Genomic DNA, 144,179 nt, shown 5'->3' with positions numbered 1-144,179 from the left:
AGGGGGTGAGTCACAGCTGCATGATTTTAGTGATTCAAATTGTGCTGGATGCTTTTAGTGATTCAAATTGTGCTGGATGTTACGACACACGAGTTTCCACTAGTAGGTTTTGCTTTCACCTTGGTGATTCATGTATATCATGGCTCAAAAAGAAGCAGCCTCCTACAGTGGCCACTTCCAGTTGTGAAGCTAAGTACATGGCAGCTTTTACAGCTACAGTTGAGTGTGTGTGGCTTACACGTCTTATGGCTAATTTGGGTGTTGGACAAGCACTAGGATTTTCACTCACAGCAGCCAGAGCGCATTAGCAGTTGTGCGGAGGAACCCAGTGTTTCATGCTCACACTAAGCACATTGAGGTGCATTACCACTATGTCAGGGAGGACAGACTCTCTGTGTAGAGATCAGCTTGGTCTATGTGCCTACACACAACATGGTAGATTTATTCATGAAGGCTCTTCATCGTCGTGAAAAGTTCGAAGCTTTTTGTAAATCTTTGGGTTTACTGCCATTTGAGGATTGATCGGCCATACCTTGTACATGTTCACATCATCACTCTAGGGGGGATTTGTAGCATTATATGGTAGTGATGTGTGTGAACACACTTAGGAAAGTCAGGGCACTCTAGGAGGTTTTTTCCCCCGTGTGTATGTACACCCTCTTATCTACTCATTTTGGGGTGTGTACTTATCTTTTGTATCGGGCACACATTTGTTCATTCTAATCTATTGAGTTTGTGTGCTCTCAAGCTTCTCTATCTTGTGTGTGTGCATTGTTGCAACCCTAACCCTAACTTCAGCAACTATTTAAAGATGCCAGGAATATAATGCACATCAATAAAAAGTACTGTATGCGAAGTAGAGCAGCTAAAATAGGACTTATAAGTAAAGGATGTGGATGTAGCCTCTACTTAGAAATAAGCCTTTGAGAAAGAAGAAAGTTGCAAGGCCCTCGATAAAGAGATTGAAGATTGAAGTGTGGAGAACTAGAATTTAGAAGAAGTACTAAGTCTCACTAAATAATTGCTAGATAATGCTAAACAAACCATTAAGTTGTCCATTGATTGCAAGTTCTCTAGGCCTAGGGTAGCAAGTACCAATTTAGCTCACAGCAATAAGCTTCAAGCACAAAAATATACCGCTCTCACACAAGAGCTAAGGCTAATGAAGTTGAAAAGACATCAACTACTCAAATTTTTACAAGAAGAACATCAATCAAAGCTAAGGAAAGGAAAGATATCAAAGATAGTGCCGCAGGCTGTGTAGGGGCGATAAAGATTTGGTGTGCAGTAGCATCTAATGTCGTCAACAACATCGACCATTATACTTTCACTATTAGTAACACTCTATTCTCTACTCTCTGTTATTTTTCATACACGTTGTAAGTGATTCAGTTGGCAACCATCCAAGGTTGCATTCATTGAATACTAAGTACTTGCAGTGTGTTGAAAGATTTTGCATTTGGTAGAAAGTCATGTGGTTGGCAGTAGTGATGTATTCAACATGTTGTCTGCTGGACAAACTTGATGTGACTAACTACCCACCATTGTGGTCCTATATAATGAGGCATGTACTGGTTGCTAAATGAAAAGATGCAGGGGGGAAGAGAGCTTGAGCTCTTGCAAGCACACACACACACTCACAAAACCCTAATAGAGAACACACAAGGTGAGAGGCTGAAAATCTTCTTCTTCTCTACTCAACACTCACAAGAATAAGAGTACTCATAATATGAAAGGTACTCAACCAATACATACACGGGTTCTCTATAGTGTGAACCCGACTAAATGAGCTGGCGCTATAACTATGCCAGTCTCTAGAATGGCTGTCACACAGCCTGTCATCCCACTGGCCGCATATCACCCAAGATCTCACCAACCATGCCAGTGGTGTAAGTGTGGGGCCTATCCCCCAGGCGGGCCATCAGTGGCCACCGCCTCACTAGACGAGCTCGATATCTCAACACTCCCCCTCGAGCTCAACTCCATCTCATGTACACCAAGCAAAGCCCTGAATCTGCGGAGTTTCTCTATACCCAATGCTTTGGTGAAGATGTCAGCTACCTGATCCTCTGTGCTGACATAAACAAGGTCAAGGTCTCCTGCTAAGACCTTCTCTCTGACGAAGTGGTAGTGGACCTCTATGTGCTTCGTACGAGCATGAAAGACTGGGTTCCTGGCCAACTGTATACTGCTAATGTTGTCACAAAAAATGACAACTTGTCTATCCACTAATAGACCTAAATCTGCAAGTAGCTTTCTCAACCAAGCTACCTCACATGCTGCCATAGCAGCTCCTCTGTACTCGGCATGTAGACTTCACATACCTCAGTATGCGTCTCACTGCATCCAAATGCGGTTTCCGTGGAACCTGCATAAACTGACTCACCAACCCAACAGCATAGCTCAAATCTGGTCTGGTGATCGTCATGTATATCAAACTTCCTACTATGCGCCTGTACATAGTAGGATCCTCCAAGATCTCTCCTGAATCTGCACTCAACTTGCCATTCTGATCCAATGGCATAGAAATAGCTTTACAGCCTGTCATACCATACTTGGACAACATGTCCAAGCCATACTGTCTCTGCAGTAATCCAATACCATGTGGTGACCTAATCACCTCAATGCCCAAGAAATATCTGAGCTCCCCCAGATCCTTCATCTCAAACTTCTGTCTTAGCAAGATCTTTACATCAAAGATCTCTGCATCATGGTCCCCCGTAATGATCAAGTCATCTACATAGATGACAACAAGCACAACTCCTCTATCACCATGTCTCACATACAGCGAGAAATCTGCACTGGCTACATGAAAGCCAATAGTGACAAGATATTCAGAAATCTTGTCAGACCATGCTCTTGGTGCTTGCTTTAAGCCATACAAGGCTTTCTTCAACCTGTAAACATGCTCGGGGTGACCCACATCCTCATAACCAGGTGGCTGCAACATATACACCTCTTCTTGCAAATCCCCATGCAAGAATGCATTCTTTACATCCATCTGATGTAAAGACCATTGCTTTGACGCAGCCACTGCTATCACAACTCTCATCGTTGCCATCTTGGCAACTGGGCTGAAAGTTTCCTCATAATCAATCCCATATGTCTGCGCATATCCTTTGGCTACCAATCTAGCCTTGTACCTGTTTATGCTTCCATCACTGTTATGTTTAACTTTGTACACCCACTTGCATCCAATGGCTTTCTTGCCTTCACACTAAATCCCAAGTTTCATTTCCATATAGTGCATCCATCTCCTCATCCATGGCTTTCTCCCAACACACATTTCCAACAGCCTCATCAATGCATGTGGGCTCTACAACCTGCACAACCTTTGCCATATATGCATAGTGATGTGCCACATAACCATCATATGTAAATCTCTGCACAGGGTTCTTCACTCTCCCTGATCTTCGTAGCTTTTCATTCATGGCTTCCATAGCCTTCTTTACACCAGGTGTTCTCATAGCTGGGATCCCAAGCTCCTCATCAAGGCTCATATCTGAGCCACTAGACTCTCCATCAACATGAGAATGCCCTGCAGAAATGTCAGGCATACCAAGGGGCTCAACCACCTTCTCTTTTCCTTTACGTGATGTACTAATCACATTTGCAGGGCTGGTATTATGACGCAGCCTGCCACTCCATGGTCTATCAATAGACCCACTAGATGAGGACTCTCCTGGTCCACTCAAAGACTGTGATTGCTGACCTGCATTCTGAGCAACCACACTTCCACTTACATCAGCCCCAACAGCTTCTTTCTCAGCAGCATACCAGCTGCTCATCTCATCAAAGACAACATCCCTGCTTACCCTCAACTCACGTGTAGCAGGGTTATAACACCTGTATCCCTTTTGCTCAAGGGAGTATCCAATAAACACACATTTTTCAGCTTTTGGATCCAGCTTAGTTCTCAGCTCATCTGGCACATGCACATATGCAATGCATCCAAAGACTTTCAGATGAGACAAATCCGGTTTTCTGCCAGTAAACCTCTCCTCTGGAGTTACATCATGTATGGCTGCAGTTGGAGTCCTGTTCATGATGTATACTGCTGTAGAAATAGCCTCAGCCCAATAGCAATGCGGCATATTCTTCTCTTCCATCAATGCTCGCGCAATCTCAGCAATGTGCCTGTTTTTTCGCTCAGCAACTCCATTTTGCTGCGGAGTGTATCTGCATGTATACTATCTCCGAATACCATTCTTCTTCAAATATTCAGAGAACTCATTGGAGAAGTACTCTCTCCCTCCATGTGACCTTAGGCACTTTACATATTTCCCTGTTTGCTTTTCAACCAAAAATCTGAAATTCTGAAAGTGAGTGAACACCTCACTCTTCTCCTTCATGAAATATACCCCCACTTTCCTTGTGTGGTCATCAATGAAAGTCACATAATACCTGCAGCCTCCCATAGATATGGTCTTTGTAGGACCCCATACATCTGAATGCACAACATCTAATGCATTTCTGCTCACATATCTGTTACGTGGAAACACATGCTTTGTTTGCTTCCGAAATTGGCATGCTTCACAGATTTTATGCATACCTTCCACTTTAAATTTTGGCAGCCCTGTCACAATTCCTTTTGTCTGCATAGACTTCAATCTCTGCACATTCACATGTCCAATTCTTTTATGCCATATGTCTGTGTCTGCAACAATTCCTAAACCATTTGCAAACATCGTAGCACTCATCTCAGGCATGTCTACATCCAACGTAAACATTCTGCCCACTCTATTGCCTTTTGCAACCAACCTGCACTTGTCTTTAAAATCTTCAACATAACATCCATCAGGGTTAAACCGAACCTACAAACCCTGCTCAATCATCTGGCCAACTGAAACCAGATTCTTTGTTATGTTCGGTACATGAAGTACATCTGCAAGGTACTTCACTTTGCCATCCTGCATAGACAATGGCACATCTCCAATGTGGGCAATTGGATGAGCAGTGTCATCCCCTGTTTCCACAAAACCTGGTCTTTCCGGGTTTTTCATCTCCTTGAACCACTCCCCATGACTCGTCATGTAGTTCGAAGCGCCTGAATCCACATACCATACATTATCTTTTTGTGCTGCATCAACATTTTCAGACATGGCATTCACAACATGCTGCATAACAAACAACCTTTCATTATCCTCATTATTTCTGCTTGAGGATGCATAGTTGTTTTGCTGCACTTTCCCATTTTGCATGTCAGCCTGCTTCTTATAACATTCTGACTGCACATGTCCAGGCTTACCACAATAATAGCATTCACGTGCATCATTATATTGCCTTTGCCAATTTCCACGGCCTCTTTGACTCCCCCTGCCTCTTCCACCTGCGTGTTGTTGTTGTTGTTGATTCTGGGACTGTTGTTGTTGCTGCTGCTGCTGGCCATAATTCTGATTACCTGTTCGGCCACCTCCTTGACCGCGTCCACGGCCTCCTCTACCTCGTCCTCTTCCTGAACTCGTGTAGAAGGCCTGTTGCTCTGAACTGTTTTTGCTTTGTGAAGACTGTTGGTCTTCACCCAAGTTCTTCTCTTCAATTATCAGCATAGACACCAAATCTGTAAAGTTGGGAATGTTTTTTCGAGTCTGAATAGACGTCTTAAACGCCTTGTATTGTGGCCCGAGACCACGTAGACAGATTTCCACCTTGTCATCATCATCTACTGACACACCAATAGATGCAAGGGACTCCACAATACCCTTTATCTTCAACGCATAGTCATTCACAGACATGCTCTTTTTCTCCACAGTATGAAGTTCATTCTTCAACTGTATCTTACGTGCCTTGGTATTTGTTTCATAAAGCTTTACCAAGGTGTCCCACGCCTCCTTGGGGGACTTGGCATCCTGAATGTGCCCAATCATGGTGTCCTGTATACTAATGGAGAGCCAATACATAACCTTCCTGGCTCCTTGGTTCCAGTCTTTAAACTCTTTCACATCTGCAGAAGCAGTCGGATTTATATCCGGTATCTCTGGTGCCTCTTCATGTTCACCTTCTATATAGTCCCAATAGCCTTTTCCCATTAGGAAATTTGTCAACCTGAACCTCCAAGCATGGAAGTTATTCTTGTCAAGCTTCTCAGCCACAATCTGAGTTATCCCATCATTTGACATCTTGCCAAACACACAATTTTACCAGAACTCTGGTTGTTCCTGCACAACTGTTATATTTTCTGTCACAGCGGTACTGCAGTCCACTCAAATGTCACAACCAGTGACCTCAATGTGCATACATACACCCAATGGCAACTGTAGACCTCTTTGCAGCACCCACAGTGTCTCCACAGTCAATCTGTCTTCCTGCAGTACTTAAAACAGAGTTCTGCAGAGAATCGATGACTTACCCGCAGTGCTCGAAATCGCCTGCTTTCTGAAAAACGGAGGTCCAGACGCGCCCGAAACACGTTTTCGGCCCGAAAATTTCAGTCCGAAGGACCGAAGGACTGTATAGTTGCCCAATAGCTTTACTCCCGCAAAGAAAGCTCCTCAATCAGAGATCGTTGCCGGTGCCTCCCGACAAGGGTGTAGTCACCAACACAAATAGGGAAGAGTAGTTGAAGCTTACCCTCGTACCGCTTCTTGTGGTTCTCTTGCTTGCAGCTCAGCCCTTAGCACGAACCAGGCTCTGATACCATGAAAAGATGCAGGGGGGAAGAGAGCTTGAGCTCTTGCAAGCACACACACACACTCACAAAACCCTAATAGAGAACACACAAGGTGAGAGGCTGAAAATCTTCTTCTTCTCTACTCAACACTCAACACACCATATACAAGAATAAGAGTACTCATAATATGAAAGGTACTCAACCAATACATACACGGGTTCTCTATAGTGTGAACCTGACTAAATGAGCTGGCGCTATAACTATGCCAGTCTCTAGAATGGCTGTCACACAGCCTGTCATCCCACTGGCCGCATATCACCCAAGATCTCACCAACCATGCCAGTGGTGTAAGTGTGGGGCCTATCCCCCAGGCGGGCCATCAGTGGCCACCGCCTCACTAAACGAGCTCGATATCTCAACACTAAAGGCCTTTGGAATGTGGTTAGTGGTAGTGAAACTCGTCCTGTTTTGCAACTACCAGTGCAACCAAGTGCTACAGGTACATATGAAGTAGAATCTAATACAGATGTGGCTCCTCCACAAGCACCACTAGTACCTCCCACTATTGCTCAATCAAGATGGGATGGAAGAGATGCACAAGCACATGCATTGCTTGCACTTTCTGTGAAGTGAAGCATTATTCCTCATATTCGATCATGTAAGACTTCAAAACAGGCATGGGATGCACTTGCTGCATTATACCAGGTGCTTTGCGCAATGAAGCACGTGTTGCATATCTACGCAAACAATTGGAGTCTGAGCACATAAATGAGGGAGACTCAATGGACAACTTCTTGACCAAGGTCAAAGATTTTAAGGAGCATCTTGATAGTGTGGATTAGATATATCCTGATAATACATTGGTGCCCACAGCTCTCAATGCATTGCTGGATTCTTATCAGAGTTTTGCCTCTACCCTTAGACTCATGATGAAGGGAAATCCAAATGCCCTTACATTTGATGAGCTGGTTTTAGGACTCTTACAAGAAGTGTAAGATTCCTCCTCAGCCTCCTGAATTATGCCTTTACTTCAATACCCTATAATCATTCCTTGTTCCTGAATACAAGAAAATATTATTTTTTCTTGTTTCGCTTAGTAAGATAAAAATTTCTAGAGAGAGCTAATTCAATATTGGGATATTTTTGGACATATAAATTCTACAAGTATCAAAAATATGTTTCCCTGAAAAAAATCAAAATAAATTTTCCAAGGTGCAATTGGAATGAATTATAAATGATTTAAAAGACCTTAGCATAAGGGTCAATATTTTCTAAAAATTTTGGATTATGGTCCAATTAAGGTTCGTATATAGACCAATAAGATTAATCCAAGTGTTAGGATAAGATAAATCCAATGAATAAAAGAAAATACCCAAAAATGAGTAAATGTCCACATAAGATGAAGAGTTGACTGAGTACAAGATTTCTTAGTTAAAAATTATAAAATATTACTAAAAAAATTAGATATTTTGGAATAATCATTCATTTTTGACACCTTGGTAAGGAAAAGGGGGGCCTTCAAGAAGACACCTATTTCACATGTGTGGAGGAGTTTTAAACTCAAAAATAATAGGATATTTTTATCTCTTCTCTCTCTTGGATCAAAGCAAATAAAAAAGGGAGCTAAACTGGTCTAAATCTTGTCCAAATTAAGCCAAACTGAAGCTAAAAAATTCTAGTTGGACTTAGTTAGTTGCCTCCCTCACCTGTAAATAGACCCTCATTCTTTTGTATTCTCATCTCTAGAACCTAGTTGGACTTAGTTAGTTGCCTCCCTCACCTGTAAATAGACCCTCATTCTTTTGTATTCTCATCTCTGAACTAAACTATGCCGGTATTACTCTAAGTTAAGCTTATTTTCTATTATCCTCTACAAATTGAAGAGATTGGAACTTCTCTCTCTCTTCAATCTTCCTTGGAGTCTTCGTCAACATACTAAACCAATTGATTGGTTGGGGTCCTCTCCATTGACTAAAGAATCAAGCAAATTAAGAGGTAAAGTGTGGTTTATGGTCTTTTTTCTTAAATCTCAAAATGTTTCTCACTTCTCAACCCCTCTCAAGCTTGAGAAGCATTCAATTGAATGGCTCTTTAATGCAATTGGAACTCTCTAATGAATTTTAGTGATAAATCTTATAAATTTTACATTTATGCTTAAATTAAAATGTTTTTTAAGCATATCTCTCTCCCCCCCAAAGAATGGTCATTCCTATGACCTATTCCATATTCAAGTGATGCTTCTCATCATGAAGTAATTATCAAATCTAAAAGTAATTTCTATGTTTGTCAAATTAGAGGCCAAAGAAGTGGATTTTTAATGCTTTTATGCTACTTAATTTATGAAAAACTTAGGAATCAAGTCCATAATTGGATATTGATCCTAATGAAAGTTATTCTATCATATTGTGTTATTAAAACTTTATGCTTTCAAAATTATTGAAAATTATCAATAACAGCACAGCGGAGCTATGGTAAATTTTTAAAAAAATTAACACATAAATCATTTTCGTACATAATATGAAAAGAGGACTTCCTACCATATTCTAGGATTAATCATCCTAGATTAATTGAATAATTCTCATCAGAACCATGGAAAATTTAATTTTTATGTTTATGCATAATTAGTTAATTAGAAAAAAGAGAAATTTCTAGTAATTTATTTTTATGAATTAAAAGAGAAATTCCCATGACAATGGAAATCCATGTATTCCAATGAGGTAAGAGAAATATTGGAATACTAAAATAATGTATATTTTATTTAAAAATTAAAGAAGAATTTTAGTTAAATTTATCTTTTTGAATAGATAAATTTAAATGATGAAAGAGGAATTCCTAGAATAATTGGAATTCAACCATTTAAATGAGAAAAATGAAATTTATAGTGTAAAGGAATTAATGGAGATTTTTATTTAATTTTTGAGAGAAAATTTAGTTAAATTTATCTTTTTGCATAGATAAATTTAAGCTATGAAAGAGGAGTTTCCACCATAATTGGAATTCAACCATTTAAATGAGAAAAATGGAATTTCTAGTGTAAAGGAATTAATGAAGATTTTTATTTAATTTTTAAGAGAAAATTTAGTTAAATTTATCTTTTTGCATAGATAAATTTAAATAATGAAAGAGGAATTCCCACCATATTTGGAATTCAATTATTTGAATGAGAAAAGTGGAATTTCTAGCTTAATGGAATTAATGGATATTTTATATAATTTTTAAGAGAATTTTAGATAGATTTAATATATGGTAAAAGAGGAGTTCCCATGATAATTGAATTGCACTCATTAAATGAGAAAAAGAGGGATTTTAAGTTTATTCAAAAAAAAAATAGGTAATTGGTAAAGAAGAATTTTTATGATATTTAAGAAAAGATGGATTTGAATTAATTTTTAGGGTCAAAAAGATGAATTTCCACCATAATTCTACCTAATGAATTAAGGTCAAGAAATTATGTGGCAAAAAGAATATCTTGGATATTTTAATTGGTAAAATCACTAAATTGATATTTACCCAAAACTAGATGTTTATCTAAAGGGAATCCTCATTAGAACTAAACCGAATGAATTTGGTTAGACTACGAGAGGGACGGATAGTAAACCTACTTGTCCATCTCTCGATCTAAATCAAGCAAAACTTTGTGACCAATTCTAGTTCCTAAATTCAAAGAATAGACTATCGGAACTAAACTAGTTTTTCCTTTGACCGAATTCACCAAGAATCTAGTTGGATGATAGACAGACAAAATGATGGGTAGATTACCCTCATGAGAGATCGAGGATCCTCATTATTATGAAACCGAGAATTATGGAGAAAAGGGTTTTGTGAACCAATCTCAAATTGGGAATTTTAGTTGCATTGGAACCTCTATTTTTCATTCAAAGGACTGTTTTATGCCAGAATGCTGGAGGAAGCATTTGGCATATGTGTTTTACTAAGAGGAGGTTTGTTGGAACAACAGGCAGCTGGCAGGGAGTCGTCAAGGGACGTTGCTCGCGGTAAAGCCTATCGAGGTCTTGACCAGCCTCGGTATGGTTAAAATGGTGCGCTTCTGGTACGATGGGCGAGAACCGACGAAGCGGTCCTCGCCCATCGTACGGTTAAAATGGTGCGCTTCTGGTACGATGGGCGAGGACCGACGAAGCGGTCCCTGAGTGAAGTGCTAGGACACCTAAGGAGGATCCTAGAGGGTTCTGACCAAGCGATGCATGGGCTCGCGGTTGCTAGGAAACCCATGCGTACGTCGAGGACGATTTCGAATGGACTAAAAGGAAAGATTTTTGGGAACCAAATTTTGATATTGGATCTCGTAGCTAGTCTTCACAACGGAGAGTCCAGAGGACACATTTTTAAATACAAAGGACTCAGAATTTTGAAAAATGATAATCAAAAATATTTTGATTTCTATTGTTTTAAAGCCAGTCAATTCTGTTATAAATGGCAAATTCATATTGGGTGTGTACGTGGTATGCCTACCTTAATTTTTGCATGAATCGCCGACTAGGGGGCCTGGGAACTCTTTTCCTCGGTACCCGGGCAAAAACACAATCAAATCTTTATAAAGGAATCCAACCAATACAGTGGTCGGGTGGTTGGCTAACCCATGGGCCAGATGGGGTTAGGCTGGATTGGAGGATTCCTGTGTGAAACAACTAGATACGATTAGTTACGTTAATTAAATTAAATCCTGAGAAGACCTTGTTCTATGGGAGGGGATCAGCGGCGGCTGTGCCTTGAAAATGGGAAAAAAAGTGGTGATTCCATGGACCAAGTGCAAGTCTCTTCTTGATCTAACTATGTGACTTCAGGTTTGGTCAGATCAGTTTAAATAGTTAAGACTTTGACTCGTTAGAGTAATTCCCCCGTTAGAAGATTTTCCCATGGTGGAATCGCCTGTGCCTTCCGGGCAAGGGGAGTCTTTCTGGGCCGGAACCGCCCGGGCTAGCCTCTCCGGACATCCGCGGGTGAGGCCTCGAGTGTGGATCCCCGCCCCACGTGGGAGGCCGACGCTGCTTCCGCCGAGCCCTGGAGGGGACAGGGGTCTCACAGAGCTGGTATCAGAGCTTTGCTGAAAGCTAATAAGGATAAGCAAATTCTTATCAAAAATTGATAATAAAAACTCAGAAAAAGCATTTTCATATTGTATTTTCATTCCATAAGCGTCATTAATGAAGAATTTTTAATCAAAGAAATTATTTTTATAGATGGAAGTTCCATACTTATCTAGTATTCATGATCTCACCCAGTCACAAGACGTGACTGTGTTCCCTTCGAGCATCTCCTCTCCTCCTCTCTTCCGCTACAACTCGAATGAGCCGAGCAAGACTCGCATGCCATTTCGAGGATCTATATTTCCTGACCCAACACGAAGAGACGGCAGCACAAGTGGTTTGCAGGGCAGTATGTCCATGCCTCTTACGACCAGCGTGCGATGCTGAGGCAGAATCTCTCATTGTTAATGATTCTGATGAAGCTAAAGGTGATACATGGCGTTATTTTATATCATTCAATGCCTCGGAATTTCATACTTTCATGCCAAATCTACAGACTCCTTAGTCGCTTTATTCCTATTAAGGAGAAGATAGTAGCTCCCTTGGCAGTAAGGGAACATTTGTATCAGGGCATGGCTATGGCCCAGTACCGCCGTCTTATGCATCTCCCGAGGAGATTTTGATTTCTGGAGCCGAGCTGCTCTCATATTGCAACTTTTATATAAATAAAGAAATGTTTTCTAGAGAAAAATTCCCTGTTGTAAAAGTGATTGTTTATGGACGAATCGATAAAGAAAAATCTCTTACCGGACATATGTCATATATCTCCAATAAGATCATTTATCTTGTTTAAGAAAATGTTTTCCGAACCTCTTAAGTCTTAGGATCTCGTGGACGATATCAAAATAAAAATTTAATAATATATCACTTTTGGCAAAATCATGAGACGAGGAAACCGTGGCCGTCAGCTGGACCCTCTCTCCAAAGATGAAGGGCTTGACCCCGATGTCCATAAGGCTCTTCACGAAACTCAGCCAGGACCCTTCAAAGGAGAAGGGGAGAACCTGGGCAAGGCTGTGGAGAAATGGGTGGAAGCTAGGGAAGAATATTTTGATGTCACAGGCTACAATGAATGGAGCAAAATGGCTCTGCCAGGCTAAAAATTATGGAAATAGCCAGGGTGGCATGGAGGAACCATTGTGACACCAACCATCTGGAAAGAAATACTCAGTCCTAGAATGACCTTAAAACCTATTTGAGGAAGAGATTTTGTCCCCCCGGGTTTTTAGAAACCAAAATGAACAAATTTTTCGAACTAAAACAGGGGAGCAAAACCATCGAAGAATATCACCATGCATTCGCTCTTCTACTCAAGTATTCACCATCTCTAGATGAAGAGAAACTCATGACCTGGTTCATTCGAGGAATGAACGAACCCTTGGACACACTGGTCAAGAATGCCAAGCCAGTATCCATGGCAGAAGCTGTCAGAATGGCGAAGGACTTTGCCAAAGCCTTCATCGTGAAAGTCTCGCCAAAGCCAGCTCCCTCATCCCCTTCAAAAGATTTCAAACACTGGGAAGTTCTTCCAACCTTCCGCCTCCAAAGAGAAACCAAGGTCCTAACCAGAATGTGGAGACGAGAAGCTTCAGAAATGAAGGAAGACCTTTCCCTCAAAGTACATTATCAAGAACTTCTACTCTCTCAAGAATGGAAAGGGAAGAGCTTCGAAGCGAGAACAAATGCTTCGGATGTCAAGGATTTGGGCACCAGCTCAAGGATTGCCCATCTCCTTCTGTGGGCCAAGGAAGCCAGGGTCCCAAAATTCAGAGACAGACTCCTTCGTATGAGTCCAATCAGGGTCCCCCATGCTAGAATCAAGGCCACCCCAGAAGAGTGCCAGCTCAGCCTGCTGCCTCCATGCAAAGCAGTCTCCAAACTCCCTCCAGAATTGGAATAACCAAAGAGAGAGAGTTCTGCCCCTCAGATTGCAGCAGTCAGAGCTATCACTATAGCTGAGGAAGTGGAGGAAGAGAAAGGATAAATCTATGTAGCAATAGAGCATCAGGAAAATAACCGTCAATTCTCAGTCCTCCAGACTCCAGCAGAGTACCAAGGTAAGCAATTCAAGCTTTTGATTGATTCAGGCAGTACTCATTCTTTTATTTCCCTAGGATGTCTACATAAATTAGTCCTAAATAAAAAATCAGTGAAACCTATACAAGTGGAATTGTGTAAGATTCCTTCCCCGCCTCCCAGGATCTCCAGTATCTTCCCCTGTAGTCAAATCCCTCTTCAGAAATATAAAAGATCTTGTTTCTACCTGCTGTTTTGGCCTAGAGAGAGAAAATATTCTAGAGAGAGGTTATTCAGATTTTGGATGTTTTGGATGGAAAAATATCTCTTTGTATTTAAATAAGTTCCCCCGAAACACAGAAGTTCAAAAAGATTTTCAGAAGGTGCATTAGAAATCAAGTATAATCTGTTCAAGAGGCTTTATCCTAGGGGTCAAGATTTTTTCGAAAATTTAAATTAAGGTTCCTATGGACCAATAAGATTCATCCAAATGTAGGGAGGAGATAAATGGAAGAATAAAAGGAAAATCTCCCAAAAATGAGTAAATACTCACATAAGATGAGAAGAGTTGACTAAGGACAAGGTTATTAGTTAAAAAAGAGAGATATTTAGAAGAAATGATGCATTTTTGACACCTCGGTATGGGGGAATTCCCCTCATGAAGGAGGCACCTATTTCACTTGTGTGGGAGAGTTTTAAACTCCCAAATAATGAGATATTTTTATATCTCCTCTCTCCTGTTTCAACTACATCCAAAAAGTGAGCTAAACTGACCTAAAAATGGTCAGTTTAGCTCACTACATAAAAAGTGAGCTAAACTGGCCTAAAAATGGTCAAAAATTTACCAAACTGATCTGAAAAATTCTAGAATCAGTTTGCTTGGTTAGAGGCTCACTTTTTTCTATAAATAGAAGTCTCCCCCTTTGTTGAATCTTAATAGTGTTTTTTGCACTGTTACCCTACTTCTCCAAAGAGCCAAAAACTGTGAATTTACTCATAATTCATTAGTTTTTGACCTTGCCTCTTCTGAAGATTGGTGGCCACTCTTGTTTCAAACAAGAGTAGATCCCTCAAACCATCAAGCCAAAGGAAAGCTCTCAAATTCTCCTTGTAAGTTGGAGATTCTTCTCTTTTCTATTTCATTTTATGGTTTTTTATGATTTTTGTCTTCTCTAAAATGATTATGATGTTATGCCTCATTGAAAAAAGGTATTCCCCTCTCTTCTTTAGTAAATCCAACCATTCTTTATCCTAGATGAATGATTAATGGATAAAATCAAGTTTTTCATAATGTTTCTCTTTGATAAGTAGAAAATGTTTACATTAGAATGATTTAAATACTCTTGGTGAACTTCTAATTAATTTTAGAGAATTAAAAATTAAAAAATGGTCAGCCATACAAAGGAGGTTATGGCAACATTTTCTAAAATTGTGAAAAATAAGTTTTATTTTTTTATTCAAAAAGAGTAATTCCCATTGTATATGTATTCTTAAAGTGTTAATTTTCATCCTGGTATAAGAAAATGCATACTAAAAATATTTTATTAAAAAAGTGTTAATTTCTTTAGAATTAAATTCTATGCATAGAAGGAAGCATATTGAATTTGTTATTCTGATTATAAAAGTGTTTTTCATCATAAATGATTTGTATGCATAAAAGATTTTTTTTTATATTAAAAAGTGTAATTTTCATCATAAATGATTTTTATGCATAAATGGATGCATAAAAGAAATTCTTTTATGCATAAAAGAAATTCTTTTATGCATAAATTCATTTTAAATGAGAATGACACTTTTGCATTAAAATTCAATCTTTTATGTATCTTCTCATGCATAATATCAAAATTGATGAAAATAACTCTTTTGAACTAAAAATATATTTCTTTATGAATCTTTCTATGCATAAAATCAAAATTGATGAGAATAACACTTTTGGGTTAAAATAAATTCTTTATGCATCTTTCCATGCATAAATCCAATTTAGTAGGAATTACACTTTTAGAATAAAGAATTTCTCTTATGCATCTTATTTATGCATGAAATCATTTATGATGAAAATCACACTTTTAATATAAAAAAATATCTTTTATGCATATGTTTATGCATACAAATCATTTATGATGAAAATCACTCTTTTAATATAAAAGAATTTATTTTATGTATCTAATTTATGCATAAAATCGTTTATGATGAAAATCACACTTTTAATATTAAAAAAATATTTTTTATGCATATGTTTATGCATACAAATCATTTATGATGAAAATCACTCTTTTAATATACAAGAATTTCTTTTATGCATCTAATTTATGCATAAAATCGTTTATGATGAAAATCACACTTTTAATATTAAAAAAATATCTTTTATGCATATAGATCATTTATGATGAAAATCACTCTTTTAATATACAAGAATTTCTTTTATAGCATATGATAATTTGTAGAAGTAGATTGCATGGTTATGTATGAAATAGTTTTAATCATGTAATGATATGAACTTTTTATCTAGAACTTGGATTATTATGATGGCCTATGTTTCTTGCGAGTGATATTGTGGTTAAATAAGTATTTATATAGATTTCTTAAAAGAAGATATGTATGATGGAAATTTATACAAGAGACACGGTGCAATATGATCTAACCAATATATTGGAATATTGGTAGTTATAGATTCTGCTAGAGGTGCATTTGTCCAAGTGTTTTCTACGAGGGTGTTTCATATTGTAGTTGGTAGATTTTTACAAAGTTACATTAAATATTTTAGCATAATAGTTTTTAATTTATGGGTTAAGGTACTTGGATGAAAAAATTCAATATTAAATTCATCGAGAATGAATGTCAAAATAGTGTCGGGAATAGTTTCCATACTAGTATTTACAGTTCAAAAAAATGATCCGGGTTAGTGGTTGGAGGTTTATATAGTGAAATAATATGCATAGGTATTCCCTCGCTTTTGGGATATATAGCCTAGTCCTTGTACAAGTGCAATTCTCAATTGGTGTATATGATTATGTAAGAGTTCCCAAGATACTATGCACTTATTCCTTCTAGGGGGGTTCACTATATGTAAACCCTCTATATCACGTCCGTTCAAGGCCTAATTACAAAACCCCTTATCTATATATTTTTCATGAATTAAACATACCCTTTTTCTGTAAATACCCCCTTTAAATAGTACCCTTTTGTATGTTTTAAAAAAAGTGTAAAAAAGGAATTAAAAAAAGCCCTTCTAGTACTATGCTTACATATTTATGAGTGACCCCCCCTTCCGAGTATTCCTTGAATGATATTTTATTTTAGCCATGAGAATGTGCATGGATGCACGTTTTTCCCTATGGGAGTGCAGAAGATCCAAGATACAACACTCTGCAACACTATCCTAAGCATCCAACCCATCACTGATGGCCATGACAATGAAAAATAGACACCCTGTAGTTTCTCCTTGACTTTTTGGGAATTCACATTACCATCATCAAACACCGCATGGCTATAATGTTGTGGAGGAATCGCTTGTTTAAGACTCCCATGCTTACTATCACATCTTACCACATGGTCTGAAGCATCCAAAGCCAAGCAACCATGAATCTTGGCAAAAGTAGGGAAAACAAAACTTCAATCAGAAACCTCTTAGGCTAATATTCATGGCATCAATTGTTGTTAAGGTGGGATAGTAGGGTGGAAACTTCATGGAAGTGTAATCGAAGGGAGACTTGGAGATTTGGAACGCATCACACGTGGTCTTGAAGATTTAAAACAAATGTAGCACATAGAACAATAAACATACCCTTTTCTTGCATTTTTAGATATGTGTACCATGCATGAGCCATATAACACAAGAGAAAAACTATGACAATACTGTTCAACTGATATCTATACACAAGTTGATGAAATTTATCGTAGTGTACTAGGGAGTCTAGTGTATAAATCATGCTCAAGCGGGCAAGCCGTCATGATGGCATGTAGCATCGGCTTAAGGGGAGGTGTAGCCCTGCACCATCGAGCTTGTAAAAGATAATATTATTAAGAATTAGTATTCATTGTTGCAAAAATAGTATAGGTGAGTAACGGGCTATTATTACCAACACTAGATAGCTCATCTATTATTTGGTAGAGATGTTACCGGCTCTCTCAGTTCTGCTACCTCAATAGGAAGCAGTGAGGGTTTCTCTCTTATGGTGAGTAATGAGCATTGGTATTAATAAATTCTTGCTAGTGCTAGTTCAGTTAGGCTCACTTACTACCAAATACCACTTTATTGAAAAAAGTTGAGAAGAAATTTATTGTTGAGAAGAAACTTGAGACCAATATGGTTATGTCATTTGTGGCTATTCTAGAGCATTACTGACATTGGTGCTATCCAAACATCTCGTGTGAGATCATGTTGTAGTCCACTCTGGAATCAATTAAAGCATTCGTTGTTTGCACATGATGCTACGTGATTAAGGTTCTAAACGATGGGACATGGTCATCATTGTCCTCCTCTGAACAGAGAGAGAATGCCATCATTCAAGCATTCAAGCACTCAACATTTGTTGTTTGGCTCTCTCAACTCTTTCTCTTTGGCTTCTTTGGCTTCTTGTTGTGCTTGCAACTTCAATAATTCTTGAGCTGCTTTCCTAGACTTGGATGCATGCATACGTTATGACATTTCATCGGGTGAGAGGTTCGTGAAAGCATCTCAACCTACTCCAAAAGGTAATGTATTAATCAGGAAAGGTCCAAGACCTTGCATCTTTAAGTTCCATTTATGCTTTTTCAGGGTGTACAGTAGTACTAGGTCTCCTTCCTTGAATTGCTTGGTTCAAATGTTATGGTCGTGCCAACGCTTTTGCATTCCCGACATACAAGAAGCCTGCACAAGCGCCAAGAGGCGTTGCTCATCTAAATGTTCAAGTGATCAATGTGTTGTGACAATTCATGGCCCTATCCAGACAAGTTGGTTGGCAACACGAAGTGTAGGTACTAAGAAATCCATTGGTAATATAGCATCAAGTCCGTAGACAAGTTTAAAAGGTGTTGTACCAATAGACATCTTTGGAAGCTATCCTATATGCCCAGATTGTACTGTGTAACTTTTGCTCCCAGTCACTTTGTGTGCCTTCGACTATCTTTGTAAAGTGTTGCACAGAGCACTTTGTTCATACTTTTATCTTTCCCATGGCTGACAACGTCCCGATTTTCGGTGAATGCCCATTGTTAGCCTATGGCGGACATTGAGACGTATTACTTGTAAGTACCAGTATTCTCGACGTGCTCCCTTGATTTGGTTGCATTTGAGCAGCAATCTTCTGTAGCCTATTAGGGCACTCCGATACACGATGCGGTCCACCACAATCGTAGCATTGAAGAGGTGGCCTCATGGCCATGGTATTAAGGTTTTGCCCTCTTGTGGCGAGAGCAGCCGCTTGATATACAGGCTTGACTTGCCCGAAATGATCCTCCATGTAGTATTGGGGAGTCATTTCAAACGTATCAATCCCATATGGAACAGTGGGGTCTATATCCTCTTCATAATCTCCACACGCACTATGTGACTCACAACCCATCTGGTTTATAGGGGTAATCCTTGGATGTGGAGGTTGCGGTCCTTGCACTGGCGGTGGTAACGGCACAGGCTAGACTAAATTTGGGTTCCTTGGAACTATGTGTTGTGACGGTTGCTCGACAGGTGGTGTAGGCATCAATGCGGGTACTTGAGGTGTGTTTGACCAGGCTAGTGGTGCCTGATTTGCTAACATACGCTTAAGTACTAGACAATCCTTAGATTGATGGCCATACTTACCACATGCATTGTAATTCCCATTGAATTTGTCTATGAATGTGGGACATTCACTCGTGCTATGTGGTCCTAAGCAAACCGAACACCATTGTTGCTCTCTTCTTGGGTACATATGGCTATTTTGAGGAGCTCGATTACCCCTAAAGTATTCTTGGAGAGCCTTAGTAAGGTCAGCTTCTACAGACATTTCGGATATCTTGGTCTCCTTGGCAATAGGTTTTATAGTCATTGGCTCGTGCCCAGATACTTGCGAACTGACAGACTTTGTCTCCGAAGACACCTTTTTACCTGCAAATCATCAAGTTGTCTTCTAACTGGATTACATTGGCAGTGACTGCTTCCCACGTCGTAAGACCTCTAATGACTAGGCCATTGTATATGTCCTCATGGCGCAATCCCCGGATGAATCTATCAAGAAGTTGGTTGTTATTGAAGCGCTCATCGGGAGTACAGCGAGAATTTAGATGCTTTAGTCGGCTAATAAAGTCTCTCATCACTGACTCTCCTTCCTCACGTTCAGCTTTCCTAGACTTGGATGCATGCATACGTTATAACATTTCGTCGGGTGAGAGGTTTGTGAAAGCGTCTCAACCTACTCCAAAAGGTAATGTATTAATCAGGAAAGGTCCAAGACCTTGCATCTTTAAGTTCCATTTATGCTTTTTCAGGATGTACAGTAGTACTAGGTCTCCTTTCCTGAATTGCTTGGTTCAAATGTTATGGTCGTGCCAACGCTTTTGCATTCCCGACAGACAAGAAGCTTGCAAGCGCCAAGAGGCGTTGCTCATCTAAATGTTCAAGTGATCAATGTGTTGTGAGAATTCATGGCCCTATCCAGTCAAGTTGGTTGGAAACACGAAGTGTAGGTACTAAGAAATCCATTGGTAATATAGCATCAAGTCCGTAGACAGGATTAAGAGGTGTTATACCAATAGAAATACAGCATTTTCTTGAAGGGTGCGGCCCCCAAAATCCTTGCCAAACAAGATGCGGGCGGCGAATTGTATTTTCCTTGGAGAAGTGGTGTCCAATCATACTAGCATGAGCGTTTTCTAACAAATCCTTGTAGTCGTCAAGGCAGATAACTAAGCGCAGCATATGATCATAAGCACACAGATTTCTCCTAAAGTAGTAATTATTATTGATTATCCATAGGTATATATAGGTGAGATCTAGGTCAAGCTAGGGTGACCTATATATTGCTCCAATAGTAAGGTGGTTGCAAGTAATTATTATTGTTTTCTCTGTTGTCTCATTATATCAACACAGAGTGTTAAGGTAGGTTACCCTGAGATGTTGTGCGGCTTTTCTCTTTGGGAGCTTTTGTTCTTTTGATCAAATTTCTTGTTGTAATTAACCCTACAAGGAAGAGAGTATGAGAGTTATCTAAGATTGATTGAATAATAGTGTTCCTCTTGATAATTCAGTTCTTTTTCATTGAGTAAACACTACTTGGATGGAATTCTACTTGTTGGCAATTTAGAGAGAGGTTACTTACTTCAACAAGTGTTATTAACCGGGCCAAGCTTTTATGTTGCATGAATATCGTGCTCGAAGAATACGATGCTTTTGGAATACTGTGCTTTACCAAAAAAGAAGTTAGCTTTTATGCATCATAACCAATTTGTCAACAAAACCCTTAGCGAATCATGAGAAAAAAGTTCATGTGTGTATCACATTTCTATTTTTTGGATTTATCAGTTCATCTTGTTTATCCATTTATCCATCTCTTTTTTGTCAGTTCTCCTCGAGCACCAGGTGTCTCAAGTACCTAGCTCCTCAAATACCATGCTCCTCGAATATCATGCTCTCCTCGATGTCATACTCGATCATTTCCTTAGTTTTTGTAATTTTTGATATATTATTTCTTGATATCCATTTTTCCCTTTCATATTTTTTTCATTTTTGTTTTTATTTTTTATCCTTTGTATTTGTGAATATAGCATATGATAATTTGTAGAAGTAGATTGCATTATTATGTGTGAAATAGTTTTAATCATGTAATGATATGAACTTTTTATCTAGAACTTGGATTATTATGATGGCCTATGTTTCTTGTGAGTGATATTGTGGTTAAATAAGTATTTATATAGCTTTTTTAAAAGAAGGTATGTATGATGGAAATTTATACAAGAGACACGGTGCAATATGATCTAACCAGTATATTGGAATATTGGTAGTTATAGATTCTGCTAGAGGTGCATTTGTCCAAGTGTTTTCTACGAGGGTGTTTCATATTGTAGTTGGTAGATTTTTACAAAGTTACATTAAATGTTTTAGCATAATAGTTTTTAATTTATGGGTTAAGGTACTTGGATGAAAATGTTCAATATTAAATTCATCGAGAATGAATGTCGAAATAGTGTCGGGAATAGTTTCCATACTAGTATTTACGGTTCAAAAAAATGATCCGGGTTAGTGGTTGGAGGTTTATATAGTGAAATAATATGCATAGGTATTCCCTCGCTTTTGGGATATATAGCCCAGTCCTTGTACAAGTGCAATTCTCAATTGGTGTATATGATTATGTAAGAGTTCCCAAGATACTATGCACTTATTCCTTCTAGGGGGGTTCACTATATGTAAACCCTCTATATCACGTCCGTTCAAGGCCTAATTACAAAACCCCTTATCTATATATTTTTCATGAATTAAACACACCCTTTTTCTATTCTTTCTGTAAATACCCCCTTTAAATGGTACCCTTTTGTATGTTTTAAAAAAAAGTGTAAAAAAGGAATTTAAAAAAGCCCTTCTAGTACTATGCTTACATATTTATGAGTGACCCCCCTTCCGAGTATTCCTTGAATGATATTTTATTTTAGCCATGAGAATGTACATGGATGCACGTTTTTAGCCATGGGAGTGCAGAAGATCCAAGATACAACACTCTGCAACACTATCCTAAGCATCCAACCCACCATTGATGGCCATGACACTCTGCAACACTATCCTAAGCATCCAACCCACCACTGATGGCCATGACAATGAAAAATAGACACCCTGTAGTTTCTCCTTGACTTTTTGGGAATTCACATTACCATCATCAAACACCGCATGGCTATAATGTTGTGGAGGAATCGCTTGTTTAAGACTCCCATGCTTACTATCACATCTTACCACATGGTCTGAAGCATCCAAAGCCAAGCAACCATGAATCTTGGCAAAAGTAGGGAAAACAAAACTTCAATCAGAAACCTCTTAGGCTAATATTCATGGCATCAATTGTTGTTAAGGTGGGATAGTAGGGTGGAAACTTCATGGAAGTGTAATCGAAGGGAGACTTGGAGATTTGGAACGCATCACACGTGGTCTTGAAGATTTAAAACAAATGTAGCACATAGAACATTGAACATACCCTTTTCTTGCATTATTAGGTATGTGTACCATGCGTGAGCCATATAACACAAGAGAAAAACTATGACAATACTGGTTCAACTGATATCTATACACAAGTTGATGAAATTTATCGTAGTGTACTAGGGAGTCTAGTGTATAAATCATGCTCAAGCGGGCAAGCCGTCATGATGGCATGTAGCATCGGCTTAAGGGGAGGTGTAGCCCTGCACCATCGAGCTTGTAAAAGATAATATTATTAAGAATTAGTATTCATTGTTGCAAAAATAGTATAGGTGAGTAAGAATTAAGAATTAGTATTCATTGTTACCAACACTAGATAGCTCATCTATTATTTGGTAGTTACCGGCTCTCTCAATTCTGCTACCTCTCTTATGGTGACTTTATATTCAGTTAGTGAGGGTTTGATGACGTAAGCCGCCTCTTGGTGACTTTATTATTTGGAAGCAGTGAGGGTTTCTCTCTTATGGTGACTTTATAATATTCAGTTAGTAGGCGGTTTGATGACGTAAGCCGCCTCTTGGTGCAGTGGTAAGGCGTTGCGCCCCCGGTATCCTCCTTGCGTGAGGTGTTGGGTTTAGAGGGTAAAGGGGCTGCGTGTACCTTTTTGCTGCTCCTCCTCCATCTCTCTCTCTCTCTCTCTCTCTCTCTCTCTCTCTCTCTCTCTGCGGGCCCTCTGCCTTTTTGCGCCTCCAGACCCTCTGCCTTTTTGCGCCTCCAGACCCTCTCTCTCTCTCTCTGCAGAACTACGTACTCTCTCATCTCCGCTCCCTCTCTCTAGAACCTCGTCCCACTCTCTCTCTCTCTCTCTCTCATCTCCTACGTACTCTCTCTAGAACCTCGGCCCACTCTCTGTCTCTCTAAAACCCCGTCTCTCTGGAACCTCGGCCCACTCTCTTTCTCTCTGAAACCCTGTCCCTCTCTGTCTCTCTAAAACCCCGTGTCTTCATCGCTGCCCAAGACACGTTTCTCTCTATCCCTGTTCTCTCTCTCCCCGGTCTCTCTCTCTCTCTCTCTCTCTCTCTCAAACCCCAACAGACCTTTTCATGGTATGTGTTTTTTTTTTTTTGCATGTAAGGCCCCATGAAAGATTAGCTATCCACGATTGAAGAAGCAAAATTTTTTTTCGGAAAACAAAAGATTTTGTATTATATTAATAACTTCTCAAGTGCAATGTTATATGCTCTCAAGAAATATGATCAACCTATCTCTTAAGGATTTGTCATGACTAAATACATCCTCCTCCTCTAGTTTGACTTTGATAGTATTCCATGGTTACCTACTAGAGAATAGCTCTCTCTCAAGGGTGTGTGAGTGTGTATGTGCAGAAAATGATAGTAGGTCTTTATATTTTTTGCTCGCCTAGGAATCGACATGTTGAAATCGATATCTTTTTTCTGGCTCATTTTTGCCGTGCTGTGCTTTCACATGATGCCTATCATGTCCATCAAGTAAGATTTTCATTTTAAGCACAGCAGAGACCCCCTGAGTGTAGGAATTGACATCTTTGCTTGTCGATTCCTAGATCCGTGTGAGCAGATGAAGAGTTGTTTGCATGCTAAGGTGGCTTGGCTTCATGATTATGCACTTGCTTTGCTTGATTGATGCTTAGCTTGTCCAAAAAGCAAGTTTTGACGCTTTTCGCCTAAGCACTTTTGCAATGTTTTGCTCTCATCACTTCCGCGGATCAAAATTTTGAGCTATTGCGCTTCACACTTGACTTCTCATGCCTTGTGAATGCCATGGTCACCTTCTTCCCCCCTGCCTTGCCCCTGATGCTACTCCTGGAGCATGTTTGCTTTGAAAAGCGTTCGTGCACGCAGTGGCTTGAATTTCTTGTAGCACTTGATGTTGTTCTTGTTGTGACAGCTGTGTATTTAATTTTTCTTTGCCCTTTACGCTTGTACAATCATTGGTGTTGAAATGGGCCGGTAGTGGAGAGGTTGGGGATGGCCGTGCTGTCTTTTGCCCAGTGGAAACTCAATCAGCCTTGGTTGTCTCCGGTGCATTAGTGTCTGGCTCCACAAATCTGACCTTGTAATGCTTTTTGATTTCGGTAGAGTGGCTTGGTGTTTGTGTGTGTTGAGATGGGAAAGCCTTGTTTTCTAGCTTGACTATTGTTGGCTTAGGCTTTGGCACCCAAAGCCCTCATAGTAACCCTGTGCTTTCAACAGATCTTTTCTTACCCGTTGCTACCTAGCTTTGTGCGTTTTTTCTTACAAGTGGCCGTTGATTTTCTCTTGCAGCTCTTTCTTGTTGCCAATTTGTAGGCGTCCTTGTTTTTGCGACGAGCACAGTGGTGGTTGATTCCTCTTTAGAACCTGATAGTTGTGGACTTTTTTCAACTAGCTTATTGCAGTGGACATATCTTCTGGGTTCAAGGGCATTAGGTCCTGTAAGTATTTGGTACTCGTTGTTGGAGGTCCAATTCAACTGGCAATTGAAACGCTTCATCCAAGTCCTGCCTAAAACAACAACTTTTGAAGCTTGCTTTCATTAGCAACGTAAAAAGAGCAGTAGAACGGTTGATCTTGGATGCTAACTTTCAAGTATAATGATCCCAAACTTTTTGTGCTTGTGTTATTTAAGCTTGTAAAATATACCTCAGATTCCCACAATTCAAGTCGTCTCCTAGCGATATCCAAACATCGTGTGAGATCATGTTGTAGTCCACTCTGGAATCAATTAAAGCATTCGTTGTTTGCACATGATGCTGCGTGATTAAGGTTCTAAACGATGGGACATGGTCATCATTGTCCTCCTCTAAACAGAGAGAGAATGCCATCATTCAAGCATTCAAGCACTCAACATTTGTTGTTTGGCCCTCTCAACTCTTTCTCTTTGGCTTCTTTGGCTTCTTGTTGTGCTTGCAACTTCAATAATTCTTGAGCTGCTTTCCTAGATTGGATGCATGCATACGTTATGACATTTCATCGGGTGAGAGGTTCGTGAAAGCGTCTCAACCTACTCCAAAAGGTAATGTATTAATCAGGAAAGGTCCAAGACCTTGCATCTTTAAGTTCCATTTATGCTTTTTCAGGGTGTACAGTAGTACTAGGTCTCCTTCCTTGAATTGCTTGGTTCAAATGTTATGGTCGTGCCAATGCTTTTGCATTCCCGACATACAAGAAGCCTGCAAGCGCCAAGAGGCGTTGCTCATCTAAATGTTCAAGTGATCAATGTGTTGTGACAATTCATGGCCCTATCCAGACAAGTTGGTTGGAAACACGAAGTGTAGGTACTAAGAAATCCATTGGTAATATAGCATCAAGTCCGTAGACAAGTTTAAAAGGTGTTGTACCAATAGACATCTTTGGAAGCTATTCTATATGCCCAGATTGTACTGTGTAACTTTTGCTCCCAGTCACTTTGTGTGCCTTCGACTATCTTTGTAAAGCGTTGCACAGAGCACTTTGTTCATACTTTTATCTTTCCCATGGCTGACAACGTCCCGATTTTCGGTGAATGCCCATTGTTAGCCTATGGCGGACATTGAGACGTATTACTTGTAAGTACCGACATTCCCGACGTGCTCCCTTGATTTGGTTGCATTTGAGCAGCGATCTTTTGTAGCCTATTAGGGCACTCCGATACACGATGCGGTCCACCACAATCGTAGCATTGAAGAGGTGGTCTCATGGCCATGGTATTAAGGTTTTGCCCTCTTATGGCGAGAGCAGGCGCTTGATATACAGGCTTGACTTGCCCGAAATGATCCTCCATGTAGTACTGGGGAGTCATTTCAAACGTATCAATCCCATATGGAACAGTGGGGTCTATATCCTCTTCATAATCCTCACACGCACTATGTGACTCACAACCCATCTGGTTTATAGGGGTAATCCTTGGATGTGGAGGTTGCGGTCCTAGCACTGGCGGTGGTAAAACGGCATAGGCTGGACTAAATTTGGGTTCCTTGGAACTATGTGTTGTGACGGTTGCTTGACAGGTGGTGTAGGCATCAATGCGGGTACTTGAGGTGTGTTTGACCAGGCTAGTGGTGCTTGATTTGCTAACATACGCTTAAGTACTAGACAATCCTTAGATTGATGGCCATACTTACCACATGCATTGCAATTTCCATTGAATTTGTCTATGAATGTGGGACATTCACTCGTGCTATGTGGTCCTAAGCAAACCGAACACCATTGTTGCTCTCTTCTTGGGTACATATGGCTATTTTGAGGAGCTCGATTACCCCTAAAGTATTCTTGGAGAGCCTTAGTAAGGTCAGCTACTACAGGCATTTCGGATATCTTGGTCTCCTTGGCAATAGGTTTTATAGTCATTGGCTCGTGCCCAGATACTTGCGAATTGACAGACTTTGTCTCCGAAGACACCTTTTTACCTGCAATCATCAAGTTGTCTTCTAACTGGATTGCATTGGCAGTGACTGCTTCCCACGTCGTAAGACCTCTAATGACTAGGCCATTGTATATGTCCTCATGGCACAATCCTCGGATGAATCTATCAAGAAGTTGGTTGTTATTGAAGCACTCATCGGGAGTACAGCGAGAATTCAGATGCTTTAGTCGACTAATAAAGTCTCTCATTGACTCTCCTTCCTCACGTTCAGCTTTCCTAGACTTGGATGCATGCATACGTTATAACATTTCGTCGGGTGAGAGGTTCGTGAAAGCGTCTCAACCTACTCCAAAAGGTAATGTATTAATCAGGAAAGGATTTGGTACTCGTTGTTGGAGGTCCAATTCAACTGGCAATTGAAACGCTTCATCCAAGTCGTGCCTAAAACAATAACTTTCAAAGCTTGCTTTCATTAGCAACGTAAAAAGAGCAGTAGAACGTTTGATCTTGGATGCTCACTTTCAAGTATAATGATCCCAAACTTTTTGTGCTTGTGTTATTTATCACAAAGGATTTTAAAAAGTCTACCAATGGCAAGGAGGTACCAATCAAGTCCTCTATTGGTGGTGTTAAGGCAAGAAGATTCTTGTCTCGACCCAAATATAGTAGTAAGCAAGTAAGGCAAGGTAGAACAGTTTCAAGGATTAATTATGGATTGTGGAAGCAAGTCCATAATGCTGTGAAAGATCATGAGGCAGATGGGAAGCACGAAATGTAAAGGCAGAGGTGTGGAGGTCTCTTGATCAACTCTTCATGTTCTGTGACAATGTAACATGGACAAAGAGTGATTACAAGAACTTTGAAGAGGCAATTAAACATTTTGGGAAGTCAATGAAAGACGCGTGGACAGCCTGCAATATAACTCACTACATGGTAAAGTTCTGTCTTCTTCTTTTACTTAAGTGTGATCCTCTTTTTTTTTATAACTTACTATGCATTCTTATCTTTGTGAAAATAGCATATCATCTACAACCACCTTCCCTATTTTGTCAAAAAGTATGGATGCCCAGCAATTTGGTCTACCCAAGGCATGGAGAAGTCTCACTACATGGCACGTAATGCATTTTTCAGACACACACAACACTACGGAGGGAGTCAAAAGGCAAATAGTTTGAAGGAAGTCTTCCAATGGTCTTATCGAGGCATTCTACAGAGGCTGTATGCTAAAAGAAAAGTTGCTAGTTCCAAAGTCAAGCTTGCTTTTATTCTAGCCCAAAAGCAAAGATGAAGACAAACTTTGGACAATTCAATGGCAGCAGAGAGACATAGACAATGGAGGGATTTGAAGATATTTAGAAACCATAAATGGACAAGTAAACATGAATAGCAGTTTGTAACTTATTGGTGTTATGTCCACATGTTTTCAAACTCAATCAATAGATTTTTATTTTGTGGAACAAGTGACTCTTGGTGTTATGCCTATATGTTTTGAGACTCCATCAAAAGTATTTCTTTTGTGAAACATGTGATCTATATTAACAAGCATCAATACATCCATGAGCTACACACAAAAAATTCAATCAATACTACTTAATTATGCTAGACACACTATTTGATCCTTAATTATGCTAGACACACTATTGATCCTTACCAATAAGGTACTGAGTGTCAAATGCTTTTAGAAGCTACTGAGTGTGGGAAGAGTACTGAAGTGTGGGAAGAGTACTGAAGTGTCGTACGGTGATGGGACAAATGCAAAAGGGTACTGATCGTCCGTACGGACAAGGAACTGATGAGGATCAAAGACTTTGTACAAATCAGTTTAACTTCAACATAATGTTTGTGCTATATTTGATGACTAAATCCTATTACTCCCAGGGCCTGCCAATCGGAACTCTCTTTTTGATCTCGATTGGACTCTTTTTCTTCCTTGTTGGCTTGATGTCGATTGTCTGTTTATCAATGCTTGCCTCTGTTTGCTTGTCTGGGAGGGGTATCCTTGTCTTCAGCTATCTCCACGTGTTCTTCTTCTTGGATTGTGTCGCCTGATGCAATCATGGGTGGTTCTCGAAACCTTATGGGCTTGTGTTTTCCATAGCCCTCCAGACATTTGGGCTCCTTAACACCACATGCTAATGCATAAGAAGTGTAAGACAAAAAGTAAGAGGCCCTAGAGGCCTGCTTATTCACATAATCCCCAAATATATCTATGGCAGACAACCTCTCTAGTAAGAGGCCTGCTTATTCACATAATCCCCAAATATATCTATGGCAGACAACCTCTCTATTAAAATGATCTTTTCCTTTTGCCATGAAAGATCATGTCCACCTAAAACCCTAGACAAACATTTAAAGAAGTAAACAATGGCTTCTCCAAAATTGCTCAACTACCTATGGTAAATCAAGATCTTAGCACTGCCTAGACCATGAATATAATGAGCTAGGCTTGACATTTTGCCAAACCCAGCCGGCCTGCTTCCACTTGTTCTCTGGAGGAATGTGTCATCCTCAATTTGCAGCCGCCACATATCAAAAGATTGGAGTGAGACAATACACAACTACAAAACATTTAAACACAAGATAAAGTATTTGATTTGAAGTAACAAGATCATACCTTCTCATTTTCATCAGCAACAAGAAGTTCATCTTTCCAAAGATTTATTCCTCTCCCCTCCAGTCCAGCCTCTTCTTTAAGCTTTCCCTTGTATAGTACTGAGAGATTCATAGCTTCCTGTGTGAGCTGGAAGGCAGCTTCATCTGGCTCTTGGAACTTTTTAGCCTCTTTGAAACAAATAGTAAGGGCCTCTGCAGGATCAAAAGTTGTTTCCAAAGCCAGTAGTGAATGGTCATCCTCTATGCCAACCTCCTTGTCAAGCCTTGAAGCCTGGGCAATAAGGGAAATGGCATAGTCCTCCCTCAAATTGAACATACACTCTATATCATGGAGGAAAACATAATCTTTACCACCAATCAAGACACCTGGAAGCATGGGCACTGCATAGTTGCTGCTTTGAACATCAAAATCTTCAACTGGTTGTGCTGCCCTAAGAGTTTCAGTCCTCAGTTGAACAAGGTCAAGAGCAGCCACTTGCAGCCCCTCATCCTGGAGGTTGATATCTTCTTCCTGCTCTGCCATTTCTGTTGCCACCACAGGAACATCCTCTTTTTCCTCTGCTTTAGATGTGTCTTCTTCTTCAGCCTCCTGCCCTGGCTCTTCTAGAGAGTGCTGATGGAAGACAATGTACATAAGGAATGCCATGGTTTCCTCAAGCACTCTACACTTTCTGGTGTGTAAGTTACAGTTGAATTTATATTCCTCAGGCAGGCTGTCAAATCTTCTATTCACATGGTACCTCAGCCTGTCAATGGAGACAATATGATTTATATGCACAAAAACCTTTTCACCTTCCACAATTCTTCCTACCTCTGTCAGTTGTTTGAAGGTATCCCAATGGTCTGAAAGAAAATCTCTGTGATGCTCCAGTACAGAGCTCATAGTGAACTCCGTGTTGAAAATACTGTAGTATATGTGGAAGTTCCTCTGAGCCTTGCACTTGTGAAGAAAGTCAAATAGGAGCAAATCTGGAGATTTGTCCTCTTCTGGTTCCTTTTGTTTTGAAAGGGAAGACTCAGCTTTCTGCTCCAGTCTCTTCCTTTTGCCTGAACAAAAATTTATATATCATGAATTCTATATGTTGACATATGCAATCAGGGAATGTATAGGATATCACCAAACAACTCCCTTCATGAGCACACATGACTCACCTGATGATTGCTGTGGTCTAAGTATAGCAGCAGAAAAGTCCAGCTTCCTCTTGAAAGGAGGGGCCTGAGAATCAACTGGTCCAAAGCAAAAACTTTTCTCATCTCATCAAGGAAGAAATCCCCAGGGCCAAAGAAAGCAAAACAATGAGGAAGAAGTAAAAACCAAAAGGGACACAAGAATTTGCAAGAAAACGCGATGTAGGGCCATTTGGAAAATGTAAGTACTCTCCTCGCATTTTGTTGCAAATTCTCCATTTCTATTGATATCCATCTCCAATCAAATGCTAGGATCATCTCACAGATTCCTGGATAGTAGATGATACTAGGAAGAATTCCCCAGGGCCAAAGAAAGCAAAACAATGAGGAAGAAATGAAAACCAAAAGGAATATAAGAATTTGTAGGAAAACGCGATATAGGGCCATTTGGAAAATGTTAAGCACTCTCCTCGCATTTTGTTTGCAAACTTCTAGGTTCTATTGATATCCATCTCCAATCAAATCCTAGGGTGATGTACCATATTCCTGGGCAGTAAGATTCAAGAATTCTATGGATGGAAGAAATATATATCAAAAAACATTGAAAAGAATATAGATCTCTGACCTTTCTTTTCCTTTTCCATGCTGTTGGAGTTGCACTGGTGATTCTTCTGCTCTCTTCCAAACTTGAGCTGCAGCCTAGGTAACCTGGAGATCTGGCAGTGGTAGTAGTCTTCAAGCAGGTTGCAGTTTGGATGGAGTGTGTTGGGTAGGAAGGGATCAGAGGGGGAAGGAAAAGAATGATGGGAGGGTGCTGGGCAGGGATAAAAGATGGGGAGGGAAGAGTGGTTATGGATCTGATTATGAAATCATGATTGGCACAAGTTCCAAGGCAAAAAGTGCCATTCACGCGTGCCAAGTTTTAAACTCCAAGAGATCTGGGTCCCATCCATGTGTGAAAAAATGACTCCATTCCACACGTGTGGTATTTAGCTGCTTTGTTTGTATTTTGCATTAATCTTTTCCCTCCTGTTTAATCTCTCCTGTCTAGGCCCTCCCCTCTCAGCTCTCTTTCCTCTCTACCTCCCTACTCTGCACCATCACCATCGTGACCAGTAGCACAGGTTCATTCCCAGCACAGGGTACTCATCACCAGCACAGCACACCTACAGATAGCTTCCAGGTCAGTAAGACTCTCTATATCCTTATCTTCTTGTTTAATAGTATATTACGATAAGGTACTGAGTGATGTGATGTAGCTTAGATATTAGGATAAATATTATATGCATTCCTTAGCTTTTTCCACTGCAACCACAAGCAGGAAGACTTTTGAATTGGGCTGGTTGAGTGAGAGATTGATCACTTCTTGCCTTCCATAGACTCAATCCATCCTGCACCAAGTTGCAAACACAGTGAAATGACTGAAGGCATGTTCCAGTATGCTGCCTCATGAATTTGCAGGAAAACGCGAGGAGAAGGCTTTAGGAATTTCAAATAGCCCAAATCGCATTTTGTTGCAAATATAAAACTGTTGCTTCATCCACCCCTATCATTGTGATTTTGTGTCTTTCTAAGCTATCCATGGCTGTACACTCCTTGCATAAACTCAATCCGTATTGTTTTTAGTTGTAAAGACAGAGAAATCACTGTAGGAATGTAAGAGCATGTTACTTCAGGTATTTGTAGGAAAATGCGAGAGTGAGCTGTTAGGAATTTCAAACTGTCGAAATCACGTTTTGTTGCAAATTTATAAATGTTGCTTCATCCACCCCTGTCATTGCCTTCTTGTATCATTCCATGTTCTCCATGGCTGTAATCTCTTTCCATTGCTTTGTATGCAGCTTGTCAGAGTGATGGCAAGAACCAAGTCAACTGCAAGGAGGGCTGGCAAGGGGCGAGGGCTTGCAGCAGCAGCAGCTGGGACAGGTATCAAGGAATTTAGTGTGCCCCAAAGGGAAGAGTTGCACATGGCAGGAAGGGGAAGCCAATGAGCCTGCTCCAGCAAAAGACCAAGAGATTGAAACATGGTGCAGGTGTGCTAAAGGAGATCAGGAAGCAACAGAAAGCTATAGGCTTTGCAATCCCCAAGGCACCTTTTCAGAGACTAGTGAGAGACATATGTGATAGTTGGCACCTTGGTTTCAGGTGGAACAGGACTGCCATTCTTTCCATTCTTTCCTTACAGGAAATGGCAGAGGATTACTTGGAGAAATATTTTGAAGATGCAATGGTGGTAGCAGCCCATGCTCACAGGGAAACTCTGATGGTGGCCAAAGACTTAACACTTTGTCCAGAGTGAGATGGAGGTATGACAAGCTAGTCCATCCTGTGGGATGGTAGGACATCAAAATGAGAGACATATTATTAATTCCACCTACAAGAAAGTTGCACCAGAGGGAAAGCTGCTTATGAGGAGTCATTGAAGCAGCAAATAAAAGAATCCAAATCTGTTATAGATGTGGAGACTGTACAGATGGAGCTGCAGATATAGAGAAGGTTGCAAGAGCTGGGCCCTAACATAGTTGTCCATATTGAGGATGAAACTTCAGTGAATAATTTTGACTTGACAAAACCATGCTTGGCAGCATTGGCTCATAAGAATGAGTATTGCTCAGACACTATCATTCTTGCAATGCTCTAGTAAGTGTCTTTTATTTTACATTTGTTTGCAAAATAATCCTTCTTGTACCTCCTTTACACCCTACCCTAATTATTGTTTGGTCCAATGCAGCATGATGAGAAGCTGGCTTAACCACGCTGTACAGCATACAGTTCATATTATTGATCCTGCTATTTCCTTCAAGTTAAGAGATGCAAAGGAAACTCCCATGGATATTTCCAAAATTGGTTCAGACACTGCGATTTTGATGTTGTCGATGTTTTGCTACTTCCATACCATAACAAGTATGTGGGTGACTGCTTCTTTTGGGATTTTTCTTCAAGATTGAGAACTCTTGTAGCCTTCTTAATGCTTTTTTCCTTACGCAGTGACCACCGGAGCTTTGCTGCTATTGACATCCAGCAGAAGCAATGCTTTTTATTCAACTCTCTTAAAAACACACACAGAGAGCTAAAATTGTAAGTGGTGTGTGTGCTATTTTTAACTTTAAACTTCATTATTTTGATTTAATGCACACTAACTGAATTATATGTATTGCAGTTGTATTAGAAGGCTTCTAGATGCATTGGATCACTGTCCTCTCCTAACGTCAATCTTTTGGATTCAATAGAGCCAATAGATTTAGAGGTAGAAAGTCGTTCCCTCTACTGATGTCTATTTCATGCTATGCCTTTGAACTTATTGAATAATTTTGTTTTGTTCAGATATTAACAGTTTCTAACATATCTTTCCAACTGTACAGACACCACAACAAGATGATTCAAGTAGCTGCGGTGGCGGCTAGAGAGTGCTGATCAGTGCCAAATATATACTTTCAAGCTATTTTGAGATAGGACAGCCATACCTTGTAAGAAAAAATAATTTTCATTTAGCTTCAAAATAATTGATATTGATACAAAGTGTTCTAAATCATCATATGCCATTGTAGATGAGAGAAGATAGCTTCAGCTCGAACTATGTATATAGTTTCAAAGCTGATACAATTTGGAAGTTTTTGAAGTATGCCTCCCCCAAACCTATTGTACCAGCTACTGTCGAGTTGGGTGAGAGCTCTAAAGTCCGAGAAGGTGTCATACACCTTGATGACACAGATGATGCTGATGTGGTGCCACAGGAACAAGGACCTAGTGCTGATGAGGAGAAGCCACAGGAACAAGGACCTGCTGCTGCTGCTGATGTTATTGAGGAGAAGATGGAGCAGCAGCAAACAGATGCTCCAGGGGTAGTAGAGGAGACAATGGAGCAGCACCAAGAGATTGTACACGACAGGATGGAGCAGCAGAAAACAGATTCTCCAAAAAAGATGATACGATGAGCTTGGACCATGTAGAGCAGCCTCTGGATTAGGCTGTAGATAAATAGAAAATGGTTGTCAAGAATATGTTCTACATATACAATTAAACACTTCTATACAGAATTTTACTTTATTGAATATAATACCTTTGTTTATGGAGTCTGTGTTATCTCAATTTTCAATGTCTTTGCATTTTATTGAACTCTCTCTTCTTTTGTGAACCTGCAAAAAAGCAATATGAAACAATAGGGTAAAGTAAACTAATAGCAGTGCTTAATGAGACTAGGATAAGTCACATGGTGTACCTTCTTATTGTTGTAGATAAATAAAAAGTCCTTTGAAATAGAACCTTCTGTCTCAAATAGAATGTCATTGCGCAATTGAGCTAGGGAGCAACATTGTCTTAATGAGATATTGACTAGCACATCACCATTCTCAACAACATTAATATCAAGAAGTTTATTTTCTGCACCAAAAGAATCTTCATCTTAATCCATTGGGACTAGTTTTGTGCCTAGCATTTGACTGCGCTTATAATAAAATAAAAAGAAAAAATAAAATTTTGTCATGCAACCATGTACTTCAGTTGCATAGAAGGTTGGACAACCTCACAAAACACTGAACTACATGTCTTCTTATCCCAACCTTTATCCAAAAATTGTGGCATGCATGCCAGACTTGTTGCTTTAACTGTGAACATTGTTTTTGAAACCTTCACTGGAAAGGTATTAAACAAGTCTACAAAAACTCTGAGAGGTATGCATAAAGAAATTTTTGTTATCCTTGTGGCAATATTGGGCCTCAGAGCTTTCTGTACTTCTTTGCATTAGGGAAAAACGGAGCTCATTTTGGGGCCCTGTAAGAAATTCACTATTTTTTGATTTATTTCTCTCCTAAAAGATCTCAAAAATAATAAAATATGGAAACGTGGCTCAGAACTGTCAGTAAGGACCACTGAACTGTCAGTTCAGAAAAGAATAAGATAATCTTTTGTCTAACTAACACGATTTTGAATTAAATATCTCCTTAATTTTTTTTGTTTCTCGAAGATTTCGCATCTCTTTTGACGACGTGTGCAGGCCTCTCATAAAGAATCCATCACTGAACTTAATGATTGTATGGATACCGCCACACTTCCACAATTCATGTTACAAAAAGACTATGAGATTGACAAGCCAACTTTGCAACCTCAGAAGCACAAAAATGGCCGATACTAGTGAGTTACAATCTCAGAAGAAGCGATTATATCATCTTCACATTGACTTAGAAGAACAATATGCTCCAGCACAAAAAAGACGAAAGGATACGGTGCTAAATGCTCAACAACGGGAAAATATGAGAAGAGAAGGGCTCCAACATATTGACTTATGGTGTGATGGTGTAAGATTCCTCCCCCACCCCTTTTTGATGTCTAGTATCTTTTCCTGTAATCAATCCCTCTTCAGAAATATAAAGACCTTGTTTCTATCTGTTTTAGCCTAGAGAGAGAAAAATATTCTAGAGAGAGAATATTCAGATTTTGAATATTTTTGGATAGAAAAATATCTCTTCTAATTCAGATGAGTTCCCCTGAAACAGAAATTCAAAAAGAATTTTCCAATGTGCAATTGGAATTAATTGAAAATAGCTATAAAGAACCTTAGCCTAAGGGTCTAGATTTTCAGAAATCTTTAGACTATGGTCCAATTAAGGTTCCTATGGACCAATAGCATCAATCCATGTGTAGGGAGGAGATAAATCCAACTTGTAAAAAGAAAATACCCAAAAATGAGTAAATGCTCACATGAGGTGAAGAGTTGAAAATGTACAAGGTTTATTAGTAAAAAACTATGAGCAATATTAAAAATATGACATATGTAAGGAAGGGGAATTCTTTAAAGGAGGTGCATATTTCACATAAGATGAAGAGTTGAAAATGTACAAGGATTATTAGTAAAAAACTATGAGCAATATTAAAAATATGACATATGTAAGGAAGGGGAATTCTTTAAAGGAGGTGCATATTTCACATAAGATGAAGAGTTGAAAATGTACAAGGTTTATTAGTAAAAAAAAACTATGAGCAATATTAAAATGATTCCATTATGACACATATGTAAGGAAGGGGAGTTCTTTAAAGGAGGTGCATATTTCACATGCTTGAATGAGTTTTAAACTCATAAAAATTGAGATATTTCATCCCTCCTCTCTCCTCATTCAAGTCTAGTTCCAAAAAGTTAGCTTAACTGACCTAAAAATGGTCAAATATTGACCAAACTGATTTAGAAAATTCTAGAATCAGTTTGTTTGGTTAGGAGCTCAATTTTTCCTATAAATAGAAGCCTCACCCTTGTTGAAAAATATATAGTGTTTATGCATCGTTACTCTACTCCACCTAAGCCAAGAACTGTGAATTCATTTAATAATTCACTAGTTTTTGGAGCTTCCCTCTTTCTTCAATCCCCATTAGTGGCTCCATCAACATACTTAACCAATTGATTGGTTGGGGGCCTCTACCGTGAACAAAGAATCAAGCAAGTTGTAAGGTAATTAGTGAATATTCATCTTTCTATAATTTCTCAATGTTTCTCTCTTCTCAACCCCTCTCAAGCTTGAGAAGTTTAATTGGTATGGTTTTTTTTAAATGCTATTGAAGTTTGAATAGTAGTGAAGAGTTACATAATTTAATAAATGCTATTGAAGTTAATTTTCATTTATGTTTAAATTCTAATGATTCTTATGTAAATTCTCTCTCTCACTCAAGAAATGGTCATACTCATGACCCATTCTCAATCCAAATCAAGCTTTTCATAAAGCTTTTCCTTAACCCAAGATTAAGTTATGCTTGAGGCCAAATTAATGGCTTTTTCTTATGCTTTTAGTTTATGTATATTGATGATTCAATCCATTATGGATTAAGGATCCAATTAGAGAATCATTTTAATTATTTCCTTAATGATAAGCTTTATCCCTTAGAAAAATTGAGATTTATCAGTCATAGCAGCGGAGCTATGGCAAAATTTTTATAAAAATTATGCATAAAAAATTTTCATTCAAAGCATAAAAAGAGGACTTCCTACCATATTCTAGGAATCATCATCCTAGATTAATTGAAAGAATTTCATTATAATCATGGAGAAATTAAATTTTAATATTATGTATAAAGGATAAATTTTTATATCAAAAGTGTTATTTTTACCATTTTTATTTTCATGCATAGAAGTATGCATAATGGATAAATTTTTATATCAAAAGTGTTACTTTTATCATTTTTACTTTCATGCATAGAAGTATGCATAAAGGATAAATTTTTATATCAAAAGTGTTATTTTTACCATTTTTATTTTCATGCATAGAAGTATGCATAATGGATAAATTTTTATATCAAAAGTGTTACTTTTATCATTTTTACTTTCATGCATAGAAGTATGCATAAAGGATAAATTTTTATATCAAAAGTGTTATTTTTACCATTTCTATTTTCATGCATAGAAGTATGCATAATGGATAAATTTTTATATCAAAAGTGTTACTTTTATCATTTTTATTTCATACATAAAAGTATGCATAAAAGAAAATTTTTATATCAAAAGTGTTACTTTTATCATTTTTAATTTTCATGCATAGAAGTATGCATAAAGGAAAATTTTTATATCAAAAGTGTTACTTTTATCATTTTTAATTTTCATGCATAAAAGTATGCATAAAGGAAAAATTTTTATATCAAAAGTGTTACTTTTATCATATTGGATTTCATGCATATAGGTATGCATAAAAGATATTCTTTTTATACTAAAAGTATGATTTTCCTCATAAATGGATTTTATGCTTAACTTAGATGCATAAGAGAAATTCTTTTATTCTAAAAGTATAATTCCCTACCAAATTGAAATCATGCATAAGAAGATGCATAAAAGATTGATTTTAATTTTGAAAGTGTTAGTCTCCTTAAATGGAATTTATGTATAAATAAATGTGTAGAGAAATCTTATATCAAATAAAAGAATTCTCTTTTTTTTTAAAAAAGATATGAAATGTGATAAGATGTGATAAGAGGTGTATGAGATGTGATAAGAATTGATAAGATGCGTATGGAAAGTGATAGGATGTGATAAGAGGTGTGATAAGAGGTGATAAGATGCTTATGAAATAAGTTAGGATGTGATAAGATGAATTAAGATGTGTATGGGGGGATGAGGTAAGAACTGTATGTGATAGGATAAGATGTATATGGGTTGTGATAGGGCGAGAATGGATGTGATGTAAAAGATTAGATGTGAAGGTATATGGGGTTATATAAATGGGAATGTGAAAATGGATGTATGTATGTAGATGTGTGGATATAGAGATGGGAGTGTGGATGTATGAACATGAAAATGGATATATGCATGAAGATGTATATGCATAGATGTAAATGTGGATGTAGATGTGGATGTATAGATGTGAATGGATGTGGATGTATAGATGTGAATGGAAATGTGGATGTGGATGTATGTGAATGTGGATGTAGATGTGGATGTATAGATGTGAATGTGGAATGTGGATGTGGATGTATGTATGTATGTGGATGTAGATGTGGATGTATGGATGTGAATGGGAATGGGGATGTGGATGTATGTGAATGTGAATGTAGATGTGGATGTATGTGAATGTGAATGTAGATGTGAATGTGGAATGTGGATGTATAGATGTGGATGTATGGGAATGTGGATGTGGATGTATGTGAATGTGAATGTAGATGTGGATGTATAGATGTGAATGTGGATGTGGATGTGGATGTGGATATGGATGTGTATGTATGAATGTGGATATGGGATGTGGATGTATAAATGAGGATGTGAAAATGGAGATAAGCATGTAGATGTGGATGTATGGATGTGAATGTGGATGTGGATGTGGATGTATGGATGTGGATATGGATGTGAATATATGATATGTGATGTGAAGGAATCTGAAGTGAAGAGATGGAAAAGGAGGTGATTGGATGAGTACACATATACATGGAATGTGGAATAAGTAATGTGGATTAATGAGGGATAATGTGGAAAAATGAGAGTTAATATAGAAACTGTATTTGTAAACTGTTTGTAAATGCTGTTTGTAAATGGCTGTTTTATGTCAAGAATGCTGGGGAAGCATTTTGACCGTCTTGTGATTAAGGTCGTGGAGACCTAACTGATAAAGTTGCAACTGCTGACGGAGAGTCAATGGAGGACGTCTCGCGTAGCAAGGTCGACCGAGGTCTTGACCAGCCTCGGTTCGATTAAAATGGTGAGCTTCCGGTACGGTGGATGAGGGACCAAGGAAGCGGCCTATGAGTGAAGCGCTAGGTCACCTGCGAAGGATCCTAGAGGGTGCTGACCATACGGTGCTCGGGCTCTGGGTCGCCTAGGATACCCACGCGTGCGTCGAGGAAGATATTGGAACAAGGAGTAAGAGTTGTTTTGTGAAACCGGGCATGGATCTGGTTGACTGACCTTGCTGGTCCTCAACGGATGAGTCCATGGCTCTTTTATATGGATCTGTTGGTTGATCTTGCTGATCTTCAACGAGAGTCCATCTTGATAAGTGATTATATTGCCGAGTATTATGGGCTAGGAACTATGGAAACGGCCTCTGTGTGGACAGGTGGTGAGCGTTCTAGTTGCCAATGATGCCATAGATACTCTGATGAAGGAATGATGGGAAATTATGAATCAACTGGATAAATTGGGAGATTGTGATCAGTGGTACTATGGTTTCATTAAAGGATTGTTTTAAAGTTAGCTGATGCTAAGAAAAAGGCAATTTTCATATTGGGTGTGTAAGTGGTGTGGCTAGTTTTATGTTTGCATGAAATTCCGGCTAGGGGGCCTTGGAACTCTTTTCCTTGGTACCCGGGACAAAACCTAACCAAATTCCAAATTGGATCCCATCACTACAGTGGTTGGGCGGTTGGCTAACCCATGGGATCGGATGGGGTTAGGCTGGACTGATGGATCCGTAAACCGAGACTCAATTTCTGTTATTACGATAGATGAAGTAAGTCCCGGATAGTAATTGTTCTATGGATAGGAATCAACGGCTGTGCCTCTTGATGGGGAAAAAAGCGTTGATCCCAATGATCCAAGTGCAAGTTTCTTCCTTGATCCGACCGAGTATCTTTATAGGTGCAGTTGGATCAGCGTGATCAGTAATGATCTTGACTACGTTAGAGTAAAAAATTATCCTGGTGGAATCGCCCGTGCTTTCCGGGTAAGGGAAGTTTTTTCCGGGTTCGGTTTTGGAAAAACCGACGGATTAGTCTCTTGTCCGGATATCCGTGGACGAGGCCCCGAATGTGGGACCCCTGTCCCGTGCGAGAAGTGCTACTTCCGCTGCTAGTACCCGAATCCGTTGCTCGGTGGGAATAGGGGGATCTCACAGTTGGTATCAGAGCGGTTTTGAAAGCTAATAAAGATAATTAAATTCTTATCTGAAATTGGTAAAAAGAATTCAGAAATAGCATTTTCATAATGTATTTTCATTCCGTAAGCTTCTTTAATGAAGAAATTTTAATCAAAAAAAAATTATTTTTATAGATGGAAGTTCCCCATTTATCTGGTATTCCCGACCTCACCCAGTCTCAAGATATGATTGCGTTTGCCTTCGAGCATCTCATCTCTTCCGCTTCAACTCGAATAAGCCGAAGAAGACTCGCACGCCATTTCGAGGATTTATATTTTCCTAACCCAGCGGAGAGAACTCAGCATAAGTGGTTTGCAGGGCAATATGTCCACGCCTCTTGCAACCGCTGTGCAATGCTGTGGGAGAACCTCTCATTGGCTATGATTTTGTTAAAGCTGAAAATCGTACGTGGCGTCATTTTATATCATTCAACGCCTCGAAATTTCAGGCTTGCATGTCAAGTCTACAGACTTCTTAGTTGTTTTATTCCTAAATGGAATATAATAGCTCCCTTGTCAGTAAGTGGACGTTTGTATCAGGGCATGGCTATGGCCCAATACCGTCGTCATATGCGTTTCCCAAGGAGATTTTGAATTCTGGAGCCGAGCTGCTCTATGTACATAATGCAACTTTTATATAAATTAAAAAAAATATTTTCCGGAGAAAAAAAAAATTCTTGTTGTATAAATGATTGTTACGGCGGACGATCTGTGGATAAAGAAAAATCTATTTATCAGACTTAAGTCATAGATCTCCAATAAGATCAACTGAGGAGCAAATTATGTCAAAAGTTTATCAAGACGCACAAAAAGATTGTAATTGTTGATATAATTCATACAAATTGTTAATTCAAATTGAAATTCGTAAATTAGTAATTGGGTCTTCAATTGAAGTACCGCAATTGTATGGAACCCTGACTTGCTTGAGACCTAGACATGATGGTATTTACCTTATAGTTTCGAGTATCATGACTATCCGTATATACCGAGGGTATAACTGCAGCTCTTTACCGACAGTATATACGAGTAAATCTAAGACTTGAAATTATAAGTGTTAATGCTATCCAGAGGATGATTTCGAATGTGGTTGATATGATTTTTAATTCTGTTTGAGAATTGATGAATTGATTTGGATTCTGATTGAAAAATGATGATCCCTGAAATTTGGTTGAAATGTAATAAGCTTCAATGAGGATGAATGGGATGAGTCCCTGTGATGATATTCATAACTGGAATGATGAAAATGATTTCAGCAAATCACTATGAGATTAGTGGATTGTGCTGTCAGATTGCTACTATTAATACTTGACTTGGTGGATCAAGTTAAGGGATGACAAATTGAGAACTTGCTTGACTAAAATTCCTGTGGAGGAATGTTCAGAAGAAAATTTTTCGGTCTAATGGACCATTAACGTGTTAAAAATATGAATGATATGATCTGAATGAATTGTTATTTAATGATGAGTTCTATATAAGAGATATTTATCCCCATATTCTGTTGGGTTGACCGGAATATAAGGAACCCTAGAATAAATTGGATCTTAAGCAAAAGAGTTGTTCTCTACTTGCGAGATAAGGACATCTTGCACCTTTTAAGTGGGGTAGAATGTAAGATTCCTTCCCAGCCTTCGAGGCATACAGGAGTAAGAATCTCCCTTTTTGATCTTAAAATTATTCCCTCTCAAAAATAAAAGAAAGATTCTGTTTAAAAAAAGGAAGACCCTTTCCCTAGAATACTTCTCAAGAGTCACGCTGTTTTAAGGATTCAGAACAATGAGTTCAGAAGTGAAAATCGGTGTTTTGGATACCAAGGTTTTGGTCTTCATTCGAGTACGGCACAAAAGAAGTTCTTTATCTATTGGGGAGTTTAAGAAGTTATCCCCCAGATATTGTGAGCCTTATCTGACTTCAAAGAAAGTAAGTGACTTAGCTTACGAGCTTCTTTTATCTCCTCATCTCAAAGTTCTTAATGCCTTCTATAGAAAATTGGCCAAACCCAAATCATGGAAAGACGGTAAAACTTCAGTGGCAAGCTACCGTTGGCTTCTAAGTTACGCTAGCTCCTTCCTTTATATAAGTCGTAACTTTTACTTGTCGCTCACAGTAATCTTACTCCCATCGATCTCCTTTCTTCCTAATCTCCTTCATGGCTTGGCAACAAGAATTAGTTTTATCCATAATGATTCCTCACCTTCAAGACGCAAGTGAGTCTGTGAAGAAGGATTTTATAGAACAGTATGAGCGCTCACTTTTCCCTCACTTGGGAACTTCTGTAGCGCAGACCAAATGGCGGACCTATCAAGACATAACTAGGGTAACACCCTGGGGTCAGCAGCACTTCCGTAACAATGTCCGCTTGGCCATGGTTATTGAAGCTTTGGGTTTGGGTCCCCGATACTACTGCGTCATGAGATCAAGACATCCTGGGTTTTCTGAGCGGGCCTTCTTACTGGCGTGTTTTCTTCCTCATGAGAAGATATGCCTTTACCCCGTTTTTGGCTTGCCTCTCAGAGGTCCTTTTGTTAGAACACCTCATACCACTGAGATAGGCGCAGCAATAACCCACAGAATCATTCCCATAGATGAGTTACCTTATACTTGTGCAGCTTGTGAGGACTGCTTTTGTGACCATATGATGGACGGGCTTATGGAAGTGTAAAGAGTTCCTCTATCTTTACTGTATAAGTTCCGAGAATGAATAAAGTTTAAATCTTGTTCGTATTTTGAATCTTACTCTCTTCAAGACTTATCTTGGTGGTTAATCTTGATTAAAATTTTTCTCTAAGTCTCATATCCGTGCATCTTGCGAAATTATCCCAGTTTGCGAGATGAGGACATCTCGCATTTTTTTAAGTGGGGTAGAATGTAAGATTCCTCCCCCACCCCTTTTTGATGTCTAGTATCTTTTCCTGTAATCAATCCCTCTTCAGAAATATAAAGACCTTGTTTCTATCTGTTTTAGCCTAGAGAGAGAAAAATATTCTAGAGAGAGAATATTCAGATTTTGAATATTTTTGGATAGAAAAATATCTCTTCTAATTCAGATGAGTTCCCCTGAAACAGAAATTCAAAAAGAATTTTCCAATGTGCAATTGGAATTAATTGAAAATAGCTATAAAGAACCTTAGCCTAAGGGTCTAGATTTTCAGAAATCTTTAGACTATGGTCCAATTAAGGTTCCTATGGACCAATAGCATCAATCCATGTGTAGGGAGGAGATAAATCCAACTTGTAAAAAGAAAATACCCAAAAATGAGTAAATGCTCACATGAGGTGAAGAGTTGAAAATGTACAAGGTTTATTAGTAAAAAAACTATGAGCAATATTAAAAATATGACATATGTAAGGAAGGGGAATTCTTTAAAGGAGGTGCATATTTCACATAAGATGAAGAGTTGAAAATGTACAAGGATTATTAGTAAAAAACTATGAGCAATATTAAAAATATGACATATGTAAGGAAGGGGAATTCTTTAAAGGAGGTGCATATTTCACATAAGATGAAGAGTTGAAAATGTACAAGGTTTATTAGTAAAAAAAAACTATGAGCAATATTAAAATGATTCCATTATGACACATATGTAAGGAAGGGGAGTTCTTTAAAGGAGGTGCATATTTCACATGCTTGAATGAGTTTTAAACTCATAAAAATTGAGATATTTCATCCCTCCTCTCTCCTCATTCAAGTCTAGTTCCAAAAAGTTACCTTAACTGACCTAAAAATGGTCAAATATTGACCAAACTGATTTAGAAAATTCTAGAATCAGTTTGTTTGGTTAGGAGCTCAATTTTTCCTATAAATAGAAGCCTCACCCTTGTTGAAAAATATATAGTGTTTATGCATCGTTACTCTACTCCACCTAAGCCAAGAACTGTGAATTCATTTAATAATTCACTAGTTTTTGGAGCTTCCCTCTTTCTTCAATCCCCATTAGTGGCTCCATCAACATACTTAACCAATTGATTGGTTGGGGGCCTCTACCGTGAACAAAGAATCAAGCAAGTTGTAAGGTAATTAGTGAATATTCATCTTTCTATAATTTCTCAATGTTTCTCTCTTCTCAACCCCTCTCAAGCTTGAGAAGTTTAATTGGTATGGTTTTTTTTAAATGCTATTGAAGTTTGAATAGTAGTGAAGAGTTACATAATTTAATAAATGCTATTGAAGTTAATTTTCATTTATGTTTAAATTCTAATGATTCTTATGTAAATTCTCTCTCTCACTCAAGAAATGGTCATACTCATGACCCATTCTCAATCCAAATCAAGCTTTTCATAAAGCTTTTCCTTAACCCAAGATTAAGTTATGCTTGAGGCCAAATTAATGGCTTTTTCTTATGCTTTTAGTTTATGTATATTGATGATTCAATCCATTATGGATTAAGGATCCAATTAGAGAATCATTTTAATTATTTCCTTAATGATAAGCTTTATCCCTTAGAAAAATTGAGATTTATCAGTCATAGCAGCGGAGCTATGGCAAAATTTTTATAAAAATTATGCATAAAAAATTTTCATTCAAAGCATAAAAAGAGGACTTCCTACCATATTCTAGGAATCATCATCCTAGATTAATTGAAAGAATTTCATTATAATCATGGAGAAATTAAATTTTAATATTATGTATAAAGGATAAATTTTTATATCAAAAGTGTTATTTTTACCATTTTCATTTTCATGCATAGAAGTATGCATAATGGATAAATTTTTATATCAAAAGTGTTACTTTTATCATTTTTACTTTCATGCATAGAAGTATGCATAAAGGATAAATTTTTATATCAAAAGTGTTATTTTTACCATTTTTATTTTCATGCATAGAAGTATGCATAATGGATAAATTTTTATATCAAAAGTGTTACTTTTATCATTTTTACTTTCATGCATAGAAGTATGCATAAAGGATAAATTTTTATATCAAAAGTGTTATTTTTACCATTTCTATTTTCATGCATAGAAGTATGCATAATGGATAAATTTTTATATCAAAAGTGTTACTTTTATCATTTTTATTTCATACATAAAAGTATGCATAAAAGAAAATTTTTATATCAAAAGTGTTACTTTTATCATTTTTAATTTTCATGCATAGAAGTATGCATAAAGGAAAATTTTTATATCAAAAGTGTTACTTTTATCATTTTTAATTTTCATGCATAAAAGTATGCATAAAGGAAAAATTTTTATATCAAAAGTGTTACTTTTATCATATTGGATTTCATGCATATAGGTATGCATAAAAGATATTCTTTTTATACTAAAAGTATGATTTTCCTCATAAATGGATTTTATGCTTAACTTAGATGCATAAGAGAAATTCTTTTATTCTAAAAGTATAATTCCCTACCAAATTGAAATCATGCATAAGAAGATGCATAAAAGATTGATTTTAATTTTGAAAGTGTTAGTCTCCTTAAATGGAATTTATGTATAAATAAATGTGTAGAGAAATCTTATATCAAATAAAAGAATTCTTTTTTTAAAAAAAAAAGATATGAAATGTGATAAGATGTGATAAGAGGTGTATGAGATGTGATAAGAATTGATAAGATGCGTATGGAAAGTGATAGGATGTGATAAGAGGTGTGATAAGAGGTGATAAGATGCTTATGAAATAAGTTAGGATGTGATAAGATGAATTAAGATGTGTATGGGGGGATGAGGTAAGAAGTGTATGTGATAGGATAAGATGTATATGGGTTGTGATAGGGCGAGAATGGATGTGATGTAAAAGATTAGATGTGAAGGTATATGGGGTTATATAAATGGGAATGTGAAAATGGATGTATGTATGTAGATGTGTGGATATAGAGATGGGAGTGTGGATGTATGAACATGAAAATGGATATATGCATGAAGATGTATATGCATAGATGTAAATGTGGATGTAGATGTGGATGTATAGATGTGAATGGATGTGGATGTATAGATGTGAATGGAAATGTGGATGTGGATGTATGTGAATGTGGATGTAGATGTGGATGTATAGATGTGAATGTGGAATGTGGATGTGGATGTATGTATGTATGTGGATGTAGATGTGGATGTATGGATGTGAATGGGAATGGGGATGTGGATGTATGTGAATGTGAATGTAGATGTGGATGTATGTGAATGTGAATGTAGATGTGAATGTGGAATGTGGATGTATAGATGTGGATGTATGGGAATGTGGATGTGGATGTATGTGAATGTGAATGTAGATGTGGATGTATAGATGTGAATGTGGATGTGGATGTGGATGTGGATATGGATGTGTATGTATGAATGTGGATATGGGATGTGGATGTATAAATGAGGATGTGAAAATGGAGATAAGCATGTAGATGTGGATGTATGGATGTGAATGTGGATGTGGATGTGGATGTATGGATGTGGATATGGATGTGAATATATGATATGTGATGTGAAGGAATCTGAAGTGAAGAGATGGAAAAGGAGGTGATTGGATGAGTACACATATACATGGAATGTGGAATAAGTAATGTGGATTAATGAGGGATAATGTGGAAAAATGAGAGTTAATATAGAAACTGTATTTGTAAACTGTTTGTAAATGCTGTTTGTAAATGGCTGTTTTATGTCAAGAATGCTGGGGAAGCATTTTGACCGTCTTGTGATTAAGGTCGTGGAGACCTAACTGATAAAGTTGCAACTGCTGACGGAGAGTCAATGGAGGACGTCTCGCGTAGCAAGGTCGACCGAGGTCTTGACCAGCCTCGGTTCGATTAAAATGGTGAGCTTCCGGTACGGTGGATGAGGGACCAAGGAAGCGGCCTATGAGTGAAGCGCTAGGTCACCTGCGAAGGATCCTAGAGGGTGCTGACCATACGGTGCTCGGGCTCTGGGTCGCCTAGGATACCCACGCGTGCGTCGAGGAAGATATTGGAACAAGGAGTAAGAGTTGTTTTGTGAAACCGGGCATGGATCTGGTTGACTGACCTTGCTGGTCCTCAACGGATGAGTCCATGGCTCTTTTATATGGATCTGTTGGTTGATCTTGCTGATCTTCAACGAGAGTCCATCTTGATAAGTGATTATATTGCCGAGTATTATGGGCTAGGAACTATGGAAACGGCCTCTGTGTGGACAGGTGGTGAGCGTTCTAGTTGCCAATGATGCCATAGATACTCTGATGAAGGAATGATGGGAAATTATGAATCAACTGGATAAATTGGGAGATTGTGATCAGTGGTACTATGGTTTCATTAAAGGATTGTTTTAAAGTTAGCTGATGCTAAGAAAAAGGCAATTTTCATATTGGGTGTGTAAGTGGTGTGGCTAGTTTTATGTTTGCATGAAATTCCGGCTAGGGGGCCTTGGAACTCTTTTCCTTGGTACCCGGGACAAAACCTAACCAAATTCCAAATTGGATCCCATCACTACAGTGGTTGGGCGGTTGGCTAACCCATGGGATCGGATGGGGTTAGGCTGGACTGATGGATCCGTAAACCGAGACTCAATTTCTGTTATTACGATAGATGAAGTAAGTCCCGGATAGTAATTGTTCTATGGATAGGAATCAACGGCTGTGCCTCTTGATGGGGAAAAAAGCGTTGATCCCAATGATCCAAGTGCAAGTTTCTTCCTTGATCCGACCGAGTATCTTTATAGGTGCAGTTGGATCAGCGTGATCAGTAATGATCTTGACTACGTTAGAGTAAAAAATTATCCTGGTGGAATCGCCCGTGCTTTCCGGGTAAGGGAAGTTTTTTCCGGGTTCGGTTTTGGAAAAACCGACGGATTAGTCTCTTGTCCGGATATCCGTGGACGAGGCCCCGAATGTGGGACCCCTGTCCCGTGCGAGAAGTGCTACTTCCGCTGCTAGTACCCGAATCCGTTGCTCGGTGGGAACAGGGGGATCTCACAGATGGAAGTATATATCAAAAATGTCTAGTAAAAAACTCTACACCTCCATTTGTCAATCCAACCACACTATTGAGGTTTGCGGGCGATGGACAAAATGGACTTCTTGGTTATATTTCAGCACAGTCTGCATTTGCAGAAACATATAAAACAATGTACCTACAAGAAAAGGGAGCCAGGATTCAAGAGATAGCTATTCGTGCAAAATTGGAGCAGCAGTTGCAGAATGAAATTGAGGAGCATTCAAAGAGTAAAAAAGAGTTAACAAGATCAAGAAGGAAGAGAACCATGCTTGGAGACAGACAACGAAGCAGGAAGATTAAAAACATTGCAAATTTGAAGGCTGGGACTGGTGGATGCAAGCGAAGAATTCAGGAAGCAAGGTTAGTTTGTAATTTTTTATTTTTTAAACTCAAAAATGCCCTCAAATGACTATATCTATTTTGTCCATTAATGCAAAACAGGATTGGAAGTGTTCAATAATATAGGCATATTGTGTTGTTACTATATTGTTACTATAGGAAATTATTGGAGCCTGCAAAAGAAAATATGGATCCCAACCTTCTTCCAGTTAAACAAATGAAAGGATTGCTTTCTTGTGGTGTAGCAAAAGGTTTGATTGAAGAAAAAAAATACAAAACAATCAAACGCAATGTTGTAGAGGACTTTATATCCAATAATCAAGTTGATGGTACTACAATCCAAGAGGCTCTTGATGTTAGTGGAGTTAGCAGGAAGGGATATAGTTCGATTTTCCATGCGATATCCTCAACTTTGAGAGATCAAAGGATTAAACGAGTTTTACTGCCAAATCCAGCAACAGTGTGGAAGATAAGAGGTCATTTGAATGAAAGTATAGATGAGTTTATTGGACCATATATCCATATTGAAGAAATATTTCATGGTGCTAAAGGAACCACTGTGTATGACCCTTGGAACAATATATTTGTAGATCTACAACAACTTCAAAGAAGAATGGTCGAGTTTTATGGAATAACATTTGAAGAGTGCAAAGGCATTTTGAAATTTGTTATCAAACTGGATGAGTGTGAGGTTGTAAAGGAAAAGAAAATGGAAAGGATTACTGAGCACTTGATACATCATTGAATGAAGCGAGTTCGAAGTATTTTAGTGTGCAGTCAGAGAAACACATATGGTGGTTGGGCTCATTCCAGGTATGATCATTTTTTATTTCACCACACGGAAATACCAAGAATAATTAAAAGACAAGTGCAAGGAGAGAATCTCCATGTTGCAGGAAAAGGTGATTTTCAAGTAGAGTGGCATATGGCGGGGGATCTTAAAACACTTAAGTGCATGTATAACGTTAGTAAAGGAGGTAACTCAAAGTCTCCTTGTCTTTACTGCAAAGAATCAGCGCAAGTAATGGATTCCAAATGGTGGAAGAGAGCACCTAATAGAGATAAAGTTGACCCTGACTTCAAGGCCATTCTTGACATTCCACTATGTAATGTTCACATATGCACATTGCATGCTCTATGTCGAATTATTGAGAAATTGGTATTTTTGTATATTGGGTTTGCTTGGAAACTCCGTCCCGAAAGAAATAGAAAGGATGCTCTTCATGCATTGGAAAAAGTGTTATCCGATATAGGTCTGCATGGAGGTGATGTTCATATCACAAAGGATTTTAAAAAGTCTACCAATGGCAAGGAGGTACTAATCAAGCCCTCTATTGGTGGTGTTAAGGCAAGAAGATTCTTGTCTCGACCCAAACACAATAGTAAGCAAGTAAGGCAAGGTAGAACAGTTTCAAGGATTAGTTATGGATTGTGGAAGCAAGTCCATAATGCCGTGAAAGATCATGAGGCAGATGGGGAAGCACGAAATGTGAAGGCAGAGGTGTGGAGGTCTCTTGATCAACTCTTCATGTTCTGTGACAATGTAACATGGACAAAGAGTGATTACAAGAACTTTGAAGAGGCAATTAAACATTTTGGGAAGTCAATGAAAGACGCATGGACAGCCTGCAATATAACTCACTACATGGTAAAGTGATGTCTTCTTCTTTTACTTAAGTGTGATCCTCTTTTCTTTTATAACTTACTATGCATTCTTATGTCTTTGTGAAAACAGCATATCATCTACAACCACCTTCCCTATTTTGTCAAAAAGTATGGATGCCCAGCAATTTGGTCTACCCAAGGCATGGAGAAGTCTCACTACATGGCACGTAATGCATTTTTCAGACACACACAACACTATGGAGGGAGTCAAAAGGCAAATAGTCTGAAGGAAGTCTTCCAATGGTTTTACCGAGGCATTCTACAAAGGCTGCATGCTAAAAGAAAAGTTGCTAGTTCCAAAGTCAAGCTTGCTTTTATTCTAGCCCAAAAGCAAAGACGAAGACAAACTTTGGACAATTCAATGGCAGCAGAGAGACATAGACAGTGGAGGGATTCGAAGATATTTAGAAACCATAAATGGACAAGTAAACATGAATAGCAGTTTGTAACTTATTGGTGTTATGTCCACATGTTTTCAAACTCAATCAATAGATTTTTATTCTGTGGAACAAGTGACTCTTGGTGTAATGCCTATATGTTTTGAGACTCCATCATAAGTATTTCTTTTGTGAAACATGTGATCTATATTAACAAGCATCAATACATCCATATATTAACACACAAAAAATTCAATCAATACTACTTAATTATGCTAGACATACTATTGATCCTTACCAATAAAGTACTGAGTGTCAAACACTTTTAGAAGCTTTTGAGTGTGGGAAGAGTACTGAAGTGTCGTACGGTGATGGGACAAATGCAAAAGGGTACTGATCGTCCGTACGGACAAGGAACTGATGAGGATCAAAGACTGTACAAATTAGTTCAACTTCAACATAATGTTTGTGCTATATTTGATGACTAAACCCTATTACTCCCAAGGCTTGCGAGTCGGAACTCTCTTTTTGAACTTGATTGGACTCTTTTTCTTCCTTATTGGCTTGATGTCGACTTTCTGTTTATCAATGCTTGCCTCTGTTGCTTGTCTGAGAGGGGTATCCTTGTCTTCAACTATCTCCACGTGTTCTTCTTCTTGGATTGTGTGGCCTGATGCAATCATGGGTGGCTCTCGAAACCTTATGAGCTTGTGTTTTCCATAGCCCTCTAGACATTTGGGCTCCTTAACACCACATGCTAATGCATAAGAAGTGTAAGACAAAAAGTAAGAGGCCCTAGAGGCCTGCTTATTCACATAATCCCCAAATATATCTATGGCGGACAACCTCTCTATTAAAATGATCTTTTCCTTTTGCCATGGAAGATCATGTCCACCTAAAACCCTAGACAAACATTTAAAGAAGTAAACAATGGCTTCTCCATTGTTGCTCAACTGCCTATTGGTAAATCAAGATCTTAGCACTGCCTAGATCATGAATATAATGAGCTAGGCTTGACATTTTGCCAAACCCAGCCGGCCTGCTTCCACTTGATCTTTGGAGGAATGTGTCATCCTCAATTTGTAGCTGCCATAGATTGTAGTGAGACAATGATACATAACTACAAAACATTTAAACACAAGATAAAGTATTTGATTTGAAATAATAATATCATACCCTCTCATTTTCATCAGCAACAAGAAGTTCATCTTTCCAAAGATTTATTCCTCTCCCCTCCAGTCCAGCCTCTTCTTTAAGTTTTTCCTTATGAAGTGCTGAGAGATTCATAGCTTCCTGGGTGAGCTGGTGGAAGGCAGCTTCATCTGGCTCTTGGAAACTTTCAGCCTCTTTGAAACAAATAGTAAGGGCCTCTGCAGGATCAAAAGTTGTTTCCAAAGCTAGCAGTGAATGGTCATCCTCTATGCCAACCTCCTTGTCAAGCCTTGAAGCCTGGGCAATAAGGGAAATGGCATAGTCCTCCCTCAAATTGAACATACACTCTATATCATGGAGGAAAACATAATCTTTACCACCAATCAAGACACCTGGAAGCATGGGCACTGCATAGTTGCTGCTCTGAACATCAAAATCTTCAACTGGCTATGTTGCCCTAAGAGTTTCAGTCCTCAGTTGAACAAGGTCAAGAGCAGCCACTTGCAGCCCCTCATCCTCGAGGTTGATATCTTCTTCCTGCTCTGCCATATCTGTTGCCATAGGAATATCCTCTTTTACCTCCGCTACAGATATATCTTCTTCTTCAGTCTCCTGCCCTTGCTCTTCTAGAGATTGCTGTTGGAAGACAATGTACATAAGGAATGCCATGTTTTCCTCAAGCACTCTACACTTTCTGGTGTGCAAGTTACAGTTGAATTTATATTCCTCAGGCAGGCTGTCAAACCTTCTATTCACATGGTACCTCAGCCTGTCAATGGAGACAATATGATTTAAATGCACAAAAACCTTTTCACCTTCCACAATCCTTCCTGCCTCTGTCAGTTGTTTGAAGGTATCCCAATGGTCTGAAAGGAAATCTCTGTGATGGTCCAAAAGAGAGCTCATAGTGAACTCCCTGTTGAAAATACTGTGGTATATGTGGAAGTTCCTCTGAGCCTTGCACTTGTGAAGAAAGTCAAATAGGAGCAAATCTGGAGATTTGTCCTCTTCTGGTTCCCTTTGTTTTGAAAGGGAAGACTCACCTTTCTGCTCTAGTCTCTTGCTTTTGCCTGAACCAAAATTTATATAACATGAATTCTACATGCTCACATATGCAATCAGATAATGTATAGGATATCACCAAACAACTCTCTTCATAAGCACACATGAATCACCTAGTGATTACTGTGGTCTGAGTATAGCAGCAGAGAAGTCCAGCTTCCTCTTGAAAGGAGGGGCCTGAGAATCAACTGTTCCAAAGCAAAAACCTTTCTCATCATCAAGAAAGACATCCCCATGGACATAGAAAGCAAAACAATGAGGAAACAGTAAAAACCAAAAGGGACACAAGAATTTGCAAGAAAACGCGATGCAGATCCATTTGAAAAATGTCAAGTGCTCTCCTCGCATTTTGTTGCAAATTCTAAATTTCTATTGACATCCATCTCCAATCAAATGCTAGGGATATCTCACAATGTTCAAGACAGTAAATGATACCAGGAGGAATTCCCGAGGGCAAAAGAGATTAAAAGAAGGAGGAAAAAATAAAAACTAGAACAAATATCAGAATTTGCAGGAAAACGCGATTTGGAGCATTTGGAAAATGTAAACCACTATAATCGCATTTTGTTGCAAAATTCTAAATCCTATTCATATCCATCTCTAATCAAATCCTAGGGTGATCTGCTAGATTTCTAGGCACTGAGATTTAAGAATTCTACAGATGGAAGAAATACATATCAAAAAACATTGGAAAGGGTATAGATCTCTGACCTTTCTTTTCCTCTTCCATACTGTTGGAGTAGCCCTGGAGATTCTCCTGCTCTCTTCCAAACTTGAGCTGTAGCACTGGTAACCTGGAGATCTGGTAATGGTAGTAGTCTTCAGACAGGTTACAGAGTGGATGGAGTGTGTTGGGTAGAAAGTGATCAAAGTGGGAAAGAAATGGATGATGGGAGGGTGCTGGCAGGGATGGAAGACGGGGAGGGAAAAGTGTTAATGGATCTAATTATGAAATCATGATTGGCACAATTTCCAAGGCAAAAAGTGACCCACAAATTTCAAATTCCAAAAGATCTGGTGGGACCCACACGTGTTAAAAAACGACTATATTTCACACGTGTGGTATTTAATAACTCCTTTATTTGTATTTTGTAATAATCTACTCTCCTAACTCAGTTCTCTTGCATCTCTACCTCCCTACTCTACACCATCAGCATCCAGACCAGCAGCAGAGGTTCATCCCCAGCACAGGATACTCATCATCAGCACAGCACACTTCTAGATAGCTTCCAGGTTAGTAAGAAAATCTTTTTCCTTTTCTTCTTGTTTAATAGTATATTAGGGTAAGGAACTGATTGATGTGATGTAGGTTAGATATTATGATAAATATTATATGCATTTTTTAGATTTTCTCCACTACATGTAGAAGCAGGAAGACTTTTTATTTGGGCCTGTTGAATGAGAGCTTGATCACTTCTTGATGTCCATAGGCTCAATCCATGTTGCACCAAGCTGCATACACACTGAAATGACTAAAGGCATGCTGAAGTATGCTGTCTCTAGAATTTGCAGCAAAACGCGAGGAGAGGGCTTTAGAAATCTCAAACAGCCCAAATCGCATTTTGTTGCAAATTTGAAAATGCTTCTTCATCCACCCATTTCATTGTGATTTTGTAACTTTCTAGGCTATTCAAGGCTGCATAGTTCTTGCATAAACTCAATACATATTGTTTATAGTTGAAAAGATAGAGAATTCATTGTAGGGATGCAATAGCATGTTGTTTCAGGTATTTGCAGAAAAACGCGATTATGAGCTGTTAGAAATTTCAAATCATCATAATCGCGTTTTGTTACAAATTGTTCAATTTTGCTTTATCCAATTTGTCATCACCTTCTTTTATCATTCCATGTTCTCCATGGTTCTAATCTTTTTCTATTGCTTTGTATGGACCTTTTCAGAGTGATGGCAAGAACCAAGGCAACTGCAAGGAGGTCTGGCAAGGGGCCAGGGCTTGCAGCAGCAGCAGCTGGGGCTGATGTCAAGGAATCTAGTGTGCCTCCCCAAAAGGAAAAGTTGCACATGGCAGGAAGGGGAAGCCAATGAGCATGCTGCAGCAAAAGTCCAAGAGGTTAAAACATTCTGCAGGTGTGCTAAAGGAGATCAGGAAACAACAAAAAGCTATAGGCTTTGCAATCCCCAAGGCACCTTTCCAGAGGCTAGTGAGAGAAATTTGTGATATCTGGCACCTTGGTTTCAGGTGGAACAGGACTGCCATTCTTTCCTTACAGGAAATGGCAGAGGATTACTTGGAGAAGTACTTTGAAGACGCAATGCTTGTAGCAGCCCATGCTCACAGGGTAACTCTGATGGCCAAGGACTTCAACACATTGTCCAGAGTGAGGTGGAGGTATGACAAGCTGGTCCATCCTGTGGAATGGCAGGACATTAAAATGAGAGACATATTATTAATTCCACCTACAAGGAAATTGAAGGCAAACAAGGTGAAGGTTGTTGAAGTGACCCACTCAATGAGCACCAGAGGGAAAGCTGCTTATGAGGAGTCACTGAAGCAGCAAATAGAAGAATCCAAATCTGCTATAGATGTGGAGACTGTACAGATGGAGCTACAGATACAGAGAAGGTTGCAGGAGCTGGGCCCTAACATAGTTGTCCATATTGAAGATGATTTTTCAGAGAATAATTTTGACTTGACAAAAGCATGCTTGGCAGCATTGGCTCATAAGAATGAGTATTGCTCAGATACTATCATTCTTGCAATGCTCTAGTAAGTGTCTTTTATTTTACATTTGTTTCCAAAACAATCCTTATTGTACCTCCTCCCTTATACCTTACCTTAATTATTGTTTTGTCCAATGTAGCATGATGAGAAGCTGGCTAAACCATGCTGTACAGCATACAGTTTATATTATTGATCCTGTAATTTCCTTCAAGTTAAGAGATCCAAAGGAAACTCCCATGGATATTTCCAATTGGTTCAGACACTGTGATTTTGATCATGTTGATATTTTGCTACTTCCATACCATAACAAGTATGTGTGTGGCTACTTCTTTTGGGATTTTCCTTCAAGATTGAGTACTCTTGTAGCCTTTGATTTCTTAATGCTTTTTTCCTTATGCGGTGACCACTGGAGCTTTGCTTCTATTGACATCCAGCAGAAGCAATGCTTTTTATTCAACTCTCTTAGAAACACACACAGAGAGGTTAAATTGTAAGTGGTTTGTGTGCTATTTTTAACTTTAAACTTCATTATTTGGATTTAATGCACACTAACTGAATTATATGTATTGCAGTTGTATTAGAAGACTTCTAGATGCATTGGATCAGTGTCCTCCTAATGTCAATCTTTTGGATTCAATAGAGCCAATAGATTTAGAGGTAGAAAGTTGTTCCCTCTACTGATGTCTATTTCATGCTATGCCTTTGAACTTATTGAATAATTTTATTTTGTTCAGACATTAACAGTTTCTAACATATCTTTCCAACTATCCAGACACCACAACAAGATGATTCAAGTAGCTGTGGCTGGAGAGTGCTGATTAGTGCCAAATATATACTTTCAAGCTATTTTGAGATAGGACAGCCAGAGCTTGTACGAAAAAATAATTTTCATTTAGCTTCAAAAAAATTGATATTGGTACAAAGTGTTCTAAATCATCATATCTCATTGCAGATGAGAGAAGATAGCTTCAACTCGAGCTATGTGTATAGTTTCAGAGCTGATATAATTTGGAAGTTTTTGAAGTATGCCTTCCCCAAACCTATTGTACCAGCTACTGTCGAGTTGGGTGAGAGCTCTAAAGTCCGAGAAGGTGTCATACACCTTGATGACACAGATGATGCAGATGTGGTGCCACAAGAACAAGGACCTAGTGCTGATGAGGAGAAGCCACAAGAACAAGGACCTGCTGCTGCTGATGTTATTGAGGAAATAATGGAGCAGCAACAAACAGATGCTCTAGGGGCAGTAGAGGAGACAATGGAGCAGCACCAAGAGACTGTACACGATAGGATGGAGCAGCAGAAAGTAGATTCTCCAAATAAAGATGATACGGTGAGCTTGGACCATGTAGAGCAGCCTCTAGATCAGCCTGTAGATAAATAGAAAATTGTTGTCAAGAATATGTTCTACATATGTAATTAAACACTTCTGTACAGAATTTTACATTTTTGAATATAATACCTTTGTTTATGGAGTCTGTGTTATCTCAATTTTCAAATTTTCAATGTCTTTGCATTTTATTGATCTCTCTCTTCTTTTGAGCACCTGCAAAAAAGCAATATGAAACAATAGGGTAAAGTAAACTAATAGCAGTGCTTAATGAGACTAGGATAAGTCACATGGTATACCTTCTTATTGTTGTAGATAAATAAAAAGTCCTTTGAAATAGAACCTTCTGTCTCAAATAGAATGTCATTGCGCAATTGAGCTAGGGAGCAACATTGTCTTAATGTGATATTGACTAGCACATCACCATTCTCAACAACATCAATATCAAGAAGTTTATTTTCTGCACCAAAAGAATCTTCATCTTGATCCATTGGGACTAGTTTTGTACCTAGCATTCGACTGCGCTTATAATAAAAAGGAAAAATGAAATTTTGTGATGCAACCATGTACTTCAGTTGCATAGAAGGTTGGACAACCTCACAAAACACTGAACTACATGTCTTCTTATCCCAACCTTTATCCAAAAATTGTGGCATGCATGCCAGACTTGTTGCTTTAACTGTGAACATTGTTTTTGAAACCTTCACTAGAAAGGTATTAAACAAGTCTACAAAAACTGTGAGAGGCATGCATAAAGAAATTTTTATTATCCTTGTGGCAATATTGGGCCTCAGAGCTTTCTGTACTTCTTTGAAAAGCTTGGCTCTATATGCCTCTGTAACACTAAAATGTGGGAGAGGCCAATCCACTGAATTCCATGCTGGAAGGTCTTGTTTTCTTAACACACCATGTGTGTTTGCATTGTCCAGCAACAACTGATAAAAATGATCAGTAAAAAATATACCGGATTGAGCTAGCTCTGTTGCACATTGACCTTCGTATTGTTGTTCTCCTATCGATCCATGCAAAACATCTATAAATCCCAGAATACAATCGATGTTTTGCCATGTCTCATACGATGAAGGGTATAAATCTGAAATAAAATAACACAAGAATATCAATAAGCAAAGAAAGAAAGCTTTGTCTTAAAAATCCATGCACCTCATAAAGAACAAAACCACAATAGAATACAATTAGGCCTGTGTTGCGGAAGATCATTTGGATAGTCTCGCAAGACAAGTTCTTTATGCATGTACACATGCTGAATCAAAACTTCTTTCACCGATATCTTTCCTCTGGTGATTTTAAAATCTCGTACTCTTCCCTTCCATGATGCCAAGAAAATGTTTTTTGTCTGGGGTCTCTTTCTTTTACTAGGTTGCATGAGCACCCATGCTCCTTTCGAAACAGTAAACCTTTCCCAAGTTCCTTCCGTTTTGACTGTACTTGAATTCTCTACCGAAGAAATAGAAGAAGCAGGTCGACGGGGTAAGGATGTGTGGTATAATTCTGCCTTCATAGCATTATCATCCACATAGCGTCTTCCACAAGAACGACCATAGTTTTTATTCACCATGGATACCTTGTGAATCTGTAACCACAGCAAAGTAATGTAAACAAGATAACAAAGTGAAGTTTCAAGAAAGAGAAAGTGGGCAGACAGATAGTTGACAAGAAACATCTTACTCTAAGCCAAACAGGATCAAGGGAGCAGTTTTGGAAAAGAAGAGGTTGCTGCACAATGAGGCAGTGGTGTAGAATGGTAGACCTTTCGAAGGAAAGGCAGCACAACAATTCAAAGTTCAAAGGGAGGTGGAAGCGGGAAGGCCCTTGTCAGAGAAAATGTCAGACTAGATTCTATCTTCATGTCCAAAGATCTTGTGAGAATAAAAAACCAATCTCCACATTAATGTAGCACGCTTGTACCTACATAAAATATTGTTTCTTTTATCTATTTTCTTTTATTTTTGTGAATTTCCAACGTTACGTTGGCCCTCTGTTCATTGGTTGAGAGCTTATTTTTCCAAACCGTAAAAGGCCCCAAAATGAGCTCCCTTTTTCCCTAATGAAAAGCTTGGCCCTATATGCCTCTGTAACACTAAAATGTGGGAGAGGGGCCAATCCACTGAATTCCATGCGGGAAGGTCTTGTTTTCTTAACACACCATGTGTGTTAGCATTGTCCAGCAACTGATAAAAATGATTAGTAAAAAATATACCCGATTGAGCTAGCTATGTTGCACATCAACCTTGGTATTGTTGTTCTCCTATCGATCCATGCAAAACATCTATAAATCCCAGAATACAATCGATGTTTTGCCATGTCTCATACGATGAAGGGTATAAATCTGAAATAAAATAACACAAGAATGTCAATAAGGAAAGAAAGAAAGCTTCATCTTAAAAATCCACACACCTCATAAAGAACAAAACCACAATAGAAAAATATACAATTAGGCCTGTGTTGCTGCGGAAGATCATTTGGATAGTCTCGCAAGACAAGTTCTTTATGCATGTACACATGCTGAATCAAAACTTCTTTCACCGATATCTTCCCTCTGGTGATTTTAAAATCTCATACTCTTCCCTTCCATGATGCTAAGAAAATGTTTTTTGTCTGGGGTCTCTTTCTTTTGCTAGGTTGCATGAGCACCCATGCTCCTTTCGAAACACTAAACCTTTCCCAAGTTCCTTCCGTTTTGACTGTACTTGAATTCTCTACCGAAGAAATAGAAGAAGCAGGTCGACGGGGTAAGGATGTGTGGTATAATTCTGCCTTCATAGCATTATCATCCACAGAGCGTCTTCCACAAGAACGGCCATAGTTTTTATTTACCATGGAGACCTTGTGAATCTGTAACAACAGCAAAGTAATGTAAACAAGATAACAAAGTGAAGTTTCAAGAAAGAGAAAGTGGGCAGACAGACAGTTGACAAGAAACATCTTACTCTAAGCCAAACAGGATCAAGGGAGCAGTTTTGGAAAAGAAGAGACTACTGCACAATGAGGCAGTGGTGTAGAATGGTAGACCTTTTGAAGGAAAAGCAGCACAACATTTCAAAGTTCAAAGGAAGGTGGAAGCGGGAAGGCCCTTGTCAGAGAAAATGTCAGACTAGATTCTATCTTCATGTCCAAAGATCTTGTGAGAATAAAAAACCAATCTCCACATTAATGTAGCACGCTTGTACCTACATAAAGTATTGTTTCTTTTATCTATTTTCTCTTATTTTTGTGAATTTTTAATGTTACGTTGGCCCTCTGTTGATTGGTTTGAGAGCTTATTTTTCCAAACCGTAAAAGGCCCCAAAATGAGCTCCCTTTTTTCCTAATGTGTAGATCATATTCCCAATTTTCATTGAGAAATATCCCATCTAGACTTGGCGTGCCAAAAGGTTCTCTTGAAGTGGACGCAATGTCACTTCTTATGGATTGACTTATAGGGACCTCTACTTTAGGAAGAGCGTCAGAAGGTGGTAGCTCAGTAGGGTCTTCACATTAAACGAAGTGGGTAGAATATCCACATGGACACTCTTTGGGAGGGTAGGGTCTACATGAGATGTGAATGGTGAATCTACTTCCCCTCCTCCTTCGTTTACTTCACTTGTCGCATGTTCAAAGCGTGTAGCTCTACTAAAGGTCTCTATTAGACGACTAAACATGCTAGATCCGGGTTGTGGGGCCCAAACTGGCACGTTTTGGCTTGCTTCCTCAGAGTTCTTGGTAGGGTGCCCTTCCATGACTTCAGAGTCGGAGGACGAGTCACTAGCCGCTATTCGTGGACCTTGGGTTGCACTTCCTTGGGTTCCAACTGAAAGCCAAGATGCTAACGTGGAGGGATGGTGTGAGCCTGCGTAAAGTGAAACGCTTTCTAGTTGCTCAGACTCTAGCACCCGACCAGAGTCTAGATGCATGTGATGTGGGTACCCTACGGGCATTGGTAACTACCCTTGAAGCCCACACAAGTGGTTTCTTAGGTGTTTCGTACCCCGTTTTTACTTGTTTCTATATTGTTTTCAGCCCATTTTTACCCCCTTATGGTCGAACCTGGACTAGGGTGTGTGATAGGTCAGGACGAGCGTATCCTTCAAGGGATCCTAGCGTGCTTTACAACATAGTGTTCGCCTATCCGGAGCTCCCGTGGTCCTCAGAACACTCTACTTGCTTGTGGGGGAAAGGGTGAAGGCTTTATCCCACATGCCCACTCCACTCCTTGGGAGGTAGACTACATATAGAGCTCCACTCCCCTTAGGCTTTCACTTGAAAGAAAGCTATGGAGGCTCACTCTCCTATATATATATATATCAAAAGACCGAGGCCGGGGTTGGGTTTTTTTTTTAATTTTTTTTCCAAATAAAAAATTTCTCTTTTCGCTCCACGCGGGTTTCGGTTTCGTTTTTTTATTATAAATTTTTTATCTTTGTTTATTTATTTATTTATTTTCTTTTTGGGGGAAGATGTTTTAGGGTTTAAGGTTGGCCGCCGCAGCGCCTTGCTGCTGTTTGGTTCGCGCCGCGCAGAACTGAGGGAGCAGCCCCTCGTTCGTGTTCGCACACACACCCACAACGCGCAGACCTAATGAATGCCCGAGTGAAAACAAAAATGCAAAAAAAACCCAGAAATGTAGAAAAATGAATGGAAATCAACACCATACACACAATCACACCTCTCTGTGCTTTTCCTACAGTATAAATTTCACTTCGCGCGCAGCAGCTCGAGCTGCATTGGAGCTTGGTGGAGGGTATTTCCCCGGCAGCGGCGCCAAAAATGTGTGCTTTTGCCGCACGTGTCGGAGCTGGGGACTTGCCACGCACCGTAAGCGAGCCACGAGTGGCTACAAGCATACAACCAGAAACTAGCAAGCTCAAACAGGGAGCAACGGTGTGTCACTCACCACTCAGACCCCCGTCGTGAAGGATTCTCACGCCACAGTGAAGTAGAAGCCGCCGCCGTCGCTCTACCGCCTCACCGCCACCGTGCCGCCACGCAGTACTCGATCGCTATCTCTCTCTCTCGCTCTCTCACACACACAGGAGAAGGGGACGGAGAAGGTAAGACAAGACCACTCCTTGTATTCAACACATTGAGAATAATAGTTTTTAGGGTTACATTTGACTCTTATACGTGACCTAGCTGTTCACACATGGGTGTCCACACATGGCCGGCCGATCCTAACCCTTATCCTAATGACATTTCAAGTGTGCCTCTCATTGAACATCACCCAATCCCTTTATTCTTTACATGTGGTGCCGACAAGCCCGGCCCATGACTCAGAATACTTAAATTAATTACATGACGTAAAAAGTAATACGTCTCAATGTCCGCCATAGGTTAACAACCATAAATTTGTTTTACAAAAATAATGACCTCATTCAAGAAATAAACACTTTGATCACTTACTATTTCTAGAGGCAAACTGTAGTGGGTAAACACATATTCATACAAGAACTTAGCCATGCTGCGGGCATCATTCCTCACAGTCGCTTTTGCTTTGACCCACTTAGTGAGGTAGTCCGTAGTAGGTAGCAACTATGATATATTCAGCATGCATCCCTTTGGCTGGAGGTTTGATGGGTTCGATAAAGTCTATGCCCCGTTTTGCAAATGCTCTGCCAGCAGTCATTATAGGCCTCAATGGCATGTTATCATGGATTGTAGGGACTCTAGAGTGCTGACACTGCTCGCAACGCTTTACGATTTCCTTGGCATCGTCAAAGAGTATTGGCCACCACCACAGCCCAGACTATAAAATGTTTTTAGCATTGACTTCACTAGAATAGTGTCCCACAGCTAGTCGAGCATGAGCGGTATGCAAGATGGGAATATATTCTTTTTTACAGACACACATGCACAAATTCCCATCTACTCCTCACTTATAGAGTTGATTTCCTATTGTCTAGCATCAATCATTAAAGATTTTTGCCTGTGTTGAGGAATGGACTCGTCCAAAACATTTGTGGTTTTGAACTTCACAAGTTGCCCACTCCACTTGGGCATAGGGCTAATTTGGTAGAGTGTGGCATAAGGCACAGGCTTGTGCACACAGCATTGAGCGCAATTCTTGACAAAGATTGCAGCATTTTCTTGAAGGGTGCGGCCCCCAAAATCCTTGCCAAACAAGATGCGGCGAACTGTATTGTCCTTTGAGAAGTTGTGTCCAGTCATACTAGCATGGGCATTTTCTAACAAATCCTTGTAGTCGTCAAGGCAGACAACTAAGCGCAGCATATGATCATAAGTCAAGTAGTAGAGTATCATAACTCAAGGTTCATCTATATGTATGCCCGACCCATGTAGACACACGCACACAGATTGCTCCTAAAGTAGTAATTATTATTGATTATCCATAGGTATATATAGGTGAGATCTAGGTCAAGCTAGGGTGACCTATATATTGCTCCAATAGTAAGGTGGTTGCAAGTAATTATTATTGTTTTCTCTGTTGTCTCATTATATCAACACAGAGTGTTAAGGTAGGTTACCCTGAGATGTTGTGCGGCTTTTCTCTTTGGGAGCTTTTGTTCTTTTGATCAAATTTCTTGTTGTAATTAACCCTACAAGGAAGAGAGTATGAGAGTTAGCTAAGATTGATTGAATAATAGTGCTCCTCTTGATAATTCAGTTCTTTTTCATTGAGTAAACACTACTTGGATGGCATTCTACTTGTTGGCAATTTAGAGAGAGGTTACTTACTTCAAGTGTTATTAACTGGGCCAAGCTTTTATGTTGCATGAATATCGTGCTCCTCTGCTCCTCGATACGATGCTTTTGGAATACTGTGCTTTACCAAAAAAGAAGTTAGCTTTTATGCATCATAACCAATTTGTCAAGAAAACCCTTAGCGAATCATGAGAAAAAAGTTCATGTATGTATCACATTTGTATTTTTTGGATTTATCAGTTCATCTTGTTTATCCATTTATCCATTGTCACTTCTCCTCGAGCACCAAGTGTCTCAAGTACCTAGCTCCTCAAATACCATGCTCCTCGAATATCATGCTCCTCGAGTGTCATACTCGATCATTTCCTTAGTTTTTGTAATTTTTGATATATTATTTCTTGATATCCATTTTTCCCTTTAATATTTTTTTCCATTTGTGTTTTGTTTTTTTATCCTTTGTATTTGTGAATATAGCATATGATAATTTGTAGAAGTAGATTGCATGGTTATGTGTGAAATAGTTTTAATCATGTAATGATATGAACTTTTTATCTAGAACTTGGATTATTATGATGGCCTATGTTTCTTGTGAGTGATATTGTGGTTAAATAAGTATTTATATAGCTTTTTTAAAAGAAGGTATGTATGATGGAAATTTATACAAGAGACACGGTGCAATATGATCTAACCAGTATATTGGAATATTGGTAGTTATAGATTCTGCTAGAGGTGCATTTGTCCAAGTGTTTTCTACGAGGGTGTTTCATATTGTAGTTGGTAGATTTTTACAAAGTTAAATTAAATGTTTTAGCATAATGGTTTTTAATTTATGGGTTAAGGTACTTGGATGAAAATATTCAATATTAAATTCATCGAGAATGAATGTCGAAATAGTGTCGGGAATAGTTTCCATACTAGTATTTACGGTTCAAAAAAATGATCCAGGTTAGTGGTTGGAGGTTTATATAGTGAAATAATATGCATAGGTATTCCCTCGCTTTTGGGATATATAGCCCAATCCTTGTGTCTATCAATGACTTGTACAAGTGCAATTCTCAATTGGTGTATATGATTATGTAAGAGTTCCCAAGATACTATGCACTTATTCCTTCTAGGGGGTTCACTATATGTAAACCCTCTATATCACGTCCGTTCAAGGCCTAATTACAAAACCCCTTATCTATATATTTTTCATGAATTAAACACACCCTTTTTCTGTAAATACCCCCTTTAAATGGTACCCTTTTGTATGTTTTAAAAAAAAGTGTAAAAAAGGAATTTAAAAAAGCCCTTCTAGTACTATGCTTACATATTTATGAGTGACCCCCCCTTCCGAGTATTCCTTGAATGATATTTTATTTTAGCCATGAGAATGTGCATGGATGCACGTTTTTCCCTATGGGAGTGCAGAAGATCCAAGATACAACACTCTGCAACACTATCCTAAGCATCCAACCCACCACTGTAGTTTCTCCTTGACTTTTTGGGAATTCACATTACCATCATCAAACACCGCATGGCTATAATGTTGTGGAGGAATCGCTTGTTTAAGACTCCCATGCTTACTATCACATCTTACCACATGGTCTGAAGCATCCAAAGCCAAGCAACCATGAATCTTGGCAAAAGTAGGGAAAACAAAACTTCAATCAGAAACCTCTTAGGCTAATATTCATGGCATCAATTGTTGTTAAGGTGGGATAGTAGGGTGGAAACTTCATGGAAGTGTAATCGAAGGGAGACTTGGAGATTTGGAACGCATCACACGTGGTCTTGAAGATTTAAAACAAATGTAGCACATAGAACAATAAACATACCCTTTTCTTGCATTTTTAGATATGTGTACCATGCGTGAGCCATATAACACAAGAGAAAAACTATGACAATACTGTTCAATTGATATCTATACACAAGTTGATGAAATTTATCGTAGTGTACTAGGGAGTCTAGTTTATAAATCATGCTCAAGCGGGCAAGCCGTCATGATGGCATGTAGCATCGGCTTAAGGGGAGGTGTAGCCCTGCACCATCGAGTAAAAGATAATATTATTAAGAATTAGTATTCATTGTTGCAAAAATAGTATAGGTGAGTAACGGGCTATTATTACCAACACTAGATAGCTCATCTATTATTTGGTAGAGATGTTACCGGCTCTCTCAGTTCTGCTACCTCAATAGGAAGCAGTGAGGGTTTCTCTCTTATGGTGAGTAATGACCATTGGTATTCATAAATTCTTGCTAGTGCTAGTTCAGTTAGGCTCACTTACTACCAAATACCACTAATAGCCGCAACAGTTTTCCAAGATTCAAAAAAAGTTGAGAAGAAACTTGAGATCAATATGGTTATGTCATTTGTGGCTATTCTAGAGCATTACTGACATTGGTGCTAGTAGGCATTGGTGTGTAGTAGTGTTATTTAGGTACTGGTCGTCGGTGAGTATGTGGTACTCGTAATGGTAGTAGGCAACTTTAAATAAACAAGTGACATTGTTTAAGAGACCATATACCAATAAAAGGTGAGAGATGATGCATGTGCAAACTAGATCAAATCCTTGGAGGACTGTATCAATTCCAATCGTACATTGATATGCCAAACGAATGTCATGGTGGGACCTCGCCTTGTAATGTCTCACAGTGTCTAGGTTTGCTTTTTTCAGTGAAATAAACTATTAGAAAAATGCTCCAAGTGTTGATTTTAAGATAGGGGCATACATGTACTCTAGCATTTGAGCTCACCAAATAAGGTGATCCCTATGTTGGGATGACATTTTTTAGTCTAGAGAGGCCAAGGCATTTTTGCGTGCTAATAACAATTGGCGGTTTGATGACGTTATCGGATCGGATCCGATAACGTGAGGTGTTGGGCTGCGTGTACCTTTTTGCTGCTCTCTCTCTCTGTCTCTCTGTCTCTCTCTCTCTCTGTCTCTCTCTGCGGGCTCTGCCTTTTTGCTCTCTCTGCAGAACTCTCTCTCTGCCTCTCTCTCTCATCTCCGCTCCCTCTCTCTCTCTCTCCGCTCCCTCTCTCTAGAACCTCGTCCCACTCTCTCTCTCTCTCTCTCTCTCTGCCTCTGCAGAACTACCTACGTACTCTCTCCTTCTCCGCTCCCTCTCTCTAGAACCTCGGCCCACTCTCTGCTCTCTCTAAAACCTGTCTCTCTAAAACCCCGTGTCTTCATCGCTGCCCAAGAGACGTTTCTCTCTCTCTCTCTCTCTCTCTAAAACCCCGAGAGACCCGATGTAAGGCCCGATGAAAGATTAGCTATCCACGATTGAAGAAGCAAATTTTTTTTTCGGAAAACAAAAGATTTTGTATTATATTAATAACTTCTCAAGTGCAATGTTATATGCTCTCAAGAAATATGATCAACCTATCTCTTAAGGATTTGTCATGACTAAATACATCCTCCTCCTCTAGTTTGACTTTGATAGTATTCCATGGTTACCTGCTAGAGAATAGCTCTCTCTCAGTGTGTATGTGAAAAAAATGATAGTAGGTCTTTATATTTCTCGCTCGCCTAGGAATCGACATGTTGAAATCGATATCTTTTTTCTGGCTCATTTTTGCCGTGCTGTGCTTTCACATGATGCCTATCATGTCCATCAAGTCAGATTTTCATTTTAAGCCCAGCAGAGACCCTCTGAGTGTAGGAATTGACATCTTTGCTTGTCGATTCCTAGATCCGTGTGAGCAGATGAAGAGTTGTTTGCATGCTGAGGTGGCTTGGCTTCATGATTATGCACTTGCTTTGCTTGATTGATGCTTAGTTTGTCCAAAAAGCAAGTTTTGACGCTTTTCGCCTAAGCGCTTTTGCAATGTTTTGCTCTCGTCACTTCCACGGATCAAAATTTTGAGCTATTGCGCTTCACACTTGACTTCTCATGCCTTGTGAATGCCATGGTCACCTTCTTCCCCCTTGCCTTGCCCCTGATTCTACTCCTGGAGCATGTTTGCTTTGAAAAGCGTTCGTGCAGGCAGCGGCTTGAATTTCTTGTAGCGCTTGATGTTGTTCTTGTTGTGACAGCTGTGTATTTAATTTTTCTTTGCCCTTTACGCTTGTACAATCATTGGTGTTGAAATGGGCCGGTAGTGGAGAGGTTGGGGATGGCCGTGCTATCTTTTGCCTAGTGGAAACTCAATCAGCCTTGGTTGTCTCTGGTGCATTAGTGTCTGGCTCCACAAATCTGACCTTGTAATGCTTTTTGATTTCGGTAGAGTGGCTTGGTGTTTGTGTGTGTTGAGATGGGAAAGCCTTGTTTTCTAGCTTGACTATTGTTGGCTTAGGCTTTGGCACCCAAAGACGTTGTTTCCCCTCATAGTAACCCTGTGCTTTCAGCAGATTTTTTCTTACCCATTGCTACCTAGCTTTGTGCCCTTTTTCTTACAAGTGGCCGTTGATTTTCTCTTGCAGCTCTTTCTTGTTGCCAATTTGTAGGCATCCTTGTTTTTGCGACAAGCAAAGTGGTGGTTGATTCCTCTTTAGAACCTGATAGTTGTGGACTTTTTTCAACTACCTTATTGCAGTGGACATATCTTCTCGGTTCAAGGGCATTAGGTCCTATAAGGATTTGGTACTCGTTGTTGGAGGTCCAATTCAACTGGCAATTGAAACGCTTCATCCAAGTCCTGCCTAAAACAACAGTTTTCGAAGCTTGCTTTTCATTAGCAACGTAAAAAGAGCAGTAGAACGGTTGATCTTGGATGCTCACTTTCAAGTATAATGATCCCAAACTTTTTGTGCTTGTGTTATTTAAGCTGGTAAAATACAGCTCAGATTCCCACAATTCAAGTCGTCTCCTAGTAGCGATATCCAAACATCGTGTGAGATCACGTTGTAGTTCGCTCTGGAATCAATTAAAGCATTCGTTGTTTGCACATGATGCTGCGTGATTAAGGTTCTAAACGATGGGATATAGTCATCATTGTCCTCCTCTGAACAGAGAGAGAATGCCATCATTCAAGCATTCAAGCACTCAACATTCGTTGTTTGGCCCTCTCGACTCTTTCTCTTTGGCATCTTTGGCTTCTTGTTGTGCTTGCAACTTCAATAATTCTTGAGCTGCTTTCCTAGACTTGGATGCATGCATACGTTATGACATTTCATCGGGTGAGAGGTTCGTGAAAGCGTCTCAACCTACTCCAAAAGGTAATGTATTAATCAAGAAAGGTCCAAGACCTTGCATCTTTAAGTTCCATTTATGCTTTTTCAGGGTGTACAGTAGTACTAGGTCTCCTTCCCTGAATTGCTTGGTTCAAATGTTATGGTCGTGCCAACGCTTTTGCATTCCCGACATACAAGAAGCCTGCAAGCGCCAAGAGGCGTTGCTCATCTAAATGTTCAAGTGATCAATTTGTTGTGATAATTCATGGCCCTGTCCACTCAAGTTGGTTGGCAACACGAAGTATAGGTACTAAGAAATCCATTGGTAATATAGCATCAAGTCCGTAGTAGACAAGTTTAAAAGGTGTTGTACCAATAGACATCTTTGGAAGCTATCCTATATGCCCAGATTGTATTGTGTAACTTTTGCTCTCAGTCACTTTGTGTGCCTTCCACTATCTTTGTAAAGCGTTGCACAGAGCACTTTGTTCATACTTTTATCTTTCCCATGGCTGACAACGTCCCGATTTTCGGTGAATGACCATTGTTAACCTGTGGGGCGGACATTGAGACGTATTACTTGTAAGTACCGGCATTCCCGACGTGCTCCCTTGATTTGGTTGCATTTGAGCAGCGATCTTCTGTAGCCTATTAGGGCACTCCGCTACACGATGCAGTCCACCACAATCGTAGCATTGAAGAGGTGGTCTCCTGGCCACGGTATTAAGGTTTTGCCCTCTTGTGGCGAGAGCAGCCGCTTGATATACAGGCTTGACTTGCCCGAAATGATCCTCCATTTAGTACTGGGGAGTCATTTCAAACATATCAATCCCATATGGAACAGTGGGGTCTATATCCTCTTCATAATCCCCACATGCACTATGTGACTCACAACCCATCTGGTTTTTATAGGGGTAATCCTTGGATGTGGAGGTTGCGGTCCTAGCACTGGCGGTGGTAAACGGCACAGGCTGGACTAAATTTGGGTTTCTTGGAACTATGTGTTGTGACGATTGCTCGACAAGTGTTGCAGGCATCAATGCGGGTACTTGAGGTGTGTTTGACCAGGCTAGTGGTGCCTGATTTGCTAACATACGCTTAAGTACTAGACAATCCTTAGATTGATGGCCATACTTACCACATGCATTGCAATTCCCATTGAATTTGTCTATGAATGTGGGACATTCACTCGTGCTATGTGGTCCTAAGCAAACCGAACACCATTGTTGCTCTCTTCTTTGGTACATATGGATATTTTGAGGAGCTCGATTACCCCTAAAGTATTCTTGGAGAGCCTTAGTAAGGTCAGCTACAGACATTTCGGATATCTTGGTCTCCTTGGCAATAGGTTTTATAGTCATTGGCTCGTGCCCAGATACTTGCAAACTGACAGACTTTGTCTCCGAAGACACCTTTTTACCTGCAATCATCAAGTTGTCTTCTAACTAGATTGCATTGGCAGTGACTGCTTCCCACGTCGTAAGACCTCTAATGACTAGGCCATTGTATATGTCCTCATGGCGCAATCCTCGGATGAATCTATCAAGAAGTTGGTTGTTATTGAAGCGCTCATCGGGAGTACAGCGAGAATTTAGATGCTTTAGTCGACTAATAAAGTCTCTCACTGACTCTCCTTCCTCACGTTCAACTTTCCTAGACTTGGATACATGCATACGTTATAACATTTCGTCGGGTGAGAGGTTCGTGAAAGCGTCTCAACCTACTCCAAAAGGTAATGTATTAATCAAGAAAGGTCCAAGACCTTACATCTTTAAGTTCCATTTATGCTTTTTCAGGGTGTACAGTAGTACTAGGTCTCCTTCCCTGAATTGCTTGGTTCAAATGTTATGGTCGTGCCAACGCTTTTGCATTCCCGACATACAAGAAGCCAAGTGCCAAGAGGCGTTGCTCATCTAAATGTTCAAGTGATCAATGTGTTGTGAGAATTCATGGCCCTATCCAGTCAAGTTGGTTGGAAACACGAAGTGTAGGTACTAAGAAATCCATTAGCAATATAGCATCAAGTCCGTAGACAAGATTGCCTATGTTGAGGAATGGACTCGTCCAAAACATTTGTGGTTTTGAACTTCACAAGTTGCCCACTCCACTTGGGCATAGGGCTGATTGGCATAAGGCACAGGCTTGTGCACACAGCATTGAGCGCAATTCTTGACAAAGATTACAGCATTTTCTAGAAGGGTGCGGCCCCCAAAATCCTTGCCAAACAAGATGCGGCGAACTGTATTGTCCTTGGAGAAGTGGTGTCCAGTCATACTAGCATAAGCGTTTTCTAACAAATCCTTGTAGTCGTCAACGCAGACAACTAAGCGCAGCATATGATCATAAGTCAAGTAGTAGAGTATCATAACTCAAGGTTCATCTATATGTATGCCCGACCCATGTAGACACACGCACACAGATTTCTCCTAAAGTAGTAATTATTATTGATTATCCATAGGTATATATAGGTGAGATCCAGGTCAAGCTAGGGTGAGCTATATATTGCTCCAATAGTAAGGTGGTTGCAAGTAATTATTATTGTTTTCTCTGTTGTCTCATTATATCAACACAGAGTGTTAAGGTAGGTTACCCTGAGATGTTGTCCGGCTTTTCTCCTTGGGAACTTTTGTTCTTTTGATCAAATTTCTTGTTGTAATTAACCCTACAAGGAAGAGAGTATGAGAGTTAGCTAAGATTGATTGAATAATAGTGTTCCTCTTGATAATTCAGTTCTTTTTCATTGAGTAATGGCATTCTACTTGTTGGCAATTTAGAGAGAGGTTACTTACTTCAAGTGTTATTAACCGGGCCAAGCTTTTATGTTGCATGAATATCGTGCTCCTCTGCTCCTCGATACAATGCTTTTGGAATAATGTGCTTTACCAAAAAAGAAGTTAGCTTTTATGCATCATAACCAATTTGTCAAGAAAACCCTTAGCGAATCATGAGAAAAAAGTTCATGTGTGTATCACATTTCTATTTTTTCGATTTATCAGTTCATCTTGTTTATCCATTTATCCATTGTCAGTTCTCCTCGAGCACCAGGTGTCTCAAGTACCTAGCTCCTCAAATACCATGCTCCTCGAATATCATGCTCCTCGAGTGTCATACTCGATCATTTCCTTAGTTTTTGTAGTTTTTGATACATTATTTCTTGATATCCATTTTTCCCTTTAATATTTTTTTCCATTTGTGTTTTGATTTTTTATCCTTTGTATTTGTGAATATAGCATATGATAATTTGTAGAAGTAGATTGCATGGTTATGTGTGAAATAGTTTTAATCATGTAATGATATGAACTTTTTATCTAGAACTTGGATTATTATGATGACCTATGTTTCTTGGGAGTGATATTGTGGTTAAATAAGTATTTATATAACTTTTTTAAAAGAAGGTATGTATGATGGAAATTTATACAAGAGACACGGTGCAATATGATCTAAACAGTATATTGGAATATTGGTAGTTATAGATTCTGCTACTAGAGGTGCATTTGTCCAAGTGTTTTCTACGAGGGTGTTTCATATTGTAGTTGGTAGATTTTTACAAAGTTACATTAAATGTTTTAGCATAATAGTTTTTAATTTATGGGTTAAGGTACTTGGATGAAAATATTCAATATTAAATTCATCGCGAGAATGAATGTCCAAATAGTGTCAGGAATAGTTTCCATACTAGTATTTACGGTTCAAAAAAATGATCCGGGTTAGTGGTTGGAGGTTTATATAGTGAAATAATATGCATAGGTATTCCCTCGCTTTTGGGATATATAGCCCAATCCTTGTGTCTATCAATGACTTGTACAAGTGCAATTCTCAATTGGTGTATATGATTATGTAAGAGTTCCCAAGATACTATGCACTTATTCCTTCTAGGGGGGTTCACTATATGTAAACCCTCTATATCACGTCTGTTCAAGGCCTAATTAGAAAACCCCTTATCTATATATTTTTCATGAATTAAACACACCCTTTTTCTATTCTTTCTGTAAATACCCCCTTTAAATGGTACCCTTTTTTATGTTTTAAAAAAAAGTGTAAAAAAGGAATTAAAAAAAACCCTTCTAGTACTATGCTTACATATTTTTGAGTGACCCCCCCTTCCGAGTATTCCTTGAATGATATTTTATTTTAGCCACCCATGAGAATGTGCATGGATGCACGTCTTTCCCTATGGGAGTGCAGAAGATCCAAGATACAACACTCTGCAACACTATCCTAAGCATCCAACCCACCACTGATGGCCATGACAATGAAAAATAGACACCCTGTAGTTTCTCCTTGACTTTTTGGGAATTCACATTACCATCATCAAACACCGCATGGCTATAATGTTGTGGAGGAATCGCTTGTTTAAGACTCCCATGCTTACTATCACATCTTACCACATGGTCTGAAGCATCCACCAAAGCCAAGCAACCATGAATCTTGGCAAAAGTAGGGAAAACAAAACTTCAATCAGAAACCTCTTAGGCTAATATTCATGGCATCAATTGTTGTTAAGGTGGAATAGTAGGGTGGAAACTTCATGGAAGTGTAATCGAAGGGAGACTTGGAGATTTGGAACGCATCACACGTAGCACATAGAACATTAAACATACCCTTTTCTTGCATTTTTAGATATGTGTACCATGCGTGAGCCATATAACACAAGAGAAAAACTATGACAATACTGTTTATCTATACACAAGTTGATGAAATTTATCATAGTGTACTAGGGAGTACTGCTTCTAGTGTGTGTATAAATCATGCTCAAGCGGGCAAGCCATCATGATGGCATGTAGCATCGGCTTAAGGGGAGGTGTAGCCCTGCACCATCGAGCTTGTAAAAGATAATATTATTAAGAATTAGTATTCATCGTTGCAAAAATAGTATAGGTGAGTAACGGGCTATTATTACCAACACTAGATAGCTCATCTATTATTTGGTAGAGATGTTACCGGCTCTCTCAGTTGTTCTGCTACCTCAATAGGAAGAAGCAGTGAGGGTTTCTCTCTTATGGTGAGTAATGACCATTGGTATTAATAAATTCTTGCTAGTGCTAGTTCAGTTAGGCTCACTTACTACCAAATACCACTAATAGCAGCAACAGTTTTCCAAGATTCAAAAAAAGTTGAGAAGAAATTTATTGTTGAGAAGAAACTTGAGACCAATATGGTTATGTCATTTGTGGCTATTCTAGAGCATTACTGACATTGGTGTGTGCTAGTAGGCATTGGTTTGTAGTAGTGTTATTTAGGTACTGGTGAGTATGTGGTACTCGTAATGGTAGTAGCAACTTTAAATAAACAAGTGACATTGTTTAAGAGACCATATACCAATAAAAGGTGAGAGATGATGCATGTGCAAACTAGATCAAATCCTTGGAGGACTGTATCAATTCCAATCGTACATTGATATGCCAAACGAATGTCATGGTGGGACCTCGCCTTGTGATGTCTCACAGTGTCTAGGTTTGCTTTTTTCAGTGAAATAAACTATTAGAAAAATGCTCCAAGTGTTGATTTTAAGATAGGGGCATACATGTACTCTAGCATTTGAGCTCACCAAATAAGGTGATCCCTATGTTGGGATGACATTTTTTAGTCTAGAGAGGCCAAGGCATTTTTGCGTGCTAATAACAATTCGCTTTATGTGCAGTTAGTAGGCGGTTTTGTGACGTAAGCGGCCTCTTGGTGTAGTGGTAAGGCGTTGCGCCCCCGGTATCCGATCGAATCGCGCTTACAGCCTTGCCGCGAGGGATCCTCCTTGCGTGAGGTGTTGGGTTTAGAGGGTAAAGGGGCTGCGTGTACCTTTTTGCTGCTGCTCCTCCATCTCTCTCTCTCTCTCTCTCTCTCTCTCTCTCTCTCTCTCTGCGGGCCCGCCTTTTTGCGCCTCAAGAGTCCAGACCCCTCTGCCTTTTTGCTCTCTCTGCAGAACTACGACCTACGTACTCTCTCCTTCTCCGCTCCCTCTCTCTAGAACCTCGGCCCACTCTCTGCTCTCTCTAAAACCTGTCTCTCTAAAACCCCGTGTCTTCATCGCTGCCCAAGAGACGTTTCTCTCTCTCTCTCTCTCTCTCTCTCTCTAAAACCCCGAGAGACCTTTTCATGGTATGTGTGTGTTTTTTTTTTTTGCATGTAAGGCCCGATGAAAGATTAGCTATCCACGATTGAAGAAGCAATTTTTTATTTGGAAAACAAAAGATTTTGTATTATATTAATAACTTCTCAAGTGCAATGTTATATGCTCTCAAGAAATATGATCAACCTATCTCTTAAGGATTTGTCATGACTAAATACATCCTCCTCCTCTAGTTTGACTTTGATAGTATTCCATGGTTACCTGCTAGAGAATAGCTCTCTCTCAGTGTGTATGTGCAAAAAATGATAGTAGGTCTTTATATTTCTCGCTCGCCTAGGAATCGACATGTTGAAATCGATATCTTTTTTCTGGCTCATTTTTGCCGTGCTGTGCTTTCACATGATGCCTATCATGTCCATCAAGTCAGATTTTCATTTTAAGCCCAGCAGAGACCCTCTGAGTGTAGGAATTGACATCTTTGCTTGTCGATTCCTAGATCCGTGTGAGCAGATGAAGAGTTGTTTGCATGCTGAGGTGGCTTGGCTTCATGATTATGCACTTGCTTTGCTTGATTGATGCTTAGTTTGTCCAAAAAGCAAGTTTTGACGCTTTTCGCCTAAGCGCTTTTGCAATGTTTTGCTCTCGTCACTTCCGCGGATCAAAATTTTGAGCTATTGCGCTTCACACTTGACTTCTCATGCCTTGTGAATGCCATGGTCACCTTCTTCCCCCCTGCCTTGCCCCTGATGCTACTCCTGGAGCATGTTTGCTTTGAAAAGCGTTCGTGCAGGCAGCGGCTTGAATTTCTTGTAGCGCTTGATGTTGTTCTTGTTGTGACAGCTGTGTATTTAATTTTTCTTTGCCCTTTACGCTTGTACAATCATTGGTGTTGAAATGGGCCGGTAGTGGAGAGGTTGGGGATGGCCGTGCTGTCTTTTGCCCAGTGGAAACTCAATCAGCCTTGGTTGTCTCTGGTGCATTAGTGTCTGGCTCCACAAATCTGACCTTGTAATGCTTTTTGATTTCGGTAGAGTGGCTTGGTGTTTGTGTGTGTTGAGATGGGAAAGCCTTGTTTTCTAGCTTGACTATTGTTGGCTTAGGCTTTGGCACCCAAAGACGTTGCTTCCCCTCATAGTAACCCTGTGCTTTCAGCAGATTTTTTCTTACCCATTGCTACCTAGCTTTGTGCGCTTTTTCCGTTGATTTTCTCTTGCAGCTCTTTCTTGTTGCCAATTTGTAGGCGTCCTTGTTTTTGCAATCCCTCCAAAGATCTTGTCACCCGCATTTCAGGAGGTGCATTAATGGGAGGTCGAGTTGGCTCCCCTACCCTCCGATTGTTATAATGAGAAAGAGGTTGGTGTGGTGTGACCTGTGGTCGCACATTTGGTGTAGGACGATATCTTGGTGCTAGAGTTGGGCTACTAGCAGTGGTCCACTTAGATGTTGAGGGTCCCTCTCTAGTGAACTCTCGTAGTTGATTTTCTACATCAAATTTGGAGTTTGTTGGCTACCTTGGAGTATCTGGAACATTCATTGGAGTGTGGTTGAGCTGAGGAAGGCTCGGTTTCAGATTTGGAGTTGTGCGGAAGGTGCACATTGAGCAGACATGTCGGGCAATCCAGTTGAGATTGTTGGTGAAAAGCTGGATAGGAAGTGAACTGCTTCCCACGTCGGAAGACCTCTAATGACTAGGCCATTGTATATCTCCTCATGGCGTAATCCTCGGATGAATCTATCAAGAAGTTGGTTGGTATCATCGAGAGTACAACAAGAATTTAGATGCTTTAGTCGACTAATAAAGTCTCTCACTGACTCTCCTTCCTCACGTTCAGCTTTCCTAGACTTGGATGCATGCATACGTTATAACATTTCGTTGGGTGACAGGTTCATGAAAGCGTCTCAACCTACTCCAAAAGGTAATGTATTAATCAGGAAAGGTCCAAGACCTTGCATCTTTAAGTTCCATTTATGCTTTTTCAGGGTGTACAGTAGTACTAGGTCTCCTTCCCTGAATTGCTTGGTTCAAATGTTATGGTCGTGCCAATGCTTTTGCATTCCCGACATACAAGAAGCCTGCTGCGCCAGGAGGCCTTGCTCATCTAAATGTTCAAGTGATCAATGTGTTGTGAGAATTCATGGCCCTATCCAGTCAAGTTGGTTGGCAACACGAAGTGTAGGTACTAAGAAATCCATTGGTAATATAGCATCAAGTCCGTAGACAAGATTAAAAGGTGTTGTATCATTAGACATCTTTGGAAGCTATCCTATATGCCCAGATTGTACTGTGTAACTTTTGCTCCTAGTCACTTTGTGTGCCTTCGACTATCTTTGTAAAGCCTTGCACATAGCACTTTGTTCATACTTTTATCTTGCCCATTGGCTTGTGGTGGCTGACAAGGCCAACAGAAATGATGACCTCATTCAAGAAATAAACACTTTGATCACTTACTATTTCTAGAGGCAAACTGTAGTGGGTAAACACATATTGATACAAGAGCTTAGCCATGGTGCGGGCATCATTCCTCATAGTCGCTTTCGCTTTCACAGGCGCAAATTCCCATCTACTCCTCGCTTATAGAGTTGATTTCCTACTATTGTCTAGCATCAATCATTAAAGATTTTTGCCTGTGTTGAGGAATGGACTCGTCCAAAACATTTGTGGTTTTGAACTTCACAAGTTGCCCACTCCACTTGGGCATAGGGCTGATTAGGTAGAGTGTGGCATAAGGCACAAGCTTGTGCACACAGCATTGAGCGTAATTCTTGACAAAGATTGTAGCATTTTCTAGAAGGGTGCAGCCCCCAAAATCCTTGCCAAACAAGATGCGGCGAACTGTATTGTCCTTGGAGAAGTGGTGTCCAGTCATACTAGCATGAGCGTTTTCTAACAAATCCTTGTAGTCGTCAAGGCAGACAACTAAGCGCAGCATATGATCATAAGTCAAGTAGTAGAGTATCATAACTCAAGGTTCATCTATATGTATGCCCGACCCATGTAGACACACGCACACAGATTTCTCCTAAAGTAGTAATTATTATTGATTATCCATAGGTATATATAGGTGAGATCCAGGTCAAGCTAGGGTGAGCTATATATTGCTCCAATAGTAAGGTGGTTGCAAGTAATTATTATTGTTTTCTCTGTTGTCTCATTATATCAACACAGAGTGTTAAGTAGGTTACCCTGAGATGTTGTGCAGCTATTCTCTTTGGGAGCTTTTGTTCTTTTGATCACATTTCTTGTTGTAATTAACCCTACAAGGAAGAGAGTATGAGAGTTAGCTAAGATTGATTGAATAATAGTGTTCCTCTTGATAATTCAGTTCTTTTTCATTGAGTAAACACTACTTGGATGGCATTCTACTTGTTGGCAATTTAGAGAGAGGTTACTTACTTTAAGTGTCATTAATCGGGCCAAGGTTTTATGTTGCATGAATACCGTGCTCCTCGAATACAATGCTTTTGGAATACTGTGCTTTACCAAAAAAGAAGTTAGCTTTTATGCATCATAACCAATTTGTCATTAGCGAATCATGAGAAAAAAGTTCGTGTGTATCACATTTCTATTTTTTCGATTTATCAATTCATCTTGTTTATCCATTTATCCATCTCTTTTTTGTCAGTTCTCCTCGAGCACCAGGTGTCTCAAGTACCTAGCTCCTCAAATACCATGCTCCTCGAATATCATGCTCCTCGAGTGTCATACTCGATCATTTCCTTAGTTTTTGTAATTTTTGATATATTATTTCTTGATATCCATTTTCCCTTTAATATTTTTTTCCATTTGTGTTTTGATTTTTTATCCTTTGTATTTGTGAATATAGCATATGATAATTTGTAGAAGTAGATTGCATGGTTATGTGTGAAATAGTTTTAATCATGTAATGATATGAACTTTTTATCTAGAACTTGGATTATTATGATGGCCTATGTTTCTTGGGAGTGATATTGTGGTTAAATAAGTATTTATATAACTTTTTTAAAAGAAGGTATGTATGATGGAAATTTATACAAGAGACACGGTGCAATATGATCTAAACAGTATATTGGAATATTGGTAGTTATAGATTCTGCTACTAGAGGTGCATTTGTCCAAGTGTTTTCTACGAGGGTGTTTCATATTGTAGTTGGTAGATTTTTACAAAGTTACATTAAATGTTTTAGCATAATAGTTTTTAATTTATGGGTTAAGGTACTTGGATGAAAATATTCAATATTAAATTCATCGCGAGAATGAATGTCCAAATAGTGTCGGGAATAGTTTCCATACTGAAATAATATGCATAGGTATTCCCTCGCTTTTGGGATATATAGCCCAATCCTTGTGTCTATCAATGACTTGTACAAGTGCAATTCTCAATTGGTGTATATGATTATGTAAGAGTTCCCAAGATTCTATGCACTTATTCCTTCTAGGGGGGTTCACTATATGTAAACCCTCTATATCACGTCCGTTCAAGGCCTGATTAGAAAACCCCTTATCTATATATTTTTCATGAATTAAACACACCCTTTTTCTATTCTTTCTGTAAATACCCCCTTTAAATGGTACCCTTTTGTATGTTTTAAAAAAAAGTGTAAAAAAGGAATTAAAAAAAGCCCTTCTAGTACTATGCTTACATATTCTTGAGTGACCCCCCCTTCCGAGTATTCCTTGAATGATATTTTATTTTAGCCATGAGAATGTGCATGGATGCACGTCTTTCCCTATGGGAGTGCAGAAGATCCAAGATACAACACTCTGCAACACTATCCTAAGCATCCAACCCACCACTGATGGCCATGACAATGAAAAATAGACACCCTGTAGTTTCTCCTTGACTTTTTGGGAATTCACATTACCATCATCAAACACCGCATGGCTATAATGTTGTGGAGGAATCGCTTGTTTAAGACTCCCATGCTTACTCTCACATCTTACCACATGGTCTGAAGCATCCAAAGCCAAGCAACCATGAATCTTGGCAAAAGTAGGGAAAACAAAACTTCAATCAGAAACCTCTTAGGCTAATATTCATGGCATCAATTGTTGTTAAGGTGGGATAGTAGGGTGGAAACTTCATGGAAGTGTAATCGAAGGGAGACTTGGAGATTTGGAACGCATCACACGTAGCACATAGAACATTAAACATACCCTTTTCTTGCATTTTTAGATATGTGTACCATGCGTGAGCCATATAACACAAGAGAAAAACTATGACAATACTGTTCAACTGATATCTATACACAAGTTGATGAAATTTATCATAGTGTACTAGGGAGTACTGCTTCTAGTGTGTGTATAAATCATGCTCAAGCGGGCAAGCCATCATGATGGCATGTAGCATCGGCTTAAGGGGAGGTGTAGCCCTGCACCATCGAGCTTGTAAAAGATAATATTATTAAGAATTAGTATTCATCGTTGCAAAAATAGTATAGGTGAGTAACGGGCTATTATTACCAACACTAGATAGCTCATCTATTATTTGGTAGAGATGTTACCGGCTCTCTCAGTTGTTCTGCTACCTCAATAGGAAGAAGCAGTGAGGGTTTCTCTCTTATGGTGAGTAATGACCATTGGTATTAATAAATTCTTGCCAGTGCTAGTTCAGTTAGGCTCACTTACTACCAAATACCACTAATAGCAGCAACAGTTTTCCAAGATTCAAAAAAAGTTGAGAAGAAATTTATTGTTGAGAAGAAACTTGAGACCAATATGGTTATGTCATTTGTGGCTATTCTAGAGCATTACTGACATTGGTGTGTGCTAGTAGGCATTGGTTTGTAGTAGTGTTATTTAGGTACTGGTGAGTATGTGGTACTCCTAATGGTAGTAGCAACTTTAAATAAACAAGTGACGTTGTTTAAGAGACCATATACCAATAAAAGGTGAGAGATGATGCATGTGCAAACTAGATCAAATCCTTGGAAGACTGTATCAATTCCAATCGTACATTGATATGCCAAACGAATGTCATGGTGGGACCTCGCCTTGTGATGTCTCACAGTGTCTAGGTTTGCTTTTTTCAGTGAAATAAACTATTAGAAAAATGCTCCAAGTGTTGATTTTAAGATAGGGGCATACATGTACTCTAGCATTTGAGCTCACCAAATAAGGTGATCCCTATGTTGGGATGACATTTTTTAGTCTAGAGAGGCCAAGGCATTTTTGCGTGCTAATAACAATTCGCTTTATGTGCAGTTAGTAGGCGGTTTTGTGACGTAAGCGGCCTCTTGGTGTAGTGGTAAGGCGTTGCGCCCCCGGTATCCCAAAGGTTATCGGATCGAATCGCGCTTACAGCCTTGCCGCGAGGGATCCTCCTTGCGTGAGGTGTTGGGTTTAGAGGGTAAAGGGGCTGCGTGTACCTTTTTGCTGCTCCTCCTCCATCTCTCTCTCTCTCTCTCTCTCTCTCTCTCTCTCTCTCTCTCTCTGCGGGCCCGCCTTTTTGCGCCTCCAGACCCCTCTGCCTTTTTGCTCTCTCTGCAGAACTACGACCTACGTACTCTCTCATCTCCGCTCCCTCTCTCTAGAACCTCGTCCCACTCTCTCTCTCTCTCTCTCTCTCTCTCTCTGCCTCTGCAGAACTACCTACGTACTCTCTCCTTCTCCGCTCCCTCTCTCTAGAACCTCGGCCCACTCTCTGCTCTCTCTAAAACCTGTCTCTCTAAAACCCCGTGTCTTCATCGCTGCCCAAGAGACGTTTCTCTCTCTCTCTCTCTCTCTCTCTAAAACCCCAAGAGACCTTTTCATGGTATGTGTGTGTGTGTTTTTTTTTTTTGCATGTAAGGCCCGATGAAAGATTAGCTATCCACGATTGAAGAAGCAATTTTTTATTTGGAAAACAAAAGATTTTGTATTATATTAATAACTTCTCAAGTGCAATGATTTATATGCTCTCAAGAAATATGATCAACCTATCTCTTAAGGATTTGTCATGACTAAATACATCCTCCTCCTCTAGTTTGACTTTGATAGTATTCCATGGTTACCTGCTCTAGAGAATAGCTCTCTCTCAGTGTGTATGTGCAAAAAATGATAGTAGGTCTTTATATTTCTCGCTCGCCTAGGAATCGACATGTTGAAATCGATATCTTTTTTCTGGCTCATTTTTGCCGTGCTGTGCTTTCACATGATGCCTATCATGTCCATCAAGTCAGATTTTCATTTTAAGCCCAGCAGAGACCCTCTGAGTGTAGGAATTGACATCTTTGCTTGTCGATTCCTAGATCCGTGTGAGCAGATGAAGAGTTGTTTGCATGCTGAGGTGGCTTGGTTTCATGATTATGCACTTGCTTTGCTTGCTTGATGCTTAGTTTGTCCAAAAAGCAAGTTTTGACGCTTTTCGCCTAAGCGCTTTTGCAATGCTTTGCTCTCGTCACTTCCGCGGATCAAAATTTTGAGCTATTGCGCTTCACACTTGACTTCTCATGCCTTGTGAATGCCATGGTAAACTTCTTCCCCCCTGCCTTGCCCCCTGATGCTACTCCTGGAGCATGTTTGCTTTGAAAAGCGTTCGTGCAGGCAGCGGCTTGAATTTCTTGTAGCACTTGATGTTGTTCTTGTTGTGACAGCTGTGTATTTAATTTTTCTTTGCCCTTTACGCTTGTACAATCATTGGTGTTGAAATGGGCCGGTAGTGGAGAGGTTGGGGATGGCCGTGCTGTCTTTTGCCCAGTGGAAACTCAATCAGCCTTGGTTGTCTCCGGTGCATTAGTGTCTGGCTCCACAAATCTGATCTTGTAATGCTTTTTGATTTCGGTAGAGTGGCTTGGTGTTTGTATGTGTTGAGATGGGAAAGCCTTGTTTTCTAGCTTGACTATTGTTGGCTTAGGCTTTGGCACCCAAAGACGTTGTTTCCCCTCATAGTAACCCTGTGCTTTCAGCAGATTTTTTCTTACCCATTGCTACCTAGCTTTGTGCGCTTTTTCTTACAAGTGGCCGTTGATTTTCTCTTGCAGCTCTTTCTTGTTGCCAATTTGTAGGCATCCTTGTTTTTGCGACAAGCACAGTGGTGGTTGATTCCTCTTTAGAACCTGATAGTTGTGGACTTTTTTCAACTACCTTATTGCAGTGGACATATCTTCTGGGTTCAAGGGCATTAGGTCCTATAAGGATTTGGTACTCGTTGTTGGAGGTCCAATTCAACTGGCAATCGAAACGCTTCATCCAAGTCTTGCCTAAAACAACAATTTTCGAAGCTTGCTTTTCATTAGCAACGTAAAAAGAGCAGTAGAACGGTTGATCTTGGATGCTCACTTTCAAGTATAATGATCCCAAACTTTTTGTGCTTGTGTTATTTAAGCTGGTAAAATACAGCTCAGATTCCCACAATTCAAGTCGTCTCCTAGTAGCAATATCCAAACATCGTGTGAGATCACGTTGTAGTCCGCTCTGGAATCAATTAAAGCATTCGTTGTTTGCACATGATGCTGCGTGATTAAGGTTCTAAACGATGGGATATAGTCATCATTGTCCTCCTCTGAACAGAGAGAGAATGCCATCATTCAAGCATTCAAGCACTCAACATTTGTTGTTTGGCCCTCTCAACTCTTTCTCTTTGGCTTCTTTGGCTTCTTGTTGTGCTTGCAACTTCAATAATTCTTGAGCTGCTTTCCTAGACTTGGATGCATGCATACGTTATGACATTTCATCGGGTGAGAGGTTCGTGAAAGCGTCTCAACCTACTCCAAAAGGTAATGTATTAATCAGGAAAGGTCCAAGACCTTGCATCTTTAAGTTCCATTTATGCTTTTTCAGGGTGTACAGTAGTACTAGGTCTCCTTCCCTGAATTACTTGGTTCAAATGTTATGGTCGTGCCAACGCTTTTGCATTCCCGACATACAAGAAGCCTGCAAGCGCCAAGAGGCGTTGCTCATCTAAATGTTCAAGTGATCAATGTGTTGTGAGAATTCATGGCCCTGTCCACTCAAGTTGGTTGTTGGCAACACGAAGTGTACGTACTAAGAAATCCATTGGTAATATAGCATCAAGTCCGTAGTAGACAAGTTTAAAAGGTGTTGTACCAATAGCCATCTTTGGAAGCTATCCTATATGCCCAGATTGTACTGTGTAACTTTTGCTCCTCCCAGTCACTTTGTGTGCCTTCGACTATCTTCGTAAAGCGTTGCACAGAGCACTTTGTTCATACTTTTATCTTTCCCATTGGCTTGTGGCTGACAACGCCCTGATTTCCAGTGAATGACCATTGTTAACCTATGGCGGACATTGAGACGTATTACTTGTAAGTACCGGCATTCCCGACGTGCTCCCTTGATTTGGTTGCATTTGAGCAGCAGTGATCTTCTGTAGCCTATTAGGGCACTCCTCTACACGATGCGGTCCACCACAATCATAGCATTGAAGAGGTGGTCTCCTGGCCACGGTATTAAGGTTTTGCCCTCTTGTTGGCGAGAGCAGCCGCTTGATAAACAAGCTTGACTTGCCCGAAATGATCCTCCATGTAGTACTGGGGAGTCATTTCAAACGTATCAATCCCATATGGAACAGTGGGGTCTATATCCTCTTCATAATCCCCACGTGCGCACTATGTGACTCACAACCCATCTGGTTTATAGGGGTAATCCTTGGATGTGGAGGTTGCGGTCCTAGCACTGGCGGTGGTAACGGCACAGGCTGGACTAAATTTGGGTTCCTTGGAACTATGTGTTGTGACGATTGCTCGACAGGTGGTGCAAGCATCAATGTGGGTACTTGAGGTGTGTTTGACTAGGCTAGTGGTGCCTGATTTGCTAACATACGCTTAAGTACTAGACAATCCTTAGATTGATGGCCATACTTACCACATGCATTACAATTCCCATTGAATTTGACTCTAAATGTGGGACATTCACTCGTGCTATGTGGTCCTAAGCAAACCGAACACCATTGTTGCTCTCTTCTTGGGTACATATGGCTATTTTGAGGAGCTCGATTACCCCTAAAGTATTCTTGGAGAGCCTTAGTAAGGTCAGCTCTACAGACATTTCGGATATCTTGGGCTCCTTGGCAATAGGTTTTATAGTCATTGGCTCGTGCCCAGATACTTGCGAACTGACAGACTTTGTCTTCGAAGACACCTTTTTACCTGCAATCATCAAGTTGTCTTCTAACTGGATTGCATTGGCAGTGAACTGCTTCCCACGTCGTAAGACCTCTAATGACTAGGCCATTGTATATCTCCTCATGGCGTAATCCTCGGATGAATCTATCAAGAAGTTGGTTGTTATCATCGGGAGTACAACAAGAATTTAGATGCTTTAGTCGACTAATAAAGTCTCTCACTGACTCTCCTTCCTCACGTTCAGCTTTCCTAGACTTGGATACATGCATACGTTATAACATTTCGTTGGGTGACAGGTTCATGAAAGCGTCTCAACCTACTCCAAAAGGTAATGTATTAATCAGGAAAGGTCCAAGACCTTGCATCTTTAAGTTCCATTTATGCTTTTTCAGGGTGTACAGTAGTACTAGGTCTCCTTCCCTGAATTGCTTGGTTCAAATGTTATGGTCGTGCCAATGCTTTTGCATTCCCGACATACAAGAAGCCTGCTGCGCCAGGAGGCCTTGCTCATCTAAATGTTCAAGTGATCAATGTGTTGTGAGAATTCATGGCCCTATCCAGTCAAGTTGGTTGGCAACACGAAGTGTAGGTACTAAGAAATCCATTGGTAATATAGCATCAAGTCCGTAGACAAGATTAAAAGGTGTTGTATCATTAGACATCTTTGTAAGCTATCCTATATGCCCAGATTGTACTGTGTAACTTTTGCTCCTAGTCACTTTGTGTGCCTTCGACTATCTTTGTAAAGCGTTGCACATAGCACTTTGTTCATACTTTTATCTTGCCCATTGGCTTGTGGTGGCTGACAAGGCCAACAGAAATGATGACCTCATTCAAGAAATAAACACTTTGATCACTTACTATTTCTAGAGGCAAACTGTAGTGGGTAAACACATATCGATACAAGAGCTTAGCCATGGTGCGGGCATCATTCCTCATAGTCGCTTTCGCTTTCACAGGCGCAAATTCCCATCTACTCCTCGCTTATAGAGTTGATTTCCTACTATTGTCTAGCATCAATCATTAAAGATTTTTACCTGTGTTGAGGAATGGACTCGTCCAAAACATTTGTGGTTTTGAACTTCACAAGTTGCCCACTCCACTTGGGCATAGGGCTGATTAGGTAGAGTGTGGCATAAGGCACAAGCTTGTGCACACAGCATTGAGCGTAATTCTTGACAAAGATTGTAGCATTTTCTAGAAGGGTGCAGCCCCCAAAATCCTTGCCAAACAAGATGCGGCGAACTGTATTGTCCTTGGAGAAGTGGTGTCCAGTCATACTAGCATGAGCGTTTTCTAACAAATCCTTGTAGTCGTCAAGGCAGACAACTAAGCGCAGCATATGATCATAAGTCAAGTAGTAGAGTATCATAACTCAAGGTTCATCTATATGTATGCCCGACCCATGTAGACACACGCACACAAATTTCTCCTAAAGTAGTAATTATTATTGATTATCCATAGGTATATATAGGTGAGATCCAGGTCAAGCTAGGGTGAGCTATATATTGCTCCAATAGTAAGGTGGTTGCAAGTAATTATTATTGTTTTCTCTGTTGTCTCATTATATCAACACAGAGTGTTAAGTAGGTTACCCTGAGATGTTGTGCAGCTATTCTCTTTGGGAGCTTTTGTTCTTTTGATCACATTTCTTGTTGTAATTAACCCTACAAGGAAGAGAGTATGAGAGTTAGCTAAGATTGATTGAATAATAGTGTTCCTCTTGATAATTCAGTTCTTTTTCATTGAGTAAACACTACTTGGATGGCATTCTACTTGTTGGCAATTTAGAGAGAGGTTACTTACTTTAAGTGTCATTAATCGGGCCAAGGTTTTATGTTGCATGAATACCGTGCTCCTCGAATACGATGCTTTTGGAATACTGTGCTTTACCAAAAAAGAAGTTAGCTTTTATGCATCATAACCAATTTGTCATTAGCGAATCATGAGAAAAAAGTTCGTGTGTATCACATTTCTATTTTTTCGATTTATCAGTTCATCTTGTTTATCCATTTATCCATCTCTTTTTTGTCAGTTCTCCTTGAGCACCAGGTGTCTCAAGTACCTAGCTCCTCAAATACCATGCTCCTCGAATATCATGCTCCTCGAGTGTCATACTCGATCATTTCCTTAGTTTTTGTAATTTTTGATATATTATTTCTTGATATCCATTTTCCCTTTAATATTTTTTTCCATTTGTGTTTTGATTTTTTATCCTTTGTATTTGTGAATATAGCATATGATAATTTGTAGAAGTAGATTGCATGGTTATGTGTGAAATAGTTTTAATCATGTAATGATATGAACTTTTTATCTAGAACTTGGATTATTATGATGGCCTATGTTTCTTGGGAGTGATATTGTGGTTAAATAAGTATTTATATAACTTTTTTAAAAGAAGGTATGTATGATGGAAATTTATACAAGAGACACGGTGCAATATGATCTAAACAGTATATTGGAATATTGGTAGTTATAGATTCTGCTACTAGAGGTGCATTTGTCCAAGTGTTTTCTACGAGGGTGTTTCATATTGTAGTTGGTAGATTTTTACAAAGTTACATTAAATGTTTTAGCATAATAGTTTTTAATTTATGGGTTAAGGTACTTGGATGAAAATATTCAATATTAAATTCATCGCGAGAATGAATGTCCAAATAGTGTCGGGAATAGTTTCCATACTGAAATAATATGCGTAGGTATTCCCGCGCTTTTGGGATATATAGCCCAATCCTTGTGTCTATCAATGACTTGTACAAGTGCAATTCTCAATTGGTGTATATGATTATGTAAGAGTTCCCAAGATTCTATGCACTTATTCCTTCTAGGGGGGTTCACTATATGTAAACCCTCTATATCACGTCCGTTCAAGGCCTGATTAGAAAACCCCTTATCTATATATTTTTCATGAATTAAACACACCCTTTTTCTATTCTTTCTGTAAATACCCCCTTTAAATGGTACCCTTTTGTATGTTTTAAAAAAAAGTGTAAAAAAGGAATTAAAAAAAGCCCTTCTAGTACTATGCTTACATATTCTTGAGTGACCCCCCCTTCCGAGTATTCCTTGAATGATATTTTATTTTAGCCACCCATGAGAATGTGCATGGATGCACATCTTTCCCTATGGGAGTGCAGAAGATCCAAGATACAACACTCTGCAACACTATCCTAAGCATCCAACCCACCACTGATGGCCATGACAATGAAAAATAGACACCCTGTAGTTTCTCCTTGACTTTTTGGGAATTCACATTACCATCATCAAACACCGCATGGCTATAATGTTGTGGAGGAATCGCTTGTTTAAGACGCCCATGCTTACTATCACATCTTACCACATGGTCTGAAGCATCCAAAGCCAAGCAACCATGAATCTTGGCAAAAGTAGGGAAAACAAAACTTCAATCAGAAACCTCTTAGGCTAATATTCATGGCATCAATTGTTGTTAAGGTGGGATAGTAGGGTGGAAACTTCATGGAAGTGTAATCGAAGGGAGACTTGGAGATTTGGAACGCATCACACGTAGCACATAGAACATTAAACATACCCTTTTCTTGCATTTTTAGATATGTGTACCATGCGTGAGCCATATAACACAAGAGAAAAACTATGACAATACTGTTTATCTATACACAAGTTGATGAAATTTATCATAGTGTACTAGGGAGTACTGCTTCTAGTGTGTGTATAAATCATGCTCAAGCGGGCAAGCCATCATGATGGCATGTAGCATCGGCTTAAGGGGAGGTGTAGCCCTGCACCATCGAGTAAAAGATAATATTATTAAGAATTAGTATTCATCGTTGCAAAAATAGTATAGGTGAGTAACGGGCTATTATTACCAACACTAGATAGCTCATCTATTATTTGGTAGAGATGTTACCGGCTCTCTCAGTTGTTCTGCTACCTCAATAGGAAGAAGCAGTGAGGGTTTCTCTCTTATGGTGAGTAATGACCATTGGTATTAATAAATTCTTGCTAGTGCTAGTTCAGTTAGGCTCACTTACTACCAAATACCACTAATAGCAGCAACAGTTTTCCAAGATTCAAAAAAAGTTGAGAAGAAATTTATTGTTGAGAAGAAACTTGAGACCAATATGGTTATGTCATTTGTGGCTATTCTAGAGCATTACTGACATTGGTGTGTGCTAGTAGGCATTGGTTTGTAGTAGTGTTATTTAGGTACTGGTGAGTATGTGGTACTCGTAATGGTAGTAGCAACTTTAAATAAACAAGTGACATTGTTTAAGAGACCATATACCAATAAAAGGTGAGAGATGATGCATGTGCAAACTAGATCAAATCCTTGGAGGACTGTATCAATTCCAATCGTACATTGATATGCCAAACGAATGTCATGGTGGGACCTCGCCTTGTGATGTCTCACAGTGTCTAGGTTTGCTTTTTTCAGTGAAATAAACTATTAGAAAAATGCTCCAAGTGTTGATTTTAAGATAGGGGCATACATGTACTCTAGCATTTGAGCTCACCAAATAAGGTGATCCCTATGTTGGGATGACATTTTTTAGTCTAGAGAGGCCAAGGCATTTTTGCGTGCTAATAACAATTCGCTTTATGTGCAGTTAGTAGGCGGTTTTGTGACGTAAGCGGCCTCTTGGTGTAGTGGTAAGGCGTTGCGCCCCCGGTATCCGATCGAATCGCGCTTACAGCCTTGCCGCGAGGGATCCTCCTGCGTGAGGTGTTGGGTTTAGAGGGTAAAGGGGCTGCGTGTACCTTTTTGCTGCTGCTCCTCCATCTCTCTCTCTCTCTCTCTCTCTCTCTCTCTCTGCGGGCCCGCCTTTTTGCGCCTCCAGACCCCTCTGCCTTTTTGCTCTCTCTGCAGAACTACGACCTACGTACACTCTCCTTCTCCGCTCCCTCTCTCTAGAACCTCGGCCCACTCTCTGCTCTCTCTAAAACCTGTCTCTCTAAAACCCCGTGTCTTCATCGCTGCCCAAGAGACGTTTCTCTCTCTCTCTTTCTCTCTCTAAAACCCCTAGAGACCTTTTCATGGTATGTGTGTGTTTTTTTTTTTTTTTTGCATGTAAGGCCCGATGAAAGATTAGCTATCCACGATTGAAGAAGCAATTTTTTATTTGGAAAACAAAAGATTTTGTATTATATTAATAGGGGCCTACAACGAGTGGAAAAAGATTCCATTAATTAGTTGAGCGTTATTAAGATTTGTATCAGTAAGGTTTCACCTATCTCTTAAGGATTTGTCATGACTAAATACATCCTCCTCCTCTAGTTTGACTTTGATAGTATTCCATGGTTACCTGCTAGAGAATAGCTCTCTCTCAGTGTGTATGTGCAAAAAATGATAGTAGGTCTTTATATTTCTCGCTCGCCTAGGAATCGACATGTTGAAATCGATATCTTTTTTCTGGCTCATTTTTGCCGTGCTGTGCTTTCACATGATGCCTATCATGTCCATCAAGTCAGATTTTCATTTTAAGCCCAGCAGAGACCCTCTGAGTGTAGGAATTGACATCTTTGCTTGTCGATTCCTAGATCCGTGTGAGCAGATGAAGAGTTGTTTGCATGCTGAGGTGGCTTGGCTTCATGATTATGCACTTGCTTTGCTTGATTGATGCTTAGTTTGTCCAAAAAGCAAGTTTTGACGCTTTTCGCCTAAGCGCTTTTGCAATGTTTTGCTCTCGTCACTTCCGCGGATCAAAATTTTGAGCTATTGCGCTTCACACTTGACTTCTCATGCCTTGTGAATGCCATGGTCACCTTCTTCCCCCCTGCCTTGCCCCTGATGCTACTCCTGGAGCATGTTTGCTTTGAAAAGCGTTCGTGCAGGCAGCGGCTTGAATTTCTTGTAGCGCTTGATGTTGTTCTTGTTGTGACAGCTGTGTATTTAATTTTTCTTTGCCCTTTACGCTTGTACAATCATTGGTGTTGAAATGGGCCGGTAGTGGAGAGGTTGGGGATGGCCGTGCTGTCTTTTGCCCAGTGGAAACTCAATCAGCCTTGGTTGTCTCTGGTGCATTAGTGTCTGGCTCCACAAATCTGACCTTGTAATGCTTTTTGATTTCGGTAGAGTGGCTTGGTGTTTGTGTGTGTTGAGATGGGAAAGCCTTGTTTTCTAGCTTGACTATTGTTGGCTTAGGCTTTGGCACCCAAAGACGTTGCTTCCCCTCATAGTAACCCTGTGCTTTCAGCAGATTTTTTCTTACCCATTGCTACCTAGCTTTGTGCGCTTTTTCCGTTGATTTTCTCTTGCAGCTCTTTCTTGTTGCCAATTTGTAGGCGTCCTTGTTTTTGCAATCCCTCCAAAGATCTTGTCACCCGCATTTCAGGAGGTGCATTAATGGGAGGTCGAGTTGGCTCCCCTACCCTCCGATTGTTATAATGAGAAAGAGGTTGGTGTGGTGTGACCTGTGGTCGCACATTTGGTGTAGGACGATATCTTGGTGCTAGAGTTGGGCTACTAGCAGTGGTCCACTTAGATGTTGAGGGTCCCTCTCTAGTGAACTCTCGTAGTTGATTTTCTACATCAAATTTGGAGTTTGTTGGCTACCTTGGAGTATCTGGAACATTCGTTGGAGTGTGGTTGAGCTGAGGAAGGCTCGGTTTCAGATTTGGAGTTGTGCGGAAGGTGCACATTGAGCAGACATGTCGGACAATCCAGTTGAGATTGTTGGTGAAAAGCTGGATAGGAAGTGAACTGCTTCCCACGTCGTAAGACCTCTAATGACTAGGCCATTGTATATCTCCTCATGGCGTAATCCTCGGATGAATCTATCAAGAAGTTGGTTGTTATCATCGGGAGTACAACAAGAATTTAGATGCTTTAGTCGACTAATAAAGTCTCTCACTGACTCTCCTTCCTCACGTTCAGCTTTCCTAGACTTGGATGCATGCATACGTTATAACATTTCGTTGGGTGACAGGTTCATGAAAGCGTCTCAACCTACTCCAAAAGGTAATGTATTAATCAGGAAAGGTCCAAGACCTTGCATCTTTAAGTTCCATTTATGCTTTTTCAGGGTGTACAGTAGTACTAGGTCTCCTTCCCTGAATTGCTTGGTTCAAATGTTATGGTCGTGCCAATGCTTTTGCATTCCCGATATACAAGAAGCCTGCTGCGCCAGGAGGCCTTGCTCATCTAAATGTTCAAGTGATCAATGTGTTGTGAGAATTCATGGCCCTATCCAGTCAAGTTGGTTGGCAACACGAAGTGTAGGTACTAAGAAATCCATTGGTAATATAGCATCAAGTCCGTAGACAAGATTAAAAGGTGTTGTATCATTAGACATCTTTGGAAGCTATCCTATATGCCCAGATTGTACTGTGTAACTTTTGCTCCTAGTCACTTTGTGTGCCTTCGACTATCTTTGTAAAGCGTTGCACATAGCACTTTGTTCATACTTTTATCTTGCCCATTGGCTTGTGGTGGCTGACAAGGCCAACAGAAATGATGACCTCATTCAAGAAATAAACACTTTGATCACTTACTATTTCTAGAGGCAAACTGTAGTGGGTAAACACATATTGATACAAGAGCTTAGCCATGGTGCGGGCATCATTCCTCATAGTCGCTTTCGCTTTCACAGGCGCAAATTCCCATCTACTCCTCGCTTATAGAGTTGATTTCCTACTATTGTCTAGCATCAATCATTAAAGATTTTTGCCTGTGTTGAGGAATGGACTCGTCCAAAACATTTGTGGTTTTGAACTTCACAAGTTGCCCACTCCACTTGGGCATAGGGCTGATTAGGTAGAGTGTGGCATAAGGCACAAGCTTGTGCACACAGCATTGAGCGTAATTCTTGACAAAGATTGTAGCATTTTCTAGAAGGGTGCAGCCCCCAAAATCCTTGCCAAACAAGATGCGGCGAACTGTATTGTCCTTGGAGAAGTGGTGTCCAGTCATACTAGCATGAGCGTTTTCTAACAAATCCTTGTAGTCGTCAAGGCAGACAACTAAGCGCAGCATATGATCATAAGTCAAGTAGTAGAGTATCATAACTCAAGGTTCATCTATATGTATGCCCGACCCATGTAGACACACGCACACAGATTTCTCCTAAAGTAGTAATTATTATTGATTATCCATAGGTATATATAGGTGAGATCCAGGTCAAGCTAGGGTGAGCTATATATTGCTCCAATAGTAAGGTGGTTGCAAGTAATTATTATTGTTTTCTCTGTTGTCTCATTATATCAACACAGAGTGTTAAGTAGGTTACCCTGAGATGTTGTGCAGCTATTCTCTTTGGGAGCTTTTGTTCTTTTGATCACATTTCTTGTTGTAATTAACCCTACAAGGAAGAGAGTATGAGAGTTAGCTAAGATTGATTGAATAATAGTGTTCCTCTTGATAATTCAGTTCTTTTTCATTGAGTAAACACTACTTGGATGGCATTCTACTTGTTGGCAATTTAGAGAGAGGTTACTTACTTTAAGTGTCATTAATCGGGCCAAGGTTTTATGTTGCATGAATACCGTGCTCCTCGAATACGATGCTTTTGGAATACTGTGCTTTACCAAAAAAGAAGTTAGCTTTTATGCATCATAACCAATTTGTCATTAGCGAATCATGAGAAAAAAGTTCGTGTGTATCACATTTCTATTTTTTCGATTTATCAGTTCATCTTGTTTATCCATTTATCCATCTCTTTTTTGTCAGTTCTCCTCGAGCACCAGGTGTCTCAAGTACCTAGCTCCTCAAATACCATGCTCCTCGAATATCATGCTCCTCGAGTGTCATACTCGATCATTTCCTTAGTTTTTGTAATTTTTGATATATTATTTCTTGATATCCATTTTCCCTTTAATATTTTTTTCCATTTGTGTTTTGATTTTTTATCCTTTGTATTTGTGAATATAGCATATGATAATTTGTAGAAGTAGATTGCATGGTTATGTGTGAAATAGTTTTAATCATGTAATGATATGACCTTTTTATCTAGAACTTGGATTATTATGATGGCCTATGTTTCTTGGGAGTGATATTGTGGTTAAATAAGTATTTATATAACTTTTTTAAAAGAAGGTATGTATGATGGAAATTTATACAAGAGACACGGTGCAATATGATCTAAACAGTATATTGGAATATTGGTAGTTATAGATTCTGCTACTAGAGGTGCATTTGTCCAAGTGTTTTCTACGAGGGTGTTTCATATTGTAGTTGGTAGATTTTTACAAAGTTACATTAAATGTTTTAGCATAATAGTTTTTAATTTATGGGTTAAGGTACTTGGATGAAAATATTCAATATTAAATTCATCGCGAGAATGAATGTCCAAATAGTGTCGGGAATAGTTTCCATACTGAAATAATATGCATAGGTATTCCCTCGCTTTTGGGATATATAGCCCAATCCTTGTGTCTATCAATGACTTGTACAAGTGCAATTCTCAATTGGTGTATATGATTATGTAAGAGTTCCCAAGATACTATGCACTTATTCCTTCTAGGGGGGTTCACTATATGTAAACCCTCTATATCACGTCTGTTCAAGGCCTGATTAGAAAACCCCTTATCTATATATTTTTCATGAATTAAACACACCCTTTTTCTATTCTTTCTGTAAATACCCCCTTTAAATGGTACCCTTTTTTATGTTTTAAAAAAAAGTGTAAAAAAGGAATTAAAAAAAACCCTTCTAGTACTATGCTTACATATTTTTGAGTGACCCCCCCTTCCGAGTATTCCTTGAATGATATTTTATTTTAGCCACCCATGAGAATGTGCATGGATGCACGTCTTTCCCTATGGGAGTGCAGAAGATCCAAGATACAACACTCTGCAACACTATCCTAAGCATCCAACCCACCACTGATGGCCATGACAATGAAAAATAGACACCCTGTAGTTTCTCCTTGACTTTTTGGGAATTCACATTACCATCATCAAACACCGCATGGCTATAATGTTGTGGAGGAATCGCTTGTTTAAGACTCCCATGCTTACTATCACATCTTACCACATGGTCTGAAGCATCCACCAAAGCCAAGCAACCATCAATCTTGGCAAAAGTAGGGAAAACAAAACTTCAATCAGAAACCTCTTAGGCTAATATTCATGGCATCAATTGTTGTTAAGGTGGGATAGTAGGGTGGAAACTTCATGGAAGTGTAATCGAAGGGAGACTTGGAGATTTGGAACGCATCACACGTAGCACATAGAACATTAAACATACCCTTTTCTTGCATTTTTAGATATGTGTACCATGCGTGAGCCATATAACACAAGAGAAAAACTATGACAATACTGTTTATCTATACACAAGTTGATGAAATTTATCATAGTGTACTAGGGAGTACTGCTTCTAGTGTGTGTATAAATCATGCTCAAGCGGGCAAGCCATCATGATGGCATGTAGCATCGGCTTAAGGGGAGGTGTAGCCCTGCACCATCGAGCTTGTAAAAGATAATATTATTAAGAATTAGTATTCATCGTTGCAAAAATAGTATAGGTGAGTAACGGGCTATTATTACCAACACTAGATAGCTCATCTATTATTTGGTAGAGATGTTACCGGCTCTCTCAGTTCTGCTACCTCAATAGGAAGAAGCAGTGAGGGTTTCTCTCTTATGGTGAGTAATGACCATTGGTATTAATAAATTCTTGCTAGTGCTAGTTCAGTTAGGCTCACTTACTACCAAATACCACTAATAGCAGCAACAGTTTTCCAAGATTCAAAAAAAGTTGAGAAGAAATTTATTGTTGAGAAGAAACTTGAGACCAATATGGTTATGTCATTTGTGGCTATTCTAGAGCATTACTGACATTGGTGTGTGCTAGTAGGCATTGGTTTGTAGTAGTGTTATTTAGAGGTACTGGTGAGTATGTGGTACTCGTAATGGTAGTAGCAACTTTAAATAAACAAGTGACATTGTTTAAGAGACCATATACCAATAAAAGGTGAGAGATGATGCATGTGCAAACTAGATCAAATCCTTGGAGGACTGTATCAATTCCAATCGTACATTGATATGCCAAACGAATGTCATGGTGGGACCTCGCCTTGTGATGTCTCACAGTGTCTAGGTTTGCTTTTTTCAGTGAAATAAACTATTAGAAAAATGCTCCAAGTGTTGATTTTAAGATAGGGGCATACATGTACTCTAGCATTTGAGCTCACCAAATAAGGTGATCCCTATGTTGGGATGACATTTTTTAGTCTAGAGAGGCCAAGGCATTTTTGCGTGCTAATAACAATTCGCTTTATGTGCAGTTAGTAGGCGGTTTTGTGACGTAAGCGGCCTCTTGGTGTAGTGGTAAGGCGTTGCGCCCCCGGTATCCCAAAGGTTATCGGATCGAATCGCGCTTACAGCCTTGCCGCGAGGGATCCTCCTTGCGTGAGGTGTTGGGTTTAGAGGGTAAAGGGGCTGCGTGTACCTTTTTGCTGCTCCTCCTCCATCTCTCTCTCTCTCTCTCTCTCTCTCTCTCTCTGCGGGCCCGCCTTTTTGCGCCTCCAGACCCCTCTGCCTTTTTGCTCTCTCTGCAGAACTACGACCTACGTACTCTCTCATCTCCGCTCCCTCTCTCTAGAACCTCGTCCCACTCTCTCTCTCTCTCTCTCTCTCTCTCTGCCTCTGCAGAACTACCTACGTACTCTCTCCTTCTCCGCTCCCTCTCTCTAGAACCTCGGCCCACTCTCTGCTCTCTCTAAAACCTGTCTCTCTAAAACCCCGTGTCTTCATCGCTGCCCAAGAGACGTTTCTCTCTCTCTCTCTCTCTCTCTCTCTCTCTAAAACCCCAAGAGACCTTTTCATGGTATGTGTGTGTTTTTTTTTTTTTTTTGCATGTAAGGCCCGATGAAAGATTAGCTATCCACGATTGAAGAAGCAATTTTTTATTTGGAAAACAAAAGATTTTGTATTATATTAATAACTTCTCAAGTGCAATGTTATATGCTCTCAAGAAATATGATCAACCTATCTCTTAAGGATTTGTCATGACTAAATACATCCTCCTCCTCTAGTTTGACTTTGATAGTATTCCATGGTTACCTGCTAGAGAATAGCTCTCTCTCAGTGTGTATGTGCAAAAAATGATAGTAGGTCTTTATATTTCTTGCTCGCCTAGGAATCGACATGTTGAAATCGATATCTTTTTTCTGGCTCATTTTTGCCGTGCTGTGCTTTCACATGATGCCTATCATGTCCATCAAGTCAGATTTTCATTTTAAGCCCAGCAGAGACCCTCTGAGTGTAGGAATTGACATCTTTGCTTGTCGATTCCTAGATCCGTGTGAGCAGATGAAGAGTTGTTTGCATGCTGAGGTGGCTTGGCTTCATGATTATGCACTTGCTTTGCTTGATTGATGCTTAGTTTGTCCAAAAAGCAAGTTTTGACGCTTTTCGCCTAAGCGCTTTTGCAATGTTTTGCTCTCGTCACTTCCGCGGATCAAAATTTTGAGCTATTGCGCTTCACACTTGACTTCTCATGCCGTGTGAATGCCATGGTCACCTTCTTCCCCCCTGCCCCTGATGCTACTCCTGGAGCATGTTTGCTTTGAAAAGCGTTCGTGCAGGCAGCGGCTTGAATTTCTTGTAGCGCTTGATGTTGTTCTTGTTGTGACAGCTGTGTATTTAATTTTTCTTTGCCCTTTACGCTTGTACAATCATTGGTATTGAAATGGGCCGGTAGTGGAGAGGTTGGGGATGGTCGTGCTGTCTTTTGCCCAGTGGAAACTCAATCAGCCTTGGTTGTCTCCGGTGCATTAGTGTCTGGCTCCACAAATCTGACCTTGTAATGCTTTTTGATTTCGGTAGAGTGGCTTGGTGTTTGTGTGTGTTGAGATGGGAAAGCCTTGTTTTCTAGCTTGACTATTGTTGGCTTAGGCTTTGGCACCCAAAGACGTTGTTTCCCCTCATAGTAACCCTGTGCTTTCAGCAGATTTTTTCTTACCCATTGCTACCTAGCTTTGTGCGCTTTTTCTTACAAGTGGCCGTTGATTTTCTCTTGCAGCTCTTTCTTGTTGCCAATTTGTAGGCATCCTTGTTTTTGCGCGACAAGCACAGTGGTGGTTGATTCCTCTTTAGAACCTGATAGTTGTGGACTTTTTTCAACTACCTTATTGCAGTGGACATATCTTCTGGGTTCAAGGGTATTAGGTTCTATAAGGATTTGGTACTCGTTGTTGGAGGTCCAATTCAACTGGCAATTGAAATGCTTCATGCAAGTCCTGCCTAAAACAACAATTTTCGGAGCTTGCTTTTCATTAGCAACGTAAAAAGAGCAGTAGAACGGTTGATCTTGGATGCTCACTTTCAAGTATAATGATCCCAAACTTTTTGTGTTTGTGTTATTTAAGCTGGTAAAATACAGCTCAGATTCCCACAATTCAAGTCGTCTCCTAGTAGCGATATCCAAACATCGTGTGAGATCACGTTGTAGTCCGCTCTGGAATCAATTAAAGCATTCGTTGTTTGCACATGATGCTACGTGATTAAGGTTCTAAACGATGGGATATAGTCATCATTGTCCTCCTCTGAACAGAGAGAGAATGCCATCATTCAAGCATTCAAGCACTCAACATTTGTTGTTTGGCCCTCTCAACTCTTTCTCTTTGGCTTCTTTGGCTTCTTGTTATGCTTGCAACTTCAATAATTCTTGAGCTGCTTTCCTAGACTTGGATGCATGCATACGTTATGACATTTCATCGGGTGAGAGGTTCGTGAAAGCGTCTCAACCTACTCCAAAAGGTAATGTATTAATCAGGAAAGGTCCAAGACCTTGCATCTTTAAGTTCCATTTATGCTTTTTCAGGGTGTACAGTAGTACTAGGTCTCCTTCCCTGAATTGCTTGGTTCAAATGTTATGGTCGTGCCAACGCTTTTGCATTCCCGACATACAAGAAGCCTGCAAGCGCCAAGAGGCGTTGCTCATCTAAATGTTCAAGTGATCAATGTGTTGTGAGAATTCATGGCCCTGTCCACTCAAGTTGGTTGGCAACACGAAGTGTAGGTACTAAGAAATCCATTGGTAATATAGCATCAAGTCCGTAGTAGACAAGTTTAAAAGGTGTTGTACGAATAGCCATCTTTGGAAGCTATCCTATATGCCCAGATTGTACTGTGTAACTTTTGCTCCTCCCAGTCACTTTGTGTGCCTTCGACTATCTTTGTAAAGCGTTGCGCAGAGCACTTTGTTCATACTTTTATCTTTCCCATTGGCTTGTGGGGCTGACAACGCCCTGATTTCCAGTGAATGACCATTGTTAACCTATGGCGGACATTGAGACGTATTACTTGTAAGCACCGGCATTCCCGACGTGCTCCCTTGATTTGGTTGCATTTGAGCAGCGATCTTCTGTAGCCTATTAGGGCACTTCTCTACACGATGCGGTCCACCACAATCATAGCATTGAAGAGGTGGTCTCCTGGCCACGGTATTAAGGTTTTGCCCTCTTGTTGGCGAGAGCAGCCGCTTGATATACAAGCTTGACTTGCCCGAAATGATCCTCCATGTAGTACTGGGGAGTCATTTCAAACGTATCAATCCCATATGGAACAGTGGGGTCTATATCCTCTTCATAATCCCCACGTGCGCACTATGTGACTCACAACCCATCTGGTTTATAGGGGTAATCCTTGGATGTGGAGGTTGCGGTCCTAGCACTGGCGGTGGTAACGGCACAGGCTGGACTAAATTTGGGTTCCTTGGAACTATGTGTTGTGATGGTTGCTCGACAGGTGGTGCAGGCATCAATGCGGGTACTTGAGGTGTGTTTGACTAGGCTAGTGGTGGCTAATTTGCTAACATACGCTTAAGTACTAGACAATCCTTAGATTGATGGCCATACTTACTACATGCATTACAATTTCCATTGAATTTGACTCTAAATGTGGGACATTCACTCGTGCTATGTGGTCCTAAGCAAACCGAACACCATTGTTGCTCTCTTCTTGGGTACATATGGCTATTTTGAGGAGCTCGATTACCCCTAAAGTATTCTTGGAGAGCCTTAGTAAGGTCAGCTCTACAGACATTTCGGATATCTTGGGCTCCTTGGCAGTAGGTTTTATAGTCATTGGCTCGTGCCAGATACTTGCGAACTGACACTTTGTCTTCGAAGACACCTTTTTACCTGCAATCATCAAGTTGTCTTCTAACTGGATTGCATTGGCAGTGAACTGCTTCCCACGTCGTAAGACCTCTAATGACTAGGCCATTTTATATCTCCTCATGGAGTAATCCTCGGATGAATCTATCAAGAAGTTGGTTGTTATCATCGGGAGTACAACAAGAATTTAGATGCTTTAGTCGACTAATAAAGTCTCTCACTGACTCTCCTTCCTCACGTTCAGCTTTCCTAGACTTGGATGCATGCATACGTTATAACATTTCGTTGGGTGACAGGTTCGTGAAAGCGTCTCAACCTACTCCAAAAGGTAATGTATTAATCAGGAAAGGTCCAAGACCTTGCATCTTTAAGTTCCATTTATGCTTTTTCAGGGTGTACAGTAGTACTAGGTCTCCTTCCCTGAATTGCTTGGTTCAAATGTTATGGTTGTGCCAATGCTTTTGCATTCCCGACATACAAGAAGCTTGCTGCGCCAGGAGGTCTTGCGCATCTAAATGTTCAAGTGATCAATGTGTTGTGAGAATTCATGGCCCTATCCAGTCAAGTTGGTTGGCAACACGAAGTGTAGGTACTAAGAAATCCATTGGTAATATAGCATCAAGTCCGTAGACAAGATTAAAAGGTGTTGTATCATTAGACATCTTTGGAAGCTATCCTATATGCCCAGATTGTACTGTGTAACTTTTGCTCCTAGTCACTTTGTGTGCCTTCGACTATCTTTGTAAAGCGTTGCACATAGCACTTTGTTCATACTTTTATCTTGCCCATTGGCTTGTGGTGGCTGACAAGGCCAACAGAAATGATGACCTCATTCAAGAAATAAACACTTTGATCACTTACTATTTCTAGAGGCAAACTGTAGTGGGTAAACACATATTGATACAAGAGCTTAGCCATGGTGCGGGCATCATTCCTCATAGTCGCTTTCGCTTTCACAGGCGCAAATTCCCATCTACTCCTCGCTTATAGAGTTGATTTCCTACTATTGTCTAGCATCAATCATTAAAGATTTTTGCCTATGCTGAGGAATGGACTCGTCCAAAACATTTGTGGTTTTGAACTTCACAAGTTGCCCACTCCACTTGGGCATAGGGCTGATTAGGTAGAGTGTGGCATAAGGCACAAGCTTGTGCACACAGCATTGAGCGTAATTCTTGACAAAGATTGTAGCATTTTCTAGAAGGGTGCAACCCCCAAAATCCTTACCAAACAAGATGCGGCGAACTGTATTGTCCTTGGAGAAGTGGTGTCCAGTCATACTAGCATGAGCGTTTTCTAACAAATCCTTGTAGTCGTCAAGGCAGACAACTAAGCGCAGCATATGATCATAAGTCAAGTAGTAGAGTATCATAACTCAAGGTTCATCTATATGTATGCCCGACCCATGTAGACACACGCACACAGATTGCTCCTAAAGTAGTAATTATTATTGATTATCCGTAGGTATATATAGGTGAGATCTAGGTCAAGCTAGGGTGAGCTATATATTGCTCCAATAGTAAGGTGGTTGCAAGTAATTATTATTGTTTTCTCTGTTGTCTCATTATATCAACACAGAGTGTTAAGATAGGTTACCCTGAGATGTTGTGCAGCTATTCTCTTTGGGAGCTTTTGTTCTTTTGATCACATTTCTTGTTGTAATTAACCCTACAAGGAAGAGAGTATGAGAGTTAGCTAAGATTGATTGAATAATAGTGTTCCTCTTGATAATTCACTTCTTTTTCATTGAGTAAACACTACTTGGATGGCATTCTACTTGTTGGCAATTTAGAGAGAGGTTACTTACTTTAAGTGTCATTAATCGGGCCAAGGTTTTATGTTGCATGAATACCGTGCTCCTCGAATACGATGCTTTTGGAATACTGTGCTTTACCAAAAAAGAAGTTAGCTTTTATGCATCATAACCAATTTGTCATTAGCGAATCATGAGAAAAAAGTTCGTGTGTATCACATTTCTATTTTTTCGATTTATCAGTTCATCTTGTTTATCCATTTATCCATCTCTTTTTTGTCAGTTCTCCTTGAGCACCAGGTGTCTCAAGTACCTAGCTCCTCAAATACCATGCTCCTCGAATATCATGCTCCTCGAGTGTCATACTCGATCATTTCCTTAGTTTTTGTAATTTTTGATATATTATTTCTTGATATCCATTTTCCCTTTAATATTTTTTTCCATTTGTGTTTTGATTTTTTATCCTTTGTATTTGTGAATATAGCATATGATAATTTGTAGAAGTAGATTGCATGGTTATGTGTGAAATAGTTTTAATCATGTAATGATATGAACTTTTTATCTAGAACTTGGATTATTATGATGGCCTATGTTTCTTGGGAGTGATATTGTGGTTAAATAAGTATTTATATAACTTTTTTAAAAGAAGGTATGTATGATGGAAATTTATACAAGAGACACGGTGCAATATGATCTAAACAGTATATTGGAATATTGGTAGTTATAGATTCTGCTACTAGAGGTGCATTTGTCCAAGTGTTTTCTACGAGGGTGTTTCATATTGTAGTTGGTAGATTTTTACAAAGTTACATTAAATGTTTTAGCATAATAGTTTTTAATTTATGGGTTAAGGTACTTGGATGAAAATATTCAATATTAAATTCATCGCGAGAATGAATGTCCAAATAGTGTCGGGAATAGTTTCCATACTGAAATAATATGCATAGGTATTCCCTCGCTTTTGGGATATATAGCCCAATCCTTGTGTCTATCAATGACTTGTACAAGTGCAATTCTCAATTGGTGTATATGATTATGTAAGAGTTCCCAAGATTCTATGCACTTATTCCTTCTAGGGGGGTTCACTATATGTAAACCCTCTATATCACGTCCGTTCAAGGCCTGATTAGAAAACCCCTTATCTATATATTTTTCATGAATTAAACACACCCTTTTTCTATTCTTTCTGTAAATACCCCCTTTAAATGGTACCCTTTTTTATGTTTTAAAAAAAAGTGTAAAAAAGGAATTAAAAAAAACCCTTCTAGTACTATGCTTACATATTTTTGAGTGACCCCCCCTTCCGAGTATTCCTTGAATGATATTTTATTTTAGCCACCCATGAGAATGTGCATGGATGCACGTCTTTCCCTATGGGAGTGCAGAAGATCCAAGATACAACACTCTGCAACACTATCCTAAGCATCCAACCCACCACTGATGGCCATGACAATGAAAAATAGACACCCTGTAGTTTCTCCTTGACTTTTTGGGAATTCACATTACCATCATCAAACACGGCATGGCTATAATGTTGTGGAGGAATCGCTTGTTTAAGACTCCCATGCTTACTATCACATCTTACCACATGGTCTGAAGCATCCAAAGCCAAGCAACCATGAATCTTGGCAAAAGTAGGGAAAACAAAACTTCAATCAGAAACCTCTTAGGCTAATATTCATGGCATCAATTGTTGTTAAGGTGGGATAGTAGGGTGGAAACTTCATGGAAGTGTAATCGAAGGGAGACTTGGAGATTTGGAACGCATCACACGTAGCACATAGAACATTAAACATACCCTTTTCTTGCATTTTTAGATATGTGTACCATGCGTGAGCCATATAACACAAGAGAAAAACTATGACAATACTGTTCAACTGATATCTATACACAAGTTGATGAAATTTATCATAGTGTACTAGGGAGTACTGCTTCTAGTGTGTGTATAAATCATGCTCAAGCGGGCAAGCCATCATGATGGCATGTAGCATCGGCTTAAGGGGAGGTGTAGCCCTGCACCATCGAGCTTGTAAAAGATAATATTATTAAGAATTAGTATTCATCGTTGCAAAAATAGTATAGGTGAGTAACGGGCTATTATTACCAACACTAGATAGCTCATCTATTATTTGGTAGAGATGTTACCGGCTCTCTCAGTTCTGCTACCTCAATAGGAAGAAGCAGTGAGGGTTTCTCTCTTATGGTGAGTAATGACCAGTGGTAATAAATTCTTGCTAGTGCTAGTTCAGTTAGGCTCACTTACTACCAAATACCACTAATAGCAGCAACAGTTTTCCAAGATTCAAAAAAAGTTGAGAAGAAATTTATTGTTGAGAAGAAACTTGAGACCAATATGGTTATGTCATTTGTGGCTATTCTAGAGCATTACTGACATTGGTGTGTGCTAGTAGGCATTGGTTTGTAGTAGTGTTATTTAGGTACTGGTGAGTATGTGGTACTCGTAATGGTAGTAGCAACTTTAAATAAACAAGTGACATTGTTTAAGAGACCATATACCAATAAAAGGTGAGAGATGATGCATGTGCAAACTAGATCAAATCCTTGGAGGACTGTATCAATTCCAATCGTACATTGATATGCCAAACGAATGTCATGGTGGGACCTCGCCTTGTGATGTCTCACAGTGTCTAGGTTTGCTTTTTTCAGTGAAATAAACTATTAGAAAAATGCTCCAAGTGTTGATTTTAAGATAGGGGCATACATGTACTCTAGCATTTGAGCTCACCAAATAAGGTGATCCCTATGTTGGGATGACATTTTTTAGTCTAGAGAGGCCAAGGCATTTTTGCGTGCTAATAACAATTCGCTTTATGTGCAGTTAGTAGGCGGTTTTGTGACGTAAGCGGCCTCTTGGTGTAGTGGTAAGGCGTTGCGCCCCCGGTATCCCAAAGGTTATCGGATCGAATCGCGCTTACAGCCTTGCCGCGAGGGATCCTCCTTGCGTGAGGTGTTGGGTTTAGAGGGTAAAGGGGCTGCGTGTACCTTTTTGCTGCTCCTCCTCCATCTCTCTCTCTCTCTCTCTCTCTCTCTCTCTCTCTCTGCGGGCCCGCCTTTTTGCGCCTCCAGACCCCTCTGCCTTTTTGCTCTCTCTGCAGAACTACGACCTACGTACTCTCTCATCTCCGCTCCCTCTCTCTAGAACCTCGTCCCACTCTCTCTCTCTCTCTCTCTCTCTCTCTCTCTCTCTGCCTCTGCAGAACTACCTACGTACTCTCTCCTTCTCCGCTCCCTCTCTCTAGAACCTCGGCCCACTCTCTGCTCTCTCTAAAACCTGTCTCTCTAAAACCCCGTGTCTTCATCGCTGCCCAAGAGACGTTTCTCTCTCTCTCTCTCTCTCTAAAACCCCAAGAGACCTTTTCATGGTATGTGTGTGTGTGTTTTTTTTTTTTGCATGTAAGGCCCGATGAAAGATTAGCTATCCACGATTGAAGAAGCAATTTTTTATTTGGAAAACAAAAGATTTTGTATTATATTAATAACTTCTCAAGTGCAATGATTTATATGCTCTCAAGAAATATGATCAACCTATCTCTTAAGGATTTGTCATGACTAAATACATCCTCCTCCTCTAGTTTGACTTTGATAGTATTCCATGGTTACCTGCTCTAGAGAATAGCTCTCTCTTAGTGTGTATGTGCAAAAAATGATAGTAGGTCTTTATGTTTCTTGCTCGCCTAGGAATCGACATGTTGAAATCGATATCTTTTTTCTGGCTCATTTTTGCCGTGCTGTGCTTTCACATGATGCCTATCATGTCCATCAAGTCAGATTTTCATTTTAAGCCCAGCAGAGACCCTCTGAGTGTAGGAATTGACATCTTTGCTTGTCGATTCCTAGATCCGTGTGAGCAGATGAAGAGTTGTTTGCATGCTGAGGTGGCTTGGCTTCATGATTATGCACTTGCTTTGCTTGATTGATGCTTAGTTTGTCCAAAAAGCAAGTTTTGACGCTTTTCGCCTAAGCGCTTTTGCAATGTTTTGCTCTCGTCACTTCCGCGGATCAAAATTTTGAGCTATTGCGCTTCACACTTGACTTCTCATGCCGTGTGAATGCCATGGTCACCTTCTTCCCCCTTGCCTTGCCCCTGATGCTACTCCTGGAGCATGTTTGCTTTGAAAAGCGTTCGTGCAGGCAGCGGCTTGAATTTCTTGCAGCGCTGTTGTTCTTGTTGTGACAGCTGTGTATTTAATTTTTCTTTGCCCTTTACGCTTGTACAATCATTGCTGGTGAAATGGGCCGATAGTGGAGAGGTTGGGGATGGCCGTGCTGTCTTTTGCCCAGTGGAAACTCAATCAGCCTTGGTTGTCTCCGGTGCATTAGTGTCTGGCTCCACAAATCTGACCTTGTAATGCTTTTTGATTTCGGTAGAGTGGCTTGGTGTTTGTGTGTGTTGAGATGGGAAAGCCTTGTTTTCTAGCTTGACTATTGTTGGCTTAGGGTTTGGCACCCAAAGACGTTGTTTCCCCTCATAGTAACCCTGTGCTTTCAGCAGATTTTTTCTTACCCATTGCTACCTAGCTTTGTGCGCTTTTTCTTACAAGTGGCCGTTGATTTTCTCTTGCAGCTCTTTCTTGTTGTGCCAATTTGTAGGCATCCTTGTTTTTGCGACAAGCACAGTGGTGGTTGATTCCTCTTTAGAACCTGATAGTTGTGGACTTTTTTCAACTACCTTATTGCAGTGGACATATCTTCTGGGTTCAAGGGCATTAGGTCCTATAAGGATTTGGTACTCGTTGTTGGAGGTCCAATTCAACTGGCAATTGAAACGCTTCATCCAAGTCCTGCCTAAAACAACAATTTTCGAAGCTTGCTTTTCATTAGCAACGTAAAAAGAGCAGTAGAACGGTTGATCTTGGATGCTCACTTTCAAGTATAATGATCCCAAACTTTTTGTGCTTGTGTTATTTAAGCTGGTAAAATACAGCTCAGATTCCCACAATTCAAGTCGTCTCCTAGTAGCGATATCCAAACATCGTGTGAGATCACGTTGTAGTCCGCTCTGGAATCAATTAAAGCATTCGTTGTTTGCACATGATGCTGCGTGATTAAGGTTCTAAACGATGGGATATAGTCATCATTGTCCTCCTCTGAACAGAGAGAGAATGCCATCATTCAAGCATTCAAGCACTCAACATTTGTTGTTTGGCCCTCTCAACTCTTTCTCTTTGGCTTCTTTGGCTTCTTGTTGTGCTTGCAACTTCAATAATTCTTGAGCTGCTTTCCTAGACTTGGATGCATGCATACGTTATGACATTTCATCGGGTGAGAGGTTCGTGAAAGCGTCTCAACCTACTCCAAAAGGTAATGTATTAATCAGGAAAGGTCCAAGACCTTGCATCTTTAAGTTCCATTTATGCTTTTTCAGGGTGTACAGTAGTACTAGGTCTCCTTCCCTGAATTGCTTGGTTCAAATGTTATGGTCGTGCCAACGCTTTTGCATTCCCGACATACAAGAAGCCTGCAAGCGCCAAGAGGCGTTGCTCATCTAAATGTTCAAGTGATCAATTTGTTGTGATAATTCATGGCCCTGTCCACTCAAGTTGGTTGGCAACACGAAGTATAGGTACTAAGAAATCCATTGGTAATATAGCATCAAGTCCGTAGTAGACAAGTTTAAAAGGTGTTGTACCAATAGACATCTTTGGAAGCTATCCTATATGCCCAGATTGTATTGTGTAACTTTTGCTCTCAGTCACTTTGTGTGCCTTCCACTATCTTTGTAAAGCGTTGCACAGAGCACTTTGTTCATACTTTTATCTTTCCCATGGCTGACAACGTCCCGATTTTCGGTGAATGACCATTGTTAACCTGTGGGGCGCACATTGAGACGTATTACTTGTAAGTACCGGCATTCCCGACGTGCTCCCTTGATTTGGTTGCATTTGAGCAACGATCTTCTGTAGCCTATTAGGGCACTCCGCTACACGATGCAGTCCACCACAATCGTAGCATTGAAGAGGTGGTCTCCTGGCCACGGTATTAAGGTTTTGCCCTCTTGTGGCGAGAGCAGCCGCTTGATATACAGGCTTGACTTGCCCGAAATGATCCTCCATGTAGTACTGGGGAGTCATTTCAAACGTATCAATCCCATATGGAACAGTGGGGTCTATATCCTCTTCATAATCCCCACGTGCGCACTATGTGACTCACAACCCATCTGGTTTATAGGGGTAATCCTTGGATGTGGAGGTTGCGGTCCTAGCACTGGCGGTGGTAACGGCACAGGCTGGACTAAATTTGGGTTCCTTGGAACTATGTGTTGTGACGGTTGCTCGACAGGTGGTGCAAGCATCAATGCGGGTACTTGAGGTGTGTTTGACCAGGCTAGTGGTGCCTGATTTGCTAACTTACGCTTAAGTACTAGACATTTTTTAGATTGATGGCCATACTTATCACATGCATTGCAATTCCCATTGAATTTGTCTATGAATGTGGGACATTCACTCGTGCTATGTGGTCCTAAGCAAACCGAACACCATTGTTGCTCTCTTCTTGGGTACATACGGATATTTTGAGGAGCTCGATTACCCCTAAAGTATTCTTGGACAGACATTTCGGATATCTTGGTCTCCTTGGCAATAGGTTTTATAGTCATTGGCTCGTGCCCAGATACTTGCAAACTGACAGACTTTGTCTCCGAAGACACCTTTTTACCTGCAATCATCAAGTTGTCTTCTAACTGGATTGTATTGGCAGTGACTGATTCCCACGTCGTAAGACCTCTAATGACTAGGCCATTGTATATGTCCTCATGGCGCAATCCTCGGATGAATCTATCAAGAAGTTGGTTGTTATTGAAGCGCTCATCGGGAGTACAGCGAGAATTTAGATGCTTTAGTCGACTAATAAAGTCTCTCACTGACTCTCCTTCCTCACGTTCAGCTTTCCTAGACTTGGATGCATGCATACGTTATAACATTTCGTCGGGTGAGAGGTTCGTGAAAGCGTCTCAACCTACTCCAAAAGGTAATGTATTAATCAGGAAAGGTCCAAGACCTTGCATCTTTAAGTTCCATTTATGCTTTTTCAGGGTGTACAGTAGTACTAGGTCTCCTTCCTTGAATTACTTGGTTCAAATGTTATGGTCGTGCCAACGCTTTTGCATTCCCGACATACAAGAAGCCTGCAAGTGCCAAGAGGCGTTGCTCATCTAAATGTTCAAGTGATCAATATGTTGTGAGAATTCATGGCCCTATCCAGTCAAGTTGGTTGGAAACACAAAGTGTAGGTACTAAGAAATCCATTAGCAATATAGCATCAAGTCCGTAGACAAGATTGCCTATGTTGAGGAATGGACTCGTCCAAAAACATTTGTGGTTTTGAACTTCACAAGTTGCCCACTCCACTTGGGCATAGGGCTGATTAGGTAGAGTGTGGCATAAGGCACAGGCTTGTGCACAGCATTGAGCGCAATTCTTGACAAAGATTGCAGCATTTTCTAGAAGGGTGCAGCCCCCAAAATCCTTGCCAAACAAGATGCGGCGAACTGTATTGTCCTTGGAGAAGTGGTGTCCAGTCATACTAGCATGAGCGTTTTCTAACAAATCCTTGTAGTCGTCAACGCAGACAACTAAGCGCAGCATATGATCATAAGTCAAGTAGTAGAGTATCATAACTCAAGGTTCATCTATATGTATGCCCGACCCATGTAGACACAGGCACACAGATTTCTCCTAAAGTAGTAATTATTATTGATTATCCATAGGTATATATAGGTGAGATCCAGGTCAAGCTAGGGTGAGCTATATATTGCTCCAATAGTAAGGTGGTTGCAAGTAATTATTATTGTTTTCTCTGTTGTCTCATTATATCAACACAGAGTGTTAAGATAGGTTACCCTGAGATGTTGTGCAGCTATTCTCTTTGGGAGCTTTTGTTCTTTTGATCACATTTCTTGTTGTAATTAACCCTACAAGGAAGAGAGTATGAGAGTTAGCTAAGATTGATTGAATAATAGTGTTCCTCTTGATAATTCAGTTCTTTTTCATTGAGTAAACACTACTTGGATGGCATTCTACTTGTTGGCAATTTAGAGAGAGGTTACTTACTTTAAGTGTCATTAATCGGGCCAAGGTTTTATGTTGCATGAATACCGTGCTCCTCGAATACGATGCTTTTGGAATACTGTGCTTTACCAAAAAAGAAGTTAGCTTTTATGCATCATAACCAATTTGTCATTAGCGAATCATGAGAAAAAAGTTCGTGTGTATCACATTTCTATTTTTTCGATTTATCAGTTCATCTTGTTTATCCATTTATCCATCTCTTTTTTGTCAGTTCTCCTTGAGCACCAGGTGTCTCAAGTACCTAGCTCCTCAAATACCATGCTCCTCGAATATCATGCTCCTCGAGTGTCATACTCGATCATTTCCTTAGTTTTTGTAATTTTTGATATATTATTTCTTGATATCCATTTTCCCTTTAATATTTTTTTCCATTTGTGTTTTGATTTTTTATCCTTTGTATTTGTGAATATAGCATATGATAATTTGTAGAAGTAGATTGCATGGTTATGTGTGAAATAGTTTTAATCATGTAATGATATGAACTTTTTATCTAGAACTTGGATTATTATGATGGCCTATGTTTCTTGGGAGTGATATAATGGTTAAATAAGTATTTATATAACTTTTTTAAAAGAAGGTATGTATGATGGAAATTTATACAAGAGACACGGTGCAATATGATCTAAACAGTATATTGGAATATTGGTAGTTATAGATTCTGCTACTAGAGGTGCATTTGTCCAAGTGTTTTCTACGAGGGTGTTTCATATTGTAGTTGGTAGATTTTTACAAAGTTACATTAAATGTTTTAGCATAATAGTTTTTAATTTATGGGTTAAGGTACTTGGATGAAAATATTCAATATTAAATTCATCGCGAGAATGAATGTCCAAATAGTGTCGGGAATAGTTTCCATACTGAAATAATATGCATAGGTATTCCCTCGCTTTTGGGATATATAGCCCAATCCTTGTGTCTATCAATGACTTGTACAAGTGCAATTCTCAATTGGTGTATATGATTATGTAAGAGTTCCCAAGATTCTATGCACTTATTCCTTCTAGGGGGGTTCACTATATGTAAACCCTCTATATCACGTCCGTTCAAGGCCTGATTAGAAAACCCCTTATCTATATATTTTTCATGAATTAAACACACCCTTTTTCTATTCTTTCTGTAAATACCCCCTTTAAATGGTACCCTTTTTTATGTTTTAAAAAAAAGTGTAAAAAAGGAATTAAAAAAAACCCTTCTAGTACTATGCTTACATATTTTTGAGTGACCCCCCCTTCCGAGTATTCCTTGAATGATATTTTATTTTAGCCACCCATGAGAATGTGCATGGATGCACGTCTTTCCCTATGGGAGTGCAGAAGATCCAAGATACAACACTCTGCAACACTATCCTAAGCATCCAACCCACCACTGATGGCCATGACAATGAAAAATAGACACCCTGTAGTTTCTCCTTGACTTTTTGGGAATTCACATTACCATCATCAAACACGGCATGGCTATAATGTTGTGGAGGAATCGCTTGTTTAAGACTCCCATGCTTACTATCACATCTTACCACATGGTCTGAAGCATCCAAAGCCAAGCAACCATGAATCTTGGCAAAAGTAGGGAAAACAAAACTTCAATCAGAAACCTCTTAGGCTAATATTCATGGCATCAATTGTTGTTAAGGTGGGATAGTAGGGTGGAAACTTCATGGAAGTGTAATCGAAGGGAGACTTGGAGATTTGGAACGCATCACACGTAGCACATAGAACATTAAACATACCCTTTTCTTGCATTTTTAGATATGTGTACCATGCGTGAGCCATATAACACAAGAGAAAAACTATGACAATACTGTTCAACTGATATCTATACACAAGTTGATGAAATTTATCATAGTGTACTAGGGAGTACTGCTTCTAGTGTGTGTATAAATCATGCTCAAGCGGGCAAGCCATCATGATGGCATGTAGCATCGGCTTAAGGGGAGGTGTAGCCCTGCACCATCGAGCTTGTAAAAGATAATATTATTAAGAATTAGTATTCATCGTTGCAAAAATAGTATAGGTGAGTAACGGGCTATTATTACCAACACTAGATAGCTCATCTATTATTTGGTAGAGATGTTACCGGCTCTCTCAGTTCTGCTACCTCAATAGGAAGAAGCAGTGAGGGTTTCTCTCTTATGGTGAGTAATGACCAGTGGTAATAAATTCTTGCTAGTGCTAGTTCAGTTAGGCTCACTTACTACCAAATACCACTAATAGCAGCAACAGTTTTCCAAGATTCAAAAAAAGTTGAGAAGAAATTTATTGTTGAGAAGAAACTTGAGACCAATATGGTTATGTCATTTGTGGCTATTCTAGAGCATTACTGACATTGGTGTGTGCTAGTAGGCATTGGTTTGTAGTAGTGTTATTTAGGTACTGGTGAGTATGTGGTACTCGTAATGGTAGTAGCAACTTTAAATAAACAAGTGACATTGTTTAAGAGACCATATACCAATAAAAGGTGAGAGATGATGCATGTGCAAACTAGATCAAATCCTTGGAGGACTGTATCAATTCCAATCGTACATTGATATGCCAAACGAATGTCATGGTGGGACCTCGCCTTGTGATGTCTCACAGTGTCTAGGTTTGCTTTTTTCAGTGAAATAAACTATTAGAAAAATGCTCCAAGTGTTGATTTTAAGATAGGGGCATACATGTACTCTAGCATTTGAGCTCACCAAATAAGGTGATCCCTATGTTGGGATGACATTTTTTAGTCTAGAGAGGCCAAGGCATTTTTGCGTGCTAATAACAATTCGCTTTATGTGCAGTTAGTAGGCGGTTTTGTGACGTAAGCGGCCTCTTGGTGTAGTGGTAAGGCGTTGCGCCCCCGGTATCCCAAAGGTTATCGGATCGAATCGCGCTTACAGCCTTGCCGCGAGGGATCCTCCTTGCGTGAGGTGTTGGGTTTAGAGGGTAAAGGGGCTGCGTGTACCTTTTTGCTGCTCCTCCTCCATCTCTCTCTCTCTCTCTCTCTCTCTCTCTCTCTCTCTGCGGGCCCGCCTTTTTGCGCCTCCAGACCCCTCTGCCTTTTTGCTCTCTCTGCAGAACTACGACCTACGTACTCTCTCATCTCCGCTCCCTCTCTCTAGAACCTCGTCCCACTCTCTCTCTCTCTCTCTCTCTCTCTCTCTCTCTCTCTCTCTGCCTCTACGACCTACGTACTCTCTCCTTCTCCGCTCCCTCTCTCTAGAACCTCGGCCCACTCTCTGCTCTCTCTAAAACCTGTCTCTCTAAAACCCCGTGTCTTCATCGCTGCCCAAGAGACGTTTCTCTCTCTCTCTCTCTCTCTCTCTAAAACCCCAAGAGACCTTTTCATGGTATGTGTGTGTGTGTTTTTTTTTTTTTGCATGTAAGGCCCGATGAAAGATTAGCTATCCACGATTGAAGAAGCAATTTTTTATTTGGAAAACAAAAGATTTTGTATTATATTAATAACTTCTCAAGTGCAATGATTTATATGCTCTCAAGAAATATGATCAACCTATCTCTTAAGGATTTGTCATGACTAAATACATCCTCCTCCTCTAGTTTGACTTTGATAGTATTCCATGGTTACCTGCTCTAGAGAATAGCTCTCTCTTAGTGTGTATGTGCAAAAAATGATAGTAGGTCTTTATGTTTCTTGCTCGCCTAGGAATCGACATGTTGAAATCGATATCTTTTTTCTGGCTCATTTTTGCCGTGCTGTGCTTTCACATGATGCCTATCATGTCCATCAAGTCAGATTTTCATTTTAAGCCCAGCAGAGACCCTCTGAGTGTAGGAATTGACATCTTTGCTTGTCGATTCCTAGATCCGTGTGAGCAGATGAAGAGTTGTTTGCATGCTGAGGTGGCTTGGCTTCATGATTATGCACTTGCTTTGCTTGATTGATGCTTAGTTTGTCCAAAAAGCAAGTTTTGACGCTTTTCGCCTAAGCGCTTTTGCAATGTTTTGCTCTCGTCACTTCCGCGGATCAAAATTTTGAGCTATTGCGCTTCACACTTGACTTCTCATGCCGTGTGAATGCCATGGTCACCTTCTTCCCCCTTGCCTTGCCCCTGATGCTACTCCTGGAGCATGTTTGCTTTGAAAAGCGTTCGTGCAGGCAGCGGCTTGAATTTCTTGCAGCGCTGTTGTTCTTGTTGTGACAGCTGTGTATTTAATTTTTCTTTGCCCTTTACGCTTGTACAATCATTGCTGGTGAAATGGGCCGATAGTGGAGAGGTTGGGGATGGCCGTGCTGTCTTTTGCCCAGTGGAAACTCAATCAGCCTTGGTTGTCTCCGGTGCATTAGTGTCTGGCTCCACAAATCTGACCTTGTAATGCTTTTTGATTTCGGTAGAGTGGCTTGGTGTTTGTGTGTGTTGAGATGGGAAAGCCTTGTTTTCTAGCTTGACTATTGTTGGCTTAGGGTTTGGCACCCAAAGACGTTGTTTCCCCTCATAGTAACCCTGTGCTTTCAGCAGATTTTTTCTTACCCATTGCTACCTAGCTTTGTGCGCTTTTTCTTACAAGTGGCCGTTGATTTTCTCTTGCAGCTCTTTCTTGTTGTGCCAATTTGTAGGCATCCTTGTTTTTGCGACAAGCACAGTGGTGGTTGATTCCTCTTTAGAACCTGATAGTTGTGGACTTTTTTCAACTACCTTATTGCAGTGGACATATCTTCTGGGTTCAAGGGCATTAGGTCCTATAAGGATTTGGTACTCGTTGTTGGAGGTCCAATTCAACTGGCAATTGAAACGCTTCATCCAAGTCCTGCCTAAAACAACAATTTTCGAAGCTTGCTTTTCATTAGCAACGTAAAAAGAGCAGTAGAACGGTTGATCTTGGATGCTCACTTTCAAGTATAATGATCCCAAACTTTTTGTGCTTGTGTTATTTAAGCTGGTAAAATACAGCTCAGATTCCCACAATTCAAGTCGTCTCCTAGTAGCGATATCCAAACATCGTGTGAGATCACGTTGTAGTCCGCTCTGGAATCAATTAAAGCATTCGTTGTTTGCACATGATGCTGCGTGATTAAGGTTCTAAACGATGGGATATAGTCATCATTGTCCTCCTCTGAACAGAGAGAGAATGCCATCATTCAAGCATTCAAGCACTCAACATTTGTTGTTTGGCCCTCTCAACTCTTTCTCTTTGGCTTCTTTGGCTTCTTGTTGTGCTTGCAACTTCAATAATTCTTGAGCTGCTTTCCTAGACTTGGATGCATGCATACGTTATGACATTTCATCGGGTGAGAGGTTCGTGAAAGCGTCTCAACCTACTCCAAAAGGTAATGTATTAATCAGGAAAGGTCCAAGACCTTGCATCTTTAAGTTCCATTTATGCTTTTTCAGGGTGTACAGTAGTACTAGGTCTCCTTCCCTGAATTGCTTGGTTCAAATGTTATGGTCGTGCCAACGCTTTTGCATTCCCGACATACAAGAAGCCTGCAAGCGCCAAGAGGCGTTGCTCATCTAAATGTTCAAGTGATCAATTTGTTGTGATAATTCATGGCCCTGTCCACTCAAGTTGGTTGGCAACACGAAGTATAGGTACTAAGAAATCCATTGGTAATATAGCATCAAGTCCGTAGTAGACAAGTTTAAAAGGTGTTGTACCAATAGACATCTTTGGAAGCTATCCTATATGCCCAGATTGTATTGTGTAACTTTTGCTCTCAGTCACTTTGTGTGCCTTCCACTATCTTTGTAAAGCGTTGCACAGAGCACTTTGTTCATACTTTTATCTTTCCCATGGCTGACAACGTCCCGATTTTCGGTGAATGACCATTGTTAACCTGTGGGGCGCACATTGAGACGTATTACTTGTAAGTACCGGCATTCCCGACGTGCTCCCTTGATTTGGTTGCATTTGAGCAGCGATCTTCTGTAGCCTATTAGGGCACTCCGCTACACGATGCAGTCCACCACAATCGTAGCATTGAAGAGGTGGTCTCCTGGCCACGGTATTAAGGTTTTGCCCTCTTGTGGCGAGAGCAGCCGCTTGATATACAGGCTTGACTTGCCCGAAATGATCCTCCATGTAGTACTGGGGAGTCATTTCAAACGTATCAATCCCATATGGAACAGTGGGGTCTATATCCTCTTCATAATCCCCACGTGCGCACTATGTGACTCACAACCCATCTGGTTTATAGGGGTAATCCTTGGATGTGGAGGTTGCGGTCCTAGCACTGGCGGTGGTAACGGCACAGGCTGGACTAAATTTGGGTTCCTTGGAACTATGTGTTGTGACGGTTGCTCGACAGGTGGTGCAAGCATCAATGCGGGTACTTGAGGTGTGTTTGACCAGGCTAGTGGTGCCTGATTTGCTAACTTACGCTTAAGTACTAGACATTTTTTAGATTGATGGCCATACTTATCACATGCATTGCAATTCCCATTGAATTTGTCTATGAATGTGGGACATTCACTCGTGCTATGTGGTCCTAAGCAAACCGAACACCATTGTTGCTCTCTTCTTGGGTACATACGGATATTTTGAGGAGCTCGATTACCCCTAAAGTATTCTTGGACAGACATTTCGGATATCTTGGTCTCCTTGGCAATAGGTTTTATAGTCATTGGCTCGTGCCCAGATACTTGCAAACTGACAGACTTTGTCTCCGAAGACACCTTTTTACCTGCAATCATCAAGTTGTCTTCTAACTGGATTGTATTGGCAGTGACTGATTCCCACGTCGTAAGACCTCTAATGACTAGGCCATTGTATATGTCCTCATGGCGCAATCCTCGGATGAATCTATCAAGAAGTTGGTTGTTATTGAAGCGCTCATCGGGAGTACAGCGAGAATTTAGATGCTTTAGTCGACTAATAAAGTCTCTCACTGACTCTCCTTCCTCACGTTCAGCTTTCCTAGACTTGGATGCATGCATACGTTATAACATTTCGTCGGGTGAGAGGTTCGTGAAAGCGTCTCAACCTACTCCAAAAGGTAATGTATTAATCAGGAAAGGTCCAAGACCTTGCATCTTTAAGTTCCATTTATGCTTTTTCAGGGTGTACAGTAGTACTAGGTCTCCTTCCTTGAATTACTTGGTTCAAATGTTATGGTCGTGCCAACGCTTTTGCATTCCCGATATACAAGAAGCCTGCAAGTGCCAAGAGGCGTTGCTCATCTAAATGTTCAAGTGATCAATATGTTGTGAGAATTCATGGCCCTATCCAGTCAAGTTGGTTGGAAACACAAAGTGTAGGTACTAAGAAATCCATTAGCAATATAGCATCAAGTCCGTAGACAAGATTGCCTATGTTGAGGAATGGACTCGTCCAAAAACATTTGTGGTTTTGAACTTCACAAGTTGCCCACTCCACTTGGGCATAGGGCTGATTAGGTAGAGTGTGGCATAAGGCACAGGCTTGTGCACAGCATTGAGCGCAATTCTTGACAAAGATTGCAGCATTTTCTAGAAGGGTGCAGCCCCCAAAATCCTTGCCAAACAAGATGCGGCGAACTGTATTGTCCTTGGAGAAGTGGTGTCCAGTCATACTAGCATGAGCGTTTTCTAACAAATCCTTGTAGTCGTCAACGCAGACAACTAAGCGCAGCATATGATCATAAGTCAAGTAGTAGAGTATCATAACTCAAGGTTCATCTATATGTATGCCCGACCCATGTAGACACACGCACACAGATTTCTCCTAAAGTAGTAATTATTATTGATTATCCATAGGTATATATAGGTGAGATCCAGGTCAAGCTAGGGTGAGCTATATATTGCTCCAATAGTAAGGTGGTTGCAAGTAATTATTATTGTTTTCTCTGTTGTCTCATTATATCAACACAGAGTGTTAAGATAGGTTACCCTGAGATGTTGTGCAGCTATTCTCTTTGGGAGCTTTTGTTCTTTTGATCACATTTCTTGTTGTAATTAACCCTACAAGGAAGAGAGTATGAGAGTTAGCTAAGATTGATTGAATAATAGTGTTCCTCTTGATAATTCAGTTCTTTTTCATTGAGTAAACACTACTTGGATGGCATTCTACTTGTTGGCAATTTAGAGAGAGGTTACTTACTTTAAGTGTCATTAATCGGGCCAAGGTTTTATGTTGCATGAATACCGTGCTCCTCGAATACGATGCTTTTGGAATACTGTGCTTTACCAAAAAAGAAGTTAGCTTTTATGCATCATAACCAATTTGTCATTAGCGAATCATGAGAAAAAAGTTCGTGTGTATCACATTTCTATTTTTTCGATTTATCAGTTCATCTTGTTTATCCATTTATCCATCTCTTTTTTGTCAGTTCTCCTTGAGCACCAGGTGTCTCAAGTACCTAGCTCCTCAAATACCATGCTCCTCGAATATCATGCTCCTCGAGTGTCATACTCGATCATTTCCTTAGTTTTTGTAATTTTTGATATATTATTTCTTGATATCCATTTTCCCTTTAATATTTTTTTCCATTTGTGTTTTGATTTTTTATCCTTTGTATTTGTGAATATAGCATATGATAATTTGTAGAAGTAGATTGCATGGTTATGTGTGAAATAGTTTTAATCATGTAATGATATGAACTTTTTATCTAGAACTTGGATTATTATGATGGCCTATGTTTCTTGGGAGTGATATTGTGGTTAAATAAGTATTTATATAACTTTTTTAAAAGAAGGTATGTATGATGGAAATTTATACAAGAGACACGGTGCAATATGATCTAAATAGTATATTGGAATATTGGTAGTTATAGATTCTGCTACTAGAGGTGCATTTGTCCAAGTGTTTTCTACGAGGGTGTTTCATATTGTAGTTGGTAGATTTTTACAAAGTTACATTAAATGTTTTAGCATAATAGTTTTTAATTTATGGGTTAAGGTACTTGGATGAAAATATTCAATATTAAATTCATCGCGAGAATGAATGTCCAAATAGTGTCGGGAATAGTTTCCATACTGAAATAATATGCATAGGTATTCCCTCGCTTTTGGGATATATAGCCCAATCCTTGTGTCTATCAATGACTTGTACAAGTGCAATTCTCAATTGGTGTATATGATTATGTAAGAGTTCCCAAGATTCTATGCACTTATTCCTTCTAGGGGGGTTCACTATATGTAAACCCTCTATATCACGTCCGTTCAAGGCCTGATTAGAAAACCCCTTATCTATATATTTTTCATGAATTAAACACACCCTTTTTCTATTCTTTCTGTAAATACCCCCTTTAAATGGTACCCTTTTTTATGTTTTAAAAAAAAGTGTAAAAAAGGAATTAAAAAAAACCCTTCTAGTACTATGCTTACATATTTTTGAGTGACCCCCCCTTCCGAGTATTCCTTGAATGATATTTTATTTTAGCCACCCATGAGAATGTGCATGGATGCACGTCTTTCCCTATGGGAGTGCAGAAGATCCAAGATACAACACTCTGCAACACTATCCTAAGCATCCAACCCACCACTGATGGCCATGACAATGAAAAATAGACACCCTGTAGTTTCTCCTTGACTTTTTGGGAATTCACATTACCATCATCAAACACGGCATGGCTATAATGTTGTGGAGGAATCGCTTGTTTAAGACTCCCATGCTTACTATCACATCTTACCACATGGTCTGAAGCATCCAAAGCCAAGCAACCATGAATCTTGGCAAAAGTAGGGAAAACAAAACTTCAATCAGAAACCTCTTAGGCTAATATTCATGGCATCAATTGTTGTTAAGGTGGGATAGTAGGGTGGAAACTTCATGGAAGTGTAATCGAAGGGAGACTTGGAGATTTGGAACGCATCACACGTAGCACATAGAACATTAAACATACCCTTTTCTTGCATTTTTAGATATGTGTACCATGCGTGAGCCATATAACACAAGAGAAAAACTATGACAATACTGTTCAACTGATATCTATACACAAGTTGATGAAATTTATCATAGTGTACTAGGGAGTACTGCTTCTAGTGTGTGTATAAATCATGCTCAAGCGGGCAAGCCATCATGATGGCATGTAGCATCGGCTTAAGGGGAGGTGTAGCCCTGCACCATCGAGCTTGTAAAAGATAATATTATTAAGAATTAGTATTCATCGTTGCAAAAATAGTATAGGTGAGTAACGGGCTATTATTACCAACACTAGATAGCTCATCTATTATTTGGTAGAGATGTTACCGGCTCTCTCAGTTCTGCTACCTCAATAGGAAGAAGCAGTGAGGGTTTCTCTCTTATGGTGAGTAATGACCAGTGGTAATAAATTCTTGCTAGTGCTAGTTCAGTTAGGCTCACTTACTACCAAATACCACTAATAGCAGCAACAGTTTTCCAAGATTCAAAAAAAGTTGAGAAGAAATTTATTGTTGAGAAGAAACTTGAGACCAATATGGTTATGTCATTTGTGGCTATTCTAGAGCATTACTGACATTGGTGTGTGCTAGTAGGCATTGGTTTGTAGTAGTGTTATTTAGGTACTGGTGAGTATGTGGTACTCGTAATGGTAGTAGCAACTTTAAATAAACAAGTGACATTGTTTAAGAGACCATATACCAATAAAAGGTGAGAGATGATGCATGTGCAAACTAGATCAAATCCTTGGAGGACTGTATCAATTCCAATCGTACATTGATATGCCAAACGAATGTCATGGTGGGACCTCGCCTTGTGATGTCTCACAGTGTCTAGGTTTGCTTTTTTCAGTGAAATAAACTATTAGAAAAATGCTCCAAGTGTTGATTTTAAGATAGGGGCATACATGTACTCTAGCATTTGAGCTCACCAAATAAGGTGATCCCTATGTTGGGATGACATTTTTTAGTCTAGAGAGGCCAAGGCATTTTTGCGTGCTAATAACAATTCGCTTTATGTGCAGTTAGTAGGCGGTTTTGTGACGTAAGCGGCCTCTTGGTGTAGTGGTAAGGCGTTGCGCCCCCGGTATCCCAAAGGTTATCGGATCGAATCGCGCTTACAGCCTTGCCGCGAGGGATCCTCCTTGCGTGAGGTGTTGGGTTTAGAGGGTAAAGGGGCTGCGTGTACCTTTTTGCTGCTCCTCCTCCATCTCTCTCTCTCTCTCTCTCTCTCTCTCTCTCTCTCTGCGGGCCCGCCTTTTTGCGCCTCCAGACCCCTCTGCCTTTTTGCTCTCTCTGCAGAACTACGACCTACGTACTCTCTCATCTCCGCTCCCTCTCTCTAGAACCTCGTCCCACTCTCTCTCTCTCTCTCTCTCTCTCTCTCTCTCTCTGCCTCTGCAGAACTACCTACGTACTCTCTCCTTCTCCGCTCCCTCTCTCTAGAACCTCGGCCCACTCTCTGCTCTCTCTAAAACCTGTCTCTCTAAAACCCCGTGTCTTCATCGCTGCCCAAGAGACGTTTCTCTCTCTCTCTCTCTCTCTAAAACCCCAAGAGACCTTTTCATGGTATGTGTGTGTGTGTTTTTTTTTTTTGCATGTAAGGCCCGATGAAAGATTAGCTATCCACGATTGAAGAAGCAATTTTTTATTTGGAAAACAAAAGATTTTGTATTATATTAATAACTTCTCAAGTGCAATGATTTATATGCTCTCAAGAAATATGATCAACCTATCTCTTAAGGATTTGTCATGACTAAATACATCCTCCTCCTCTAGTTTGACTTTGATAGTATTCCATGGTTACCTGCTCTAGAGAATAGCTCTCTCTTAGTGTGTATGTGCAAAAAATGATAGTAGGTCTTTATGTTTCTTGCTCGCCTAGGGATCGACATGTTGAAATCGATATCTTTTTTCTGGCTCATTTTTGCCGTGCTGTGCTTTCACATGATGCCTATCATGTCCATCAAGTCAGATTTTCATTTTAAGCCCAGCAGAGACCCTCTGAGTGTAGGAATTGACATCTTTGCTTGTCGATTCCTAGATCCGTGTGAGCAGATGAAGAGTTGTTTGCATGCTGAGGTGGCTTGGCTTCATGATTATGCACTTGCTTTGCTTGATTGATGCTTAGTTTGTCCAAAAAGCAAGTTTTGACGCTTTTCGCCTAAGCGCTTTTGCAATGTTTTGCTCTCGTCACTTCCGCGGATCAAAATTTTGAGCTATTGCGCTTCACACTTGACTTCTCATGCCGTGTGAATGCCATGGTCACCTTCTTCCCCCTTGCCTTGCCCCTGATGCTACTCCTGGAGCATGTTTGCTTTGAAAAGCGTTCGTGCAGGCAGCGGCTTGAATTTCTTGCAGCGCTGTTGTTCTTGTTGTGACAGCTGTGTATTTAATTTTTCTTTGCCCTTTACGCTTGTACAATCATTGCTGGTGAAATGGGCCGATAGTGGAGAGGTTGGGGATGGCCGTGCTGTCTTTTGCCCAGTGGAAACTCAATCAGCCTTGGTTGTCTCCGGTGCATTAGTGTCTGGCTCCACAAATCTGACCTTGTAATGCTTTTTGATTTCGGTAGAGTGGCTTGGTGTTTGTGTGTGTTGAGATGGGAAAGCCTTGTTTTCTAGCTTGACTATTGTTGGCTTAGGGTTTGGCACCCAAAGACGTTGTTTCCCCTCATAGTAACCCTGTGCTTTCAGCAGATTTTTTCTTACCCATTGCTACCTAGCTTTGTGCGCTTTTTCTTACAAGTGGCCGTTGATTTTCTCTTGCAGCTCTTTCTTGTTGTGCCAATTTGTAGGCATCCTTGTTTTTGCGACAAGCACAGTGGTGGTTGATTCCTCTTTAGAACCTGATAGTTGTGGACTTTTTTCAACTACCTTATTGCAGTGGACATATCTTCTGGGTTCAAGGGCATTAGGTCCTATAAGGATTTGGTACTCGTTGTTGGAGGTCCAATTCAACTGGCAATTGAAACGCTTCATCCAAGTCCTGCCTAAAACAACAATTTTCGAAGCTTGCTTTTCATTAGCAACGTAAAAAGAGCAGTAGAACGGTTGATCTTGGATGCTCACTTTCAAGTATAATGATCCCAAACTTTTTGTGCTTGTGTTATTTAAGCTGGTAAAATACAGCTCAGATTCCCACAATTCAAGTCGTCTCCTAGTAGCGATATCCAAACATCGTGTGAGATCACGTTGTAGTCCGCTCTGGAATCAATTAAAGCATTCGTTGTTTGCACATGATGCTGCGTGATTAAGGTTCTAAACGATGGGATATAGTCATCATTGTCCTCCTCTGAACAGAGAGAGAATGCCATCATTCAAGCATTCAAGCACTCAACATTTGTTGTTTGGCCCTCTCAACTCTTTCTCTTTGGCTTCTTTGGCTTCTTGTTGTGCTTGCAACTTCAATAATTCTTGAGCTGCTTTCCTAGACTTGGATGCATGCATACGTTATGACATTTCATCGGGTGAGAGGTTCGTGAAAGCGTCTCAACCTACTCCAAAAGGTAATGTATTAATCAGGAAAGGTCCAAGACCTTGCATCTTTAAGTTCCATTTATGCTTTTTCAGGGTGTACAGTAGTACTAGGTCTCCTTCCCTGAATTGCTTGGTTCAAATGTTATGGTCGTGCCAACGCTTTTGCATTCCCGACATACAAGAAGCCTGCAAGCGCCAAGAGGCGTTGCTCATCTAAATGTTCAAGTGATCAATTTGTTGTGATAATTCATGGCCCTGTCCACTCAAGTTGGTTGGCAACACGAAGTATAGGTACTAAGAAATCCATTGGTAATATAGCATCAAGTCCGTAGTAGACAAGTTTAAAAGGTGTTGTACCAATAGACATCTTTGGAAGCTATCCTATATGCCCAGATTGTATTGTGTAACTTTTGCTCTCAGTCACTTTGTGTGCCTTCCACTATCTTTGTAAAGCGTTGCACAGAGCACTTTGTTCATACTTTTATCTTTCCCATGGCTGACAACGTCCCGATTTTCGGTGAATGACCATTGTTAACCTGTGGGGCACACATTGAGACGTATTACTTGTAAGTACCGGCATTCCCGACGTGCTCCCTTGATTTGGTTGCATTTGAGCAACGATCTTCTGTAGCCTATTAGGGCACTCCGCTACACGATGCAGTCCACCACAATCGTAGCATTGAAGAGGTGGTCTCCTGGCCACGGTATTAAGGTTTTGCCCTCTTGTGGCGAGAGCAGCCGCTTGATATACAGGCTTGACTTGCCCGAAATGATCCTCCATGTAGTACTGGGGAGTCATTTCAAACGTATCAATCCCATATGGAACAGTGGGGTCTATATCCTCTTCATAATCCCCACGTGCGCACTATGTGACTCACAACCCATCTGGTTTATAGGGGTAATCCTTGGATGTGGAGGTTGCGGTCCTAGCACTGGCGGTGGTAACGGCACAGGCTGGACTAAATTTGGGTTCCTTGGAACTATGTGTTGTGACGGTTGCTCGACAGGTGGTGCAAGCATCAATGCGGGTACTTGAGGTGTGTTTGACCAGGCTAGTGGTGCCTGATTTGCTAACTTACGCTTAAGTACTAGACATTTTTTAGATTGATGGCCATACTTATCACATGCATTGCAATTCCCATTGAATTTGTCTATGAATGTGGGACATTCACTCGTGCTATGTGGTCCTAAGCAAACCGAACACCATTGTTGCTCTCTTCTTGGGTACATACGGATATTTTGAGGAGCTCGATTACCCCTAAAGTATTCTTGGACAGACATTTCGGATATCTTGGTCTCCTTGGCAATAGGTTTTATAGTCATTGGCTCGTGCCCAGATACTTGCAAACTGACAGACTTTGTCTCCGAAGACACCTTTTTACCTGCAATCATCAAGTTGTCTTCTAACTGGATTGTATTGGCAGTGACTGATTCCCACGTCGTAAGACCTCTAATGACTAGGCCATTGTATATGTCCTCATGGCGCAATCCTCGGATGAATCTATCAAGAAGTTGGTTGTTATTGAAGCGCTCATCGGGAGTACAGCGAGAATTTAGATGCTTTAGTCGACTAATAAAGTCTCTCACTGACTCTCCTTCCTCACGTTCAGCTTTCCTAGACTTGGATGCATGCATACGTTATAACATTTCGTCGGGTGAGAGGTTCGTGAAAGCGTCTCAACCTACTCCAAAAGGTAATGTATTAATCAGGAAAGGTCCAAGACCTTGCATCTTTAAGTTCCATTTATGCTTTTTCAGGGTGTACAGTAGTACTAGGTCTCCTTCCTTGAATTACTTGGTTCAAATGTTATGGTCGTGCCAACGCTTTTGCATTCCCGACATACAAGAAGCCTGCAAGTGCCAAGAGGCGTTGCTCATCTAAATGTTCAAGTGATCAATATGTTGTGAGAATTCATGGCCCTATCCAGTCAAGTTGGTTGGAAACACAAAGTGTAGGTACTAAGAAATCCATTAGCAATATAGCATCAAGTCCGTAGACAAGATTGCCTATGTTGAGGAATGGACTCGTCCAAAAACATTTGTGGTTTTGAACTTCACAAGTTGCCCACTCCACTTGGGCATAGGGCTGATTAGGTAGAGTGTGGCATAAGGCACAGGCTTGTGCACAGCATTGAGCGCAATTCTTGACAAAGATTGCAGCATTTTCTAGAAGGGTGCAGCCCCCAAAATCCTTGCCAAACAAGATGCGGCGAACTGTATTGTGCTTGGAGAAGTGGTGTCCAGTCATACTAGCATGAGCGTTTTCTAACAAATCCTTGTAGTCGTCAACGCAGACAACTAAGCGCAGCATATGATCATAAGTCAAGTAGTAGAGTATCATAACTCAAGGTTCATCTATATGTATGCCCGACCCATGTAGACACAGGCACACAGATTTCTCCTAAAGTAGTAATTATTATTGATTATCCATAGGTATATATAGGTGAGATCCAGGTCAAGCTAGGGTGAGCTATATATTGCTCCAATAGTAAGGTGGTTGCAAGTAATTATTATTGTTTTCTCTGTTGTCTCATTATATCAACACAGAGTGTTAAGATAGGTTACCCTGAGATGTTGTGCAGCTATTCTCTTTGGGAGCTTTTGTTCTTTTGATCACATTTCTTGTTGTAATTAACCCTACAAGGAAGAGAGTATGAGAGTTAGCTAAGATTGATTGAATAATAGTGTTCCTCTTGATAATTCAGTTCTTTTTCATTGAGTAAACACTACTTGGATGGCATTCTACTTGTTGGCAATTTAGAGAGAGGTTACTTACTTTAAGTGTCATTAATCGGGCCAAGGTTTTATGTTGCATGAATACCGTGCTCCTCGAATACGATGCTTTTGGAATACTGTGCTTTACCAAAAAAGAAGTTAGCTTTTATGCATCATAACCAATTTGTCATTAGCGAATCATGAGAAAAAAGTTCGTGTGTATCACATTTCTATTTTTTCGATTTATCAGTTCATCTTGTTTATCCATTTATCCATCTCTTTTTTGTCAGTTCTCCTTGAGCACCAGGTGTCTCAAGTACCTAGCTCCTCAAATACCATGCTCCTCGAATATCATGCTCCTCGAGTGTCATACTCGATCATTTCCTTAGTTTTTGTAATTTTTGATATATTATTTCTTGATATCCATTTTCCCTTTAATATTTTTTTCCATTTGTGTTTTGATTTTTTATCCTTTGTATTTGTGAATATAGCATATGATAATTTGTAGAAGTAGATTGCATGGTTATGTGTGAAATAGTTTTAATCATGTAATGATATGAACTTTTTATCTAGAACTTGGATTATTATGATGGCCTATGTTTCTTGGGAGTGATATTGTGGTTAAATAAGTATTTATATAACTTTTTTAAAAGAAGGTATGTATGATGGAAATTTATACAAGAGACACGGTGCAATATGATCTAAACAGTATATTGGAATATTGGTAGTTATAGATTCTGCTACTAGAGGTGCATTTGTCCAAGTGTTTTCTACGAGGGTGTTTCATATTGTAGTTGGTAGATTTTTACAAAGTTACATTAAATGTTTTAGCATAATAGTTTTTAATTTATGGGTTAAGGTACTTGGATGAAAATATTCAATATTAAATTCATCGCGAGAATGAATGTCCAAATAGTGTCGGGAATAGTTTCCATACTGAAATAATATGCATAGGTATTCCCTCGCTTTTGGGATATATAGCCCAATCCTTGTGTCTATCAATGACTTGTACAAGTGCAATTCTCAATTGGTGTATATGATTATGTAAGAGTTCCCAAGATTCTATGCACTTATTCCTTCTAGGGGGGTTCACTATATGTAAACCCTCTATATCACGTCCGTTCAAGGCCTGATTAGAAAACCCCTTATCTATATATTTTTCATGAATTAAACACACCCTTTTTCTATTCTTTCTGTAAATACCCCCTTTAAATGGTACCCTTTTTTATGTTTTAAAAAAAAGTGTAAAAAAGGAATTAAAAAAAACCCTTCTAGTACTATGCTTACATATTTTTGAGTGACCCCCCCTTCCGAGTATTCCTTGAATGATATTTTATTTTAGCCACCCATGAGAATGTGCATGGATGCACGTCTTTCCCTATGGGAGTGCAGAAGATCCAAGATACAACACTCTGCAACACTATCCTAAGCATCCAACCCACCACTGATGGCCATGACAATGAAAAATAGACACCCTGTAGTTTCTCCTTGACTTTTTGGGAATTCACATTACCATCATCAAACACGGCATGGCTATAATGTTGTGGAGGAATCGCTTGTTTAAGACTCCCATGCTTACTATCACATCTTACCACATGGTCTGAAGCATCCAAAGCCAAGCAACCATGAATCTTGGCAAAAGTAGGGAAAACAAAACTTCAATCAGAAACCTCTTAGGCTAATATTCATGGCATCAATTGTTGTTAAGGTGGGATAGTAGGGTGGAAACTTCATGGAAGTGTAATCGAAGGGAGACTTGGAGATTTGGAACGCATCACACGTAGCACATAGAACATTAAACATACCCTTTTCTTGCATTTTTAGATATGTGTACCATGCGTGAGCCATATAACACAAGAGAAAAACTATGACAATACTGTTCAACTGATATCTATACACAAGTTGATGAAATTTATCATAGTGTACTAGGGAGTACTGCTTCTAGTGTGTGTATAAATCATGCTCAAGCGGGCAAGCCATCATGATGGCATGTAGCATCGGCTTAAGGGGAGGTGTAGCCCTGCACCATCGAGCTTGTAAAAGATAATATTATTAAGAATTAGTATTCATCGTTGCAAAAATAGTATAGGTGAGTAACGGGCTATTATTACCAACACTAGATAGCTCATCTATTATTTGGTAGAGATGTTACCGGCTCTCTCAGTTCTGCTACCTCAATAGGAAGAAGCAGTGAGGGTTTCTCTCTTATGGTGAGTAATGACCAGTGGTAATAAATTCTTGCTAGTGCTAGTTCAGTTAGGCTCACTTACTACCAAATACCACTAATAGCAGCAACAGTTTTCCAAGATTCAAAAAAAGTTGAGAAGAAATTTATTGTTGAGAAGAAACTTGAGACCAATATGGTTATGTCATTTGTGGCTATTCTAGAGCATTACTGACATTGGTGTGTGCTAGTAGGCATTGGTTTGTAGTAGTGTTATTTAGGTACTGGTGAGTATGTGGTACTCGTAATGGTAGTAGCAACTTTAAATAAACAAGTGACATTGTTTAAGAGACCATATACCAATAAAAGGTGAGAGATGATGCATGTGCAAACTAGATCAAATCCTTGGAGGACTGTATCAATTCCAATCGTACATTGATATGCCAAACGAATGTCATGGTGGGACCTCGCCTTGTGATGTCTCACAGTGTCTAGGTTTGCTTTTTTCAGTGAAATAAACTATTAGAAAAATGCTCCAAGTGTTGATTTTAAGATAGGGGCATACATGTACTCTAGCATTTGAGCTCACCAAATAAGGTGATCCCTATGTTGGGATGACATTTTTTAGTCTAGAGAGGCCAAGGCATTTTTGCGTGCTAATAACAATTCGCTTTATGTGCAGTTAGTAGGCGGTTTTGTGACGTAAGCGGCCTCTTGGTGTAGTGGTAAGGCGTTGCGCCCCCGGTATCCCAAAGGTTATCGGATCGAATCGCGCTTACAGCCTTGCCGCGAGGGATCCTCCTTGCGTGAGGTGTTGGGTTTAGAGGGTAAAGGGGCTGCGTGTACCTTTTTGCTGCTCCTCCTCCATCTCTCTCTCTCTCTCTCTCTCTCTCTCTCTGGGCCCGCCTTTTTGCGCCTCCAGACCCCTCTGCCTTTTTGCTCTCTCTGCAGAACTACGACCTACGTACTCTCTCATCTCCGCTCCCTCTCTCTAGAACCTCGTCCCACTCTCTCTCTCTCTCTCTCTCTCTCTCTCTGCCTCTGCAGAACTACCTACGTACTCTCTCCTTCTCCGCTCCCTCTCTCTAGAACCTCGGCCCACTCTCTGCTCTCTCTAAAACCTGTCTCTCTAAAACCCCGTGTCTTCATCGCTGCCCAAGAGACGTTTCTCTCTCTCTCTCTCTCTCTCTCTAAAACCCCAAGAGACCTTTTCATGGTATGTGTGTGTGTGTTTTTTTTTTTTTGCATGTAAGGCCCGATGAAAGATTAGCTATCCACGATTGAAGAAGCAATTTTTTATTTGGAAAACAAAAGATTTTGTATTATATTAATAACTTCTCAAGTGCAATGATTTATATGCTCTCAAGAAATATGATCAACCTATCTCTTAAGGATTTGTCATGACTAAATACATCCTCCTCCTCTAGTTTGACTTTGATAGTATTCCATGGTTACCTGCTCTAGAGAATAGCTCTCTCTTAGTGTGTATGTGCAAAAAATGATAGTAGGTCTTTATGTTTCTTGCTCGCCTAGGAATCGACATGTTGAAATCGATATCTTTTTTCTGGCTCATTTTTGCCGTGCTGTGCTTTCACATGATGCCTATCATGTCCATCAAGTCAGATTTTCATTTTAAGCCCAGCAGAGACCCTCTGAGTGTAGGAATTGACATCTTTGCTTGTCGATTCCTAGATCCGTGTGAGCAGATGAAGAGTTGTTTGCATGCTGAGGTGGCTTGGCTTCATGATTATGCACTTGCTTTGCTTGATTGATGCTTAGTTTGTCCAAAAAGCAAGTTTTGACGCTTTTCGCCTAAGCGCTTTTGCAATGTTTTGCTCTCGTCACTTCCGCGGATCAAAATTTTGAGCTATTGCGCTTCACACTTGACTTCTCATGCCGTGTGAATGCCATGGTCACCTTCTTCCCCCTTGCCTTGCCCCTGATGCTACTCCTGGAGCATGTTTGCTTTGAAAAGCGTTCGTGCAGGCAGCGGCTTGAATTTCTTGCAGCGCTGTTGTTCTTGTTGTGACAGCTGTGTATTTAATTTTTCTTTGCCCTTTACGCTTGTACAATCATTGCTGTTGAAATGGGCCGATAGTGGAGAGGTTGGGGATGGCCGTGCTGTCTTTTGCCCAGTGGAAACTCAATCAGCCTTGGTTGTCTCCGGTGCATTAGTGTCTGGCTCCACAAATCTGACCTTGTAATGCTTTTTGATTTCGGTAGAGTGGCTTGGTGTTTGTGTGTGTTGAGATGGGAAAGCCTTGTTTTCTAGCTTGACTATTGTTGGCTTAGGGTTTGGCACCCAAAGACGTTGTTTCCCCTCATAGTAACCCTGTGCTTTCAGCAGATTTTTTCTTACCCATTGCTACCTAGCTTTGTGCGCTTTTTCTTACAAGTGGCCGTTGATTTTCTCTTGCAGCTCTTTCTTGTTGTGCCAATTTGTAGGCATCCTTGTTTTTGCGACAAGCACAGTGGTGGTTGATTCCTCTTTAGAACCTGATAGTTGTGGACTTTTTTCAACTACCTTATTGCAGTGGACATATCTTCTGGGTTCAAGGGCATTAGGTCCTATAAGGATTTGGTACTCGTTGTTGGAGGTCCAATTCAACTGGCAATTGAAACGCTTCATCCAAGTCCTGCCTAAAACAACAATTTTCGAAGCTTGCTTTTCATTAGCAACGTAAAAAGAGCAGTAGAACGGTTGATCTTGGATGCTCACTTTCAAGTATAATGATCCCAAACTTTTTGTGCTTGTGTTATTTAAGCTGGTAAAATACAGCTCAGATTCCCACAATTCAAGTCGTCTCCTAGTAGCGATATCCAAACATCGTGTGAGATCACGTTGTAGTCCGCTCTGGAATCAATTAAAGCATTCGTTGTTTGCACATGATGCTGCGTGATTAAGGTTCTAAACGATGGGATATAGTCATCATTGTCCTCCTCTGAACAGAGAGAGAATGCCATCATTCAAGCATTCAAGCACTCAACATTTGTTGTTTGGCCCTCTCAACTCTTTCTCTTTGGCTTCTTTGGCTTCTTGTTGTGCTTGCAACTTCAATAATTCTTGAGCTGCTTTCCTAGACTTGGATGCATGCATACGTTATGACATTTCATCGGGTGAGAGGTTCGTGAAAGCGTCTCAACCTACTCCAAAAGGTAATGTATTAATCAGGAAAGGTCCAAGACCTTGCATCTTTAAGTTCCATTTATGCTTTTTCAGGGTGTACAGTAGTACTAGGTCTCCTTCCCTGAATTGCTTGGTTCAAATGTTATGGTCGTGCCAACGCTTTTGCATTCCCGACATACAAGAAGCCTGCAAGCGCCAAGAGGCGTTGCTCATCTAAATGTTCAAGTGATCAATTTGTTGTGATAATTCATGGCCCTGTCCACTCAAGTTGGTTGGCAACACGAAGTATAGGTACTAAGAAATCCATTGGTAATATAGCATCAAGTCCGTAGTAGACAAGTTTAAAAGGTGTTGTACCAATAGACATCTTTGGAAGCTATCCTATATGCCCAGATTGTATTGTGTAACTTTTGCTCTCAGTCACTTTGTGTGCCTTCCACTATCTTTGTAAAGCGTTGCACAGAGCACTTTGTTCATACTTTTATCTTTCCCATGGGTGACAACGTCCCGATTTTCGGTGAATGACCATTGTTAACCTGTGGGGCGCACATTGAGACGTATTACTTGTAAGTACCGGCATTCCCGACGTGCTCCCTTGATTTGGTTGCATTTGAGCAGCGATCTTCTGTAGCCTATTAGGGCACTCCGCTACACGATGCAGTCCACCACAATCGTAGCATTGAAGAGGTGGTCTCCTGGCCACGGTATTAAGGTTTTGCCCTCTTGTGGCGAGAGCAGCCGCTTGATATACAGGCTTGACTTGCCCGAAATGATCCTCCATGTAGTACTGGGGAGTCATTTCAAACGTATCAATCCCATATGGAACAGTGGGGTCTATATCCTCTTCATAATCCCCACGTGCGCACTATGTGACTCACAACCCATCTGGTTTATAGGGGTAATCCTTGGATGTGGAGGTTGCGGTCCTAGCACTGGCGGTGGTAACGGCACAGGCTGGACTAAATTTGGGTTCCTTGGAACTATGTGTTGTGACGGTTGCTCGACAGGTGGTGCAAGCATCAATGCGGGTACTTGAGGTGTGTTTGACCAGGCTAGTGGTGCCTGATTTGCTAACTTACGCTTAAGTACTAGACATTTTTTAGATTGATGGCCATACTTATCACATGCATTGCAATTCCCATTGAATTTGTCTATGAATGTGGGACATTCACTCGTGCTATGTGGTCCTAAGCAAACCGAACACCATTGTTGCTCTCTTCTTGGGTACATACGGATATTTTGAGGAGCTCGATTACCCCTAAAGTATTCTTGGACAGACATTTCGGATATCTTGGTCTCCTTGGCAATAGGTTTTATAGTCATTGGCTCGTGCCCAGATACTTGCAAACTGACAGACTTTGTCTCCGAAGACACCTTTTTACCTGCAATCATCAAGTTGTCTTCTAACTGGATTGTATTGGCAGTGACTGATTCCCACGTCGTAAGACCTCTAATGACTAGGCCATTGTATATGTCCTCATGGCGCAATCCTCGGATGAATCTATCAAGAAGTTGGTTGTTATTGAAGCGCTCATCGGGAGTACAGCGAGAATTTAGATGCTTTAGTCGACTAATAAAGTCTCTCACTGACTCTCCTTCCTCACGTTCAGCTTTCCTAGACTTGGATGCATGCATACGTTATAACATTTCGTCGGGTGAGAGGTTCGTGAAAGCGTCTCAACCTACTCCAAAAGGTAATGTATTAATCAGGAAAGGTCCAAGACCTTGCATCTTTAAGTTCCATTTATGCTTTTTCAGGGTGTACAGTAGTACTAGGTCTCCTTCCTTGAATTACTTGGTTCAAATGTTATGGTCGTGCCAACGCTTTTGCATTCCCGACATACAAGAAGCCTGCAAGTGCCAAGAGGCGTTGCTCATCTAAATGTTCAAGTGATCAATATGTTGTGAGAATTCATGGCCCTATCCAGTCAAGTTGGTTGGAAACACAAAGTGTAGGTACTAAGAAATCCATTAGCAATATAGCATCAAGTCCGTAGACAAGATTGCCTATGTTGAGGAATGGACTCGTCCAAAAACATTTGTGGTTTTGAACTTCACAAGTTGCCCACTCCACTTGGGCATAGGGCTGATTAGGTAGAGTGTGGCATAAGGCACAGGCTTGTGCACAGCATTGAGCGCAATTCTTGACAAAGATTGCAGCATTTTCTAGAAGGGTGCAGCCCCCAAAATCCTTGCCAAACAAGATGCGGCGAACTGTATTGTCCTTGGAGAAGTGGTGTCCAGTCATACTAGCATGAGCGTTTTCTAACAAATCCTTGTAGTCGTCAACGCAGACAACTAAGCGCAGCATATGATCATAAGTCAAGTAGTAGAGTATCATAACTCAAGGTTCATCTATATGTATGCCCGACCCATGTAGACACACGCACACAGATTTCTCCTAAAGTAGTAATTATTATTGATTATCCATAGGTATATATAGGTGAGATCCAGGTCAAGCTAGGGTGAGCTATATATTGCTCCAATAGTAAGGTGGTTGCAAGTAATTATTATTGTTTTCTCTGTTGTCTCATTATATCAACACAGAGTGTTAAGATAGGTTACCCTGAGATGTTGTGCAGCTATTCTCTTTGGGAGCTTTTGTTCTTTTGATCACATTTCTTGTTGTAATTAACCCTACAAGGAAGAGAGTATGAGAGTTAGCTAAGATTGATTGAATAATAGTGTTCCTCTTGATAATTCAGTTCTTTTTCATTGAGTAAACACTACTTGGATGGCATTCTACTTGTTGGCAATTTAGAGAGAGGTTACTTACTTTAAGTGTCATTAATCGGGCCAAGGTTTTATGTTGCATGAATACCGTGCTCCTCGAATACGATGCTTTTGGAATACTGTGCTTTACCAAAAAAGAAGTTAGCTTTTATGCATCATAACCAATTTGTCATTAGCGAATCATGAGAAAAAAGTTCGTGTGTATCACATTTCTATTTTTTCGATTTATCAGTTCATCTTGTTTATCCATTTATCCATCTCTTTTTTGTCAGTTCTCCTTGAGCACCAGGTGTCTCAAGTACCTAGCTCCTCAAATACCATGCTCCTCGAATATCATGCTCCTCGAGTGTCATACTCGATCATTTGTAATTTTTGATATATTATTTCTTGATATCCATTTTCCCTTTAATATTTTTTTCCATTTGTGTTTTGATTTTTTATCCTTTGTATTTGTGAATATAGCATATGATAATTTGTAGAAGTAGATTGCATGGTTATGTGTGAAATAGTTTTAATCATGTAATGATATGAACTTTTTATCTAGAACTTGGATTATTATGATGGCCTATGTTTCTTGGGAGTGATATTGTGGTTAAATAAGTATTTATATAACTTTTTTAAAAGAAGGTATGTATGATGGAAATTTATACAAGAGACACGGTGCAATATGATCTAAACAGTATATTGGAATATTGGTAGCTATAGATTCTGCTACTAGAGGTGCATTTGTCCAAGTGTTTTCTACGAGGGTGTTTCATATTGTAGTTGGTAGATTTTTACAAAGTTACATTAAATGTTTTAGCATAATAGTTTTTAATTTATGGGTTAAGGTACTTGGATGAAAATATTCAATATTAAATTCATCGCGAGAATGAATGTCCAAATAGTGTCGGGAATAGTTTCCATACTGAAATAATATGCATAGGTATTCCCTCGCTTTTGGGATATATAGCCCAATCCTTGTGTCTATCAATGACTTGTACAAGTGCAATTCTCAATTGGTGTATATGATTATGTAAGAGTTCCCAAGATTCTATGCACTTATTCCTTCTAGGGGGGTTCACTATATGTAAACCCTCTATATCACGTCCGTTCAAGGCCTGATTAGAAAACCCCTTATCTATATATTTTTCATGAATTAAACACACCCTTTTTCTATTCTTTCTGTAAATACCCCCTTTAAATGGTACCCTTTTTTATGTTTTAAAAAAAAGTGTAAAAAAGGAATTAAAAAAAACCCTTCTAGTACTATGCTTACATATTTTTGAGTGACCCCCCCTTCCGAGTATTCCTTGAATGATATTTTATTTTAGCCACCCATGAGAATGTGCATGGATGCACGTCTTTCCCTATGGGAGTGCAGAAGATCCAAGATACAACACTCTGCAACACTATCCTAAGCATCCAACCCACCACTGATGGCCATGACAATGAAAAATAGACACCCTGTAGTTTCTCCTTGACTTTTTGGGAATTCACATTACCATCATCAAACACGGCATGGCTATAATGTTGTGGAGGAATCGCTTGTTTAAGACTCCCATGCTTACTATCACATCTTACCACATGGTCTGAAGCATCCAAAGCCAAGCAACCATGAATCTTGGCAAAAGTAGGGAAAACAAAACTTCAATCAGAAACCTCTTAGGCTAATATTCATGGCATCAATTGTTGTTAAGGTGGGATAGTAGGGTGGAAACTTCATGGAAGTGTAATCGAAGGGAGACTTGGAGATTTGGAACGCATCACACGTAGCACATAGAACATTAAACATACCCTTTTCTTGCATTTTTAGATATGTGTACCATGCGTGAGCCATATAACACAAGAGAAAAACTATGACAATACTGTTCAACTGATATCTATACACAAGTTGATGAAATTTATCATAGTGTACTAGGAAGTACTGCTTCTAGTGTGTGTATAAATCATGCTCAAGCGGGCAAGCCATCATGATGGCATGTAGCATCGGCTTAAGGGGAGGTGTAGCCCTGCACCATCGAGCTTGTAAAAGATAATATTATTAAGAATTAGTATTCATCGTTGCAAAAATAGTATAGGTGAGTAACGGGCTATTATTACCAACACTAGATAGCTCATCTATTATTTGGTAGAGATGTTACCGGCTCTCTCAGTTCTGCTACCTCAATAGGAAGAAGCAGTGAGGGTTTCTCTCTTATGGTGAGTAATGACCAGTGGTAATAAATTCTTGCTAGTGCTAGTTCAGTTAGGCTCACTTACTACCAAATACCACTAATAGCAGCAACAGTTTTCCAAGATTCAAAAAAAGTTGAGAAGAAATTTATTGTTGAGAAGAAACTTGAGACCAATATGGTTATGTCATTTGTGGCTATTCTAGAGCATTACTGACATTGGTGTGTGCTAGTAGGCATTGGTTTGTAGTAGTGTTATTTAGGTACTGGTGAGTATGTGGTACTCGTAATGGTAGTAGCAACTTTAAATAAACAAGTGACATTGTTTAAGAGACCATATACCAATAAAAGGTGAGAGATGATGCATGTGCAAACTAGATCAAATCCTTGGAGGACTGTATCAATTCCAATCGTACATTGATATGCCAAACGAATGTCATGGTGGGACCTCGCCTTGTGATGTCTCACAGTGTCTAGGTTTGCTTTTTTCAGTGAAATAAACTATTAGAAAAATGCTCCAAGTGTTGATTTTAAGATAGGGGCATACATGTACTCTAGCATTTGAGCTCACCAAATAAGGTGATCCCTATGTTGGGATGACATTTTTTAGTCTAGAGAGGCCAAGGCATTTTTGCGTGCTAATAACAATTCGCTTTATGTGCAGTTAGTAGGCGGTTTTGTGACGTAAGCGGCCTCTTGGTGTAGTGGTAAGGCGTTGCGCCCCCGGTATCCCAAAGGTTATCGGATCGAATCGCGCTTACAGCCTTGCCGCGAGGGATCCTCCTTGCGTGAGGTGTTGGGTTTAGAGGGTAAAGGGGCTGCGTGTACCTTTTTGCTGCTCCTCCTCCATCTCTCTCTCTCTCTCTCTCTCTCTCTCTCTCTCTCTGCGGGCCCGCCTTTTTGCGCCTCCAGACCCCTCTGCCTTTTTGCTCTCTCTGCAGAACTACGACCTACGTACTCTCTCATCTCCGCTCCCTCTCTCTAGAACCTCGTCCCACTCTCTCTCTCTCTCTCTCTCTCTCTCTCTCTCTCTGCCTCTGCAGAACTACCTACGTACTCTCTCCTTCTCCGCTCCCTCTCTCTAGAACCTCGGCCCACTCTCTGCTCTCTCTAAAACCTGTCTCTCTAAAACCCCGTGTCTTCATCGCTGCCCAAGAGACGTTTCTCTCTCTCTCTCTCTCTCTCTAAAACCCCAAGAGACCTTTTCATGGTATGTGTGTGTGTGTTTTTTTTTTTTTGCATGTTAGGCCCGATGAAAGATTAGCTATCCACGATTGAAGAAGCAATTTTTTATTTGGAAAACAAAAGATTTTGTATTATATTAATAACTTCTCAAGTGCAATGATTTATATGCTCTCAAGAAATATGATCAACCTATCTCTTAAGGATTTGTCATGACTAAATACATCCTCCTCCTCTAGTTTGACTTTGATAGTATTCCATGGTTACCTGCTCTAGAGAATAGCTCTCTCTTAGTGTGTATGTGCAAAAAATGATAGTAGGTCTTTATGTTTCTTGCTCGCCTAGGAATCGACATGTTGAAATCGATATCTTTTTTCTGGCTCATTTTTGCCGTGCTGTGCTTTCACATGATGCCTATCATGTCCATCAAGTCAGATTTTCATTTTAAGCCCAGCAGAGACCCTCTGAGTGTAGGAATTGACATCTTTGCTTGTCGATTCCTAGATCCGTGTGAGCAGATGAAGAGTTGTTTGCATGCTGAGGTGGCTTGGCTTCATGATTATGCACTTGCTTTGCTTGATTGATGCTTAGTTTGTCCAAAAAGCAAGTTTTGACGCTTTTCGCCTAAGCGCTTTTGCAATGTTTTGCTCTCGTCACTTCCGCGGATCAAAATTTTGAGCTATTGCGCTTCACACTTGACTTCTCATGCCGTGTGAATGCCATGGTCACCTTCTTCCCCCTTGCCTTGCCCCTGATGCTACTCCTGGAGCATGTTTGCTTTGAAAAGCGTTCGTGCAGGCAGCGGCTTGAATTTCTTGCAGCGCTGTTGTTCTTGTTGTGACAGCTGTGTATTTAATTTTTCTTTGCCCTTTACGCTTGTACAATCATTGCTGTTGAAATGGGCCGATAGTGGAGAGGTTGGGGATGGCCGTGCTGTCTTTTGCCCAATGGAAACTCAATCAGCCTTGGTTGTCTCCGGTGCATTAGTGTCTGGCTCCACAAATCTGACCTTGTAATGCTTTTTGATTTCGGTAGAGTGGCTTGGTGTTTGTGTGTGTTGAGATGGGAAAGCCTTGTTTTCTAGCTTGACTATTGTTGGCTTAGGGTTTGGCACCCAAAGACGTTGTTTCCCCTCATAGTAACCCTGTGCTTTCAGCAGATTTTTTCTTACCCATTGCTACCTAGCTTTGTGCGCTTTTTCTTACAAGTGGCCGTTGATTTTCTCTTGCAGCTCTTTCTTGTTGTGCCAATTTGTAGGCATCCTTGTTTTTGCGACAAGCACAGTGGTGGTTGATTCCTCTTTAGAACCTGATAGTTGTGGACTTTTTTCAACTACCTTATTGCAGTGGACATATCTTCTGGGTTCAAGGGCATTAGGTCCTATAAGGATTTGGTACTCGTTGTTGGAGGTCCAATTCAACTGGCAATTGAAACGCTTCATCCAAGTCCTGCCTAAAACAACAATTTTCGAAGCTTGCTTTTCATTAGCAACGTAAAAAGAGCAGTAGAACGGTTGATCTTGGATGCTCACTTTCAAGTATAATGATCCCAAACTTTTTGTGCTTGTGTTATTTAAGCTGGTAAAATACAGCTCAGATTCCCACAATTCAAGTCGTCTCCTAGTAGCGATATCCAAACATCGTGTGAGATCACGTTGTAGTCCGCTCTGGAATCAATTAAAGCATTCGTTGTTTGCACATGATGCTGCGTGATTAAGGTTCTAAACGATGGGATATAGTCATCATTGTCCTCCTCTGAACAGAGAGAGAATGCCATCATTCAAGCATTCAAGCACTCAACATTTGTTGTTTGGCCCTCTCAACTCTTTCTCTTTGGCTTCTTTGGCTTCTTGTTGTGCTTGCAACTTCAATAATTCTTGAGCTGCTTTCCTAGACTTGGATGCATGCATACGTTATGACATTTCATCGGGTGAGAGGTTCGTGAAAGCGTCTCAACCTACTCCAAAAAGTAATGTAGTAATCAGGAAAGGTCCAAGACCTTGCATCTTTAAGTTCCATTTATGCTTTTTCAGGGTGTACAGTAGTACTAGGTCTCCTTCCCTGAATTGCTTGGTTCAAATGTTATGGTCGTGCCAACGCTTTTGCATTCCCGACATACAAGAAGCCTGCAAGCGCCAAGAGGCGTTGCTCATCTAAATGTTCAAGTGATCAATTTGTTGTGATAATTCATGGCCCTGTCCACTCAAGTTGGTTGGCAACACGAAGTATAGGTACTAAGAAATCCATTGGTAATATAGCATCAAGTCCGTAGTAGACAAGTTTAAAAGGTGTTGTACCAATAGACATCTTTGGAAGCTATCCTATATGCCCAGATTGTATTGTGTAACTTTTGCTCTCAGTCACTTTGTGTGCCTTCCACTATCTTTGTAAAGCGTTGCACAGAGCACTTTGTTCATACTTTTATCTTTCCCATGGGTGACAACGTCCCGATTTTCGGTGAATGACCATTGTTAACCTGTGGGGCGCACATTGAGACGTATTACTTGTAAGTACCGGCATTCCCGACGTGCTCCCTTGATTTGGTTGCATTTGAGCAGCGATCTTCTGTAGCCTATTAGGGCACTCCGCTACACGATGCAGTCCACCACAATCGTAGCATTGAAGAGGTGGTCTCCTGGCCACGGTATTAAGGTTTTGCCCTCTTGTGGCGAGAGCAGCCGCTTGATATACAGGCTTGACTTGCCCGAAATGATCCTCCATGTAGTACTGGGGAGTCATTTCAAACGTATCAATCCCATATGGAACAGTGGGGTCTATATCCTCTTCATAATCCCCACGTGCGCACTATGTGACTCACAACCCATCTGGTTTATAGGGGTAATCCTTGGATGTGGAGGTTGCGGTCCTAGCACTGGCGGTGGTAACGGCACAGGCTGGACTAAATTTGGGTTCCTTGGAACTATGTGTTGTGACGGTTGCTCGACAGGTGGTGCAAGCATCAATGCGGGTACTTGAGGTGTGTTTGACCAGGCTAGTGGTGCCTGATTTGCTAACTTACGCTTAAGTACTAGACATTTTTTAGATTGATGGCCATACTTATCACATGCATTGCAATTCCCATTGAATTTGTCTATGAATGTGGGACATTCACTCGTGCTATGTGGTCCTAAGCAAACCGAACACCATTGTTGCTCTCTTCTTGGGTACATACGGATATTTTGAGGAGCTCGATTACCCCTAAAGTATTCTTGGACAGACATTTCGGATATCTTGGTCTCCTTGGCAATAGGTTTTATAGTCATTGGCTCGTGCCCAGATACTTGCAAACTGACAGACTTTGTCTCCGAAGACACCTTTTTACCTGCAATCATCAAGTTGTCTTCTAACTGGATTGTATTGGCAGTGACTGATTCCCACGTCGTAAGACCTCTAATGACTAGGCCATTGTATATGTCCTCATGGCGCAATCCTCGGATGAATCTATCAAGAAGTTGGTTGTTATTGAAGCGCTCATCGGGAGTACAGCGAGAATTTAGATGCTTTAGTCGACTAATAAAGTCTCTCACTGACTCTCCTTCCTCACGTTCAGCTTTCCTAGACTTGGATGCATGCATACGTTATAACATTTCGTCGGGTGAGAGGTTCGTGAAAGCGTCTCAACCTACTCCAAAAGGTAATGTATTAATCAGGAAAGGTCCAAGACCTTGCATCTTTAAGTTCCATTTATGCTTTTTCAGGGTGTACAGTAGTACTAGGTCTCCTTCCTTGAATTACTTGGTTCAAATGTTATGGTCGTGCCAACGCTTTTGCATTCCCGACATACAAGAAGCCTGCAAGTGCCAAGAGGCGTTGCTCATCTAAATGTTCAAGTGATCAATATGTTGTGAGAATTCATGGCCCTATCCAGTCAAGTTGGTTGGAAACACAAAGTGTAGGTACTAAGAAATCCATTAGCAATATAGCATCAAGTCCGTAGACAAGATTGCCTATGTTGAGGAATGGACTCGTCCAAAAACATTTGTGGTTTTGAACTTCACAAGTTGCCCACTCCACTTGGGCATAGGGCTGATTAGGTAGAGTGTGGCATAAGGCACAGGCTTGTGCACAGCATTGAGCGCAATTCTTGACAAAGATTGCAGCATTTTCTAGAAGGGTGCAGCCCCCAAAATCCTTGCCAAACAAGATGCGGCGAACTGTATTGTCCTTGGAGAAGTGGTGTCCAGTCATACTAGCATGAGCGTTTTCTAACAAATCCTTGTAGTCGTCAACGCAGACAACTAAGCGCAGCATATGATCATAAGTCAAGTAGTAGAGTATCATAACTCAAGGTTCATCTATATGTATGCCCGACCCATGTAGACACACGCACACAGATTTCTCCTAAAGTAGTAATTATTATTGATTATCCATAGGTATATATAGGTGAGATCCAGGTCAAGCTAGGGTGAGCTATATATTGCTCCAATAGTAAGGTGGTTGCAAGTAATTATTATTGTTTTCTCTGTTGTCTCATTATATCAACACAGAGTGTTAAGATAGGTTACCCTAAGATGTTGTGCAGCTATTCTCTTTGGGAGCTTTTGTTCTTTTGATCACATTTCTTGTTGTAATTAACCCTACAAGGAAGAGAGTATGAGAGTTAGCTAAGATTGATTGAATAATAGTGTTCCTCTTGATAATTCAGTTCTTTTTCATTGAGTAAACACTACTTGGATGGCATTCTACTTGTTGGCAATTTAGAGAGAGGTTACTTACTTTAAGTGTCATTAATCGGGCCAAGGTTTTATGTTGCATGAATACCGTGCTCCTCGAATACGATGCTTTTGGAATACTGTGCTTTACCAAAAAAGAAGTTAGCTTTTATGCATCATAACCAATTTGTCATTAGCGAATCATGAGAAAAAAGTTCGTGTGTATCATATTTCTATTGTTTCGATTTATCAGTTCATCTTGTTTATCCATTTATCCATCTCTTTTTTGTCAGTTCTCCTTGAGCACCAGGTGTCTCAAGTACCTAGCTCCTCAAATACCATGCTCCTCGAATATCATGCTCCTCGAGTGTCATACTCGATCATTTCCTTAGTTTTTGTAATTTTTGATATATTATTTCTTGATATCCATTTTCCCTTTAATATTTTTTTCCATTTGTGTTTTGATTTTTTATCCTTTGTATTTGTGAATATAGCATATGATAATTTGTAGAAGTAGATTGCATGGTTATGTGTGAAATAGTTTTAATCATGTAATGATATGAACTTTTTATCTAGAACTTGGATTATTATGATGGCCTATGTTTCTTGGGAGTGATATTGTGGTTAAATAAGTATTTATATAACTTTTTTAAAAGAAGGTATGTATGATGGAAATTTATACAAGAGACACGGTGCAATATGATCTAAACAGTATATTGGAATATTGGTAGTTATAGATTCTGCTACTAGAGGTGCATTTGTCCAAGTGTTTTCTACGAGGGTGTTTCATATTGTAGTTGGTAGATTTTTACAAAGTTACATTAAATGTTTTAGCATAATAGTTTTTAATTTATGGGTTAAGGTACTTGGATGAAAATATTCAATATTAAATTCATCGCGAGAATGAATGTCCAAATAGTGTCGGGAATAGTTTCCATACTGAAATAATATGCATAGGTATTCCCTCGCTTTTGGGATATATAGCCCAATCCTTGTGTCTATCAATGACTTGTACAAGTGCAATTCTCAATTGGTGTATATGATTATGTAAGAGTTCCCAAGATTCTATGCACTTATTCCTTCTAGGGGGGTTCACTATATGTAAACCCTCTATATCACGTCCGTTCAAGGCCTGATTAGAAAACCCCTTATCTATATATTTTTCATGAATTAAACACACCCTTTTTCTATTCTTTCTGTAAATACCCCCTTTAAATGGTACCCTTTTTTATGTTTTAAAAAAAAGTGTAAAAAAGGAATTAAAAAAAACCCTTCTAGTACTATGCTTACATATTTTTGAGTGACCCCCCCTTCCGAGTATTCCTTGAATGATATTTTATTTTAGCCACCCATGAGAATGTGCATGGATGCACGTCTTTCCCTATGGGAGTGCAGAAGATCCAAGATACAACACTCTGCAACACTATCCTAAGCATCCAACCCACCACTGATGGCCATGACAATGAAAAATAGACACCCTGTAGTTTCTCCTTGACTTTTTGGGAATTCACATTACCATCATCAAACACCGCATGGCTATAATGTTGTGGAGGAATCGCTTGTTTAAGACTCCCATGCTTACTATCACATCTTACCACATGGTCTGAAGCATCCAAAGCCAAGCAACCATGAATCTTGGCAAAAGTAGGGAAAACAAAACTTCAATCAGAAACCTCTTAGGCTAATATTCATGGCATCAATTGTTGTTAAGGTGGGATAGTAGGGTGGAAACTTCATGGAAGTGTAATCGAAGGGAGACTTGGAGATTTGGAACGCATCACACGTAGCACATAGAACATTAAAC

This window comes from Cibotium barometz, chromosome 53, assembly GCF_041138505.1.
Source record: "Cibotium barometz isolate CiBa-2024 chromosome 53, ASM4113850v1, whole genome shotgun sequence".
Classification (NCBI taxonomy): domain Eukaryota; kingdom Viridiplantae; phylum Streptophyta; class Polypodiopsida; order Cyatheales; family Cibotiaceae; genus Cibotium; species Cibotium barometz.
This window is presented reverse-complemented; position numbering follows the sequence as displayed.